This window comes from Mesoplodon mirus (assembly GCF_964341445.2).
Source record: "Mesoplodon mirus genome assembly, chromosome: X".
Lineage (NCBI taxonomy): Eukaryota > Metazoa > Chordata > Mammalia > Artiodactyla > Ziphiidae > Mesoplodon > Mesoplodon mirus.
In genome coordinates this window covers 135,860,916-136,002,129 of record NC_138981.1, presented here as the reverse complement: position 1 = coordinate 136,002,129, position 141,214 = coordinate 135,860,916, and the positions used below count along the sequence as shown (strand labels likewise).

The following is a 141,214-nucleotide window of genomic DNA, read 5'->3' as shown; positions in this document are numbered from 1 at the left end:
GGTTGCCATCAGAGTGATCAAGGAAAGCCACAGGGGGACAAAGATCGGGATACAAGAGAACGCGTTGTGGCCGTCTAGCTTGTGAACCAGCAGGATCTAAAGAAAGAGAAACAGTTGAGGTTCCGCCGATGGAGCATCTGAAAACAGACCCTCTCTGAAGCCAGACTGCACTGCCCCTCCCTCGTCAGGTCTCATAAGGGGGAAGTTCACTCCACAGGAGGCAACAGTAACCCTCCATTCTGGGGGAAAGGACAAGATGAGCTTGCATATGGCTCTTCAGGACTAAGCAAAATCCATCCACCTACAAGATTTCCAACATCAGGATTGTTCTGGGAAACTCTTGCTGCTGTTTTCTTGGAGGAGTCAACAGTGCCCACTCTACAATTCTCCACAGGGCTCCAATACAAAAATACCACATCCAACTTTCTCCTTCTAGAAGACGACAAATCAATACATTCAGATGCGGCGTGGCTAGAAAGGTACACTTCTCACTGCCAGCCCCCAGGCCCCCAAAGAAAGGCCTCTCCGACTGTCCTGTGGTCCTCTGTTGGCAGGCTCGCTCGGGGAGCTGCTGTTCTGGGGAAGCGCAGGCTGCTGGGCCTCAAGAGTTCTGCCGAAAGGTTACCTCAAAAGTGAGGAGGGGCACGACGATGGTCATCCAGCTCAGCGCCATGGTGATGTGTGTCCTCCGCTGCTCCGCGATCACATCCATGGAGCGCAGGAACAGGACGGACCACACGATGTAGTAGAGGACCACCAGGCACAGAAAAGACATGAGAATCCACAGGGGGACACACACGACCTAAGGGGAGGAGGAGAGAGGAAAGGTCTTTAGGGTAGGCAGAGCCAACTCCTTCCTGGATCTCTGCGCTTAAGACGGTGCCAGGCCTGGATGGGGCCAGCGTGGGAAGAGGACCCGCTGCTCACTGTTGGGGTTGCCGTTGCCCCGGCAGCCCTCAGGGTGACGGGACTCGCGGCCACTGCCCTGAGGCGTGAGCTCGCTCAGCGGGCCCCGGGCTCTGCCCGCCTCCCCTCCACCCGTGCCCCGGCTCACCCGGACATCCCCTCTTCCCAGTCATTTCCCATCCTGCCAGAGGCACTGTGGCCAAAGGCTCCTTGGCAACTCGGGCTGCGCAGGGGGCCCAGGCCCCCCGTGAACTTGCAAGTCGAGGCCGGGAGGCTTCCGCCACTCGGTCTCCGCTGCCTCGCCCAGGTGGGTTCTGTGTCAGTTGCTGTCATACCAAAAAGAGCTTGTTTCACCCTCACACACAAGCCCACACGATGAGTCCTGGGGGCCTCAGCAGGCTCCTCCCATGTGACCTTTTCTCCCTTCTGCATGGCCCCCTTGGGTACATCTGTTGTCCCTTTGTCTTCTCTTACAAAACAGTAAAATTGACTGTTATCCTTTGGTGTCCAGTTCTACGACTTTTCTCGCACACACGTATAGACCTGTGGAGCCTCGGGCGGGACATGGGACAGCTCCTTCACCCTGCCAGACTCCCTCGTGCTCTCCCATCACTGTGTCACCCCCTCGCCCCACCCATAACCCCCGACAGCCACTGCTCTGTCCTCTGTCACGACACTTTTGTCTCTGCAAGAACGTGATGGAGATGGACTCCCTTCTCCCAATCAGCAGAACATCTCTGAGATGCCTGCAGGTTGTTGCGTGTATCTACACGCCACTCCTTCTCATGGCTGAGCGCTGTTCCACTGGATGGATGCACCCCAGCCTGCTATCCAGTCACCCTGGGAAGGAGATGTGGGTGCTTTCCCGCTTTGGGCTATTGCAAATAAGGTAGCTATAAACATCTGTGCCCAGGTTTTTGTGTGGCTGTACATTTCTCCAGGGGAAACACCCAGGATCGGCACTGCTAGGTCACATGGTAACTCCATGTTTAATTTATAAGAAACTGCCAAGCCGTTTTCCAGACTATCTACCTAGTTTGGCATTTTTACCAGCGACGGGCGAGGGTCCGGGTCCCTCGGGTCCGCCCCAGCACTTGGTATTGTGGTTCTTATCTTTGCCATTTTGATGAGTGTGTTGTGGTACCTCATCCTGGGTTTTATTTGCTTTTCCCTAATGGGTAATGATGTCCTTTTTCATGTGCTTACTCGCCATATGTCTATCTTCTTTGTGAATAGTCGGTTCAAGTCTTTTGTCAATTTTAAAATTAGGTTGTTGAGCTTTTAGAGTTTTGAGAGTACTTTAGATGCTTTGGATACATGTCCTTGGTTAGACATCTGCTTTGCAAATATTTTCTCCTGGCCTGTGACCTGTCTTTTCATTAGTTTCATTTTAATTTTGAGCTTCTTTTATAGACCATGTTGTTGGTGCCATTTCCGGGAACTCTTCACCTAACTCCAGATCCCGAAGATTTTTCTCCTATGTTTTCTTCTAACAGTTTTTTAGTTTTTACCTTTCCCTTTTAGACCTACGACTTGAGTTGGTATATGAGTTTTAATCCTCCTGAGGAACTTGGAGTTCCTGACTGGAGGTTTGCTGTGCACAGCTTCCCCTTACGTTCCTCCTCCTAAAGCACGTCTGGGAACAGACTCACTTAGAGGCCTGGCCCTCGTGGGTGGAATGTTAGCGACCAGCCTCACCTGGTTTCTCTTGAACACTGTGGGAAACCTGCAATCAGGCTGCCTCATCTGTTGGGATTTGCACAGGATTGGGGATGGAAAAATTCCTCTGTTCATCTATAGAAACACATGCACAATTCCTAATCTTTTTTTTTTTTCTGATTTCACCTTACACTAAAATTTTGGTCTTACCCAGATTTGTTTCCTCCATGGCACAACAGAAAGCTCTGAACCCAATTATCGTTGTCTAGACACAGCACCCTGAAGATGTAAGATGGGTGCCTGAACAGTATTTTTTATTATGAATGTTTTATCAAAGACTTTAGGCAGAAGGGATGGATCTTGTCTTTATTCACTAGAGAGGTAACTTATGTTCCCTTATTTTCTTCCTTGTCACCAAATGAATATTTTCTTTTTTTTTTTTACTATATTTTTTTACATTTGTCCTTTTTTTTTTTAAAGGTAAACCATGTTAATCACAGACAATGTCTTATGTACAAAAGTACACATCAAGCAGGGTGGGGCCGGGGAGAAAACCCAAAACCCTGGCAAGACCCCGCCTCCCAGAGGCAAGATAATTCTTCTACCTTTTGTCTCATCTTCTTTCTGTGCGTTACTAGTCGAAACCGTACTGTTTTCTCTAATTTGAAGCTTGCCATATATATATCTCTCTCCATCCATTCTTCTATCTATCTATGCACAATCAGTTTTAACTGAACACCCATTAACGGAAGCAAGAGGTCACTAGCATGTCTCACACTTCACCCCTGGCAGGAGTGTAAACTGGCTCAGCTTTTTTGAAAAGGGAGTTGGCAGTGCAGTTTGTATTTCAAAATCTCAAAAAGTTCCCACCCTCTGGCCAAGTAATACTGTTTCTGTAGTCCTTCCTAGGAAAACAATGAAAAAAAAAAACAACAGGCAAAGATTTTTATGCACAAAATTCTACGCTGCAGCATGATTTATAATTGTAAAACACCGGTAAGAACTTCAGTATTCGGAAATGAGGGGACAGTCTCATCAATGTATTTGAAGAATATTTTGCATCAATTAAACTTGAAAAGTTATGCTTATAAAAACCTTTTATTGACACGTAAAAATGCTTATAATACAACACTAGAACAACAAAGCAGGATACCAAATTATACATGCAGTATGATCTCAATTATCTTTATGAGACAATAAACCCCCAAACAAGGAAACAACAAACACTAACCATGTTATCTCCCAGTGGATTATGGGTGATTATTATCTTATTATCTACGCTTGCCTGTCTTTTCCAACATTTCTACAATAAACACGAATAACTTTTATAATAAAAAGAAAAGTTTATTTAAGGATTTAAAAAGTTACATACAAGCCACGGCCAGTGGATGATCTTGTCCAGTCTTAAGGCAATGAATATGAACTGGAGAATGTTGACAGAACACAGGATTTCTAACTAAAAATGAAGAGAAGAATCAGTTAAACAAAATAACAACGGTTGCATTCAGTACCACAACTGTTTGGTTAACACACTAAAAAGCAATGCAAATTAGAATGCAGCAAAAGTTTTATTATATCACAGTTGCAACCTTCTGATTTGCAGCACTGGAGGAGGAGCAAAGCAGTGCTGTGTCAAGGAGAAACCTGGCCCTGGCCTTGTGCCTCGTCCTCTCTCCTCAGTGGCTGCTCGGCCCTTTATGCTCATCCAGGCAATGACCTGTTTCCAGGCTCGCGATCTGCAGAGAGGCAATCTCCGGTGGTCTCCCCCAGCTTCCGTCCCGCGCCTACCCACAAACCTCTCTCTCTCTTCTTAATCATGCCTGTACTGCTTTCTTCTTGTACCTGGCACTCAGCCTGCATCCCACCCCTTCCTTTCTGGCTCCTCGAGGACCCTGTCACATCAAGACATCAATTATGGATTCTTTATTGCATCTTTAACCCCGCCACTCCACGATCCTTCCCAGAAGCACAGAAACATGTTCAACTCATTCCCATTGAACACAAAATAACCCCAAGACCCAGTGAACCCACCCTTCCCTTGATCCAGTACCCCTCCCGGCCCTAGCTCTCTCTTTCCGTTACCATCAAGCTTTGTGAGACACCGTGGACACTCGAGCCCCTATGGCCACCCCTGCCACTCCAAGCTCCACCCACTGTGGCCCAGCCTCCACCCTCAGGACCACCCGGAAACTGCTTTCATCAAGGTCACCTGATCAGCTCTGCGGCGTCGGACCACTTCAGCTGGCATCCTACAGGGCGTCTCTGCAGCGTGGGAGATTGCCCTCCACTGCTCCCTCCTCCCAGGATCCCAGCGTGCAGCCTCGCCATCCTCCTGGTCTCTGACACTTCCCTTTCATGTGCCTTTTCCTCTCCTTAAATGGTGATGCCCCCCAAAGCCTTAAACTCAGCCTCTCTGCCCACTGTAGAGACTCAGACACAAACACACGTGCTTTCGCTCCCTCACCCCGCCCTGGGTGGGGAGCAGACCCAGCCTCCACATCCCTGGCCTGCGCCACCTCCTGCTGCTCGCTCCTCCAACCTGTCTCCACCTTGGCCTTCCTGCTGTGGCCCAGAGCCGACTCTCCCTGAGGCACTTCAGAGGAAGCCCTTCTCCCCACGGAGTTCATTACCCCACCCCCTGCACCTTGCTGCCTTCACCCTGTCTCACCGGGAGCTACCGCCGCGGCCTGATTCCCCAAATCAGGACACAGGAGGGCAGCCCGCGTTCTGTTTCCCACACCCTCGGGCTCAGGCGCTTGGCCCTGTCCTCCACCTTGCAGACTTCTCTAGCATCCCCAGCCCGGCCCCTCGTCCCGACTACTCCTGCCTCCTCGGGCCCTCGTGCTCCCGAATGCCCCACAGGCGGCCCTCCTTCTGGGTCCAGTGCTCACTGCTCTTCAAGGGCTCATCACTGCCCACAGGATGAAAGTCACAGGACGCCACGTGACCTGGCCCAGAGCTGCCCCAAAGTTCCCAGTTCGCAGGGCATTTAGCGACTCAGCAATTCTTTCTGAGGCCTCTGGGCAAAAAGAAACACCTAACGGTTCCACTGATTTAAGTCATTAGATCTAAACTGAGTACTTATCCTAAGTAGCCATCTAAAAAAAATACCTCACGTTAATTGAAAGAAAAATATGATGTGTGTGCCATTCTTACCTAATGACACGTAATTCCTAGTGGCACGTGTGTGCCTGTTGGCTCCGCACCATTCCTCAAGACACCGCCACCCCCATCACCTGCTCTCCGTATGGATTTTTGCACAGTATTGCCTTCTCATCCCAGCGACTGCCGACAACTTAGACTCTTCCATGACACCATCGAAATGAATGTAGTGCGACCTAATAATAAAGCTGTAAACTACACGGAGCTAGTAGTTCGTAGGGTGCCCCTGCAGATGTCAGGGCTCACTGCTTTTCCCTCAAAAATGTCCAGTATCCCACGGTGCCCCTGTGAGCTCATTATGGTGCCCTGGGAAGCTCAGCAACGCCTTGAGGACTGAGGACTGGACCTTACTCAGCCTAATCCCTCTCTGCAGACACCCTCCTCCCCGGCTCCCTCCTTTACACTTCATGCTCCAGGCATTTTTTTCTTTTTACTGCGGAAAAATACACATAATGTAAAACTTACTCTCTGTCTTGACCCTCTTTCAGGGTACAGTTTAATGGTATTGAGTACCTTCATTCACATTACCACCATATGACTGTGGCTGTGACACCATCACCATGTTCCACCTCTAGGACTCTCTGCATCTTGCAAAACTGTGCTCCAGTCATATCTGAGTCACTGGTCCACTCAACATGACAGACTTTCTTCTGCATCTACGGCTTCTTATGTGTTATTTCCTCTGCCTGAAAAATACCATCCTCTTCCTACCTGCACAGGGCACCCTGGCTCACCCGGACTCCTCCTTCAGGGCTCTGGGGGAACCTAGCCCCAGTCACCCCCTAGCCAACGTAGGTACTCCTCCTGGGACACAAGAACCAAGAGGGAGCTCAACTCTTGGCATGTGCTTTCTTCTCGTAGGTAGATTGCCAAGAGTGTGACCGTACTGCATTAGGAAAATATGGTTTCAGGCCCAGTATAGTCCTAGCCCTTGTATATGCTTTTACTTTCTAAGAAACAAAGTTCCAAATTTTCAGTTTTCTTAAACCTCCTCCTCAGCCCTCATGTGACAGTATTTATAGAACTTTCTCAGTGCTTTTCAACCTGGGTAATGTTGCTCACCTGCACAAGAGCTAGGAAATGTGCAGGGCCCTAATGGCTGTCACAACGACTTGAGGGAGCACCTCCGCTAGTGTTTAGTGGGCAGAGGTCAGGGATAAGTGTCCCGAAATGCAGGGCACAGTCCTGTTCAGCAAAACATTTCCTATCCAAAATGCGAAGACCATACCCAGCCCCCACTGATAAACATGGCCCCAAATAGCTAAAATCGAGAATCTTTGATCTCGGTGATTTTGTTTAATGTAAGCTTTTATAAATGATTTTTAAAGCTTGGTTTCACTTCATTTTGCTCAGATAATAGAGAAAAACGCAAAGCAACAGAGGTACAAAGTAGACAGGTAAGTGTGACCGGGTGGAAATGGTGGCTCCGACCAATACAGGGAATGCAGATTCAGGGGAAGCTGGATAAGGAGTCTGGAGCTCGTGTAGAAATCGGAGTTTACAAATGTGAATTCAGGAAGTGGGAGCACGTACGTGGCAGCGGAGGCAGCAAGTATGAACCAGATCATCCAGAGCAAATGTGCACAGTGCGGACAGAAAATGCCCAGGACCAGAACCCTAAGGAACAGCAACGTGCAAGGACGCAGGAAGAATGCTTCAGAGAAGGAGCTGAACGCAGGCAGAGGTGGCCACACTGGTCGAGTGACCAGGGGTGTCATGAGCTACAGAGTGGCCAGTGGCCAGACAAGATGGGGGCTCAAGAGGCCCCCAGATGAGGCCACAGGCCACGGGGAGCACATGCCGGAGCAGGGAATGCGGGGTCCCTGCCGCACTGCTTCCCAGAACCTTTCTGTGAGGAAGGAAGAGGCACGAGAGGCAAACAGAGGCCTGAGGGGGTATTGCTGCTGCTGTTCTGTCTTCCCTTTCAGATGAGAGAGCGAGGTCGCCAGACAGAGTGGGCCAGTTCAGGAGCAAATTCTTGGAGGACCTGGCGGGGCAGAGGTTCTGAAGCGGGAGGGCAAGTGCAGGGAGGCTGAGAGCGGGCCCCCAGGGCTCCCCTCCCTCCACGGCCGCCCGGACCAGGGCTGAGGAGTCCCTCTCCCCGTGCCAGGCACAGCCGCTCCTGTCGCTCGGGGCCCTGTTCCCACTGGTGCCCCGGGGCCTGGCTCCATCACTCTCCCACTGTGGGTACCTCCCTCGCCAGGTTCACATACCCTGAGCTGCCACCCACCGGCTCCCACTCTCCCTTCGGACCAACTGTGGTCTTCTTCCTCTGCTCTCGACCCACGCAGCTCCACACGGCATCCACGGTGTCCAGTTTCCCCCCTTGAGCCATTCTGGACCCGGCTGTGGGTCCTCAGCTTCTGGGCAGTTTGGCGCACGGGCTTTGGAGTCGGGCTGCCTGCAATGGAACCCTGGCCCTGCCCCTGGATAAGCGGCCAGGAAAAAATTCCCTACCCTTTCTGGAAACCAGGGGTGGCAAGTGCAGCCACGTCACTGGGTTGTTGCAGATCTTCAATGAGATCCTACTGCATGGAAGCACCCAGCCCCAGGCCTGGTACACAGCAAGTGGTCAATAAATATTATCTGCTATTATTTTCATTACTATTATTAGCATTGCTAGTATTGCTTTTTCATTCGTGTATCCCTTATGTTTAGGCCAAGAGGGCTTGGCGCATAGTAACTACTTGATAAATGCTCACTAAATGAACATATAGGCCCATCAGGATAAGCGAACCAGGGAGGAGACAAAGTGCTGGTCATGGGGTCTGAGATGCTGTGCAGGTTAGTTTTGCACGTCAACTTGGCTGGGCTGTAGTACCCGGTCATTTAACCAAACAATAATCTAGGTATTGCTGTAAGGGTACTGACTTTAAGAAAAGGAGATTTTCCTCCATGATGTGGGTAGGTCTCATCCAATCAGTTAAAAGGCCTGAAGAGCAAAAACTGAGGTTTCCTGGAGAGGGAGAAATCCTGCTGAGTCTGCAGCCCGCCAGCCTGCGCCATCAATTTCAAACTTGCCAGCTCCTTCAAATAAACCTCCTCATGTGTATATCTATCTGCACATCTACATCTATATCTACATCTACATCTATCCTACTGGTTCTGTTTCTCAGGAGAAGCTGGCTGATCCAGGTGGGCAGGGAAAGACGTGAAGCTGGAAGAAGCCTGATGGCCTCGGTGAAAAACCAGCGTTCTAAGTCAAGAAAGAGAAACGTGATTATTTCCATCATCTTTCGTTTCCTTATACACCATGATCTAGCATTAGTGATCAACCTCTTCCTAACAAAGGACAAGAAGTCTCCATTACAATAACTGACCAAAAGATTTTGCTTTTTAAAACCTTCTTAAATATACGAAAGCTCACCTCCAGTGACCTGTCATGTCGAAAGCCCCAAACACAAGCTGCCACAGACACTGGGGAAACGAAGAAGAGCGGCATGAAGACCAGGAGCCAGAAGTGGCTGCCTCTCTCGATCCTGTCACAGACCAGCACTTCAAACATCAGCAGGAGCAAGTGGATGCCCACCGCGATCAGCATTGCCTTGAACTCCACACACGTTTCCCCTTCTGCTCTAGAAAGGGACAGAAGGAGAAGAAAAACACCCTCAGTTCGGAATCTCCATAACAAGCAAGCAGCTCAGGGCAAATACCAACTTATGTGGATACTAAGGACTGTATTTGTAAATTTGACAAAAGGCAAAGGAAAGTCAGGTAGGAGCTAAATTAACATTCCTCCTTAATAGGCAATCTTTCAAACATCAAAGAACTACTACAGGAAAAGAAATGAACATTTACAACCAAACCAGACTTAGACTTTGAACTGAATAAAGATATTCTCAGAAGCAACAGCCACAGTTATTATTTCCTGACAGTGCACATAAACACTTTGGTTCATAACTTTAAATTCAACTACTTCCAAGATTATTTAAGCTGATTGCTTCTACTGCTAAAAACTGACAAATATCCCTTAAATCTCATGATCCCGGTCTCTCAATGAATTAAAAACCATGTAAATCACATTTCATGCAATACTATCAAAATAGCTCTAGTTTTAAGAATAAGTGTGTGTTATATTTCAAGAAAATACAGTAACTGCTGTTAGGTGCTATTTTAAAATGCAAATAAAATTGTGAATGCCTTTTTATTTTCCTTTCTATTCCATTAGGATGAATTGACACCTGCAGATGATACAAGAAGAGCCATTAAAACTGTTCTTTAAATCAGTTAAAGCTGCTTAAGGATCATGCTTGGACTTAATAGGTTAACAATTAAAAAATAATAAGGCCACTAATCAGGAAAATGCTTAACAATGCATTTGCAAGGCTGACAGTGCTTCACTCAAAATATAGATGAACATTTGTGATGTGTCATGTTGGTGATAAATACTTGTAAGTTTAGGACACAGAGAAAATGAGGTCAGTGGTTATTCCTATAGGACCCAACAATTCCATTGGACAGTACTGACACTAGAATGACCATGTCTGTACATTCAGGACATTCAACTATGCACATACAATTCCTTTTCTTAAGGGAATCTTGAAAGGAATCTTAAATTTAACCAACAGAGAAAAGCTCAGAGAGCTTCTAAATAACTAGTGGAACTTAAAATGTTTAGCTATGTAACTTTTCATTCTTTGAGTAGCAAACATTAGATATCTGAAAATACCTCATAAAAAATAAAAGATTTATGGCCACACAGTTACTGTTAAAAAAGAAAAATCTAAGAACTCAAAAAATCTAAGCTACACATGAGTGTCCCCCATCTGCCAGGGCTCTTTGTGTAGCTATTTTCAAGTTCTTAGATATGTATGTGGTAACATATTTTACTCGATCTAAATCTCATTTTTAAAGTTCATGACAAAGATTTAAACAAGTTGAGATGGTCCCAACCTCTACACTTTTCTCACACACGAGTAGCTGCACGTGTCCCCCTCTTCTCTCCCCACCTGCCGACCCGGCATTTCTTCACTCCTCATCTTCCTGGTGATGGTTTAGAACAGTCCCTCACTCTCAAGTCCCCCCTTTTCCTTTCCAAAGTTCCAAACTTTGTGAGGGAGAGCAGAGAGACTCTTGTGGGCCCCAGCAGCACCAGGCTGCACACCGGAGTGAGCTCACGACAGGAACTTGGACCAGAAGAAGACCATCCAAGAAGAAAGGCGTGAGGGGAGGGGGGGTGAAGGTAAAGGGTACGCCTCTGCCCGGCCCCCAAGGCTCTGCTCTCCTTCACGGCATCTGGGTCTCACCTTTTCCTGTCTCAGGACCTAACTGTTTCCTGGCCAAGCTGACTCCTCCACACTAACAGTCCTAAAACCCCAGGACTAGGAGATTGGGACAAGGGGAGACCCAGTTCCAGGACTGAGTGGAGAAGGATATATCCCTGATGGCCAAAGCTAGAACTGTGGTTTGTAGAACTGTTCCTACAAACATGATGGTTTTATACGTCCTTGTCTAGCATGGTATAACAGCTCTATATTTTGGATGCATGTTAGATTACTTAAGCTTTTGTAGGCTGGCTAGGAACTTAAGCACCTAAAATAACAGTGCATTTGTTAAAAAGTGGATATCAAACACTTAATTTTTAAAAACTTAGAACAGAACTCAGCTTGCCTATATTATAGTTCTTATAAAACCTCAGAGAGGTAGAAAAGAAAATAGTCCTGACTTTTGATAAAGTGAAAAACAAGATACTGCCCCCCTCGCTCAGAGTAGAGACCAAAAGGCTTTATAAAGCAGTATTACCGATATTGGGGGTTTCGTGCCCAGACTCCAGTTCCAATAGAGGCTCCAACAATGACCATTAACTTCCACAGCCATATTGGAGCAAAGACAGCCCAGTAACTCCACTGAATGATGCCATCCAGACGAAGGGCCAGCAACACAGAGAACAGCAGCAGACAGGCATAGATGAGGAATTTACTAGGAGAAAAGCAAAATGATTAAAGAGGATTCACATTTACAAATATGTGATATTAAAATGAGGAGTAATAACAGCATTGCTTTCTAGCACATGAAAAGAGTCACTAATTCAATAATCATATATCAAAAATTCTATGTAGAAGACATACTGTTGTTAGAGGATAAGACAAATATAAAGAAGACTAAGATAAGTTTCCTGCTTTCCAGGGCTTCCTGGTAAGAGGGAGTCCACACAGAAACATATACTTACAACACAGCATGGCATGTGCCATAATGGTTCTATGGGTACAGTGTGATGGCAGCCCAGAAGAGGAAATATGGATTCTGTCTGGGGGGACTGGGAAGCAGAGAGGTGATGACCCTGGAGCTGGTTCTGGAGGATACATGGAAAGCTGCCAGGCAGGAAAGGATATGAGCTGAGGAAGCATTCCAAGCAGAAGGAACTAGCCATCAAGACATGGAGACTGAAAAAAGTTGACAGGTTCAGGATATGGTCAAGTTCTGTCACTGACTAATTATTTGATTCTATTTTTAAACAGGTAGCCATCTGCCATATTTATATATAGTAATATTTTAGTATATGTATTATCCTTTTTGTGACTGAATTATACATACAAACATACACTCATATTTCACATAAAAGGGACTTCATGAAGAGGATGTTTTCAAAATATTAATTAGAAATTACACTGTTGAGGACTTCTACTTCCAGCTTTGATACAGTAAGAGGGATGGAGTTTTCCTTCCCACCTTAAACAAGAAACTGGACAAAATATATGAAACAACATGTTTTCAGACAGTGAACAACAGGCAGTGAAGGACTGTGATGGCAGAAAGAAAGAAAACAAAGGAGATAAACTCTATCAATGCCCCAGCTTACTGCCTGGAGGCAATTTCCAGACTGCAGTAAGAAGGCAGTTAAAACCCAACCCTATTGACAATTACATGAAATATAAATGGTCTAAATACCAATTAAAAGACAAAGATTGTCAGGCTGGATTTAAAACAGCAAGATAACTAAATGCTATCTATAAGAAACCTACTTTATCTATCTACAAAGTGACAGATAGATAATAAGGACAGAAGAAGTTATACCAGGCAAACACCAACCAGAAGAAAGTCAGAGTGACTTTATTAATATCTGTTTTAGTCTTCTATTGCTGCTATAACAAATTACCACAAACTTAGCACCTTAAAAGAATGCAAATTTATTATTATCTCACAGTTGTGTGTGTCAGAAGTCCAGACAGGCTTAGTTGGTTTCTCTGCTCAGAGTCTCATAAATGAAATCAAGATGTCAGTTGGCTGGGCTCTTCTCAGGTGACTCTGGGAAGAATCTGCTTCCAAGTTCATTCAGGTTGTTGGCAATCCTGTTTCTGGTGGTTGTAGGGCTAAGATCTTAGTTTCTTTGCTGGCTGTCAGCTGGGGGCTGCCCTTAGGTCCTAGAGTTCTCTCTCTGAGAAGAACATAGGCCTTTACATTCAAAGCCAGCAGCAGCATATCGAATCTTTCTCATGCTTCTGACTTCTTTTGCCATATGGCTCCTGCTTCCAGAGAAAGTGCTATGCTTTTAAGAGCTCATGTGATTAGATTGGGTCCACCTGGATAATCCAGGATACTCTTCCTATCTTAAAGTCCACAACTGTGGTCGGAAGAATTCTAAATATGTTCCCCAAGATTCCTGTCCTCAGTTATTCAGTCAAACACTAATCTACATACTACCATGAAAGGACTTTGCAGATGGAATTAAGGGTACTAATCAGCCAACTTTAAAATATGGAGATTATCCCAGATTATCCAGTTGTGTCCAATGTAATCATATGAGCCCTTAAAAGCAGAAGAGGAAGGCATACAAGTAAGTCAGAGATGTGGCAGAAGAGGAGTGGTAAGGCAGAAGCGGAAGTCAGTGAGATTCCAAAAGTGAGAAGGACTCCACCTGCCTTTGCTGGCTTTGAAGACGGAGGAAGGGAGTCATGAGCCAAGGAATGCAAGCCAACTCTAGAAGCTGAGAATAACTCCTAGCTGACAGCCAGCAAGGAAATGGGGTCATTAGCCCTACAACCACAAGGAACTAAATTCTGACAACAACCCAAATGAATTTGGAAGCAGATTAATCTCCAGAGCCTCAAGAAAGGAACAGGGCCCTGCTGACACCTTGATTCCAGCCTTGTGAGACTCTAAGCAGAAGATCCAACTGAGCCATGCTGTACCTGTACTTCTGACCTACAGAACTATGAGATAATAAGTTTGTGTAGTTTTAAGACACTAAATCTGTGGTAATTTGTCACGGATGCAATAAAAACTAATACTGTAACCTTAAAGACATCTGCAAAATCCCCTTTACCGTGTAACATAACATATTCATAGGTTCCAGGGCTTAATGGCCTGGATGTCTCTGGGGGAACCATTCTGCCCACCACAATATAAGGTTAAGATGTATATATATATACATATATATTTTTTTTTTTTTTTTTTTTTTTTTTGCGGTACACGGGCCTCTCACTTCTGTGGCCTCTCCCACTGCGTAGCACAGGCTCTGGATGCGCAGGCCCAGCGGCCATGGCTCACGGGCCCAGCCACTCCATGACACGCGGGATCCTCCTGGAACGGGGCACGAACCCACGCCCCCTGCATTGGCAGGTGGACTCCCAACCACTGTGCCACCAGGGAAGCCCTAAGATATATTTTTGAACAAGGAATATTACCAGGGACAAAAAGGAGCATACATAATGATAAAGAGGTGATTTGTGTTGAAGGAGGATCTAGCAACTATAAATATTTATGTACCTAATAGCAAAGCTTCAAAATACACGTAGAAAACATTAATAATTAAAACATTAAGGAGAAACAGAAAAATCCACAACTATTACTGGAAATTAACACTTTTCTCTCAGTAACTGATAGAACACATAGAGAATTACTAAGGATATACAAATTTGTAATAACACTATCAACCAACATGACCTAATTGATATTGATAAAGCATTCCTCCCAACAACAGCAGAATACAAATTCAAGTGCAAATTTGGGTGCACATGGAACATTCACCAAGACAGACTGAATTCTGGGCCATAAAACAAGCCTCAACAAATGTAAAAGGACTGAAATCATACAAAGTAAATCTCTAAGCACAATGAGATTAAACTAAAAATCAATAACATAAAGATATTTGAAAAATTCTCAAAATACTTACAAATTAAACAATACTCTTCTAAATAATCCATAGATAAAAGAAAAAAAACGCAAGGAAAAATTTTAAAATTCTGGACTAAATGAAAGTGAAAACACAACATACCAAAATATGTGGGATATAGCTAAAGCAATACTTAAGAGGAATTTACAGCATCAAATGCTAAGTAGAAAAGTTCTCAAGTTGACGATCTATGATTCACCTTAAAAAACTAGGAAGAGAAGGAATTTTTTTTAAATGGATGGAAGTAAATAATAAATATACACACATATATCAATGAACTACGTAAGAAACATGTTAGAGAAAAATCAATGAAACTAGGGACTTCCCTGGCAGTCCAGTGATTAAAACGTCGCCTTCCAGTGCAGGGGGTGCAGGTTCGATCCCTGGTCGGGGAGCTAAGATCCCATATGCCTTGTGGCCAGAAAGCCAAAACATAAAACAGAAACAATATTGTAACAAATTCAGTAAAGACTGTAAAAATGGTCCACATAAGAAAAAAGAAATCAATGAAACTAAAAGCTGTTTCTCTGAAAAGATCAAGAAAATTGGTAAACCTATACCTAGAGTTATCAGAAAAAAAAACAGTAGACACAAATTACCAATACAAGGAATGAAAGCAGGGACATCACTACAAATCCTACAAACATTACAGGGATTAGAAGTGGATATTATGAACAACTTTATGCACATAAATTTCATGAAATAAAGACATTATTAAGGTTCACACAAGAAGAAATATTCATATTCCTATATCTATTTTAAAAACTGAAATTGCAGTTGGGCTCCTTCTCACAAAGAAAATGTCAGGGCCAGACAAAATCTACCAAACACATAAGGAAGAAATAGTACCAATTTTTCACAAACTCTTGCAGAAAAAGATGAGAGGGGAACATTTCCCAGTGTGTTTTATGAAGCTAGCATTACCCTGATACCCAAACCTGACCAAGAAAGAAAACTACATACCAGTATCCTTCACGAAGACAGATGCAAAACCCCTAAGAAACAGGATATTGAATCCAGCAATATATAAAAAGGATATTACATTATGATTAAGTGTGGTTTGATATTACATTATGACTAAGTGTGCTTTAGCCTGGATTGCAAGTTTCACTTAACATTGGAAATCCATTAATGTAACTCACTGTATTAATAGAATGAAAAAGAGAAGCCATATGATTATTCAATAGTTCCAGAAAAAACATTTGACATAATTCACTACTCACTCAAGATAAAAGCTCTAAACTAATTAGGGCTAGAAGGGTATCTAGAAAAAAACCTAGTTAAAATGCTTAATGGTTAAAGACTAAATACCTTCCCCCTAAGACTGGAAACCAGGCAAGTATGTCCACTTCAATACATCTATTCAACATTGTACTGGAGGTCCTAGCCACAAATATAATACAAGAAAAAGAAGTGAAAGGGATAAAGATTCAAAAGGAAGGAGTAAATCTGATATTTGCAGACAACATGATGTTTATGTAGAAAATCTTAAGTACTCTACCAAAGACGCTACTAAATCTAATAAGTGAATTTAGCAAAAGTTGCAGGATACAAGGTAAATATACCAAAAAATGTACTGCATTTCTATATGCTAGCAATGAGAAAATGGACACTTTAAAAAAAAAAAAAAACTATCATTTACTGCAACTTTCTTGATTTAATTTAAAATTAAATTTCTTGATTTAATTTAAAATTAACAGTTTATGAAAAACTACCATTGACAACAGTATCAAAATATGTAATACTTAGAGATAAATTTAACAAAATATGTGCAAGACATACTCTGAAACCTAACATTAAAGAAGATTATTAAATTAAAGAACATTAATTTAATTAATTAAAGAACTTTTCTGTATCTCTATCTTTGGGTGGTGCTTACACAAGTGAATGGGTTTATCAAAACTCATAGGACTGTGCACTAAAAAATGGTAAAATTTACTGCATGTAAAACATACTTCATACTTCATACTCCAAAAAATTAAAGATCTAAATAAATGGAGAGATACACCATTTTTATAGATTAAAAAATTCAATATTGTTAAAATTTACATCCTCTATTAGTTTCCTATGGTTGCTATAACAAATTACCATGAACTTGATGGTTTAAAACAATACACATTTATTCTCTTATAGTTCTGCAGGCTAAAGGTCCACAATGGGGTTCACTACATTAAAACTAAGGTGTCAGCAGGGCCATGTCTCCAGAGACTAGGAGAGAATCCATTCCTTGCCTTTTCAAGTTTCTAGAGCTGCATTCCTTGCACTACTTTGGGCCCCTTCCTCCATCATCAAAATCAGAAGGGCAGCATCTTCAAATCTCTTTCTCTGCCTCAATCGCATTGCCTTCTCCTCCTAATAGTATCTCCTTCTGCCTCCCTCTTATATGGAAACCCTTGAATGCATTTAGGGCCTGCCTGGATAATCCAGAATACTCTCCCCATCTTAAGATCTTTAACTTAATTACATCTTTTGCCATATAAGATAATATTCACCTTTTTGCCACAGAAGGTAATATACACAGGTTCCATGGATTAGGAAGTAGGCATCTTTGAGGGACATTATTTAGCCTACCATACTCATCAGATTATTCAAAAGATTCAATGCATGTAGTCCCATTTTTGCTTTTGTTTCTCCTGCCTGAGGAGACATATCCAAAACAATATTGCTAAGACTGATGTCAAAGAGCATGCTGCCTATGCCTTCTTCTAGGATTTTTATGGTTTCAGGTCTTACATTTAAGTCTTTAATCCATTTAAGTCTTTAATCATTTCTGTATATGGTATGAGAAAGTAGTCTAGTTTGATAACATCTTACACTGTCAGAATGGCTATTATAAAAAAAAAAAGACAACAGATAACAAGTGTTGGTGAGGATGTGAAGAAAAGGGAACCCCTGTGCACTGTTGGCAGGAACATAAATTGGTGCAACCACTATGGAAAATGGTATAGAGGTTCCTCAAAAAATGAAAAATAGAACTACCATGTGATCCAGCAATTCCACTCCTGGGGACTTATCTGAAGAAAACAAAAACACTAATTCAAAAAGATATATGTACCCCTATGTTCACTGCAGCCTTATTTACAGTACCTAAGATATAGAGGCACCCTAAGTGCCCATTGATAGATGAGTGTTTAAAAAAGATGTGGAGTGTGTGTGTGTGTGTGTGTGTGTGTGTGTGTAATGGAATATTACTCAGCCACAAAAAAGAATGAAATCTTGTCATTTGTGACAACATGGATGAACCTACACGGTATTATGCTAAGTGAAATAAGTCAGACAGAGAAAGACAAATACTGTATAACTGCATTTATATGTGGACTCTAAAAAAGCAAATTAACAAACATAACAAAACAGAGTCATAGATACAGAGAATAAACAGGTGGTTGCCAGAGGGGAAGAGAGGAAGGGAGGAGAGAAATAAGTGAGGGAGATTAAGAAGTACAACTTACAGCTACAAAATAAATGAGTCATGGGTATGAAATGTAGTGTGGGGAATATAGTCAAAAATAATATAATATCTGTGAATAGTGACAGATGGTAACTAGACTTATTGTGGTGATCATTTAAGAATGTATAGAAATATAGAATCACTATGTTGTACACCAGGAACTAACATAATGTTGTAGGTCAATTATACCTCAAAAACAAACAGACCAATAGAAAAAGAGATTAGATTTGTGGTTACTGGAGGTCGGGGTTAAGGGAGGGGGAATTGGATGAAGGCAGTCAAAAGGTAGAAACTTCCTGTTATAAAATAATTAAGTATTAGACAAGTATTTTACAACATGATAAATGTAATTAACACTGCCGTATGTTACACATGAAAGTTGTTAAGAGAGTACATCCTAAGAGTTCTCACCGCAATGAAAAATATATTTTTTCTTTTTCTTTTATTTTGTATCTATATGAGATGATTAATGTTCACTAAACTTACTGTGATAATAATTTCATGATGTATGTAAGTCAACTCATTATGCTGTATCTAAACTTACACAGTGCTGTATGTCACCTATATTTCAATAAAACTAGAAGAAAAAAACACACAATAAAGCAAGGCGCAATAAAGTAAAGCGCAATAAAACGAGGTGTGCCTGTATGCATTTAAGGTTCCACCATGTCTTTTCATGGCTTGGTAGCTCATTTCCTTTTAGTGTTAAACAAGATTCCACTGGAATAAATAATAAACCACAGTTTATTTATCCATCCACCCATTGAGGGACATCTTGGTTGCTTCCAAGTTTTGGCAACTATGAATAAAGCTGCTACAAATATATAGAAAAAAAAGATTCAGTGCAATGCCAATGAAAATCCAAGCAGCCTCTTATGCAGAAATGGACATACTCGTTCTAAAAATTATATGAAAATGCAAAAGACCTCAAATGGGGCAGAACAATTGTGAGAAAGAACAAAGTTGGAGAAACTATACTACATGCTTATACTGCATGTTTTCATGGCTTACTATAGAGCTACAATAATCAAGACAATGTACGATTAGCATCAGGAGAGACACAGAACAGAATAGAGTCCAAAAACATACCTGTACATACATGGTAAAAGGTGCCAAGGCAATTCAATAGAGAAAGAATTGGGCTTCTATAAATGATGCTGAAACAACTGGATAGATGGGAAAAATGAACCTAGACTCTTAACCTCATAGCATATGACAATCGTTGCTAAGGAGGTAGAGCAAATGGAACCCTCATATATTGCTGATAGGAATGCAGTGTAGCCACTTTAGAAAGCACTTTGGTAGTTTCTCATAAAGTTAAGTATACCCTTACTCTACAGCCCAGCAATCCCATACCTAGGTATTTACTTAAGAAAAAGGAAAACATATGTCCACACAAAGACTTGTGTTCAAATGTTCAAAGCAGCTTTATTTATAATAGCCACTGGAAACAACCCAAGTGTCCCAAAACTGGTGAATGGTTAAACCAACTGAGGTATGTCTATTCAAATGGAATACTAATCAGCAGGAAAAAGGAACAAACTAGGGATGCATGCAACAACACGGATAACCTCAAATGCACTATGCTAAGTAAAATAACTCAGACTGAAAACACAACACACTGTATGACTCCACTTATTTGACATTGTGGAAAAGGCAAAAGTATAGATACAGAAAACAGATCAGTGTGATTACCCGTGGCTGTGTTGGGGGAAAGGAAAAAGGACACGAGGGAAGATTCTGCTGTGACAGAACTTTTCTGTATCTCTGTCTTTGGGTGGTGCTTACACAAGTGAATGGGTTTATCAAAACTCATAGGACTGTGCACTAAAAAATGGTAAAATTTACTGCATGTAAAACATACTTCAATAAACCTGGCATATCTATTGATCTACCTACACATATACAACTTCCATGGCTAACATTTACTGGCTATTTATGGAATGTCAGGTAATGTCACTTAAGCCTCACAACAACCCTATGAAGGAGGCACTTTCCCTATTCCCATTTTACAGATGTGAAATGAAGGCTTCGAAGTTAAATAACTTGTCCAAGCAGCTAGAGGCTCACAGAGCTGAGATTCAAACTAAGATCTATTTGACTCCAAAGTCCTTTGAATTGAGTACTATACGATACTCACTTTATACTAATAACTCAACATTCCTGGAAAAGCATCTGGATAGATATACACTGAGGTCTAACCATGCTCTCCAGTGGAGAGGATTAAGGACCGTCTTTACACTCTTGCTTATGATTGCTGATTTTTCTGCAAGGTACATATACTACTTTTGTATTATGAGAAATAACATAAGAAACTTCAACTGGAAAAAAAGAGGGAGGTTTTAAGGAGATGGGACTCACAAAATTCAACTCAGAAGCAAACCTCCAAGAGTGTAAACAATGGTGGGAGGACCATCAGATTTGGAGAGATTGCTAACTAGAGTGTCTATATAGCCTTTTATTAGCATACTAATACTTTCACAGTATTCTCCGCTACAAAATCAGGGTAATATGTACCCCATAAGGTGGCCGTGAATATAAGATGAATATGAAAAGTGCTTTAGGCAAAGCATTAAATTGGTGGTTCTCAAAATTTTTGTGTCAGGACTCCTTTACATTCTTAAAAATGACTGAGGACTCTAAAGAGCTTTGTTAATATGGGTTATATCTACTGCTATTTACTGTATCAGATTTTAAAACTGTTATTTAAAAAATATTTATTAGTTCATTAAAAATAATAATAAACACATTACATATTAACATAAACAACATAATTTTAAGGAAAAAAACTATTTTCCAAAATTGTTTTTAGAGTTTTGCAATTTTTAAAAAATGTCTGGCTTCATAGCAGACATCTAGATTATATCTATATCTGCATTCATTCTGTTGAAGTATGTTGTCTGGGTTCAAGCATATGGAGAAAAAAACTGACATCACAGAGGTAGGTCGTCAGAAAAGAACTGAGTATTTTAATTGCTCTTTCAGATAACTGGATATTTTTCTTTGACAGGACACCAAAAGTCAACAAGTGGTAGTTCCTTGATGTGGAATCTGAAACGCTATCAAGGACCTTTTTATTTTTTATTTTTTTGGCCACACCTTGAGGCTGACGGGATTTTAGTTCCCAGACTAGGGAATGAACCCAGACCCTAGGCAGTGAAAGCACTGAGTCCTAACCACTGGACCACCAGGGAATTCCTTCAATGAACTTTTTGTAGTCTGCTACCTTAAAATCCACTGGTCTCTCTCGCACTTTGAATGAATCTTTTATCCCTGCATGATTATAATGCCAAATACGTCGACCAGAAAATATTGGTTCACTGAGTAATGAAGATCTTTAAATGCTGACACACTTCACTGTACAATAGCAACAAAAAATCACATTAGTTAATATCACAACCCACTTCATCAGAAATCTTTTAAGTTTTGGAAGGCTGTCAAGCTCATGGTGGTGAATACAACCTTTCAGAAATCTGGGTTTTCCCTTGAAAGCTCAAGTTTTACCAAGCAAAGCAGAAAACACCATCAGTTGTTTTCCTCGAAGTAACAGGTTCACTGGCATTTCTGAGCAAACGTCTGTCAAATACCCTAGTACACTTAGCCAAAATCTTGTCTGTTAGCTGTCCTTCCAGGTAAAAATGGCGTTCCGTGAAAAAAGCAGCTCGCAACCCGGGTGCATGGGTGCTTTCCCTTGACTCAACGACTACACTTCAGTGTACAGCAGATGGCCTTTAGACATCCTTCCTATTTCGTCACCCGGAATATTAAAATAGCTGTGTACGCAAGGGTCAAGACTGAATGAGACTGGTATTTTTTCTGCTTTATTAAGGAGATTCTTAAGTGAAGCAGACTTCTTTAACCTGCAAGCACACTATGAAGCATCCAATGACAATGAGTACGGAATACGATTTCCTGGCACCAGCTTGATTTGTGCTCAGTTTACCCGCCACAGTGCAAATGTCAACCCAGAGAAAGAGGCTGAGAACATCTTAGTATTATTATGAAAATAGTTCTGACCTCGCAGACCCCTGGAAAAGTTCTCAAGGCCCCAAGGGGGTCTGTGAAAAATAGTCTGACAACCGCTACACTAAATACATGTTAGTTATGATTACTCATGCTCAGAAACAAGGGGAGGCTTTTACAAGCTGCCACAAAGAAAAAGAGAGCTACCACTGAAAGATGGCAAGAGAAGAATGACTTCGTTCCTAGACTTCGGAGAAGAAAAGGGCTTGAGGGGGATTCACGAGCTAATAGAAATGGAGTGATCACCACAAACAGAGAGTTACCAGCCGAGAGGACTTTTTCTCTCTGATAGCAAAGGGGGATATCACAAAATCTAGAAAATCAGAACCAATTTGTCAACCAAAGCCCTCGGCTACACACATCATTACCAGAAACAATGGACTGGAAAACAGAAAGGACCTTTAAAAGAAAAAAGTGGGGGGAGAGTAAACCCTGTAAGCTAAATTCATTATCTTCCCTAAAAGAGTTCTCTTATTTAATAGAAGAAAAGAGTAGTGGAAATAATAAAAATTTAAATGTTGGAAAAGTGAGTATTTTATGATTTTTGACATAATTTAAAGGGAAATTAAGAGCTCTGGGTCTATTACATAAAAAATTAAAAATATAAAGGAAACAAGATGAACTTACAAGAGGAAAAATAACAGTACAAAATATAACTCCTTCAAATACTGGTGTTGGAAAAATATAAAGAGGATAAAGTATCCTGGTATTAGTTTTCTACTGCTGCCATACAAAATTAGCACCAACTTAGTGGCTTAAAAAGCACAAAGTATCTTTATAGTTCTGAATGTCGAAAGTCTGAAATGGTCTCACTGGGCGAAAATCAAGGTGTCACCAGGGCTGTGATCCTTCCGGAGGTTCTAAGAGAGAATGTTTCCCTGTCTCAGCAGCTTCTAGAGGCTGCCTCATAGCTTGCCTCATGACCCCCTGCTCCAGTTTCAAAGCTCCAGCACTCCTCCCCACATTGACTCTCTCTGACCTCCTCTTCTGCCTCCCTCTTCTACATTTAAGACCTGGGATTATGGACCCAGCCGGAGAATCCAGAATAATCTCCCTGTTTTCAGGGCAGCTGATTAACAACCTTAATTCCAGCTGCTACCTTAATTTCCCTTTACCGTGTAATGGAACATATTCCCAGGTTCGAAGGATTAGGATGTGGGCATATTTGGGGGAGGGGTGTCATTATTCTGCCTATCACAGGCCTAAAATAAGAAAGGTCACTTACTGGATTAAGAAATAAAATCTAAATCTGTTGCAGTCAAGACTCACTGTTGCAACCAATGTCAAAAGTCAAACCAGGGGCTTCCCTGGTGGCGCAGTGGTTGAGAGTCTGCCTGCCGATGCAGGGGACACGGGTTCATGCCCCGGTTCGGGAAGATCCCACATGCCGCGGAGCGGCTGGGCCCATGAGCCATGGCTGCTGGGCCTGCGCGTCCGGAGCCTGTGCTCTGCAATGGGAGAGGCCACAACAGTGAGAGGTCCGCGTACCGCAAAAAAAAAAAAAAAAAAAAAGTCAAACCAATTACAAGAAAGGAGATGACACAGGTTTATTGTGACTGAGTAAGGACAAGAGAAGCAGTTTACTAGGACAGTAATTTGATCAATTAGATTTCAAAACAAAAAGCATTAAAATGACTAATAAAGAAAATCTAAATAATGAAAATCTAACAACATGACCATAGAATATGGAAATAATCTGACAATATTTCTTGTACAAATATACAGAGATATTTTCATTGTGGGCTTCTACATGCTACTATTAAATCATGACAGATAAAGCAGACAAAGTTCCTAAGGAAATTATGGAAATGAACGCTAGAGTAGATAAAAATAGCATGGTTCTATCGAAGCAAACAAAATATGCTTTCTTTACATGTATACAGATTTTTTCCAGAGGGGAAAAAAAGGATCATGGGGCACCAATACAAAGTACACACAAATCTATCTTAAAACTTTAAAAACTGTTTGAGCGTGTGGGAAAGAAACGGTCTCTGCCCTGAAGATGCTCAAAGACTAACAGGAGCAGAGGGGGATCAAGCAACTATATACCATGGCAAACTGGGACATGGAAGGTTCATTTCCCTGGGAGATCTGGGAAAGAAGGTGGGGTTTGGGGATAGGGAATTCCAGAAAAAGGGAAGAAGATTTTTTAAAGCATGAGACAGTCTTTTGTACCCCAGGAGACTAGAACACGTGGAGTACGTTCTGTAAATCTTGGGGTGTGGAGTGCTGGGGAGACAGGAGAAAAGGCACCAGAGGAAACAAGGGAAAGGTAGAATGGGGGATTTGAATATCAAGGTAAAGTCCTTAGAATTTATTACTAGGCAATAAGGGGCCACTGAAGACTTTCTGAGCAAAAGAGTGACAGAAGGTAGAGAAGAGTGTGTAAGGTAGGTTGTAGTTGGTAGAGACTGGAGGCAGAAATTCTACACAAGTCATAATAAACTGACAAAATAGACTGAAAATTGCCTAACCTGGGACTTCCCCGATGGCGCAGTGGTTAAGAACCCGCCTGCCAATGCAGAGGACACGGGTTCGAGCCCTGGTACGGGAAGATCCCACATGCCGCAGAGCAACTAAGCCTGTGCGCCGCAACTACTGAGCCTGCACTCTAGAGCCTGTGAGCCACAAGTACTGAAGTCCGCATGCTGCAACTAGTGAAGCCCACACGCCTAGAGCCCATGCTCCGCAACAAGAGAAGCCACCGCAATGAGAAGCCCTCGCACCGCAAAGAAGAGTGGCCCCCGCTCGCCGCAACTAGAGAAAGCCCGCACACAGCAATAAAGACCCAGTGTAACCCAAATAAATAAATAAAATAAAATAAACCATGATAACTGTAGGAAAAAAAAGACTGATAAAAAGCTCCAAATATATATAAAAAATTAACTAAAAATAAAAATAAAAAAGCCTAAACTACTATGAGTTACTTTTCAAGAAACATTCAGACCAGAGTCCAAGTATAAAAACAGACTGCTCAATTCTCCACAGATCAGCAAATGGAGGTTCCAATGGACATTCTGGCATCAAACCACTACTTCCTTAATTTCACTTTTCCAATTACACCTTAAAAGTGAATTTACCCCACTTTCATCTGAGTCTGTAATGCCAGTACAAGATCACTAAGTAGTGTCACGTGGGTCAAACTACAAAGCTAGTATCCTCTCTGAAATGTACACAGAGCTTTCTGCTTGAGGCTCAAATTCCCTCTCTCCACCTTGGGGGGAAGGGAAAAAGGATTTAGGGAGGGAGGGAATATACCTAGTAAAGAGATGACACTGTGCGTATAAACGTTCTATTATCTTGTTTTCTTCAAGTCAAAAGAATGCAGCTGGACTCTTTTTAGACCCATCAGTTTTCTACAGTGAAAGCCACTGGCTTTAACTGGAGCAGGCACACATGCACACACACATGCTCTGGGTGATACATCCCTGTGAGCGCCTCTCTGTCTACAACTTTAGAGAATAGCTCCAACTGACAAACTGCTAATTGACACTCTCCCAACGTTTTAAAGGAACTGCACCTCTTACACTGAGCAGAACCTTACGAACAAAATTTAAAGTCATTTACTGACAAGAAAGTACAAAAGCCAACTAAAAACAAATCACTCTTGAGGAGGACTAGACAGAGCCCAGGCCTGTGGGAACTGTTTCCCAGCTGTGTGGTTGTGCGTGGGTCACTCTCTCCTCATTGGGTTGCTCCTATATCCACTCATGAAGATAAGGGGATATGAGAGCCCTGGGTAAATGATGGATTTTACCCATTTTAGCTGCTACTAGTATTACAAAAGAGAAAAGTTATAACAATCTCATTTAGCCATCATTTTTCTCACTATTAGGTCATAGGTGACAAACTACGAATCGTCAATTAGAAAGAGCCTGTCTCCAGAGTTGAAGGCTTTCATCTTAAATTCTAGTCTCCTCGTACAGGCATGGCCTATGATCAGGCAAGGCAATTAGAAACCCCAAGCTCGGGGGCTTCCCTGGTGGTGCAGTGGTTGAGAATCTGCCTGCTAATGCAGGGGACACAGGTTCGAGCCCTGGTGTGGGAGGATCCCACATGCCACGGAGCAACTAGGCCCATGTGCCACAATGACTGAGCCTGCGCGTCTGGAGCCTGTGCTCCACAACAAGAGAGACCGCCATAGTGAGAGGCCCACGCACCGTGATGAAGAGTGGCCCCGCTTGCCACAACTAGAGAAAACCCTCACACAGAAACGAAAACCCAACACAGATAAAATAAAATAAATAAATAATTTTTTTAAAGAAAGAAAAAGAAACCCCAAGCTCAATACTGGGAAGCTTCACTCCCAAAGACCCAGGAAACTACCTAAAATGCCTCCAATCCACTGTCTCTCCCCTACAACAGAGTTCCCCAATGGCTCACGTCTATCTGTACTCAACATCCACTCACCCAGCACATTTATCGAACACCTCACCATCCTGGCCTTCAAAGAACTCACAGCCAAGAAAAATATGTGTGTAATTAGCAAGTAATGGGAATGCTATTTTTGAAACCAGAATTTCTGCATTCAAATGAGACGTGTCTCCTTTAAACAGTCCCCCTGGGAGGCAATGCACTAATTTCACTTCCTTGCTCAAACCATCTTTGGAGCTTTCCTCCTGGAATCGCCTTGAGAGCCTGCAGTCCGTTCTTTTGAATACCCCCAGTGGTGCCAAATCTTCAGAGAGTGGATTTTTGGAAATGGCCAAAATCAGTGAGAGCCAACTTTAGTGGATAGGATGTGTGATCAAACTAGGCAGCACTATTTTGGTTAAAAAATGATATATGATTATAAAGCAATGAGATGGATTTTCTTACAGGATTTGCTTCCAAGGAAAGTTAAAATGAGTAACAAGGGGTATGAGCAATGGAATAGGTATATATTTACCTTTTCCCTAAGTAACTTCTCTGAAAGATAATACTCATGCAGATGCATAAGCTCGAACATAAGGTTTGCTTTGCTTAATCGCAACTCATAAATAGAAGGCTCCTTAGTATATCGGACCTTCTGTGCCACGGCTGGGGTGGGCGGATGTCACTAAATCAGAAGGGGGGCATGCATACCGGAAAGAGCACAGGTTTCAGAAGGAAACCAACTTGTGCGACTCCTGACTTGGCCCCTCACCTCCTGTGTGACTTCAGGGAAGTCACAAGCTAAGACTCTGCAAAACAAGGCTGATATCGAACTCAGAGGGCTGTTGTAAAAGTTCAAGATAATGGGTGCAGAGACTGATACTGTGCCTGGCACATGGTAGGTGTCCCAGAAGTCATAGCTATTATTAATAACCTCAGTATAATCAACAAGCTTTTCTTACTATAGGTAGTTTGAGATGACAGAATGACAGATAAACAGACATTTGGGTGGTGAAGAGTTCATTAACAGAACCAACATACACCCACTATTGATGGATCTGGAGCCTGCTTTAAAAAAAAACAATAATGTGTCAAAAACATTTACAGTAATTGTTAACATGACGTGTAGTATTTTTAAGTCACATGACAAGCGTTGCCCGCAACACCCCTACCACACTGACCTTTCAGCACTGTCTTAACACACCAGGCCCTCCCATGACCCCGCACCTCTGCATACTTTGTCCCTTCTAAGATGCCTTTCCTGCCCTCTTGTCTGACAAAAGCCTATAACTATATCCTTCAGAATCGAGCTGTGGAACCATCCCTGTCCACGCTAGACAGAATTAGTGGCTCCGCCCCTTGTGTTCCCACAGCATTTGGTTCTTTGGTTCTTGTGTCTGGAACGCCTTGTCCCGTGTTGAATTTTAATCTGTTTCCATTTCTGCTTCTTCTGCCGGGCTCGAGCGGGGAAGGACCACGTCCCATTCACTCTTGTACTTTGGGCACCCGGCACATCCCTGGCACACAGTAGGAACCAGGGAGATGTGTGATGAAGTAATGCTTTACATATACTTTACAAATGCCTCTTAAAGGTCAGGTAGCTGCCTGTTGTTAATTACCCACAATCACATTCATTTTTCCAGACTTCGAATAAGAGACAAGATCACTCACACAGACTCCAGAATGGCTTTAGATGTTGTAGCATATGGAAGCTTCGAAATGCTACTGACCTCAGGACTTCATCCCCACACGACGGAATGCTCAGAGCAGCATTCCTCAGCCTTTGTCCCAGTCCAGGACACCTGCGGGATGCACCACACTCCATCTGGAGCTCACTGCGACTGACTCAGAAGTTCTAGCACAGTTCTCACAGCCTTCGAGCACTGCCTGGCTACCAGGGCTGAAGGGCCTTCTCTGAGCCAGCAACTGCACAAGGCAGCAGAAAATCCCAAGGCTCCATGGTGGGGACAGGGTGCCGGCTTAATGCCACCTACTCCCAGATCTCTACCTCCCAGGAACACCTCACGATCCAAGTTTGTCAATTCCATATACTTCTAAGAGTTTGCCTATTCAATAAATAGGGCTCCCTAGCTGTTAGGAAGCCTTGGGCATTCAGGGAAGGACTTGGTGGGTCTGGGGTGTCTGTTTCAGCAAGCCTTAACCTATGTAACTAAAAAGAAGCTCATGATCAACCAGTTCTGAGCCAGATGGAAATAGGCAGAGGGTCAGCTGGCAGTCCTGTGCATCTGAGTGTTGACAGTTGTGAATCATTCTCTGTCAGTGTAGTTTTCCAGAGCCTTGGCAATACAGTAGCGGATTCAGACTCCCAAGATCAAAAGGTTGGAAAGGAGATCTGGAGGCATGGCCCACGCCTTGGGGCCCACCAAACCATGACAGTGACTATTCCTGTGACATACACAATCCACAACGTCAAGGCAGCCATGGTCTGCTTAGTGTCATGGTGTTCCCAGCTCTCCAATGGAATGGCTGCATTCTGAAGGAGAGAAGAAGGTGAGAGGAAAGAGAACCAGGCCGCAGACCATGACTCTGGAGAGTGAGTCGTTCGTTCATTCATTCATTCATCCATCCATCCCACAAATACTTTTTGAGCCAGGTACTATTCCAGGTATGCAGGCTACCATAACACGCAGAGTCAGGGCCCTGCCCCCATGGAGCTTAGAGTTTCATAGGGGAGACAGGCATTAGTCAAACAAGCACACAGACAAATACAAGGGTACGGATGAGTGTATGATGGAGGAACACAGCACACTACACAGACTGTACAAACAGGGCTCAGTGTGCTGGGCGGGGAAGTCAGAAAAGCTGCCCTCAGCCAGCAACAAGTGAGCTGAGATCTCAAGGAGAAACAGAAGCTAACAAGGTAAGGAAGAGAGGAGGAGAGAGAGGGAAACACTCCCGGCAAAGAGGACAGTATGTGCTAAGGTGCTGGGCTAGGAGGGAGGTGTTGAACTGGCTCTGAATTCCAGGAGGGGAGCGAGGCAGCAGCACCAAGGTTTGAGGCCCTGGCACAAGGTTCCCTCCTGTCTACAGCCCTCGGTTTGCTCTTCGAGCTGTCTGGAAGGTCCTCCTCAGCATGGAACAAGACAAAAAACTAAAGAACAATGTCAAAAACGAGGTGTGCCCACAAGACATGACACACCACCAGCTGAAAACTGGCACCTGCCAACATTAGCTGGCCACCGTCTCAGAAGTCCCCACTGTGAGGAAACACGGCTCTCTCCCCGCGACTCAGCATGGCATCAGGAAAATGAAAACGAGAATGGCATCCTATAAAATACCTTCGAACTTTTCAGGGAGATGTGCATCTCAATCCCAATGGAATTAAAGGGTTGATAAGTACTCTGATGTTGACTATAAACCTGTTTGGATACCTGGTATTTTTTTTTTTTTTTCTTTTTGCGGTATGCGGGCCTCTCACTGTTGTGGCCTCCCCCGTTGCGGAGCACAGGCTCCGGATGCGCAGGCCCAGCGGCCATGGCTCACGGGCCCAGCCGCTCCGCGGCATATGGGATCCTCCCAGACCGGGGCACGAACCCGTATCCCCTGCATCGGCAGGCGGACTCTCAACCACTGCGCCACCAGGGAGGCCCGGATACCTGGTATTTAACTGTCATTTTCCTGTGCCAATTTCCGGGGGCGGGGCGGTGGGGGGTGGGGGCAGAAAGAAGCTACTACAGGAAAAAATGGTTAAGGATGTTATCTGGGCAGCACTATTTTGTTTCAGCAAGTGTTAGCCAGTTCCATCACTCCAGGCAGCTCTTTGTGGCTTCGGAATGATCTGTCACCTTGCAAAGTTATCCTGGAACTTTCTATTTGTAAAGCGCTTTGCAATCAATCATTAATTTGGCCTCTCTATCCTGCTGAGAGATTATACTCATTCTGCCTATAAAACAGACAGAAAGTGAGTGGCCCAAGGACACCAAACAGTTCAGCTTTTACTTATCTTTCTTATCACCATCGCCAAACAATGTAGATACACAAGGCCCATCCAACGCCAGCACCAGCCGTGCTACCCTGGAGACCAATCCCAACACCTAGGAGCAGCAGAGGAAGGCACTGCAGTCAGTTCTCAGTTACCTGCTGTCAACAAGCTTCTCTATGCAGAGCGCCTTCAAGGCCAACAGTGATAATGACTGCACGGTGATGGGGACACTGGCACTCCAGAGTAAACAGAACATGAACTCGGTAGCACTCAAAGAGGAATAAGAGCACCCAGTAAGTCACAAAGGCTCATACCTTAAAATGTCAGTGTCCCTAAGGAGGCTGCACTCCCAACACACACACACACACACACACACACACACACACACACACACACAGGCATCCTCTCTCTCTCCCAAGACACCCCCCACAAGCAGCCTGGAAGGTGGTCTCCACTGGGCTCCCACAGCACAACACTGCACTGTGCTGTCAATTGTCTATTGGCCTGCCCTTCTCCACGCTCACGCTGGGCCCTCTCAGCAGCTGAAGCAGACGGCATGGGACCTGGCATAGGAAAGGTTTATTGAGTGCATGCCTTCCACCACCAAAAAAGGGAGCTAGGCACTCCCTTCACAGAGCAGTGGACTTTGGAGATCAGCTAGGCCAACTCCTTATTTTTCAGATGAGCAGAGGATCCCCCAGTTACATACGGCCTGCTCTCCAATCCAGGTCTTTAGGTTCAGTTTAGTTCCACAAACATTTGATAAGTGCCTACTATGTGTCAGACACAGTGGGAGCTGCGGGGAATACAGATTTGAGCAGGAGACGGTCTCTGCTTTAGGGAGTTCACAGCCTGGGGAGGTAAGAGAGTTACAGAACACTTGAGCAAGTCCAAGGACAGACGCTCAATTCCTTAAACAGTGTTCCTTCCCTCCAGTCCACTGGCTAGTCCCCATCTGGGAAATAGGACAGCAATATCTGCTTCCTGCAAATAAACTTATAGTCAAGACTGATTAGAAAACGTGTACAGAAAATTGTCAGGTTTACCCCCAAAAAGCGTTATGTAAGGCCCTGACACGGACTCCAAGGATTCAACAGTGTTTCAGACATCAGTTCCACAAAGAAGCAAACAAGCGAGGGATGGGCATACGTCCAAGGCAAACCTCAAGGGCTGGGAGGAACTGGAGGAAAAAGCTGGGGTGGGGGGTAGAGGTGTCGGGTCAAGTGAACCGGCCCTGGCGCGGGGAACGCATGGCAGGCAGCGGGTGCCAGAAGATGGAGCGGAGAGAGGGAAGTTGGGACAGCGACGAGGGAGGGAGGGCAAGCGGAGAGGCGCGGGGTTCCCGCAGGGCGGGGACCGCGGCCCGGAGGTTCCAGATGGGACGGCGGGCCGGGGGCTGAAGGCAGCGGGCGCGGGAGGAGGCAGCGGGCCGGCGCCGAGGCCGATCGGTTTTCCAGGGAGGCTCGGGCAGGCCCCGCCGCCCGCCACAGCATCATGGACGCCGTGCCTCCCCGAGCCGTGCGGGCGGCGCCTCACCTCGGGTTGAAGTCCTGGAAGAGGCCCCTCAGGTTCATGGCGGAGAACTTCACCGCGCCGTCCTCCTCCTCCTCCTCCCCCCGCCCCCCGCGCCGCGCAGCCTGCGCGTTACAGCGGGTTCATGGTGCCAGCGCGAGCCGCGTCCCAGTCGTCGTCGTCGTCGCCGCCGCCGCCCTGAGAAACCTGAGCCGCACTTCCCACCCCTCCTTCCGGGCTTCCGTAGGCCGCCGCGCATGCGCCCCGAGCCCCGCCCGACAGGCCCGAGCAGTGCCACGAGCGGCGCGCGATGTAGCTTTCCCGGCTCACAGTGCGCGGAGGCCCTGGCCCTCGTCTCCGCGCCCAGCGGAGGAGGTGGCGGGGACGACAGAGGCTGGAGGGACCGGGAACCCGGGGGAGGGCGCAGAGAGCCGAGCGGGATCGCTGACTCGGCGCAGGCCTGCGGGGAGCGAGCGCGCCGCCGGCGAGTCCCGCGGGGAGGTCTTCGCGGACACCTATCATCTTGGCCCGCGCTGCCTTCTGGAGGTTTCCTCCAGCGAGAACTGAGCCTTGGGGGTAGTGGCCCCGGGTGACACGTTGCATTTTGGCCATCTCCTCCCAGGCCAGCGCGTGGAGATATGCTGGCAGTCCCAAGCTCAGGCTGCCCTGCACCAGTCATCTGCCCTCCCTACCGCCTTCCCGTCCTCGGTTGCCTCTCTCCGTTGGCAGCGGACCTGTTCACTGGGTTGGCGGGGGTGAGGGTTGGGGTGCGCAAACTGGAAATGTGGAAGTCATCCTCGCTTTGCTAACCTAGTTCAGAGACTCCTTGCCTCCTGCCCAGACTCTCTGGTCACCTCCCACCCGGCCCAGCTCTTTCTCCACTCTAAGCCATGCTATTTATAACTGCCAGGTTCATTTTCTGTGGACAAGTCAACATCTTTGAGCCTCATTTCTTCTCCTCTGCAAAATGGAGATGATAAAATCTACTTTCTAAACTTGTTGGGAAGATTCAATGAGCTAGCGTGCATAACACACTGCCTGGTGCACGCTAGGTGCTCAGAGAACGCTATTGCTATCTGGTGCTTCTTCAGGGGCCTACCTCCTCAAGGATGTTTACTTTTGGAATTAGAGAGCAGGACAAGCTCACGGCAGGTGGCCTGGTCTACCTTCTTCACTTCGGCTGATTTAAGAGTTTTCCATGAGCACAGCAATACCATAGACATTAGTCTGTATCATTATGGATAATAGCTGCACTTTGTAACAATAGCAGAATTTCACAAACGGCAATTTTATAGGACTTAGCCCTGGGGGCAGCTTGAGAAGATCACAATTATGGTAGTCATACTTTGCCATGATGGTATCACCTTTCTTCTGTGAACTTGCAAACATTTCACAAGTAGTAATTAGGTTTCCCAAACCCACTGGGGAGTGGGTATTATTATATGAGCTGTTTCTAAGGATGAGTAACCTGAATCAAGTTTGTTAGCTGCTGAAGCACCAGAACCCTGTCCCAGAGTTTTGGTCTAGCTCCCCTGCCCATCCTCCAAGTGGAGTCTGGTATGTACCCCTGAGGAGGTTCCCAATGAACATACAAATACAGAAGAGAAAGCTGAGGCACAGAGAAACTTGTATAATGTGCCCTGAGCTGCCCAGCTACTAAGGATGTAGGACTTGGGGTCCTGCCGAACCTGCAGCCCATACTTTGCAAAAAAGAGGTACGTGCCAGTGACCAGATTGGCCAGCACCACCTTGATTACTGGTGGCCTCACCCCAAATAGGCATTAAAAGTGAGATTGTTTGTCAGTTCAGACACTTGAATAACAGGCACTGTTGCCCTTTCAAGAGCTTCACAGACAGAGACCAGGTGGGCTGCTCAGGGTCCAGAGCCTCAAGGGCAGGCATTACTTTGGTGAGGTCCCAGGGGGTCCCAGAGCTGACCCACTGCTCTGCAAGCCCGCAGTACCCCTCAGCCTGCGATGACCAGGCCACCTGTCAATGTATCGTTTTGCTCTGACAAGCCAAATTGCCAAGGGAGCATAGAGGCCTGTCCACGAGGACATATGGGAAGAATTGGACTACCCAAGGCTTCCCATCCTCAACCTTCGAGAAGTGGATGAACCTAGACTGCCTCAACTTTACTGGTGGCCCAGCCATGTCCTCTCCTGGTGCTCCCATGGAAATAAGAATCAGAACATCCAGGTGTCCCTCTTGTCCTCTCTCCAACAAGTACAAAAGACCCCGCTGCCCATCTGCTGCCCACCTCAGACCCCTTGCTCAATGTACCACACTGGGCAGTGGCCCAAAGCTTCCTTGGCCTGTGTGGACAGACCCATGAGGGACCTGAACATTGAGGAAAAACCCTGAGCCATGCACAGAATGACAACATCATCATCTCTAGCTAACCTGGACTGGCCACCAAATTTCAGGGCCACCTTACTTAGAGGTTCCCAACAATCTTCATACAAAGGCATGAAATGGCTCTGGATTGAAAAGGCACGAGCCCCAGATAAACCAGAAAGCAGTTGGTGGCTTGTCCAATTCAACATTCATATTGACTCCAATGTGATGGGGTGGAGGGCGGGCTTCTGAAGAGCAGGGCCCTGAAAGGAGAGAATTCTGGTGCCTTCAGACAGTCTGGTCATGGAGGAACTGGGTCAAGGAAGGAAGTGGCTGGAGCCCAGGTCTCCGCACTGCCAGGGCTCTGCCCCCGGGCCACTGCAGCAGCAGAGTGGAGGGGGCATGGAATTAGAGGACTTAGACCAGCTTCACCGCCGCTCCACTGGATGGAGGGACAGCTGGGAGCCAATCCCTGGCCATGCCGGGGGACCTACCCCAGGGTTCTGAGGGACCAGCTTGACAGCTTCTTCAGCCGGGAGCCTGTGACTACAGGCTGACCCTCTCTGGACCTGAAATTCTCCACTCTGAGCTCCTGAAAGGCAATACCCTTAATGCCACCAATGAGAAAATCCCTGGAGTCCCTGGAGTTCCCAAGACTCCACTTACAAGGTGCCTCCCCCCAGCGCTTCCTTAGAGGGCCCTTGTTTCTGGCTACTTTAGCTTCACTTGCTAAGTGGTCCTGAAAGCTCCCTGGCAGGTGGTTGGAGCCTGGCAGGGGGTGTGGCAGAACACAGGGGCTGTGTCTGGGGGCTCAAGGAGCTGGGGGAGGGGCTGGGGTGCAGTAGAAGGGCCTGAGGCAGTAGGATCTTTGGTTCTGCTTGGATTGCAGCTGCCCCCGTCTTCCTCCAGAGCCCAGAAGGGGCCACCCCTCACCGGGGAGGCTTCCCTCGGGACTTGCAAACTGCAGCTGCTGAGACAAGATGGAGTCAGGGGCGTCTCAAGGCCCCACTGGCCATCTTGTCACTTGGACCTGGGAGCAGGTGGATAAGCACCTCTCCTGGAGCAAGCTTCCCAGGAGGAAGGGAACACGGGCCATTTCCTGTTGGAAGGCCGATGGGTAGGAGGTGTCTGGGAGTCTAGAGCCACCAGGATGTCCCTGTGCTTCCACTCTGAACCTCTCCTGCCACCAGGGGCTCCAGGAAGGCTTCCCAGGTGGAGAGGGAGACTCTGGGCCTCTGTGAAGTGACATCTCAATGAGGCAGCTCCATACATTGCTCAGACAGCTAGATTGCTTTGTCACAGTCTCCGGTCTACACTGGGATCCTTCCACCTCCTAAAATGTTTGCTCCAGCCCCATGGACTGCACCCCATCCTGCCCTGGCCTCCCTGCAGTCAGCAGGAGTGGGGCTTTCCCGGGCCTCTGTGTCCTGCGGGCTCAGCTCAGGAGGCCCTTGGACTTCCTGCTACCACCTGCACCCCTGCAGTGCGGTATGCCATAGGTGCTCAGCAAGTGCCCAGGAAATGAATTCTGGAGCCCGACACACCCAAGAGCCCCGCTACCAAGCAGTTGCCCCTCCTCCCAAGCCTCACTCTGTGTCCACCACCTCTGCTGGAATCATGATCTCTGCTTCCTAAGATTCCAGGAGCTGCAGGCAAGATCTGTGGGCAGCCACACCACATTCTCATGGACACGCTGAGGCTTCTTGAACAAGTTATACTATGTTTGCACAGATGTGAGATAGATCATACATTTCATAACATATTTTAAACAGAAAAAGAAAATATCTGTCAAGCAATGTACAAGTAGATAATAAGACATACACAGATTCTGGAATATTAAAATGTGGGGGAAGGTAGATCTTGGATACACAGTAATAATAGTCCCTTGGCATTGAACACCTACATTGAGTCAGGCACTTCATATGCAGGTGACACCTTGTGTCATACTTGTTAGGGGTTAAATTATGCCCCCCAAAACATATGCTGAAACCCTCATCCCCAGTACCTGCGAGGGGAACTTATTGGGAAATAGGGCCTTTGCAGATGTAGTCGAGTTAAGATGAGGTCATTACAACAATCCCACTACTGGGCATATACCCTGAGAAAACCATAATTCAGAAAGAGTCATGTACCACAATGTTCTTTGCAACTCTATTTACAATAGCGAGGACATGGAAGCAACCTAAGTGTCCATCAACAGATGAATGGATAAAGAAGATGTGGCACATATATACAATGGAATAGTACTCAGCCATAAAAAGTAACAAAACTGAGTCATTTGTTGAGACATGGATGGATCTAGAGACTGTCAAACAGAGTGAAGTAAGTCAGAAAGAGAAAAACAAATACTGTACGCTAACACATATATATGGAATAAAAAAAATGGTTCTGAAGAACCTAGGGGGCAGGACAGGAATAAAGATGCAGATGTAGAGAATGGACTTGAGGACACAGGGAGAAGGAAGGGTAAGCTGGGATGAAGTGAGAGAGTAGCAGTGACCTATATACACTACAAATGTAAAATAGATAGCTAGTGGGAAGCAGCTGTATAGCACAGGGAGATCAGCTCGGTGCTTTGTGACCACCTAGAGGGGTGGCTCGGGAGGGTGGGAGGGAGAAGCAAGAGGGAGGGGATATGGGGATATATGTATACATATAGCTGATTCACTTTGTCATCCAGCAGAAACTAACACACCACTGTAAAGCAATTATACTCCAATAAAGATGTTAAAAACAAAAAAAAAACAAAAAAATGAGGTCATTAGACTGGGCCTAATCCCATATGGCCGGCATCCTTAAAAGAAGAGGGCAAATTGGCCGTAGGCATGACCAGAGGGGAGAGAGCCATGTGAAAATGAAGGCAGAGACTGGAGTAATCCAGCCATAAACCAGGGAACACTTGGGGACATCACAAGATGGAAGAAAGAAGAAAAACCCTCCTCCAGAGCCATCAGAGGAAGCATGGCCCTGCCAGCACCGTGATGTTTTTCACTTGAGCCTTCAGAAAAGGGAGAGAAGTCGAAACCCCACTGGCAACTTCAATTTGTGGTACCTTGTTGGGCGGCTCCAGGAACTGAACACAATCTCATATCAAGGCTCAGAAGTTGAACTGTTACACTCTCCATTCTACAGATGAGGACACTGAGAGCCTGACACCGGACCCTGCCCACGGGGACTCTCCTAAAACCTGTCAAGACCCCATCTCCCCTGAAATGAAGAGGAGACCCTGGAGGAGAGGTGAGATCTAGCACAGAGGGCATGAGGATGGAGAAGGTTTCCATCTGGACGTGGGGGTCCGAGGCAAGGCCCTCTGAAGGCGGCTCTTATGCTCAGGCTTGGGTCCTGCTCTCTCCTTCCACTGCCCACTCTGCTTCCTTCTCTCCCAGCGGCGTGGTGGCCCCACGTTCTCCTGCAGGCTCACTTCCCCGGGCACACTGGCTGTCAGGCAGGCGGCAAGCCTGCATTCAAAGCACGGGGACGGCCGAGCTGGAGGACTCTCGGCATCCCCACGGGGCCTGAGGGTCTGTGCCCTTCAGGGCCCTGTGGATGACCTCAGTGTGGGTACTGGAACATACATGACATGTTCCCTATACATACGTGTGGTGGTGTGTCGATGCATGGGTATATAAACACATATATTCTACACACACGTTATAGATATATAGGTATATGTATAGGCCACACACTACACTACACAGACATGTAAAATATATTTCTCACTATGAATCACGATGAAAAAGTGACAGTCACGTAACTCCAACAGGTAATATGATCTAATCATCAAACCAAGCATTCCCCTAAATCACCTGCCACTGCTCAGGCCTCTTCAGCTAAAACTAAACCTTTCTTAAAACAGCTTTCCAAAGTCTGGTGGCTGGTGAGGAGCCCCGAGGGGAAGGTGTGCGGTTCTCTGTGCTCCCCCCACGGTCATGGGTGCGGCAGCCCCCCATCCAGCATCTGTGCTGGGACTGCAGCCTTTCTCTGAGGGGTTGAGGAGGACCCTCCTGAGTGAGGATGGAGGGGTCCAGCAGGCCCGCAACAAAGGGTCCCCCAGCATGCAACTCCACCTGTACTGGGACTCCTGGGGCACACCGGGCCGGGCTGTCAGGCTGCCCATCCCCGCCCACCGCCCCCAAGTCCTCAGGGATCTCGGGGGGTCAGAGGCTCGGTCTGAGGGGCACAGTCTCAGGTGGGCAGAGGGAGGGGCCCAGGTGCTGCCTGGAGTCGAGGTGAGGACCAGAGGAGGACTACGGGCCCCCAGGGGGTGCATCTGAGGCCCTCCCGACAGCCCTGGGAGCCCCCCGGCATGCTGTCCAGGTGGGTCATGCACTGATCCCCCTGGGAGGGGGAGGCGAGGGCCTGGGTCAGGGAGGCCGGGGCCAGGTTGGCAGAGGGAAGGAGCCCAGCCCCACCAGGAGTCAAGGTACAACCGTGAGGGGGACTCAGAGGCCGCAAGGCATCCAGGTCGGCCCTGCTGTCAGCCCTGAGAGACCCCCGGCAGGGCTGTGGGTATAAGCGCCACCCGCGACCCCCACTTCCCTCTCAGGGGTCCTGGCAGGGGAGGGCCTGGGTCTCAGGGGACCAAAGGCAGTTGGGAAGAGGGAGGGGCCCAGACTAGCTGGGAGGGAAAGTGAGGACCGAGGGAGGGCTGAGGCACCCCCGCGGGACCATCTCAGCCCTGGGAAGCCCTGGGCTTGGGGGCCTGATGTGTTGTCCATAGATTCCCCCTGTCCCCCAAGTTCAGGGTCCGTAGTTCCACACCTGGGCTGTCCAGCCATTAGGCACATCTAGCTATTGACATTTAACTTTAAAGCGTTTTAAGGTAGAAGTCCAGGCCCTGGGACACACCAATCACATGTCAGTACTCAATAGCAGCCTCATGTGGCTACTGGTGCCCCATTGACAGGGCTGGCAGGACCTATGGTTCCCAAAGCGAGACTGCTTCCCCCAGGAGACACGATAAGGGTCCTACTGACCTATAAGCCACGGTTCCCACCTGGGCACTGTGGGCTCCTCCCCCTAGAGGCTCAGGTGCCAGTTCCCCATCCCCGAGTCTGCTCTCCACCTGGCCAGGCCCTACCACGTGGGCAAGAAGGCTTGTCCCCGGAATGAGGCTAGTGGTGAGAGGACTGCAGGGTCCTCATGGGGTTCTTGCTTGCAGCTCAGCTCCAGGCTCCTAGGCTGCATCCCTGCCCCCTGATCCCGGGAATCTCGGCCCATCCTGGGTCCCTCTGGATGTACCACCCCTAGGACACCTTCTGCACTGCCCAGAATCCACAGTGTTTCCGCACCAATGTATTATTTTTGCTTAAGTGGAAAGTTTCTTCTGTCTTTGTATTTAAAACAGAGATTTAAACACCATCTTATTTTTAAATATTTGTGGGTTTACATAAAGGATCCCAGATTCCCTGCAGGCAGCTGCCAGGAAGCAGAGGAAGACAACATATGGGCCAGGACTTGGAGTGAGTCTCTCCCCTGCAATGCTGTGTACTAGGTGTTCAACACAAAGAAGCTGCTATAACTTTGCGTTGAAAAAAATTCCGTTCATTAGGTGGAGGAGCTTCCGACAAAGCCAAATGGGCCTTGAATCTGCAACTACTTCTAGTCACTTCTCTGTGACGGGTACTTTCTAATACAAGATCCCATTGACTTTCCAAGGCTCTTGTGAACGTCAACAGGGAGGGTTCCCCCTATTCCCTCCAGAGCACCTCCTGCCCTTCCCTCTGCAATCAAGCCCGTAGTCGCAGCAGGCTGAGGATGTGCCCCTTCCTCCTCACGCAAGGACGCACCTCACTCAGCCTGGGAGTCTCAGCTGCCGCCACACGATGGAACGTGCCTGAGCACCTGCACAGGTGCCCTTGGGCACCCTGACAGCCACGACCTTCCTGTGGGGCAAGGACCAGACACCAGACTGTGGGAGGAGGGCTAGTGAGTTATCTTGGTAACATTCCGCTAGGATACGCACAAGGAGCCGTCCTTCACCTCCAAGGAGGCTCCTGAGATGCGTGGAATTCAGCTTCACTCGGTGTTTTTGCCACCATGGTTTCTATGACCATTCCTCACCTAAGGCTTTGGGGTCTGACCACCTAGGAAAGCTGATCCATCAGTTTAAGTGTCCAGCAGCCACTTTCAAAGAAGTTGCCCCATTAAAATCCTGCCAACAGTCTGGGGGTGGTTACCAAAGCTGCTTCAACTGTATGCCTCAGGGCTGAGTAAATTGTGAGCGAAACCAAAGTCCACTCACCCCTCCCCATTTGGAAGATGTTGAGTGTATTTAGGCGCAGGCAGAATAACCAGGACTCTGAGGGTCTCTGCCCAAAGTGCACCTTCTCTTCCTGCCCCAGAAGATCTATCCACGACGGAAGAGAAACCTGTAATTTGCACGTCCCATTTCAGATTTGCTTCTCACCCCTAAGACTCCGTCTACACGCCTGCTGCCGCCACCACCCAGCCTCATCACCCTCACTTCCCACAGAAGGAATCCCCACTTCCCAAAGGCCTAAACTGCCCTGGCTCGGGGCACTTACCCTCCAGGGCCCGCTCCTGGAGCCCCACCGCCTCGTCCCGTGTTGACTTGTTCTGTGGAAGTTAGGGGACGTCTCACCACGTTCCTCATGTGACTGCGGCTCCTAGACCATCACTCTAGGTGCGGCTGTGTGCTGCTTTTCCTAGTGGCCCCACTACTAACACAGGCCCTTCCAGAGAGCAGAGGCTCCGTGGAGGTCGGCGGAATAAACAAGCCAGTGAGCAGGGCGCTTATTTACGCAGATTAATCTTCACCTACTTTCTTAAAATACCCAGGCAAATCCAACTAAACAGAGATAGTTAGTTTTATTTATAGAATGACAGACAAGACAGGGAACAACTAAGAATCAGAACTACAATTACTTTTATTTTTCTAATTCTACCCCTATCTATATAACTGCTAACTACTTCCACATTTCCAAAATAGTTCTAATTCCTATTCCGTTATCTTGTACACAGTCACAAAATGTACTGTGATATGTCCCAACCTCTCTTAACAGAACAGCAAAACTCTTGTTCTCAAACTGGATTAGTACAAACACATATGGGATCAATGTCATACACAAAGTTAGACATTGAAGCTTGTTTAGTCTTCTATTCAAAGAACCAATATTTAACAAATTCCTAAAGAAAACAAAGATGACATTCCATGTCATCAGACACAAAAGGAACCCAAAGATGCTGCACACCGGGTTCGCCCCTCTGGCCCAGACCCTCACTGCTTAGAAGGCTGACCGCTCCCTCTTCAAACTCAGAGTGAAGGATCAGCCTCCCTTCCTGCCCCATGAGAGAAGCTGCTGGACGTGGGCCTGGAGGGAGCCTGGCTGCTGCTCTGGCTCAGGCTCTCTGTTCCTCATCGCTCACACCCTCTGCAGACAGGGATGGGAAGAACCTTGGATCCCATGCATTGACCCAGAGCAGATGCTCCAGGACCTGACACCTGCTGGCTTCCGCGTGGGCCCGGGGACCCCAGAGGAACTCGTAGCGGGCAGGGTCGCTGTGGGGCACCTGCCGGTACACCACGTAGCCCTCCTGCACCCACACTTTGGTGAGGAGCTCCCTAACCTCACCATGGATATAGTACCGCCTGCCAGCACTCAGATCCTTGTTGGCAAGCACACCCCAGATAGCCTCCTCAGGGGCGCAGTCGCCCTCTAGGAGGATCAGGCCCAGGAGCAGCACTAGGAGGCCGGCCTTGGGCATGCTTGGCCCATTGCTCAGCACTGCATCACAGGTGAGGCCCAGGATGGGGCCCAGGACGTAGGTGTGCTCGCAGAGGTCCACCTCCTTCACGTCCACGCCAAACACCAGCTGCATGCACTTGCAAGCTTGGCTGAAGACCACGGGGAAGTGGTCCTGGTAATCTTTGAGGATGCTCAGCATTTCTGCCTTTGTGGTTGACTCCTTGGTGTGATACTTGAACAGCAGGAACCCCACCAGTTCATCCACCTTCTGATGTAGTGCATGTTGGAGCACATCTTCCTGGTCATGCCAGGTGCTCGGCCCTTCCTCATCTTGGGGGCTGAGGCCGTCGTCTTCAGATTGGCTCCATGGAGAGATGGCCATGGCAGTGCGGGAGGGGCTCAGGGGGGGACTGGGTTCTCCAGAATCAGCCACCTCCTCCAAGCTGCCCAGGAACACGTCAGAGTAAGAAGAGAAGGACGAGGGGGATACAGCCTCCTCCCTCTCAGCCCCCAACAGCTGCGCCTCTACAGGGACCTGGGCCGGGACTGGGGCCTGAAGGTCTATCTCACGTTGGCAGAGCTCACACATCCTGACCAGGCACATGATGACTGGGGTCGGGCTGCCGACGAGAGTGTGGGCAGGGGTGACAGGTAGGGACCACGGACCTGGGGGAGAGAGGGCGTGTGAGCGGCCTCGGCAGAGAAAGGCACCCTGGGCAGCTCTGACAAAAGTCACTTACAGGTCTCGTCTTCAGGGGTGCCCTCGGGCCTCACAGGGGCGCTCCTCCTGGGCGGCCTGTCGCCTGCCAACCGGAAGAAGGAAGTGAGGGGGCTCCTCAGGGTGCAGTCAGCACAGCCACAGGTTCTGGGGCTGAACAGGATGCTGGGGTGACTCGGGTGTTGTGGGGTCCCCTCTGTTCTGGGAGGGGGAGCCCCTGGGTACACACTCAGGGCACGCACCTCCCCTTGACTCCTGGCACTGCCTGCGCCTCCTCTGCTCTGTGGCCTGAGGACACAGTCCTCAGACTTGGGCCTTCGCCTCCCGGTTCCTGGTGCCCCTATAAGAGGAATGGAGGAGGCACCTCTTGTGTAGACTGTGGCACAGACCTGGGCCCCTCGGTGCTGGTAGGAGGGATGGGCCGGACTCTGTGAGATCCCCCCAGTTCTGAGTTCTGGGATGGGTGGTCTCCTCGGGGCTGGCTCGTAGTGCTCACCGTTCCCCTTAACGGCCTGGACTCTCCCCTGCGCGGGCCTGAGGGGAAACTCAGAACAAGACCCCGAGTCTGAACAGAAAGCAGTGAGGGGGCCCCACATGTGGCCGCACCTGTCCAGGGCCTCCCGAGGGTCCTAGGATGGGGACATCCTGGGTCCTCACTTCCTCCTCACATCCTGCCTGGCCTCCCAGCACTGACCACAGGGGCAGGTTTCTGTGGAGGCCCCTGTACCAGGGCTGGGGGCCTACTCAGTCCGCCCTCGGGGTCCTGGGAGTCCACCCTCTGCGGACCTGAAGCCTCACCCCTCACACCAAACACCTGACCTCCCGAGGACCCTGAGCCAGAAGTCAGGAAACATCTCATCTGCTGACTGTGCTCTGGCGCCTCCAAGGCCCCCGTGGAAGGGCAAAGGATCCCTCCCTGTGTTGGGGTCTAACGTCCTCAATCCTTGCTTCCTCGCGTGCAGGCTGGACTCTGGGCAGGACCTGGGATTGTCCCGTCTGCCACTGTGAGTCCCTGCTCCTTCTACCAGGGCGCCAGTCTCTCAGAGACCCGGACGTCAGGACGTCAGGACAGGCCTACTGTGCTCATCTCGCCCTGGGGCCTCCCACGGCCACCTGCCAGGGCGGGGATCTGGTGGGTCCTTTTTGTCCTCTCTCAGGGTCCCCTAAGGGCTCTAACTTTAGTTCACCAGGGACCTGACATTTTACCCTCTGCCCTCATGAGACCCTGCCCCTTATCCCAGTTCCCCAGCTTCTCAGAGGCCCGGATGTCAGGATGTGCTGCTGTGCTCATCCCACCCTATGGCCTCCCAGGGCCAGCTCTGTTCTGGGGTCCAGGCTGCCCTCAGTCCTCCCTCAGGGCCCTCACCTTGACTCCACGCAGGACCTGGGATTCTCTCCTGTGCCCGCCTGAGACCCCGCCCCTTATACCCCCTCCCCAGCCTCTCTGAGACCCCGCCCCTTTTAACCCCTCACCAGGGTCTCTGAGACCCGGATGTCAGGAAGTGCTGCATGGGGTCATCCCACCCTATCGCCTCCCCAGGGCCCCCTCTCTTCTGGGGTCCAGGGTCCGCTCATTCCTCCCTCAGGTTCCTCACCTCGACTCCCGGCAGGTCCTGGGATTCTTCCCTCCGCCCTCTTTAGGCCCCGCCCCTTACACCAGGTCCCCAGTGTCTCTGAGACCTGGAGGCGGAAGTCAAATCTCCTTGCCAAGTGCTCATTCCGGCACGGGACTGCCCAGGGCTGATGGCAGGGGCGGGGATCAATGGCGTCCCCTCTGCCCTCCTTCAGAGTCCTCAGCTCGAGCCCTGGCAGGTCCGGGGACGCCCCCTGTGTTCACCCGAGGCCGGACCCGCACACCAAGGCTTTCACTGTCCGCAGACCCCCAGGGGGAATCTATGGACAAAACATCAGGCCACCAAGCCCAGGGCTTCTCAGGGCTGAGATGATCCCGCGGGGGTCCCTCAGCGCTCCCTCGGCTCCTCACCTTGACTCTCCGCTGGCGCCCCCTCATGCACAGACATCTGAGTGCCTCTCTCACCTCCCCACACGGGAGAGTCCTCCCACGAGCACCCTCAGCGCCAGGGGCTCTCGGTTCTCGCACCCGAGACGCAGAGCCCACCCCTCGTGCCCCCGCCCACCCGGGAGCCTGAGCCCCCTTCCTGTCACGAGCGTCGTCGCCCCCTAACCCACGCCCCGCCCCGGTGGGAGCTCCCCTAATGCCTACCTAACGCAGCTGCGCCCGGGAGTCCTCCCCATCGACCCCCGCCTCAGCCAGGAGTACCTCCCCCTTCCTCCCGCCACACGCAGCAGCCTTTAGCCCTCCCCTCCTTTGTAGGCCCCTGGGGCGGGGGCCCGCCCATCCCGACCTCCCCACCCCCGCAGCCAGTCCTCCTCTCCTCTGGCCCCAAGGCCGGCCCCACCGCCCAGCAGGAAGCCCTCCGCTCCGGGCCCCCCCACGCTTAGCCATTAGCCCCACCCTCTGCACCCCGCCTCGAGAACGCCCTCCACCAGCCACCCCACCAGCCAGCGGTCCTCCCCTCGGACCCAAACACATGGGGACCCTTCCCTCAGCCTCGCTTCAGCCCGCTGCCCTCCACCACTGCTCCCCCACTCCCAACCGAGCAGCCCGTAGCCCTCCCCCCACCTCCACTCCTTCCCAGGGCCCCCGGTACCTGTGGAGTCCAGCCCCCGGCAAAGCCCCCGCCTGTCTCCTGACTTGCTCTGACTCTGTGGATGACTCCGGAGTCCCGCTCAGAAGGGGCTGAAGAGCTCGTCTCAGCAGCCGACGGTCCCAGGCACTCCGTGCGAACGCCACGCGGGTTTCCGGGAGCTCCCGGAAGCTCCAGGAAGATTAGGGAGAAAGTTCTAGACGTCTCTTTACAGAGAAGGTGGTTGGACGAGAAGAGCACGTGAGGAGGCGCTTTGCTACGGAAGCAGCAGAAGCCTTGCGCACTGAGGGTCTGAGGTCCCAAGGTTTGGCGCCTCTGGAGGCAAAAGACACGCCCATTGGCCTTGCACCAATAGGAAGGCCTCCCTGCAAGGCTGTGGAGTTGGGGGAGCAAACTTGGCGATGCAGAGCCCATTGTGGCAAATCACTCAATTTGTCTTTACAAGTAGTTTTCTACTGTGATTGATAATGTCATAAACCTATTCTGATTTCTTTTGTTTTTTTTAATTTTTGAATTTTATTTTATGTATTCTTTTATACAGCAGGTTCTTATTAGTTACCCATTTTGTACATATTAGTGTACATTTGTCAATCCCAATCTCCCAATTCATCACACCACCACCCCCGCCCCCACCATTTTCCCACCTTGGTGTCCACATGTCTGTGCTCTACATCTGTGTCTCTGTTTCTGCCCTGCAAACCGGTTCATCTGTACCATTTTTCTAGGTTCCACACATATGCATTAATATACGATATTTGTTTTTCTCTCTCTGACTTCCTTCACTCTGTATGACAGTCTCTAGATCCATCCACGTCTCTACAAATGACCTAATTTCGTTCCCTTGTACAGCTGAGTAATAAAGCAATAGTAATAAAGCTCTTCTTTATATGGACTGATTTCTTGTCTAGTTGTATCAACTAGCCATCTTCTCACATGGCAGAAGAGGATGAGGCAGCTATCTGGGGTCTCTTTTATAAGGGAGCTAATCTCATTCATGAGGGCTCCCCCCTCATGGGCTAATCACTTCCCAGGGCCCCTCCTCCAAATCCCATCCCTTTGGGGGTTAGAATTTAACAGGTGAATGAGGGGGAGAGGATTACAAATATTCAGTCCATAACACTGTCTGTCCAACTATTTTTGCTCCGATGTTCCCTTTTTCCTGGTGAGATAATCAAGTTTTTCATTTACATTTTCACTTCTCTACTGCCTTTTCAGGCAATTATCAGTTTTCGCTAAAACTGTACAATTGATCTATGAAACGGAAGAAAAACCCTCACCGTGTCTGGGTCTGCAAAGTGCCTACCCTACCCTCTCACTGGAGAGGTGTCCCATGGGTGCTGAGCAGGAATCCTACTGTGGACCCCCGCCCTCACCCGCAGCAGCCCTTTCCCTCCATTGCCCACTGCGGAGGCCACACTTAGCTGAAACTTTCAGGGAAATTTATTAAGAGGAACATTGACTGAAACCATTGAACAGAGGGCATGATAACACAGAGAGGAACTTTTAACGGCCACCAGAGCCCACGGGTCCCGACCGCCCCACCCCAGGGTCCCCAGCAAGGTGCCTCCGCTACACCCCACCCGGCGGCCCTCCATCCCCCCACAGTCTCCCTTCCTCAGGGCCCTGCAGGTGGCCTCTCGCCCGGAAGATGGGCACCGGCAATGCCCGCGCCCCCAGGGCCGCCGCTCACCCTCTGGCCCACATGCCCAGGGCCTGGCCCTGCCCTATGGTGGGCACAGGACAGCCCCACCTCAGGGCACACACCGCTGAGCCGATGATGGTGTGTCCCGAGGAACAACGGGGTGGCCTTCAGTTGTACTGCTAATTACTTTCACATTTCCAAGTAAATTCCTGTTCCAATGCCATGTTATCTTGTTCAGGATCACAAAATAATATGGGAATGTTACAATTTGTTTTACACAATTGCAAAACTCTTGTCGTTGAACCGAATTAGAGCAAATACATGTGTGATTAATGTCATTCACAGACTTAGATACTGAAGCTCATTAAGCCTTCTTTCAAGTGGAACAATATTTGACAAATTCCTAAAGAAAACAAAGATGACATTCCACGTCATCAGACACAACAGGAACCCAAAGATGCTGCACACTGGGTTCCCCCCTCTGGCCCGGGCCCTCACTGCTTAGAAGGCTGACCGCTCCCCCTTCAAACTCAGAGTGAAGGATCAGCCTCCCTTCCTGCCCCATGGGAGAAGCTGCTGGACGTGGGCCTGGAAGGAGCCTGGCTGCTGCTCTGGCTCAGGGTCCCTGTTCCTCATCGCTCACACCCTCTGCACACAGGGATGGGAAGGACCTGGAATCCCATCCATTGACCCAGAGCAGATGCCCCAGGACCGGACACTTGCTGGTCTCCGCGTGGGCCCGGGGACCCCAGAGGAACTCGTAGTGGGCGGGGTCGCTGTGGGGCACCTGCCGGTACTCTTCGTAGCCCTCCTGCACCCACACTTTGGTGAGAGCTCCCTGGGCTCCCCATAGATGCAGTGCTGCTTCCCTGCATACACCCCCATGATGCTCAGCACTTCCCAGACCTTCTCCTCAGGGGCAACAAAGTCGGCCTCCAGGAGGATCAGGCCCAGGAGCAGCACCAGGAGGCCGGTCTTGGGCATGCTCGGCCCGTCACTCAGCATCCCATCGTAGGTGAGGCCCAGGGTGGGGAAGAGGACATAGGAGTGATTGCTGGGGTCCACTTCCTTCACGTCGAGGCCAAGGACCAGCTGCATGCACTTCGAGGCTCGCCTGAAGACCACGGGGAGGTGGTCCTGGTAATCTTTGAGGAGGCTCAGCATTTCTGCCTTTGTGGTCGACTCCTTGGTGTGATACTTGAACAGCAGGAACCCCACCAGTTCATCCACCTTCTGATGTAGAGCATGTTGGAGCACATCTTCCTGGTCATGCCAGGTGCTCGGCCCTTCCTCATCTTGGGGGCTGAGGGCATCGTCTTGAGATTGGTTCCATGGAGGGGTGGCCATGGCAGTGGGGGAGGGGCTCTGGGTTCTCGAGCATCAGCCACTGCCTCCAAGGTGTCCAGGAACAGGACAGAGTAAGAAGAGGAGGAGGAGGACAAGGGGGATGCGGCCTCCTCGCCCTCAGCCCCCAACAGCTACGCCTCCACTGGGCCCAGGGCCGGGACTGCGGCCTGAGAGTCTGCCTCCAGCTGGCGGAGCTCACTCATCTCGACCAGGGGCATGATGACTGGGGTCGGGCCGCCAACGGGAGTGTGGGCAGGGGTGACAGGTAGGGACCACAGACCTGGGGGAGAGAGGGGGTGTGAGCGGCCTCGGTGGAAAAAGGCACCCTGGGCAGCTCTGACAAAAGTCACTTACAGGTCTCATCTTGAGGGGTGCCCTCGGGCCTCACAGGGGCGCTCCTCCTGGGCGGCCTGTCCCCTGCCAACCTGAAGTAGGAAGTGAGGGGCTCCTCAGGGTGCAGCCAGCACGGCCCCAGGTTCTGGGGCTGAACAGGACGGTGGGGTGACTCGGGGGTTGTGGGATCCCCTCTGTTCTGGGAGGGGGAGCCCCTGGGTACACACTCAGAGCACGCACCTCCCCTTGACTCCCGGCACTGCCTGCGCCTCCTCTGCTCTGTGGCCTGAGGACACGGTCCTCAGACTTGGGCCTTCGCCTCCCGGTTCCTGGAGCCCCTGTAAGAGGGATGGAGGGGGCACCTCTTGTGTAGCCTGTGGCACAGCCCTTTGCCCCTTGGTGCTGGTAGGAGGGATGGGCCGGACTCTGTGAGATCCCCCCAGTTCTGAGTTCTGAGGTGGGTGGTCTCCTCGGGGCTGGCTCGTAGTGCTCACCGTTCCCCTTAAGGGCCTGGACTCTCCCCTTTGTGGGCCTGAGGGGAAACTCAGAACAAGACCCCGAGTCTGAACAGAAATCAGCGAGGGGGACCCACATGTGGCCGCACCTGTCCAGGGCCTCCCGAGGGTCCTAGGATGGGGACATCCTGGGTCCTCACCCCCTCGTTACGTCCTGTCTAGGCTCCCAGCACTGACCACAGGGGCAGGTTTCTGCGGAGGCCCCTGTACCAGGGCTGGGGGCCTGCTCAGTCCGCCCTCGGGGTCCTGGGAGTCCACCTTCTGCAGACCTGAAGCCTCACCCCTCACACCAAACACCTGACCTCCCGAGGACCCTGAGCCAGAAGTCAGGAAACATCTCATCTGCTGACCGTGCTCTGGCGCCTCCAAGGCCCCCGTGGAAGGGCAAAGGATCCCTCCCTGTGTTGGGGTCTAACGTCCTCAATCCTTGCTTCCTCGCGTGCAGGCCTACTGTGCTCATGCCGCCCCAGGGCTTCCCACGGCCACCTGCAAGGGCGGGGATCTGGTGGGTCCTTTTTGTCCTCTCTCAGGGTCCCCTCAGTCCTGCCTAAGGGCTCTAACCTTAGTCCACCAGGGGCCTGACATTTTACCCTCTGCCCTCATGAGACCCTGCCCCTTATCCCAGGTCCCCAGCTTCTCTGAGGCCCGGATGTCAGGATGTGCTGCTGTGCTCATCCCACCCTATGGCCTCCCAGGGCCAGCTCTGTTCTGGGGTCCAGGCTGCCCTCAGTCCTCCCTCAGGGCCCTCACCTTGACTCCACGCAGGACCTGGGATTCTCTCCTGTGCCCGCCTGAGACCCCGCCCCTTATACCCCCTCCCCAGCCTCTCTGAGACCCCGCCCCTTTTAACCCCTCACCAGGGTCTCTGAGACCCGGATGTCAGGAAGTGCTGCATGGGGTCATCCCACCCTATCACCTCCCCAGGGCCCCCTCTCTTCTGGGGTCCAGGGTCCGCTCATTCCTCCCTCAGGTTCCTCACCTCGACTCCCGGCAGGTCCTGGGATTCTTCCCTCCGCCCTCTTTAGGTCCCGCCCCTTACACCAGGTCCCCAGTGTCTCTGAGACCTGGAGGTGGAAGTCAAATCTCCTTGCCAAGTGCTCATTCCGGCACGGGACTGCCCAGGGCTGATGGCAGGGGCGGGGATCAATGGCGTCCCCTCTGCCCTCCTTCAGAGTCCTCAGCTCGAGCCCTGGCAGGTCCGGGGACGCCCCCTGTGTTCACCCGAGGCCGGACCCGCACACCAAGGCTTTCACTGTCCGCAGACCCCCAGGGGGAATCTATGGACAAAACATCAGGCCACCAAGCCCAGGGCTTCTCAGGGCTGAGATGATCCCGCGGGGGTCCCTCAGCGCTCCCTCGGCTCCTCACCTTGACTCTCCGCTGGCGCCCCCTCATGCACAGACATCTGAGTGCCTCTCTCAGCTCCGAGCACCCTCAGCACCAGGGGCTCTCAGCTCTCGCACCCCAGACGCAGAGCCCACCCCTCGTGCCCCCACCCACCCGGGAGCCTGAGCCCCCTTCCTGCCACGAGCGTCCTCCCCCCCCACCCCACGCCCCGCCCCGCCCCGCCCCAGCGGGAGCTCCCCTAACAACTACCGAACCCGCGCCCGGGAGTCCTCCCCATTGACCCCCGCCTCAGCCAGGAGTACCTCCCCCTTCCTCCCGCCACACGCAGCAGCCTTTAGCCCTCCCCTCCCTTGTCAGCCCGTGGGGCGGGGGCCCGCCCATCCCATCCTCCCCACCCCCACAGCCAGTCGTCCTCTCCTCTGGCCCCCAAAGCCGGCCCCACCCGTCCAGCAGGAAGCCCTCTCCTCCGGCCCCCCCACGCTTAGACATTAGCCCCACTCTCTGCACCCCCACTCGAAAACCCCCCCCACCAGCCACCCCAGCAGCCAGTGGTCCTCCCCTCGGACCCGAACACAGGGGGACCCTTCCCTCAGCCCCCCTTCAACCCGCTGCCCTCTGCCGCCGTTCCCCCACTCCCAACTGAGCAGCCCGTAGCCCTCCCCCCACCTCCACTCCTTCCCAGGGCCCCCGGTACCTGCGGAGTCCAGCCCCCGGCAAAGCCCCCGCCTGTCTCCTGACTTGCTCTGACTCTGTGGATGACTCCAGAGTCCCTCTCAGAAGGGGCTGAAGAGCTCGTCTCAGCAGTTCAGCCAGGAACTCTGCAGCCGACGGTCCCAGGCACTCTGTGCGAACGCCACGTGGGTTTCCGGGTGCTCCCAGAAGCTCCAGGAAGATTAGGGAGAAAGTTCTAGACGTCTCTTTACAGAGAAAGTGGTTGGATGACAAGAGCACGTGAGGAGGCACTTTGCTACGGAAGCAGCAGTAGTCATGTGCACTGAGGGCCTGAGGTCCCAAGGTTTGGCGCCTCAGGAAGCAAAAGACACGCCCATTGGCCTTGCAACAGTAGGAAGGCCTCCCTGCAAGGCTGTGGAGTTGGGGGAGCAAACTTGGCGATGCAGAGCCCATTGTGGCAAATATGTCAATTTGTCTTTACAGGTGGTTTTCTACTGTGATTGATAATGTCATAAACCTATTCTGATTTCTTTTGTTTTTTTTAATTTTTGAATTTTATTTTATGTAATTTTTTATACAGCAGGTTCTTATTAGTTACCCATTTTGTACATAAAATTGTACATTTGTGAATCCCAATCTCCCAACTCATCACACCACCCCCCCCCCATGCCCCCACCATTTTCCCACCTTGGTGTCCGTATGTCTGTGCTCTACATCTGTGTCTCTGTTTCTGCCCTGCAAACCGGTTCATCTGTACCATTTTTCTAGGTTCCACACATATGCATTAATATACGATATTTGTTTTTCTCTCTCTGACTTCCTTCACTCTATATGACAGTCTCTAGATCCATCCACGTCTCTACAAACGACCCATTTCGTTCCTTTGTACAGCTGAGTAATAAAGCAATAGTAATAAAGCTCTTCTTTATATGGACTGATTTCTTGTCTAGTTGTATCAACTAGCCACCTTCTCACATGGCACAAGAGGATGAGGCAGCTGTCTGGGGTCTCTTTTATAAGGGAGCTAATCTCATCCATGAGGGCTCCCCCATCATGGGCTAATCACTTCCCAGCGCCCCACCTCCAAATCCCATCCCTTTGGGGGTTAGAATTTCACAGGTGAATGATGGGGAGAGGATTACAAATATTCAGTCCGTAGCACTGTCAGTCCAACTATTGTTGCTCCTATGTTCCCTTTTTCCTGCTGAGATAATCAAGTTTTTCATTTACATTTTAACTTCTCTACTGCCTTTTCAGGCAATTATCAGTTTTCGCTAAAACTGTACAATTCACCTATGAAATGGAAGAAGAACCCTCACCATGTCTGGGTCTGCAATGTGCCTACCCTACCCTCTCACTGAAGAGGTGTCTCACGGGTGCTGAGCAGGAATCCGACTCTGGACCCCCACCCTCACCCGCAGCAATCCTTTCCCTCCATTGCCCACTGCGGAGGCCACAGTCAGCTGAAACGTTCCGAGAAATTTATTAAAGAGAAACATTGACTGAAACCATTGAACGGAGGGCATGATAACACAGAGAGGAACTTCTAACGGCCACCGGACCCCACGGGTCCCCCCCACAGGGTCCCCCAACAAGGTGCCTCCGCTACACCCCACCCATCGGCCCTCCATCCCCCCACAGTCTCCCTTCCTGAGGGCCCCACATGTGGCCTCTCCCCAGGACGATGTGTGCTGGCAATGCCTGCTCCCCTCAGGGAAGCCCCTCCCCCTATGGCCCACATGCCTGAGGCCTGGCCCTGCCCTATGGTGGGCACAGGACAGTCCCACAGCAGGGCACGCACCACTGAGCCGACGACGTGGTGTCCCGAAGAACAACCCGGTGGCCATTAATTGTACTGGTAATTACTTTCACATTTCCAAGTAAATTCCTATTGCAATGCTGTGTTATCTAGGTTGGCATCACAAACTATGAAGGAATGTTTCCCAGTTGATTTTACAAATACCAAAATTCAGCCTTGTATTGGATCAGTACAAATATATGTGGTCAATACCATTCACAAACGTAGAAACTGAAGCTTATTAAATACTATTATTAATATACAGAAATCAGTTGCATTTGTATACACTAAAAACAAAGTATCAGAAAGAGAAATTAAGGAAACTATCTCATTTACCATTGCATCACAATGATAGAATACCTAGGAATAACCCTACCTAAGGAGGCAAAAGACCTGTACACTGAAAAGTATAACAGTGATGAAAGAAACTGAAGACAACACAAACAGATGGAAAGGTAACACTGCATTCTTGAATTGGAAGCATCAGTAGTGTTAAAATGACCAAACTACTCGAGTCAACCTACAGAACTGCAATCAATGCAATTCCTATGAAAATACTCTTGGCATTTTACACAGAACTTGAACAAATAATTTTAAATTTTCTATGGAAACACAAAAGACCCTGAAGAGCCAAAACAATCTTGAGAAAGAACAACAGAGCTGGAGGAATCATACTCCCTGGTTTCACACTACAGTATAAAGCTACAGTAATCAAAGCAGTACGGGACTGGCACAAAGACAGACAAATAGATCAATGGAACAGGATAGAAAGCAAAGAAATAAACCCACACACCTATGGTCAATTAATCTACGACAAACTAGGCAGGAATACAGTATACACTGGAGAAAAGACAGTCTCTTCAATAAGTGGTGCTGAGAGAACTGAACAGCTACATGTAAAAGAATGAAATTAGACCACTGTCCAACAGCATAAACAAAAATAAATGCAAAATAGGGTAAAGGCCTAAATGTAAGACCGGATACTATAAAACTCCTAGAGGGAAACACAGGCAGAACACTCTTTGACATAAATCACAGCAATATTTTTTGGGATCTATCTCCTAAGGAAAAGAAGTAAAAGGAAAAATAAACAAATGGGACCTAACTAAACTTAAAAGCTTTTTTGCACAACAAAGGAAACCACTGACAAAACTAAAAGACAACCTATTGAATGGGAGAAAAGATTTGCAGCTGAAGTGACTGACAAAGGATTAATATCCAATATATATAAACAGCTCATACAACTCAACGTCAAGGAAACAAACAACCCAATTACAAACATGGGCAGAAGAACTGAATAGACATTTTTTCAAGGAGAAAATGCAGATGGCCAACAGGCACACGAAATGATCCTCCACATCACTAATCATCAGGCAACTGCAAGTCAAATCCACAAAGAGATATCACCTCACACCTAGTCAGAATGGCTATCATGAAAAAGAACACAAATAACAAATGTAGGTAAGGATGTGGAGAAAAGGGAACCCTTGTACGCTGTTGGGAGAATGTAGATTGCTGCAGCCACTGGGGAAAACAGCATAGAGGTTTCTCAAAAAACTAAAAACAGAACTACCATAGGATCCTGCAATTCCACTCCTGGGTATATATCCCCTCAAAACCCCACTAATTCGAAAAGATCCATGCACCCCAATGCTCATAGAAGCATTATTTACAATTGCAAAGATATGGAAGCTACCTAAGTGTCCATCGACAAATGAATGGATAAAGAACAGGTACTATATATGTACAATGGACTACTACTCAGCCATAAAAATGGAACAAACTTTTGCCTTTTGCAGCAACATGGATGGACTTGGAGGGCAATATGCTAAGTGAAGTAAGTCAGACAGGGAACGGCAAATAATGCACGGTATCACTCATGTGGAATCTAAAAGATACAACAAACTAGTGAATATATCAAAAAAGAAGCAGACTCAAAGATACAGAGAACAAACTAGTGCTTATCAGTAGGGATGAGGGAGGGGCACTACAGGGATGGAGGAGTGGGAGGCACAAACTTTGGGGTGTAAGACGGGCTACAAGGATGTATTGTACAACACGGGGAATAGAGCCAATATTTGGTAACAACTGTAAATTGAATGTAACCTTTAAAAATTGTATAAAAATTACAAAGTATTGGCATTTAAAACATCTTCTATGAAAAAGAACAACATTTGAAAAAGCACTAAAGGAAACAGATGAATTTCCATGTCATCTTAGAAAACAGGAAAACAAAGATGCTACACCGGGTTGCCCCAACTTGCCCGGGCCCTCACTGCTTAGAAGGCTGACCACTCCCCCTTCAAACTCAGAGTGAAGGATCAGCCTCCCTTCCTGCCCCACGGGAGAAGCTGCTGGACGTGGGCCTGGAAGGAGCCTGGCTGCTGCTCTGGCTCAGGGTCCCTGTTCCTCGTCGCTCACACCCTCTGCAGACAGGGATGGGAAGGACCTGGGATCCCATTCACTGACCCTGTGCAGATGCTCCAGGACCTGACACTTGCTGGTCTCCGCGTAGGCCCGGGGACCCCAGAGGAACTCGTAGCAGGCGGGGTCGCTGTGGGGCACCTGCCGGTACTCCACGTAGCCCTCCTGCACCCACACTTTGGTGAGGAGCTCCCTGGGCTCCCCATAGATGTAGTGCTCCCTCCCGGCACACACATCTATCTTGCTAAGTGCTCTCCAGACCACCTCCTCAGGGGCAACAGAGTCGGCCTCCAGGAGGATCAGGCCCAGGAGCAGCACCAGGAGGCCGGTCTTGGGCATGCTCGGCCTGTCACTCAGCATCCCATCGTAGGTGAGGCCCAGGGTGGGGACGAGGACATAGGAGTGATTGCTGGGGTCCACTTCCTTCACATCGAGGCCAAGGACCAGCCGCATGCCCTCAGAGGCTCGCCTGAAGACCATGGGGAAATGGTCCTGGTAATCTTTGAGGATGGTCAGCATTTCTGCCTTTGTGGTCAACTCCTTGGTGTGATGCTTGAACAGCAGGAACTCCACCAGTTCATCCACCTTCTGACATAGAGCATGTTGGAGCACATCTTCCTGGTCATGCCAGGTGCTCGGCCATTCCTCATCTTGGGGGCTGAGGCCGTCATCTTCAGATTGGCTCCATGGAGGGGTGGCCATGGCAGTGGGGGAGGGGCTCTGGGGGGGACTGGGTTCTCCAGCATCAGCCACCTCCTCCAAGGTGCCCAGGAACAGGTCAGAGTAAGAAGAGGAGGACGAGGGGGATACGGCCTCCTCCCCCTCAGCCCACAACAGCTGTGCCTCCACCAGGCCCTGGGCCGGGACCGGGGTCTGAAAGTCTGCCTCCGGCTGGCGGAGCTCACTCATCTCGACCAGGGGCATGATGACTGGGGTCGGGCCGCCGACGGGAGTGTGGGCAGGGGTGACAGGTAGGGACCACGGACCTGGGGGAGAGAGGGCGTGTGAGCGGCCTCGGCAGAGAAAGGCACCCTGGGCAGCTCTGACAAAAGTCACTTACAGGTCTCGTCTTCAGGGGTGCCCTCGGGCCTCACAGGGGCGCTCCTCCTGGGCGGCCTGTCCCCTGCCAACCTGAAGAAGGAAGTGAGGGGGCTCCTCAGGGTGAAGCCAGCACGGCCCCAGGTTCTGGGGCTGAACAGGATGGTGGGGTGACTCGGGTGTTGTGGGGTCCACTCTGTTCTGGGAGGGGGAGCCCCTGGGTACACACTCAGGGCACGCACCTCCCCTTGACTCCTGGCACTGCCTGCGCCTCCTCTGCTCTGTGGCCTGAGGACACGGTCCTCAGACTTGGGCCTTCGCCTCCCGGTTCCTGGAGCCCCTGTAAGAGGAATGGAGGGGGCACCTCTTGTGTAGACTGTGGCACAGACCTGGGCCCCTCGGTGCTGGTAGGAGGGATGGGCCGGACTCTGTGAGATCCCCCCAGTTCTGAGTTCTGGGGTGGGTGGTCTCCTCGGGGCTGGCTCGTAGTGCTCACCGTTCCCCTTAAGGGCCTGGACTCTCCCCTTTGTGGGCCTGAGGGGAAACTCAGAACAAGACCCCGAGTCTGAACAGAAAGCAGTGAGGGGGCCCCACATGTGGCCGCACCTGTCCAGGGCCTCCCGAGGGTCCTAGGATGGGGACATTCTGGGTCCTCACCTCCTCCTCACATCCTGCCTGGCCTCCCAGCACTGGCCACAGGGGCAGGTTTCTGTGGAGGCCCCTGTACCAGGGCTGGGGGTCTGCTCAGTCTGCCCTCGGGTCCTGGGAGTCCACCCTCTGCGGACCTGAAGCCTCACCCCTCACACCAAACACCTGACCTCCCGAGGACCCTGAGCCAGAAGTCAGGAAACATCTCATCTGCTGACCGTGCTCTGGCGCCTCCAAGGCCCCCGTGGAAGGGCAAAGGATCCCTCCCTGTGTTGGGGTCTAACGTCCTCAATCCTTGCTTCCTCACGTGCAGGCTGGAGTCTGGGCAGGACCTGGGATTGTCCCGTCTGCCACTGTGAGTCCCTGCTCCTTCTACCAGGGCGCCAGTCTCTCAGAGACCCGGACGTCAGGACGTCAGGACAGGCCTACTGTGCTCATCTCGCCCTGGGGCCTCCCACGGCCACCTGCCAGGGCGGGGATCTGGTGGGTCCTTTTTGTCCTCTCTCAGGGTCCCCTCAGTCCTGCCTAAGGGCTCTAACCTTAGTCCACCAGGGACCTGACATTTTACCCTCTGCCCTCATGAGACCCTGCCCCTTATCCCAGTTCCCCAGCTTCTCAGAGGCCCGGATGTCAGGATGTGCTGCTGTGCTCATCCCACCCTATGGCCTCCCAGGGCCAGCTCTGTTCTGGGGTCCAGGCTGCCCTCAGTCCTCCCTCAGGGCCCTCACCTTGACTCCACGCAGGACCTGGGATTCTCTCCTGTGCCCGCCTGAGACCCCGCCCCTTATACCCCCTCCCCAGCCTCTCTGAGACCCCGCCCCTTACACTTGCTCCGCAGTCTCTGTGAGACCCTGACCCTTATACCCTTCCCTGCCTTCAGCCCTGGGAGGCCCTGAGGCGGGCTGAGCACTTGGCAGCGAGTGCTGACTTACGTATCCGGGTCTCAGAGAGGCTTAGGAACAGGTATAAGGGGCCGGTCTCAGGTGTGCTATGGCTAGAATCCCAGCTCCTGGGCCTCACCTACGATGGGATGCTGAGTGACAGGCCGAGCGTGCACAAGACCAGCCTCCTGGTGCTGCCCCTGGGCCTGATCCTCCTGGAGGACGACTTTGTTGCCCCTGGGGAGGAGGTCTGGGGAGCACTTAGCAAGATTGGGGTGTGTGCCGGGAGGGAGCACTACATCTATGGGGAGCCCAGGGAGCTCCTCACCAAAGTGTGGGTGCAGGAGGGCTACGTGGAGTACCGGCAGGTGCCCCACAGCGACCCCGCCTGCTACGAGTTCCTCTGGGGTCCCCGGGCCTACGCGGAGACCAGCAAGTGTCAGGTCCTGGGGCATCAGCTCCGGGTCAGTAGCTTGGATCCGATCCCAGGTCCTTCCCATCCCTGTGTGCAGAGGGTGTGAGCGATGAGGAACAGGGACCCTGAGCCAGAGCAGCAGCCAGGCTCCTTCCAGGCCCAATTCACTGGTAGGAAGTGAGGTTGGTCCTTCACTCTGAGTTTGAAGAGGGAGCGGTCGAGTTTCCAAGTAGTGAGGGCCCCTGCGAGTGGGGGGAACCCGGTGTGCAGCATCTTTGGGTTCCTGTTGTGTCTGATGACATGGAATATCACCCGTGTTTTCTTTAGGAGTTTTTCAAACGTTATTCCTTTTAATGGAAGACTAAACAAGCTTCAGTGTCTAACTTTGTGAATGACATTGATTAGAATGTGTTTATAATTACCCAGTTTAAGAACAAGGGTTTTGCTGTTTTGTAAAAGAGACTGGGAAATCTCCCATTTCGTTTTGTGACCCTGAAGCAGATAACATAGAATTGGAATCAGAACTGCTCTGGAAATGTGAAAGTACTTAGCAGTAATATAGATGGGGGAAGAATTAGAAAAATAAAAGTAATCGCACTGAGTTTTTGCTTCTTATCCTTCTTGTCTGTCATTCTGTAAAACTAAGCTATCTCTGCTTAGTTGGATTTGCACGGTGATTTACGAAAAGTATGAAAAAATTGATTTTAACAAGTAAGCCCCCCGTTTTCCGGCTTATTTATTTGGCAGACCTCGACGGAGCCTCTGCTCTCTGCAAGGCCCTGTGTTAGTAGCGGGAACGCTAGGAAAAGCAGGACACACCGCACGAAGAGTGATGGTCTGGGAGCTGCAGTCACATGAGGAACGTGGTGAGACGTCCCCTAAGTCCCACAGAACAAGTCAACACGGGACGAGGCGGTGAGGCTCCAGGAGCGGGCCCTGGAGGGTAAGTGCCCCAAGCCAGGGCAGTTTGGGGCTTTGGGAAGTGGGGCTTCCTTCTGTGGGAGGTGATGGTGATGAAGCTGGGTGGTGGCAGCAGCCAGACCTGCAGGCGGTGTGACTTGGGTTTAGGGGGAAAGTCTGAAATGCGACATTGCTGTGAGGTGTTCTTCTGGATCACGGATAAACCCGAGAGAAATCTCATACTCGGGCAGGAAGGAAGGGTTCCTGGCTCTTGTCGCATTGCTGTTGACCACAGTGAAGAAGTAGGTGTTATATATGCAACCTCTGGAGAAATGCGGTCACACTCCCTTGACGTGATGCCCAGAAGTCCGTGGACAGGCCCTCTTTTCCCTCTTCTGGGGGGGACCAGAACCCAAGGTGTTAATTAGCTTTAATCATTATGGTGACTGTAATTTGGCAATTGTAATCAAGGACTCGATGTCTGGTGGGGCTGAAATGAAGCAAAGGAACGGTTTGGATGGAAGAGCATCTGGGAGGGATGCAAAGCCTTGTTCCTTGATTCTACTTCCTGGAGCTTCGTGTTGTATCCCACTGGGAACACTCCTCCCCACCCGAATTTAACACATCCTCTAACTGGGAAAATTTACTTAGTTTTATTCACGAAACATCTTGTTTGGCTAATTAGCTTTTCCACATCCTATTGAGCTGCATATTCTCTGACATGACCGGGACAAGAAACCTCCCAACCAAATGCCAGAGGAGAGAGGGGAAGGGTCTGAGGCCAAACAACACGAGAAATAACTGCCCATCATCAAAGTTCCAACAGACGCCAGGCCCTGTGAGCTGCTTTACGTAGCTCACACACATCCCTGCAGCCCAAGACAGGGCTCATCACACCCATTCGCTTCACAGGTGAAGAACCCGAGGCCACGGGGCTTGAGAATCTTCCCAGGATCACGTGCTGGTAAGTGACGGGGTGGGGACCAGAGCCCTGGTCTGAATTCCTCTCGAGCCCATGCTGTTCCCACCCACCCCAGCCCGTGGCTGACCTTCTGACTGGCGATTCATTGCTCTTCTCAGTGTTACACGGTGTCTTTCAGTTGACAAAAAGCAGGCCCAAGAAAGGAAGGTGCCAAGGAGAAGCAGAGACAGTGTGGGGCTTGTCTGTGGTTTGTTGAGATCTGACACTGCCAGGTGCCGGCATTTCTGTCCAGTCCCGGCACCTTCCCGTGTGACGGCGCCCTGTCCCTGCTCCCGCCCTGGGGCCCTCCTGTCCAACGGGAACCCGGCCTGCTGAGCTGCTCATGGCTGAGCCACGGGGAGGGAGGGAATGAGACTGCCTGGGACTGACTGTAAGGCCCCAGTGCCTACTGGGATAAGGCCCCTCCAGGAGCCTCCTCAGATACTGGAGGGAAGTTAACGCTGGCAGACACCCCGAGACCCTGGCGGCAGCGAGGGAGGGGAGCGGCTGGAGGGCCTCTGGGCTGGGGGCATCAGGGTTCAGAAGCCAAGGGCAGGGGCTGGAGGGCGAGGCTGGGAAAGGCAGGCCTTGGACGTCACCAGGGCTTGTGCCTGCCCAAGTGAAAGGTCCCGAGACCTGGCTGAGAAAGACCCCACGGTGCCACACAAACCCACTGCCGGGGCCTGGCTGGCACCTGGGAGGGAGGGGGACCAGGAAGGAGGCAGCTCCTACGGGACGCAGGGGGCGAGGGAGGGCCCGAGGAGGGGGGCAGCAGGCAAGGCCACGCAGGCAGGCTCGCCCAAGGAGGCCCCAGCCTTCGGGCCCCTTCTGAGGAGCCACCGACGGCCTCCACCAAAATTCGCAGCCTCCGAGGTCATGTCCCTACAGGAGGACGTGACCTGAAGAATGCTTTGTAAACCAGTTTAGAAGCATAAAGACCAGGGAGCAGGCCCGAATCTAGGCCTGGGAGCTCCATCCAGGATGCCAGTCCTTAGGCTGAAAGGCACCTCGGGAGATCCTCTTCCACACCCTCTTAGCTCTCCCCTTTCAGAAATAGGGCAGTGGCGCCCACAGAGGACAGATGACCCTGCTTAGTGGCAGAGCTGGGACAGGGACCTAGGATCCTCGCAGACGGGCCTTTCCAAGGTGCCACTCTGTCCCCTACACAGTGACTATGAAGGACAAAGTCGCCCACAACGGCCAGAGAACGCGCATCACCAAACCCACCAACCTATCCTCCCACCTACGGTGAAGACGGACGACTCTCATTCGGGTTTCAGCGCGTCCGACACCCAGACCCTCATCTATTTCCAAATGCACGTGGACGGGGGCTTCCTCCGGTCACGTCTAGGTTGGCAAGTAGGAAATTTCCTTGGGACTGAGTCCGTGTCATGTAGGCCCATTCAAAAGTGTCTAAGCTGAAAGCAAACAGAATCATTCTATGTATCCTCAAGGTAACAGTGGGACAGGGCCCCGGGGGTGGAGGTGGAGGGGGGGCAGGGGCGGGCGTGGGGAAGGAGAGCAGGCCTGGCCTGGGAGCACACCAGTGAAATGCTTGCTTTCAATGGGACAGGCTACATGCTGAAGCCCCAAATCAAGTCCTTCAAAGGGCAAGTACCCACGGAGACCCAAAGTGGACGTGGGAGGCCAGGATCGGGGGGGAGCAGAAGCCAAACCACCCCACTGCGGAAAGGAAACAGGGCTTTCGAGGCAGCCTCCAGGGAGGCTGAATCCGACGGTCTGGGAAGGCGATGGGAAAAGGACACACGCAGGTGTTCCAAAAGTGAGCGCTCTTGGGCCATGAGAAGGGCTTCTACGGGAAGAAATGGACGCTGAAGACAATGCCTCTGTGATCCGCACAGGGATGAGGTCTGGGGGCAGGCAGAGCTCAAAAGGAGACTCAATGCCCAGCGGAGGGCACGTGGCTATGCCCTCCCACGCGGCATCGTGGGCAGGGCTGTGTCTGAGGTGCTTGGGGAACATTCGAGTTGAATGTGAGGTCGCGCACAGCCCTAGTCGGGGACAGCTTGACCTGGGAGGCAGGAAATCAGGACTCTTTGTTTGGGCCCATCTAAGCGGGACCGACCAGCTGGCAGGAACAGCTGCAAGCGACCAGAGCTGGAAGGGGGATGGGGGGGTGGGCACCGACTCAGGCTAGGCCAACCAGCCCGCTAGGGAGCCCCATCTTCTGGGAGGGACAGTCGCCAGTGGCCCACGTGATCCCTGTGGTCTCAGTGGCAGCCAAGCTACGCCTCGCCAGGGCCTGGCCCTTGAGCAAATCAGAAGCCAGCATCAAGGGATGGCAGTGGAGACAGGATCACGTTTCTCAACCCATCGGGGGCCTGGCCCCTTGAAACAAGGTGCCTGGCCCCTTGAAACAAGGTACCTGGCGGCAGACGGGAGTCTTTCCCGGGAACTTGAACCACGCTTTTTGAGACTTTTAGAAAAAGAGACAGACGCCGGGGACCCCGTTCCCATCCCCTCCCCCACACTTGGCCAAGGCTCCCTCTCCAGACCACCTTTGTGACATCACGTGACCAATAAAGAAGACTGCGACCTAAGTGGCTGGTTGCCCCACTACCGAGATTCTAGAATCTTGCAGACAGTATTTATTTACTGGGCATCCCCGCTCTGGTAAAAGGCATTTCTGCCCTGAGAGTTCAGTGATACGGTCTCGGATGGAGAATGCTCCCAATCTAGACTGGCTCCATGGCTAGCCAGAGTAGCAATGAGCTGTGTACAGCCACGCTGGGCCCATCGGCTGACGCAGAGCCAGCAACGTGGGTCCCCCTCTCGTGCGTCCCCGGATCCAAATGTGGATTCAAGGGAGAGTTCGGAGAAGCAGGGTGACCAAGCCGAGAGCCCAGATCCTGGCTCCCAAGACAACCCGCCACCACAGGGCCCAAACAACGGTGTGGCCAACGAGAGTACCCTTGAGCTCTCCTTCCCAAGAAAGCTCTGGAGGATGGTGGAGGATTCTACCTTCACCTCTTGAGCGCTGGAATGACGAGGGAGACATGGTGATCATCAAGGAAGACCTCTTCCAGAGGGAGGCTCTTCACCGCAGAGGCGCAGACAGGATTTTCAACACAGACAGCTTGAAGACTTTCATCCGCCAACTGAACCTGTACGGATTCAGCAAAATACGCCTGACCGGCCGCTCTCCAGGGAAGAAGAGGCTGACGGGAAAGTAGAAAGCCCTTCCGTTGCCCATGTTCTCTTGTTATTCGAGCCCCTTCCAGGGAGGCCAGATGGGCCACGTGCTGAACGGGTTTCATTTCCGAGAATAACTTTCTTCAGCCACAGCCCCTGCGAGAGGACCTGCAGGTGTGCCCACAGACCCTCTCGAGAGGCCACGAGATGTCAGGTAGTGACAGTAACACCTCGACCGAGGCTCACCTCGGGGAGCTCTAGGGAGCGCACACTCCAAGGCGGGATAACCTGCCAGGAACTTAAAGAGACCTTTCCTCCATAGTCAGATAAGACCATTATGATGGACGGGGGAGGGGGGGTGGGCGGGGAGGAATGGGTATTTTCTCCCAGAATGGCTCAAGTGATTCGTTTCATTTCAGATCTACCGCAGCTCCAACTTTCAGAGAGACAAGCCTCTGCTCATCGAGAACATTCAGAGAAAAGGCAACCCGGGAGCAACCGCTCAGCCCGGGACCAGCGCAACAGCCCCAAAGAGAAAGAAGCCAGTGGCTGCTACCAGACGCTCCCCACAAATCCATTACAACAATTCCACCACCCAGAAGAAAGCCCCAAGTGCTCAGAGGCCCAGCGGTACCCAGTCTTTCCTGTTCTCTAGCATGTGCTCTATGAGCGGTGGAGCGGGATGAGCCAGGGAAAACCATCGCCCCAGTGAGCGGGGCAGTCCGAGTGGGGAGGGCACTCCCTGGAATGTCACTTCTGTGCCCCCGGCTACCGCCGGAAGGGACGGCGCCAGGGAACTGCCCGCCAGCCCCACGGTTTACCCGGCTTATGGCTCGGAGATGTCTCTGTACAGCTGTTTCTCCCTCCTGCTGGCGGCCCTTTTAGCCACGTCCCCAAACAAGGTCCCTGAGGTGGATGAGGAGCAGGAGGGCTCCGCAGATTGCAGGCGTGCACACTGCCGTCTGCCGCAGAAGAGACGGGCCCTTCCAGCCGACACCTGGGGGAAAGCCCAGCACCTTCAGAGGTAACAACCCCTAGAAAGCTTGCTGACAAATGGCCCCAAACCCCACAGAGAAGTAAGAGATTTCCACAAAGTGAGCGACAGCCCTTCTCACTTTGCCGTCAGAGCTGTATTTAGGAGCCTGTCTTCGGACGTGAAGTGGCCGGGCAGCACGTCTAACACACACGCTTCGCGAGCCAAGGGACACTTTACAACAGGGCCAGGGTCACCTGCAAGGACAGACCGCGCCCTGTTTCTGGGCCCGCGGTCCTCGCCCGCGTGCACGAGGCCCGCCACCAGCCTTCCCTCATCGTTCGTTCCCCAGACGCACTCCAAACATCTGGGAGTTCTGACCAGGACAAAGAGGGGAAAACGCTAACCGGTACCCTCAAAACACATTTCTCTCAACCACCCAGAATCAGTAGGGCCAAAACGAGTGGCACTGCCATCTTTTCCTAAAGGTCAAAGTCCTCGAGACTCTATCGCTGAGCCCAGAGCGGCATCGCACGAGGAGAGTCCCAACCCGTCCCCGCACCAGGTGGGCACGTCTGCTTCCGTGAACAGCATGGAGCGGGCAGCGCTCCCCAGGGGAGGGCCTATTCAGACCGAACCAGACGTGCACGTCCAGGGCGTGAAGGTGAGCGGACGGTGGCACGATGAGCTGGTCGCTCCATCACCTTCCTCTCGAGAGCCCAGTCTGGTCAGGCCTCCTGCCCAAAGGGGATCAGGTGCTCGGGGATGTCCACCTGGAAGACGTCCTTCCCGCCTCTCCCGGGGACAGGCTGCAGCAGCCAGCGGGGGTTGGCAAGCGCAGTCAGGTACTTCTGCCGCAGGTTGGGCAGCAGGGCTTGATTCTCCAGCTCCGCAACCTCGTTGGGACCTAAGTTTTCTGGGCACAGCAAAGTGTCCCCAATGTCAACCAGCCCTGTGCACAAAGACAGAAACACACAGATGGAGAACAAGGTGATTCAAAGTCACGACCGCTAGAGACTAAGACCACGTCATCGAGGGGACCCGGCGAGAACTGGGTCCCTCTGGCTGAGCATCTCCCACCTGCCAACCTCGGTTCAGGGAATGCGGGGCGAGGCCGAGGGAGGGAGGGAGAGCAATGAAAAGGAGAGGTCTGGTCCTCCATGACCCCACCAAGGCCCGGGCAGCCCCCAGCCCGACCGCTGCAGGCAGCAGGTACAGTTCAGGAGGGCCCCCGGCCGCCGCTGCGGGGAGCCTACGGGCAATCAGGTCCCTGAGCGATTCACTGGGGGCCAGCGGTTGATGCGGGACCTCCCCCCCGCCGGGGGGCTTAGGGGACTTCCTCAGGACGCCGCGGGCAGCGGGGGTGAGGCAGGCACGTGAAGCCGGGCGGGCAGCCTGAGTTCCCAGGTCCCCTCACGCGCAGCTCTGGCTGCCATGCTGCCTCCCGCGGGCTCTGCCACGGCACACAGACACACGCGTGTACACGTGCGCGTGCACACGTACACACACGGAGACGAGCGCCACGGGCAGAGCTGGAGCCACCTCTGCCTCTCAGAGCACAAAGGGGGACTGAGGCCCAGAGGGGCGGGAGGGGACCTGGGCCCGCCGACCCCCAGCCCAGGGATCTTCCCGGCCCCTCCGAAGGTGAGGTGCCTCAGGAAAACTAACCCTAACCCCACACCGACCGGTTCAAAAGAGAACGAGGCGCCGAAGCCCCGGGTGAGACCCTGGGGGGCAGCCCCGGGGCGCGGTCGCCACTTGCCGGCTATCACTCCACGGCCGAACTTCTCCCCGTCCCGCAGCAAGGCCTGGATCTGCGTGGGGCTCATCCCCAGCCTCTCGGCCAGCAGCTCCCTCCAGGCCGCGTCCTCCCAGTCCCTGTGCGCGATGTGGACGGCCAGGGTGCGGTGCCGCTGGCCGCTCAGCACGGGCCGCCACCGCGTCTCCAGGGTCTTCACCCCATTTAAGATGAAACCCGCATAAGGCTGCCGGAAGGACAGGCAGCCGAACTTCATCTCCCAGAGCTCCCAGGGCCTCACGCAGCTGCAGAAACACAGAACCGTAATGGTCAAGGAGCCTGACGTGCCGGCCTCCGAGCTCGTGACCCGTGGGCCTGACCTCAGCCCCGTGGGCCCCCCGGGCGCCAGCCCCTTCCATATCCGTCTCCGCGCCGTCAGCCGACAGGGGGTGCTGACCGGGGGGATCCGTCCATCAGATGGAGTCCACGGGGAGCTCACAAGGGAGGCCGGGACAGCGAGAGACAGGCGTGTGGGCAATTCCACGACAGAGGGCACTGGGCCCCGGGCAGCAGAGAGGACGGAGGGAGGGCCCCTTGGCTTCACAGCCCAGTGGCCGGGCTCTGGCCCTCTCCTGGCACAGACAGGGACAGTCCTGGGCCTGGCTTCTCCCCTGTCCCCGGCCCCGCAGCTCCCTGGCCCTGCCGCTGCCCATGCTCTGCGGATCCCCCACCTTACCCCAGGGCTGCTGAGTGCAAATCCTTGGCAACCAACCTTGGCTCGGCCCTGGGGACGCCCTGGCTCTCACATGGTCCTGCCAGGTGTCTCTTCCCCGTGCCTTGGGAGCCACCCTCCTCCCACCCCTTCCTGCACCACCGCTTCCACCCCGGCCCGGAGCCCGAGAAAGGATACGTGACGGCAGGAACTATTGGCACTGGTGCGCGCTCCGTCTCTACGCCAGGACCTGGGACGGGCACCATCCAGGGATCATAGATTTCAATCCTCAAATAACCCGGGAGGTTACTGTCACCCCGCTCTGCAGCTGAGGAGGCGCCGAAGGATAGAGAGACAGCGCATGGTTCCAGGGGACCTGACTCCACGCACCCCCGTCCTCGCCTGCTTTCCTTGTACCTGGGGTGGGGGGGAAGGGTCCCCGCTCGCTGAGGACAGAGGAGCAGGGGAGCCGCGGGCCTGAATGTCAGCCGGGTCACGGCACCGCACGGAGCCTCCACTTCCACGTGGCTGTGAGGACGGGGGACAAGGCCGCAAAGGCAGCCAGCTCAGGACCTTCCAGGGCTTTCCTGCCCCGAGCAGGGCGGAGCCACATTTCTCTCCAGGGCCCATGAGGCCCCACATGATCTGGCTCCTCCCCCTGGCTGCCTGCTCTCCTCGCCCCTGGATTCATCCCCTGCAGCCATGAAGGCCTTCCTTCCATCCCTGGAACGTTCCACGTGTGCTCCTACCTCAGAGCCTTTGGAGGGTGTTAGGGGTCACACCGTGCCCCTGAAATTCACGTGCTGGAATCTCAACCCCAAGTACCTCAGGGCGTGACCCTACCTACAAAGCAAAGGTCTTCACAGGGGTGATCAAGGTCAGATGAGTTCATTAGGGTCGACCCTCCTCTAACAGGACTGATGTCCCCATAAAACGGGGCCAGTTAGAGACAGACCGGCACACAGGACAGCCAGCAAAGCCCCGGGAGTGAGGGGGGTGGGACGGGACAGATTCCCTCCGCAGCCCTCACAAGAGCCACCATCAGCGGCACCTACATCTCGGGCTTCTGGCCTCCAGAACCGCAAGGCAATACACTCTGTAGTTCAAGCCACCCAGACTGTGGGACTCTGACACGACTGCCCGGGCAAGCGATCACAGAGGGTCAGCCCTGTCCTGGATGCCTCTCCACGCGGGGGTGGGGGATGACTTCTCCGCTCACAGCACCTCGGGAACACTGCTTCACGTCTGTACGTCTCCATCTGTCCTATTTTCACCGCCCACACTGTACTGCGTCGTCGGCTGTCCCACAGGTTGCTGACTCTTCCCCCTGCCGATGGGGACTCACAGACTGCTTGGCACATTCTGCCCCTCTAGACACTCAACATGACCACACACTCGCTAACTGAAGCCCCGGGTCGGAGGAGGCCCACGTCACACGGCACACATCCCGAGATGCTGACACACGCCAGCAAACGGCCTTCTGCAAAGGCTCCCCCATGTACACTCTGCCAGCCACGGGCGAGGCTGCCGTGCCCTCACGCACTGGCGGGCCCCCGAGCATCATCATCCCGCTTAACCTCTGCCAACCTGATGGGTGACAAAGGGTCGCCCTCCTCACTGCGTTTGGCTTAGTTACGAGGGAGGCTGGCCAGTCCCTGGGGCCTGGCCGTTTCTCTGGCTCCTACTGGGGTGTGTGACTGGATCCCAGGCTTGCCCGCGGTTTCCGCCACTCAGCTTCTCAGCCAGCCCCTTCCTCACGGGCGCCACCAGATCACAACCATGGGACCCGAACCGTGTGGGCGGAATCCCTGGGGAGAATCCCTCGGGAAGAAGGGGGCTGAGTGCCCTCCTACCTCTCGACGCAGAGGGTGCCTGCTTGGCGGCCAGAGGAGAAAACACTCTTCCACTTGTCTGGGTGTATTCACCTGCACGAGGACCAGAGGGACAAGGAGAAAAGTCATCAGCCACAAGACAGCAATGCTGGCCAAGGAACCACAACGGTCTTCTCCTCGGCAGGGACCGGAGACCACCAGGACCCAGGAGGGCCCAACCGATGAGAAACACACGTGCCGGCTCCCTCAGGGTCGGTTCTGCTCATCAAGGCAACGGCCCCGTGTCCGCCCGGCTGGGTCGGGAACCCCACGATGCCTCAGCCCGCAGCACAGAAGCCCATCCCACAGGACTGACGGTGATCTTACAGCCCAGCAGCTCCCGCATCCGACAGGAGAAAACGACACTTCTCCTCACAGTGCCACGCGGGAAGGATCTGGAGAGCCCCACAGTCCGTGACCCTCAATGGACTCCTGGGTGGGCCCCACCGGGAGGGGAGCCACGGACAAGCAGCTGAGCCCCGCAGGGCAGGGAGGTGGGCTGGGCGGGGTGGGGGTGGGGGTGGGGCAGGACTGCGGGCGGCAGGTGCGTGTGGACCAGCGCATCGCGGGACACACACGTGGAAGGATGGCGGGCGGGGACGGTGGCGTTGGAGGGGACAGGAAGGTGCGGCCTCGGCCGCCCCGCGCGCGCTCCCCCGACGCAGAGCCCGGGAAGCTCCCGCCCGGAGGTACCGTCCGCGGGCGCGGCGGGTCCTGGCTCCTTGCGGGCGGGGCGAGTCGCGGGCACGCTGGGACAGCCCGGCTGCGGCCACCGGGCAGGACGGTCGTCCGCCTCGGGGAACCGGGACCGGTGACAGGTGCTCGCGCCCGCAAGCGCTGACGCCCCTTATTTCCGGGGTGAACGCATGCACGTACACACGTACGCACGCACGTACGCAGGCACGCAGGTACGTAGACACGCACTTACGAACAATCGCGCATTCGCCGCAGGCTCCGGCCGCTAGGAGACAGAGTAGGAGCCGCCAGGCCATGCGGCGCACAGAAGGCCAGGCCGCTCGGAGGCTCGAGACCGGCGGCGGGGAGCGGCACCCGGAGGAGGACCAGGAAGTGGGCGGGGGCGCGGGTCGGAAGGGAAGGGGCGGGGCTGTGGCGAATAGCTGGGGAGGAGCTGGGGGAGGGGCAGGGCGGGGGTGGGAGGAACGGGGGGAGGAGTATTTGGGGCTGAAGTGTGGGAAAGAGCTGGGTGAGGAGGAGCTTCTGGAGGAGGAGGCAGAGCTGAGGAGGAGTGGGGCGGAGCTGGGGAAAAGCCGGGCACGTGCGGGGCGGGGGCGGAGCTGACAGGGATGGAGCTTGGACCCCTGGGAACCCATGGAGGGTGGGCGAGGCCAGCTCAGCTGCGGAGGCCAGGCGGTGCCCTTTTGAGTCCCTTGCCTTAGGCGTCCAGTCCGCGCCGCAACAGTCGGCAAGGGTCAAAGTGGCAGCGACCCAGGGTCCTTAGCGACCGAATCCGAGCCTCAGAATGGACCCCAGGGGACAGGGAGGCGGGGTGGGGGGGAAGATGGAGGATGGGGAGGGCCAGGGGGAGGGCGGGGAGGGGAGCGGGAGGGGGACAGGGCGGGGCCTCTGGGCTGAATGCCCAGGCCACCTCCTGTCCAAGCCACCCTGGGACTGCTGGCCGTGTCCTGAGGGACAGTCTTTATCTGGCCTTTTCTGAGGTGAGAAGAAAATTTCTCACTCGGCTTCCTGTTGCCCCTGGGACCTGGCATGTCCCAAACAAAGCCAACTTCCCCTTCGGAGCAGTTTCCTGTCCTCTTCCTCCCAGTGGGGGGGCGGGGGGCGGGGCCTCAGCCCACTCAGTGCCGCCCACCTGGCTCTGCTCCTCCTGGCTTTGCTTACCCGAAGCCCGCCCTCCCTCCCATTTCCTTGGTGACCCAGTCCTGTGTCCCTGCCTCCCAAGTGCCTGATGAGAATAAATGCTCCTCTTTCTGTCCCCACTGCTACTGGCTGACTTCAGGCCTCATGACCTAGGCCCGGTGCTGTCACCTGAGTCTCCCCACCGGCCGGGACGCCTCCTGTCTCTCCTCCCCCAGTGGGTGCCCCACAGGCCATCGGTTCCGTGTCACACCGCACATCTGTCCTCGTCAACCCCGGACTGAAAACCCTGCCAAGCACTCTCCTGGTTAAGCCCCAACACCTCCTTGGTGCCCTGGGAGGGCCTTCGAGTGGCCCCAGCTCTCCGTCCTTGTCGCCCAACACCCTGGGTGCCTGTGCTGTCCCTGCACGCTGCGCGCACACGCTCTGCGGGTCTCTACCCTTCGGCACGCGCGGTTCCCGCTCCTGGACCCCTGGTTCCTCTTGTCCTGGCAAGCTCCTGTCCTCCTCCCAGGCACAAGTGTGACGTCCCCTTCTCCACCTGCCGCGAGCGTCAGGAGCTCCCGTCCGGGGTTCTGGCAGCGCCCTGTGCCTTCCTGCTGCCTTCCTTCACTGGGCTCTTCTTCCTGCGCTGGAGCTGCTCTCCAGGAGTCCCGGGAAGACAAGGACAGGCTCTTACTCGTTCCTGGAAGCCGGGCGCCTGACACAGCTGCTGCTGAGGGGACGTTGGCTCGACAGCGCAGTGCTTTCTCTTGCAGCGAGCTGGCCTCCTGTCTCCTTGCAGAAGCCCGAGGAAACAGGAATGCCGGCCCCGAGGTGAGGAGCGGAGGGTGCCTTCGTGGATTTGAGGCCTCGGGCCTGCGGGGGACCTGAGCGATTAGCAGATCCAGCTCCCTCCATGCCCCTCCTCCCCTCCTCGGCTCCTCGCCCTAAGAGTGGTTACCAGCTGCGTCCAGACACCCCAGAACCTCGTCGGAGTGGTTTCAAATCATGAGGGAGGGTCCCGTGAATGGTGGGTGGGCTGCTGGTGTTCCAGAACTAGAAGAACTAGAACTTGCCCGGTGAGCTAGAGGCACGTGATAGGTGGCTGCTGGTTGGGGGACAGCTGTGATGGCCCTCCCTAAGGACTCCCTTCTCTGACCCTCCCCTGAGTGCTGAGAGGCGGGGAGCCCCAGGGCCCCCGGGGCGGGGGAGGTCTGGGGTAGTGGCTGCCAGGCCAGTTTGCTGCCGGATGGGCGGGCCCAGGAGGAATGGCCTGGCCGTGTTGCAGGTGGGCGTGGGACGGTGTTTGGCTGCCCCTGTGAGACGGACCCCTTTGCAACTCAGCCTTGATCTTCAGTACAGGTAAGTCAGCGCCGAGCCTTAAAACCATCTGATTTCTGACTTCCCGGTGACGGTTTCTCCACCTGCTGCTTCCCACACCCTCCAGGAGCAAGGTCCCGGCAGGAACAGGCCTTCTCTCCCTTCTGTCTGCTCATCAGGGTGTCAGCCGTGGCCTCCAGCCTGGCTGCTCCTGCCTTCCGCTGCTCGGGCTCCTGCTTCCTCCCAGCCCCTGTGACTGGGCCGCAGCCCACATCCCAGAAGGGAGTCTCCTCTTCAAGCTCCGCTTCTTCCCCAGACACGCTTCTGTCCCCGTGAGGCACCCCGTCTTCCTTCTAGGAAGTCCTCGTCGTTTGCGCCACTGCTCTTTGGGGGACGGTGCCCCGAGGACATCGCCTCCTCTCGGAGCCCAGGGCACCTGCTCTGAGTCCACTTCCCTTTCTGACCCCCCGCCCGTGGCACCAGCAGACCTCACTGTCCCTGCGACCCATCTGGGCACTTGCCTTTGCGGCTGCATCCCCTTCTGGTCCCCGGTGGCCTGGGTCCCTCCAGCCCCGCACCCCAACTGTGTCTTTGAGGCCCGGAGAGGGTTCCAGTTTGCTCCTGCTGCTCGTTTGGGGGGCACCACCGGTGTGGGACGGGCTCGACCCAGAGTCTCGGTTTCACTAGCGTCCTCCTTGGTAGGGCTGGTTTCCTCTCTGAAACGCCTTTGGCCCATCTTTCCACCGAGCTGCGTGTCTGTCCTTTTTGTGCCGAGTCGTGGGAGCTCCTTTCGGGGTCCGGGTACTAATCCCGCCCTGGTTGTTGGTGTTGCAGATGCCTCCTCTTGCCCCGTGGGGGCCGGTTTCCTCCTCTCTTTGAAGGCCAGCTTTGGACTCCGCATGCACCTACACCTTCTCCGACTTGTAAGTGCCCCACACGTCAGAGCGTGTCCCGCCGGCCCTCCAGCTGGAGGCTGCCGTCCACTCCCAGGCCCGCCCCCTGGGGCTAGTGGTCCCCGCGGAGACGGTGCCCTGGCGTCCAGCGCTCTGCCCGTGAGAAGGGGCTCCTTCTTGACTGGGTAAGTCACTCGGTCACCGCCTGGCTTTAGTTCCATGCCCTGGACTCACGCAGGCAGCTGTGCGGCTGCAGGAAGACGGCCGGCCTTGTTTTCTCTGCCCCAGCTCCCGGTTTACCTCCTGCCGCCCCACATCTGGCCTGTTTCTAAGACGTGCTCCCCTGCCCCCGCCTTCCCCTCTGTCCCCTGGGCAGCTCCTGTTGGCCGTGTCCCTCTCCACACGGCCCAGATCGAGGGGTCCAGCCTGAGAACCGCAGGTGTTTCTGATTCTGTCTTAGTGACTGGCGCTGCAGGACCTCGGGAAGAAGTTGCACACAGGGGACCCGCAGACGTGAGGAGCCACTTTGCCACCACTGCTCGGGGTGGTGCCTGCGTAGGGAACGTGGCACAGCACAGGGGGACTCCTGTGCACTTCTGGCGATGCCCCCACGTGCATTCACGTTACAGACCGTTACATCACCTTTGGCTGGGGGCGGGAGACGCTCGTCTCCACGTCTGCGGCTCCTGAGCTCTTGGGGCTACGTGCTCTTGAGCGTCCTCAGTCTCTGGGCCGATCAGCAACGACCCGAGCCCCAGGCCCTTTGCAGCTGGAGGGGGCCTTCCCGACATCAGGCCGTGGCCCAGTGAATGGGTCCAGCTTACTTGTTTGAGAGATTCAGGAGTGGGGCCGGGGTGCGGGGGTGGGGGTCTGGAGCGAGTGTTGCCCTCCCGTAACCGTGGTTACAGCGCTTGGATGACAGGACTGATGTGTTCTGCATGTGGGGCCCGTTCAGCCACCTCTTGAGTATCTGTGTGCTCTCGGTGGCGACTTTACAAAGTACGGAGAGGATGTGAAGAGGCAGGAGCGAGGGACGCCCATGAGGCGTCACCTGGAGGCAAGACGGTTCGCGGGTTCACGCCTGGGGCGTGTTTCCCTTGCTCCTTTTCTACACGTTTGTCCTTCACTCACTGCAGTGCGTGCAGGGTTACCATGGGGACTTAACATCTTCTCACTCCCGTTAAGTGTTACCCGGGTTCTGAAGGATTCCTCGGCAGACAGCTCACTAAGCCCTGCACCTGGTTCTGGAGGATATTGGATTGCAGCCTCTCCCTGCTCAAGACCAACTGACAAATCCTCGGAAACGGCCCAGTGACAGCCTCTGCTCAGAAACCCCAGCCCAGGGGTTCTCCTGAAGCGGCTGCAGAGACAGAGTTTATTGCGTCTCCCACATCAGGGTCAAGCTGGGCCCAGTGTCCAACAGCCTCCAACTGTCTGGTTGTCCCGCTTCCCGGTGTTGGGTCACCCAGCACGGAGCCCGAGGTCCCTTTGGGAGGGGCTGGGGGGTCATTCCAGTGCCTGCTTGCCTTGGTGCTGCAGCGTCCTTCCCCCTGGGGACCCGCCAAGTCCCTGGTCTGCGGTTCCACGTCTGAGAACTGGCTCAGGGGCAGAACCTGGGCGAGGGATCATGACCTGTTCACTGGGGTGGCTGCCCTCGGCCTCCTGCCGTCTGTCCTCGCTCTTTTGAGTGTCCGTTTTAGACTGTATCTTGGTTGGTTGCCCATCCATCGAGCCCCCGGGAAGCCGTGTTGTACTGATCACCTGCCCCCCTCGGTGGGTCAGGCCTCCTGGTCAGTGGCGGTCATCGTCATAGCCCCTGGTTTCTGGCCGCTCAGTGGCGCCCCACGACCTCTGCTGCAGTCCCTGGGCGGCGGGGGAGGGCAGGGGCTCATCCGTTTCCTCCCTCACCAGGCCTGGCTTGCCTGGCCTGTGTTGTGCGGTGGCTTCACTCTGCTTGGGGGCCTGGCAGTGGGCTGCCCACATCTCCCCATTTTTCCTGCACTTTCCTGCTTGTAGTGCTTCAGGTCCCACAGCAAATCGGGGTGGCTGGCTACCCTGTCTCCTGGGACAGAGGGCACCTGTGGGGAAGGACTCGGGTCATGTTTGCTCCCTCGGGGGTGGGGTGGGGATGCCCGCTCTTTGGGGGAGGGGTGGGCTGCTGCCGCAGGCTCAGAAGTTCAGAGACATCTGGGGATTCCTGCTCTTCTGGGGCTTCCTCCCAGTCTCCCTGTTCCTCGTGTCAAGGATGCAGGTTTTCCCAAGTGGGCTTCCGATGCTGGCGGGACAGGCGTGCCTTGGTTGAACATTCAGCGTCTTTTGAGGTTCAGGCACTTCTCTCGAATCCTGGGTTGGACAATTGTCCACTGCCTGAGATGGGGGCTCCTTTGTAAGGTACTGGGGAGACCCTGGGACCCCTTTTTTCTCACTTTGCTCTTCACCCTAAGCTGCTCATCCCCTATGGTCGGCAAAGCAAAGAAGTTACCTCCCCTTGTGCCCCCCACGTTCCGCACGCTTGGCTCTTCTCACCTGCCAGGAAATTCCTCTCCCCCTGCCAGCCCAGCGAAAGTTCTAGCATGAAAGTTCTAGCAACTGGGCTGTGGCCTTGTGCCCGGGGCTGTCCACCCACACGCCACCCATCCCCGTGGTGGGGTCCTCATTGCCAGTGGGGCAGGTGATGACGATCCCGTACCAAGACCCCATCTTGTCACCTGCTCCTTGGACCATTCCAGGACCGACCGGCTCGGGTTGTGTCCCTCGGGAAGCTGATCCCAGGAGAGAGTTAGTGCCAAAGGCTGGCTGGGGACTCACACCTGCTAAGGGGACAGGGAGCAAGCAGGGTTGGGCAGGGTGTCCTTTCAATCTGTGATGTCGACCTGATAGTTTCTGCCAGCCCGTCGGGGAGCTGCAGAGCACGGACGGGCATTAGAGGTCCCCGCAGTGGGCCCCAGTGGTCAGGGCCTCGTAGTGCCTGAGGCCTCGTGATCCACATCGACTGACCAGGAGAGCCAACACCCAGAATTAGTGCCCGAGGAGTGGCTGCGTGCGCACACAGGGCACCAGCTGCCTTTGCCCGGGCAGCACCTTGCTCTGCCCTGCGGCCGGCCTGGTGGGAGGTGCTTTGGCTTCTTGAGCATCAGACAACCGCTGGGTTGGGCAGGGGACGTGCTTCCAGGGCGCTGGCTAACTGGCCATCTGTTAGCATCGTCGGTGTCAGCGCAGCTTGATGGGAGAGGGCAGATCTGGATACCAGACATCATAAGGCAAAGCCCATTTAAGTCCGCAGACGTCGTCCTGTGAGAGGGTCCTGGACTGTGCAGGGACACAGGTGTCCACTCACCCTTGGGTTCCTCAGGGCTGGTGGGGGAGGGGCATCTTCCAGGCAGACATGTAAGGCACAGAGTCTGAAGCGAGGCGGAAGGAGGGGAACGTGAGGAGCGGGGAACCCCTGACTCAGAGCAAGGGCTGCGGAGGGCTTCAGAGAGGAGCGCCATCTGGGCTGGGTCTTGAAGTGAGAAGGGTCTCCTTAGCTAGGAGATGGGGGACAGGCCCCCTGGAAGGGCCAGGAACATTCAGGGGACTGAGACCAGGTGTGTGGCTGGAGTAGATGAGTTTATGGAGGGCCCCAGCCTGACACCCATCAATTCAGGTCCTCTGAGCGATTGTTGGCACAGAAGTTTTAGAGATTTTGATGTGCTGTGAAGTTTCATTCATTGCCTGTAGAGGGAAGTGTGTGTGCAGAGCTACCCAGGTAGGCTGGGCAGGCTCCTGTCGTCCACAGGGAGCAGCGTGCGAGGAAGCACAAGCTCTGCTCTGCCATCACAAACCTGGGATTGATCCCCGGCACCACCACTGCTGGAGTGTGAGTCTAAGCAAATCACTTTACCTCTGTGAGTCTCGATTTCCTCGTCTGAAGGATGGGCATAATGTGCAAGTCTCCCCATAAGGACTAGCTTTTTTTATTCTGTCTGGTGGGGGTGAGGATGACACGGGATGATTCACATGAGAGCAGTCTGTAAACCCGAAAGCACCTCCTACGAATAATGTTTGAAGAGGCGTCTCTGTTTTCCCAAAAAGGATTTGCCAGGCTAGAAAGAGTATGGGAAAGCAGGCCTGTGCCTTGAAGCCTGCAGCTTGGAGACAGGCAGACACTGAGAAGCCTCCAGCTTGGAAAGGAGAAAGAGAACAGTGACACTATCGGACCCCAGTCTCAAAGGTCCTACAGGATATGGCCTGGGGACTTGGGGGCCATGGGTAGGTTTAGACCAAAGATGTATAGTGGCCCCTGGACACAATAGGAGGCAGCGTGAACTGAGTCAATCCGACAGGGTTTGAGAATTAGGGGCTGTAGCAGTGCCGGGAATCGCTGAAGCTAGGAGCTTCCCTGAACTGTGTGGGAGTTGATGTCAGCCTGCTGCCTCGGGTAATACGGGTCTGTGATCTGCTCTCCACGATTCCATCAGCCATGATGTTTTGGCAACCAAAAGTGTTTTCAGCAGCTTGACCTAAACCCGTTTGGTGGTAAAACCAAAAATGGATGATGGCACAAAGCTATTTATAGCATCCTGAATTTTTTTTATTTATCCCATTTGGTGTTAAGAGTCATGTGGTTCACTGCAGAGAAGTCAGCGTGTTTGCTAGAACCTGCCAGGGTGTCACTGATACATGCTCTGTGTCCCCGTCATCTTTATGAATCCTGAAACCCACGTGGCCCCCAAGGCTTTTGGACAAAGCATTGTGCGCATGTGATATTAACACCAGTAAGAGCCAACATTTTGACAGAGGCCCAGGGTTCCTGGGTGTGTGACCTTCCTCCAGCCTTCGGCCAGCAGGGATGCCCTTCCTGGGACAGGCAGGACTGAGGCCCAAGCCCCAGGTCAACCTAGATGACTAGACACCCCACCATCTGTCAAACTGCATCAGGATGTGGAATCTCGTTTGGTACCAACCACGGTCTTCTGTGGTAGAAATGGGATGAACCTAGAGCTAAAAGGAGGAAGGGCTCTTGGAAAGCGTGAATGTCCACTGTTTATATCTCTCAAAACCTGTCCGCTGTCTTGTTTCAGGAAAGCCCGAGCCCTGTGCCATCTCCCAGTGCCGTCCCACAAAGCCTGGGGCCCGCACACAATTCTGGCGTGTTTCGTGATTTAGGAGTCTCTGATTTTGAGAGCTCGGTGATGACACAGGAAGCTTGGCAGCGTCAGGCTCACCCGCTTGCCTTGCTTTCATAGCACACACTTCACGAGGGCCCAGTGGGAAATGCAGCTGGAGGAGATGAGCTGAATGGGCGCTGTGCTGCCACAGCTGCTAGTTTCTCTGCTGGGCGGCCCCCCTCTGTCCTTGAAGCCTGTCTGTTAACTTTGGACACGGTGGAAAGATGCCTTCAGGGAGTAGCACCGACATCTCACTTGCTCTATGCTTAGTAACTAATTATATTATTAGGATTAACCTGGACCCTAAATTGCAAAGTCCATGTTTTCCCTGAGCAAAATTGGGGTTTTCTGCCAGCCAATGATCTGGAAGCTCTCTCTTGCCTGCCCACCCCTGCTTCTGTGCCTTGGTGACTCTCCACGTACCCTGGTTGCCCATGAGGATGCATGGTGATCAGCCTCACATACAGGGCTGAGCGGCCCAGACCAGTGCCCTGGGCTGGGTTTGTCCTTGGCATTGTGGCCGTCATGGCTCAGAGGCTAGGGTTTAAGTTCCAGCTCTGCTGGTGGTGAGATCTTGAGCCAGTGCTGACCCTTCTCCAGCCTCAGTTTGCACATCTGTATGCTGGGCGTAGTAACTGTGCACAGTTCCTGGGGCAGCAGGGAGGATTCCGTGAGTTGAAAGGCTGGAATGAATTTGGTGCACAAAGATGTTATGGGGAAGAGAAGCAGGAAAATTATGTTGGGGTGTTTTGCCTGCCTTTGGGCCCCACCACCGGCTGACAATTGCAGAAAAAGTGCTCAATGCTACCTTGCCTCCAGCCTGTTGTCGTGTGCCTCTGGGGTTCTGAGGACTGGTTCTTTAAGCAGCTTGTTGTTGACGTAGAAGACAAGTTACACTGGAAATGCAAAACCAGAGTCGCTCTGCTCATAGTGCCAGGAACAAGGCACCAGGAAGATGCCCCACTTGCTCCCTGGAGCCTGTCAGGCAACTGGGTGGGCATCACCTGAGTAAGGCTGAAGCCCCCTGTGCCACAGGCTGCGGCTTCAGAACTGGAAGCATTTCACTGGCCCAGCTGGCATTACTCTGAAGTTCATAAGCCATGGTGTGGGACTCAGGAGAGCCAGCAATCGCTGAGGCTATGCGCCAGTGAGGCTAGAGCTGGGGCAGGCCAGGTAGGGCAGGATCTGGAACTCCATTGGCAGGACCTGCTACCCACAGCCCCAGATTATTGAGTACCTGCTGGACACTGGGAACAGACCCCTAGGTAGTCTCGTTGTGGGAATTCACATTTCCTGATGCGGCCAAGGGAGGTTTAGCAGCGGGTCAGGACCACCCTGTGGAGCTAAGATTGAAAGTGCATCTGTCTGAAGGCAGAGCCCATGCTCATTGAATTGCCCCATCATGTGACCACTCCACGTGCCATCACTCAGAGAGGTGGGGGCCACGTGGCCAGCTGGAGGCCAGCAAGCTGTCGGGGGCAGTGACATTGGGCAGCTGGTGGTTTCTGCCGGGGTACAAGGTGAAGGCTAGGACTGGGAGTTTCAAGCTTTTGCTCCTACCCGGGGTTCAAAGGCAGCACTTGGGCTCCAAAATTCAATGGAGAGAAATCCCAGCTTTAAGGACTTTTGCAAGCTGTGTTTTACCTTTGAACACATGTCCTTTAGCAAGAATCCCCTCTGGTATGCCTTCCACCCAAGTGTTTTTATTGGTCCCTTAGAGACTCTTACAGAAGTTTCCCATATTGACAGACTTTTAAATGATGTTACAGAAATATCACATCACACTGATTACGTAAGGGGTGACGTCCACTGCTTCCCAAATGCCACATTTCTTCAAGTAAAACGCAGATGACAGCCTGCAGTATATAAGGAAATCACATCCTAGTAAAGACAGAATTGAAATTCTCATCCCTTTTACTTATCTTAAAATTATTAGTGCCATATAAAATGAGGGCTTCCTTTTCCTCACCAAGCCCGTGCTCCCCTTGCTACCTTTCTGGCGTAAACTACTAACTGCATGAAGACACCTGTCTGATGAGGCACATGCTAATTCACCGTACCACCGAAGATTCCTTCCACACTTCTGTTCCTCCCCGCCCCTGAAAAGGGCCCCGTTTCGGGCTGTCTTTAGCTATTCCTTCTGTAGATGGACCCATTCGCACCTGAGGTGTGTTTCATGGCACAAGTATGAGAGGGGCCCCAGAGGAATGTCACCCAAGCCTCACGCTGTCTCCCAGCTCCACTTGTCCCCTGGCTTTGACTGCAGAAGTGCAGAGGGAGAGGGGGTTGCCCTGGCCATCCAGCTCTGGGCTCCCATTCACAAGAAACACCCAATTGTCAAGAGTCTAAGAGCACAGGTGTGCAATGCCAGACAGGCCTGGGGCTGGCTCGCAGCCCCTCCCCTCACACAGGAAGCCCCCCAACTGTGAGAGTCCTCCTTGAGGTCTCATTATTCCCCTTCCCTGAGGCTCTTAAATCTGGGGGAGTAAGCCGAAATCCTCCCTAGATGGAAGAGGAACGGGAAAACCAGGAGGAAGGAGGTGACCAAATGTAACCTCCTCAATTCGGGTGCATGCAGCGCAAATGGGAAAAAAAAAGATCTGACTAGGCATTTGTAGTTTGTTTTAAGTGTGTGCTTCGTCTATATATTATTTTAAGGACATGAATCACTAATGAAGTAGTGCCAGCGAACACCAGCGCTTGGGCGGCCCCTGCTGGAGGCTTTTAGAAATTCTCCACTTCCTGGCTCTGACAGCCCTAGAGTTGCCTGCTCCAAGCTAGAGGCCTGTCATCCCACCCAGAGCCATGCTCGGGGAATCAATGAATGGCAGGATGGAAAAGTCTGGGCTTGAAGAGAAAATGAAGGAAAAAGAGAGTAGAGAGAAGGGAAAGGAAAGATTGTTCACAGAATGATGCAAGATGTCCAGAGACAAATGGGCCTGGGACCAACCTCTTCCACAATGAGAGAATCATCTCACCTTACAAAGTCCTTGACTTAGGGCCAGAGCTCAGCAAACGTCAATGCTGCAGTGATGCCCAGTCCCTCTTCTGCCCCCTCATGTTCCATAACGCTTTACTTCAACAGAATCAGATTCTGGTTGTGATCCAATTCACCTTCACTCCCCCGGGAGTTCCCAGCTAGACACCAGGCTATCCCTGCTGTATCATCAACCTTGGGGCAGCCCAGACCCAGCTCCATCCACCTGGCACTCCCCAGGCAGTTAGAGAACAATCCAGCACATCTTGAGACAGCCATTTCCGGGAACAGGGCCCTCGGTATCTGGCACATGTGGTGGCAATCGCAGCCCACATCAGGTTCCTTCTCAGATTCAGTTCACATGCCCACAGACACAAGGGTGCTGCCTGCCTCTCTGTGCAGGGTGAGCTCTGCCTTCTCATCCAAGTAATTCTGGTCATGCTTGTCATCCCAGTGATCCCTCGAAACCCAACAAATAGTGCCAGCCCTGCGGATACAGCAGTGAATGGAAGGAGCAGAGCCTGCCCTCGAGGAGTGCCCGTCCGAGGATCCCAGATCTGGAATGAAACAAGCCTTGAATTCTCCCCCGAGTCCTCATCCTTCTGCTGCGGCAGGGGATTGTGGAATATTGACCAATACACCAATATGTTCTGCCCTCGCCCCCTGAGAGCGCCTGTGAGAGGGCCATCTGGCAAGGAACTGCAAATGGTCTCTAGGAGCTGAGAGCGGCCCTGGCTGATGGCCAGCAAGAAAATGGGGACCTCAGCCTACAGCCACAAGAAACTGAATTCTGCCAACAACCTGAATAAGTTGGAAGAAGACACAGAGCCTCAGATGAGAACATAGCCCTGGCTAACATCGATTGCAGCTTTGTGAAACCCTGAGCAGAAGACCCAGTTAAGCTGCACGCAGACTTCTGACCCAAGGAAACTATGAGGTGATAAATGAGTGCTGCTTACAGCCACTAAGATTGTGGTTACACAGCACTGATTGGTCCCTCTCCCTCACTCATTGAAGACTCGGGCACCTGACTCACTGGTTTCCTTGGCATCCTAAGTCCTGCCATCATCCTGGGTGACTTCAGTGTCTACCTGGGCAGCTTGTGCTACTCACAGCCCCTTGACTTCTTCCTTGCCTTTGACAATCTCTCTTCCTCTCCACCTCAGCACCCCCATCTTCAAGGCCACATCCTAGACCTTTTCATCATCAGGATCTGCTCCACCTCAAACATCTTAAACTTCAGGATCCCACTCACTGACTGAAACCAGTTCTCTCACACCCTCCCTCTTAACCACTGTCACCCAAACTGCTCCCTCACGGGCCCTCTCCATTCACTCTCACTCTTGTCCTGCTGTTGCTACTGCCCAGCAAAAGAATAATAATAACAAAAACAATATAATTATGCCAACTGCTACATGTAATTTTCTATCTCAGCTTACATTCTGCACAGCCCAGCAATCTCATTACATTTTGAAATGTTTTTAAGTTGTATTTCTCTGCTAGGGCTGATGTGACGTACCACAAACTGGGTGGCTTAGAACAACAAAAATTTATTCTCTTACAATTCTGGAAGCAGCAAGTCCGAAATCAAGGTATTAGCAGAGGTATGTTCCCTCTGAAACCAGTACCAGAAGGATCCTTCCTTGCCTCTTCCAGCTTCTGGTGGTTTACTGGCAATTTTTGCCATTCGTTGGCTTGTAGATGCATCACGCCAATCTTCCATCTTCACGTGGGCATCTTCCTTCTGTGTGTGTGTGTGCCTTCTGTGTCCAAATTTCCCCTTTTTATAAGGACATCAGTCACATTAGATTAGGTCCCACCTTAATGACCTGATTTTTTTAAAGGTATTTTTTAAAATTTATTTATTTATTTTTGGCTGCGTTGGGTGTTTGTTGTTGTGCGCGGGCTTTCTCTAGTTGCGGTGAGCAGGCTTCTCATTGCGGTGGCTTCTCTTGTTGCAGAGCACAGGCTCTAGGTGCCCGGGCTTCAGAAGTTGTGGCTCACGGGCTCTGGAGCGCAGGCCCGGTAGTTGTGGCGCATGGGCTTAGTCGCTTCGCGGCATGTGGGATCTTCCCGGACCAGGGCTCGAACCCATGTCCCCTGCATTGGCAGGTGGATTCTTAACCACTGCGCCATCAGGGAAGCCCTAATGACCTGATTTTAACTTGATTACCACTGTAAAGACCCTATTTCCAAATAAGGTCACATGCTGAGGTACTGGGGGTTAGGACTCCAACAAATCTTTTTCTTTTTTTGGGGGGTGGGGTGGGCAGACACAATTCAACCCGTAACGGAAGTCAAAGAGAACAAAAGGCATATAATACAAAGCAAAGGTCCTGTGCTCTGCCCCTCAGCACCCCATTCTCATTTTAAATGTTTCTAGTTTCAGTTCGTCTGATAGTTTGCCTCTACCTTTGTAAATACTATGCTTATATCTATATCAACTTTTTTACGTTGTCAATTTTAGACATTATCTGCTGACTTCCTGCTATGCTAGATGAGATTATAGTTCAGTCATCCTTTCATCTTTTTGCCTATATTTTTAACTTTTGATTATGGTAATTGATCAAACATATACAAAAGTACAGAAAATAGTATAATAAAACTCACATGCTCATCACTGAAGTTCATCAACTCATGACCAATTTCCTTTCATCTCTCCCTACCATTATCCCTTTTCCTCATAATATATAGATATATCACTATTTTCAGGTCTTCTATTGGCTACTTTTATACCTTTAAATAATATCCCTATACCTCTATTTCTCTTTCCCTCAACTAGGGACAATAACTATTGATTTTCTACTTTGTAATGATATTAATGTGCCTCCATTTCCCTCCACTTCTCTTCCTCCCTTCCTCTTCCCAACTTTCTGTCAATTGTTGTTGCAGGTTGGATTCCCACAGAAGCAGGCTCTAAGGTGAGATTAATATGCAGGAGTTTCTTTGGGAGTTCTCTCAGGATCAACACCTGTGGAAGGTAAGGAAGGGAAGAGAAAGGAAGGGAAGGAATCAGGATTGGGTAGATGGAGAAGGTGGGCTGTAATGCCGTCTCAAAAAAGGCTTCAGCCAAGCCTACAGGGATTTCTGAAGCTGGGACGGTCTTTCAGAGATAATTTGGTTTTATATTATATTAATTATATTAATAGATATAATTTCATAATATATATGAATATATTATATAAGTTATGGTGGGGATAGCAATGGTGGTGTTCTTCCATACTTCCTTTGGTTGCTAGAGTACATCCTTAAGTAACCTCCTAAGAAAGGGTCGAACAGGAAGTAAGTTTTTGAATTCTTGCATGTCTGAAAAAGTCTTTATTCTATTCTCATAGTTATTTGACAGTTTGGCTATGTATAAAACTTCACTCTGAAATTTTGTATAATTTTTTAATCTCTGCAAGCTTTTAGAATCTTTCCTTATCCTTGGCGTTCTGAACTTTCACAAAACTATGCATAAGCTTGGGTATGTGTTCATTCATTGTGCTAGGTACTCAATAAACCTTTTCAGTATGAACTATTTTTTCTTTAGCTCTAAAGTTATTTTTCTAATATACCTTTAATTTCCTCCCCTCCATGTTTTCTCTTCCATTTCTATAACTTAGGAAGGTGTTAGTCTTCCCAATTGTCTCATATTTTGTTTCATACTGCCGAGATTTTGTTTGCCTATGTTATTGAGTAATAACTTACATACACTAAAGTGCACAAATCTTAAGTGTAGAGCTTCATTTTTTTTCATATATACTCACTCATATAATCACTAATCAGATAAAATACTAGAACATTTCCAGCACCCGTGAAGACTTCCTCATGCCCCACTCCTGTTCCATACCTTCCCCCAAAGGTAACCACTATTCTGATCTTACCACCACAGATCTGTTTTGCTGTTCTAGAACTTCCTATAAATGTCATCGCACACTATGTACTCTTTGATGTCTGGCTTCTTGCAATTAACGTTATTTTTTTTGAATTTAGCTATGTTGTTGCATGTATCAGTAGTTTCTTCTTTTTACTGCTGCATTGTATTCCATTCTGTGATTATATCACAGTTTATCTATCCAAATTATTGGATACAATTGAAGGACCTTTGGGTTGCTTCCAGTTGGGGGCTATTACGAATAATACCACATGAACGTTCTTGTCCATGTCTTTTGGTGGCTAGAAGTCTCACATCTGTTGGGCATATGCCTTGGAGTAGAGTTGCCAGTTCTTGGGGTAGGCACGTGTTTAACTTTAGCTTTGGCAAATTCTCCCACAGAGTTTTCCAAAATGGCTGTATCAATGAATGCTCCTACAAGCAATGTGAGAGAGTTTGAATTGCTCCACATTCTTGCCAGCCCTTGGTGGTGTTCTTTGCTATATTTCTGTTCAACATTTTAAAAGTTTCTCTCAACTTGACTTTTCAATTCTTTTATTGAATGTTGAACTTTACAACCATAGTTTTAATTTCCAAGTGGTCTTTAATGTTCTGTTGGAATTTTTCCATAGCAATCTATTCTTGTTTCATATATTCAATCGCTTCTCAAGTCTTTCTGATGATCTTAATAAAGGGTATTTTTGTTTGTCCTTTAAAAATTATTCTTTTCGGTGCCTTAGTCATCTCTTTCCTTTAGGGCCAGCTTTGCTATTTGTTTTTCTTGATATTTCTCTGTCATCTTGTATGCCACCTTCAAATGTTTGGCCTTTCTTTGTTGTCCGATTACACTTAAGAACGAGGCTGACTGGCAGCTCTGAGTACATGGGCGGGAGTTATTGATTTGCAGGCTTTGTTTTAAGATGAAGAGGCAGTGTGCTGATAGTTTTTTGGGGGGTCCTCAAAAATGCCATAATATGGAGAAATTTTTTTGGTGGTGGTGGTTTCAATATTGACTCCAGTTTTCCTAGCCCTCCCCCAGACAAATTATTCAATTTCTTTAGAGAAGAACCCTTCTTTTTTTCATTCTTGTGTTAAAGACTGGCTTTGGGGCCTTCTGGGGGACGTTAACAGCCATATAGAAACCTTCAGTTAATCTGTCTGGGTTAAGTCCAATGTCTTACTCTGCCCACTGTCATACCTGCTGTCTCAGAATTGGGAGACTGTCTAAGCTAAGTTTGTCCCCTCCTTAGCTGAAGTCCCTTTGTAGGTATTCTAGGCTGTGGCTTCATCAGTCTTCACTGTGGCAGCTTCCAGGAATTTGGGGACGTTTTTAAGCCATTGTAGGTCCCCCTCCCCTTTTTTTTTTTACTTTTTAAAAATTGAGATAAAATTCACATAATGTAAAATTAACCATTTTAAAGTAAGTAATTCAGTGGCATTTAGTGCATTCACAGTGTTGTACAACCACCACCTCTATCTAGTTCCAAAACATTTTTATCATCCCCAAAGGAAACCCCATACACATTAAGCAGTTGCTCCCCATCCCCTCTCCCCCAACCCCTGGCAGCCACCAATTAGTGTTCTGTCTCTACAGATTTATCTCTTGTGACTATTTCAGATAAATGGAATCATACAATATGTGACCCTTTGTGTCTGGATTCTTTCAATTAGCAGGATGCTTTCAAATTCATCCATGGTGTAGCATCATCCATGGTGTAGCATGCATCAGTACTCCATTCCTTTAAATGGCTGCGTGATATTCCATTGTATGTATCTACCACGATTCATTTATCCAGTCACCTGTTGATGGACATTTCAGCTTGTTCTACTCTTGGCTATTGTGACGTGCTGCTATGAACATGCATGTACATATATTTGTTTGGGTACCAATTTTCAAATCTTCAAATCTTCTACCTAAGAGTAGAACCACTGAGTCAAATGGTCATTCTATGTTTAATTTTTGAGGAACTGAAAACTGTTTTCCACAGTAACTGAATCATTTTACATTCCTAAGAGTAAGGTATAAGGGTTCCGATTTCTCCACATCCTCACCTATGCTTGTTATTTTTAGTTTTTTGATATTAATCAGTCTAGTGGATGTAAAGTGCTACTTCACTGTGGTTTTGATGTACAGTTCCCTAATAACAATTGAATTTGAGCATCTTCTCCCATCCTATCTTGCTGTCAGGTTATATTACTTTTGTTCCTTCATGATGATTTCAAAGGGCAGAAGAGATGTGAACACAGAGATGGGCCACTTAAGCCCCCTCTCAATGAAGGCCTTCTTGCCCCAGTGGCTGAGAGGGCAGCCCTTTAGGGCCACCTACCCCTTCAGGGCTTGCCTCAGCTTCAGAGAGCCACTTTGCCCAAGATCACAGCCCTCCAAGGGTAGCCACATTCAGTGACTTATCCAGGTGATGTACAAATACCTGGCCATCTCGGCCTAACTCGAGACAACTCTGAAGGCCTATTCTAGCTCTACACTGCCCTGTGGGGTTAGCCAAGGCCTGTAGCACTGCTCGAGTGCTCTTTCTGTCCATTCTTACGCCCTTCCCACCCTTTCCACAGGTATTTCTCCTAAAGGCACTCCCTAATAAACATCCTGCACGCTTAACTCTGTTTTAGAGTCAGCTTTCTGATGAACCCAACCCATAAGAGACAATAAATGCATGTGTCTTGTTAGTCAATTTGAGCTGGAAGTGGAACCAATTATTATTTCTTTAATATTCCAGAAGTATAGTTAAGATCGGCTTGTATAAACTACTTTATATTGAAAGATTGGGACTCTGTGCTCTGGATACCCCTATTAAATCTCACGCAGGCATTGAGCTACAAAGTGGTGACAGTCTTGAGACATCCAAGGCCTGATTTTATGATGTTTCCAGCTAAATATTTTAGTTTTTAGTGAAACTAGGTTACTCCCTTAACTGCCCAATGAATTGGAGCCACTGTATGAACGCAGCTGATATTGAAGAGGGCATTCACATTCTGGTCTGTTGGGATGTTTAAGTACTTTTTTAAAACTCAGCTTTGAAATTTCAATCGTGGGAGTCAGTAAAGTCCAGGGTATCTAGAGCAATCAGGGCTGCTTTGTGTTCCTGAAATTGGACTATGTGTCCAACAAAGTCAGTCTTCAGTGTTTGTTTTCACTTCTCCTCCACCATGATCTCCCTCTACTTCTGCATTTCATCTTTCAAGCCTCGCCAGTTGCCCTCCAAGTTCAATCTCAGCTGTGCCTGTGGCCCCTTGGCCTTTGTTGGAACATTGAAGGCCTCCCCTCTTCCCTCAGTCTTTTTTAAAATTAATTAATTAATCTATTTATTAATCTGTTTGTTTGTTTATGGCTGCGTTGGGTCTTCATTGCTGCACACGGGCTTTCTCTAGTTGCGGCGAGCGGGGGCTACTCTTCATTGTGGTGCATGGGCTTCTCATTGCGGTGGCTTCTCTTGTTGTGCAGCACGGGCTCTAGAGCGCAGGCTCAGTAGTTGTGGTGCATGGGCTTAGTTGCTCCGTGGCATGTGGGATCTTCCCAGACCAGGGATCAAACCCGTGTCCCCTGCATTGGCAGGCAGATTCTTAACCACTGCGCCACTAGGGAAGTCCCCCCTCAGTCTTTTCTTTGATGATGGCCATAGCAAGGTTGAGGACAGAGAGGCCATATTTTCTGTCCAGAATTGTGTTGCCTTCACACACCCTGGCGGAGCTGGTGGATTGGTGTTAATCGGCACGGTTTCTGTGGAACCATTCCAACCTGCTCTCATGGACTCTTATGGCATCAATGCTTTCATAACCATAAGAACACTCCCTAGGAAGGGATCTGACCTTGCAGTCAATGGTCTATTCATTTTGTGAATGAGCAATGTTGTATTCACCTTGTATTGCTTCATAATAAGTTACCACAAATTTAGTGGCTTAAAACAACACACATTTGTTAGTTCACAGTTTCTGTGGGTCAGGAGTCCAGGCACAGCTTAGCTGGATCCTCTGCTCAGGGTCTCACAAGGCTGCGTTCCCTTGTGGAGTTCAGAGTCCTCTATCAGGCTCTTGTGGTTGTTGGCTAAATCCATTTCTTTGTGGTTCTAGGACTGAGTTCTCTTGGCTTCTCAATGACTGTTGGCTGGAGGCCACTCTCAGGTCCTAAAAACCGCCCACAGTTCCCTGCCATGTGGCTCTCTCTAGGGGCAGTTACAATACGGTTTTTCCAAGACCAGCAGGATATCTCTCTGTGCTAGCAATATGGACCCTTATACACATCATAATGTAGTCACAGGTGTGACATCCTGTCTCGCCTTTGCCAGATTCTATTGGCTAGAAGCACAGGTTCCACTCACACCCAATGGGAGGGGATTATACATGGGCATGACGCATTGATGCTCACCTTAGGGGTGTGTACACCACGTCTGTCAATGGATGCTAGCTGTGCACCTTTATTCCAATTTAAACTCTTCCAGAAAGATGCAGCTGAGACTGCATGCTCAAATGCTCATAGGCCTCATGTCTGGTCTCTCATATCTGTCATTAGAGGCCCGGCTGTTGTCTAGACAGGCTCTCCAGCTGCTCCTTCTTGGTGTACCCCAACACCTTGGCAACAAGTCAGAGGCTGCTTAGATCAGTGTTGGACTGGGTGAATTTGTCTTCACATCTGATTGCTTCCTCTGGAGAAATTCTCTTTTTGACAAATCAGAAGGCTACCTCTGTGATGGTGATCAGGTCGTGCTGCTGTCCCTCCTCCCCACAGGTTGTACGTGCCTGGGGGGCTGCAGGCAAGGACCCGTCTGCCTCCTGATTCCTCATGCATCCTTCTCACCTCCCACCCCAGGGCCTGGACGGGATGATGCTCCGGAAACGTTTGCTGACTTGAACGGAGTCCACAAGAGAACTACAGACATTTTTAGAGGTGGGAACTGTGTGTGACTTTTGCCTCATTCCCCTCCTTGGCCAACCCTGGGGTTTACTGAATGATTTTTTGTTAATGGCTTTTTGATAATGACAAGTATGATATAATTTGCTCCTTAGTTCACAAGCTCTCAGGAGACACCTGTTGCTATGAGACAGTATCACAGATGCCAAGGAAAGAGGAAGTAAGGATGAGAGTAATTTTCTAAATAGACACTGGAGTCCTTGTTGAGGTTGGGCTCAGAGTTTCCTGAAACATTAGGGGCCATACTTTTGGGAGGGAAAAGGCAGCCACCAATACAAGGGAAGTGTCAGGATGAGGAGGGACAGCTGAGGTGCCTCCTGAAGCCTGGCAGCTTGGGCACTTGGCTGGGGCTGGCCCACCCTGAGGGACTCGTCCTATGCTCTGGTCTGGGGAGTGCAGGTGGAAGCTGGCCCTTCCCAGGGAAGGGGGCGTTGCCAGCCAGGCTGCAGTGTGAACAGCCAACCTGCTGGGACCCCAGGATACAGCAAATGAGGTGCAGCGGCAATGGCAGCAAGCCTCCTGCGGTGACTGCGCTCTGGCTACCAACCAAGGAGGTTCCCTCTCACAGAAAGCCACCCTGCACCTCCACTTCCTGGCTGTGTGCCAGGTCAAGCGATTTGGCCTCTTTGAGTTTTAATTTCTGGATCTGTAAAATGGGAATGTTAGTAGCATCTAGCTCACAGTGTTGGTGTGAGGAGAAAATTAGCATGTTGCCTGGGTATAGGAAACCCTCAATAACTATACTAATATTTATGTATTCCTGTATGCAAAAAAAGATCTCCAATCTGCCTGGCATTGTGTTAGGTTATTTCGCTAGGAGTTGGAAGTGAGTCAGAGACAGAGAGAGAGGATTGTGATGTCCTGCCTAAGCCTCAGCCCCAGGCACGCAGTGAATGATTCTTGCCACTGAAGAGTTATGACCCTCACTCCTCCCATCTCCTACCTGCTCCCCATCTCCTGTTTCCCCGCCAGCCCCACTAGCCTCTGTGCCATCAGCTAACACTGTCTCCACAATGCCTGCTCCCCCACCTCCTTCAACTTTTTATTCACATATCACTTTACTAGTGAGGCTTTGCCTGGCCACCCCATAGAAAATAACATGAAACTCCCCATGTGCCACCCACGCCCCCATATTATTTTTTTCCAGACCGCGCATGCCCACTGCTATTCAATGTTTATTTGGTCATTTATTGTCCACAAGCTCCACAGGGGAAGGGACTTAGAACTCCCAAGCCGCCAGAACTCCCAAGCTGCCAACAGTGCTCGGTATACATATCTGGTGTACTTAATAAGTATTTGTTGAACAAATGCATAGGAGAGGGGTCCCTTTAGATGGAGGAAGGCGAGTTCTCAGAGGGCCTCATGCAAGGAGAACGGCATTTGGGCTGGTCTGCAAGGAAAAGTATGACTTTTATAGAGAGAAGAGGGAAGGGAAGGGCCTCCAGGTGAAACGCATAGCACGAGCAAAGGCAAAGTGGCAGGAAACTGCTGGTTGAGGACAGTGGTTGCAACGCAAATCTTTGGAGACACCTGGAAAGACTTCCCAAGTACCTGCCCGACGGGGTAGGTGCGCCCCAACCAGTGAGTCGGCCCGGTGGGCGGGGCAGGCGCTGCGCTAGAGCCGCGGCTCCGCCCCCTGTGGCCCGGATCTCGCGCAGGCGCACTCGCGCTCGGGGGCCGGGGCCGGGGCCGGGGCAGGGGCGGGGGCCGGGGCGCAGGCCTCTGCGGCCGCGTCGGGCGGGGTTCCCGGGTTTGCGACGCGCGACAGGCGGCCCTGCCCTCCTGTCAAAACCTGTCATCGTCGCCCCGGAGCGGCCGCGCCGGGGCAAGATGCTGCCGCCTGGCGGGGGCCTGCTCTGGCTTGGCCTGGCCCTGGGCTCTGTCGGATCCGCGGCGCTGGGCAACTCGGCCACAGGTGCCTCCGGCGCCCTCGTCCACATTGCGGGGCTCCCTCCTTACTTCCCTGCCTACCTCCATCCTTAACTCCCTCGCTCCCTCCCTCCTGCCATTCCTTCTTCTATCGAACCTTCCTCCCTTCCCTCCCTCCCACCCACCCACCATCCTTCCCTCCCTCCCTCCCTCTTTTTTCTCTCCCTCCCTCATCCAGGCTTGAGGCCATGGCCAAAGCCTAACCCTGCCACCCCGGACTTGGGCTTCTTCTGTGCACCCACTCCCACCCTCCCTGGCTTAAATGGCTGGGCTGTCAAGGTGCTGGGGCCAGCCTTGGATCTCTAGGTACCCTAGCACCTACCCTGGGTGGGGATTGGGTGTCAGTGCAGGTGATCTCACTGAAGCTCCTCCTTCCTGTGCAGATGCTCTGAATGTCCTTCTAATCATCGTGGATGACCTACGCCCCTCCCTGGGTTGTTACGGGGACAAGCTCATAAGGTCCCCAAACGTGGACCAGCTGGCCTCCCGCAGCCTCCTCTTCCAGAATGCCTTTGCCCAGGTATGTCTGGGCACCTCTGGGTGTGGGTGTGTGCCTCGTGCACTGAGGGTTGGGGGGATGGCACTCATTGTACCAGGCGTCTCTTTAGTAGAGGGGAGCACAGTTTGGAAAATGGCGGCTGAGAAAACCTGGTTGTCCGCTGGCAAGGAAGCTTGTGCCTTTCAGGGGTGCTTCTCCTTGGGTGGAGGGTGTGCCCTGGTATACTGTGTTCAGGCTGGTCCTGCCCACCTTTTTTCCCCCCACTGGAGATTGCCTGGTGCTGAGAAGGAGGGGATGCTGCCACAGTGGCCCTCCTTCCTGTGCCCCTTCATGGGGCCACTCCCTATACCTTTGCCTGCTCCGGGCACCCGTGAGACGCCATCATGCAGAAGGGCACAGTCATCTGCTGGATGGAGGGCCTGGGGCCTTCCTCTCTCGGGGAAGACTTCTTGCTGGCGGCTGGGTGAGGCCCAAATCCTGCTGGTTGGCTTTGAGATCTGCATGACTCATCCGCCAAGCTGTTAGCCGAGGACCTGGGAGGTTGCCTGGTTACCTTTTAGCTCCCAGACTTTGTTTTCCTCTGAGGACGTGTCCCTCTGCTTGTGCTCCCTACCAGCAAGCCGTGTGTGCCCCGAGCCGCGTGTCCTTGCTCACCGGGAGGAGACCAGACACTACCCGCCTGTATGACTTCAACTCCTACTGGAGGGCACACTCTGGAAACTTCTCCACCATCCCCCAGTACTTCAAGGAGAATGGCTACGTGACCATGTCGGTTGGAAAAGTCTTTCATCCTGGTACTGCTTGCCCCTCCGAGTCTGGGCTCTCTCTATTCTCGTGTCTGAGGACGGGGGTCCCCTCCTGGGGCTGGGGCTCGGTGGACACCTGGTTAGTCACTGTCAAGTTTGTCCAGGATATTACTTCTCAGCTTGGCTTTGTGTTCTCACCAAAAGTGAAAAAGGGTAGAAGGGCTTTTTCTTCCTCTTGGAAACTAGTCATGGTGCTGTTTGGTTCCTTTGGCTGTGTGTGGCGGGGGGAGGGAAGGGCACTGGCTGGGGGGAGGGGGAGTGTTGGCTGCGAGTCCAGCTCTGCGCCTGACCCCCTGTAACCCGGGGTCCCTGGCAGTGAAGTGAGACCAGGGCAGCTCTGCTGACTTGCCCAGTGAAGAGGCTGCAATTTGGCAGGGGTTGTCTGCCCACTGTCTGTGAATTAGGTCAGAAAGAGGAGGGTAAGCTGGTACCCAGGGTCTCTAGGGTGCCAGGGGCCACCCAGTCCTGACCTTCAACACTGCCAGCTAAACTGGCTCTCTTTAATGCCAGAATGAGAATGCTGAAACAGGGAGTTTAAAACTCTTTTTGTTTTGAACTTGAAGTAAGGCATGAGTATTTGACAGAAAGTTGGGGGAGAAAAAGGGAAGTATAAACTAAAGAATATAAATTGGGAATTCCCTGGCAGTCCAGTGGTTAGGACTCAGTGCTTTCACGGCTGAGGGCCCGGGTTAAATCCCTGGTTGGGATCTAAGACCCCACAAGCTGCGCAGCGCGGCAGAAAAGAGAAAAAAAAAAGAATATAAATTGCTTGTATTTGCACCACTAAGGAGAGATTTATTGTGGTGATGTCCCCTGGTTCTGGGCATATTATTTTTCTGATTTGAGATTTTCCTGGATATACAACTTTATATTGTGGAAGGCAGCTGTGCTCACCACTCTACCACCAGCGATACACAGCTATATTGTGAGTGTTTTAGACATAAACGTTTTCCCGCGTGGTGACTCTTCGTGCCGTCATTTTTAATGGCAGCACAGTGGTCTAACAGAGACACATACTGTAGCTTAGTCCCACTTGTTTTCAGGTCTCCTCTGTGCCGCATTCCGCCGGGATGGGCACCTCTGGAGGCGGAGTGAACCGCTGATGGGCAGTGGCACGGGGAATGCCGGCCCCTGGGTTCTAGTCCCAGTTCTGCCACTTCTTAGGTGTGCATTGGACCTGGGGCAAATCATTCAACCTCTTTGAGCCTCCGATTCCTCCTCTGGGAAGCTGGAGTGGCAGCTGCCTTGATTCCCTTCCCAGGGGAGCATCCCAGGACAGCGTGTGTGTGTGTGTGTGTGGGGGGGGTGCCTTGAGAGCCCGAGCTCTGTCCCGAGAAGTGCTTATCACGAGGGGCCGCAAAGTTGGGCCCATTATGGAAGGCAGGTCTGTCAGGCTGTGTGGCCGAAAGGTTGCCAGCAAGTGCAAGTAGAACTTTCTGCAGTCGGTGCTCACATCTTGACACTCTGGCCTGAGCACAGCTGGAGAGAGAGACAAAAGGAGCAAACACAGCAGAGGGGAGATCGTGCTTCAGGAAGGGAGGCCTGACGAGGCCCGAGGGGTGGCGCCTGGCCTCCTTACCCCTGGTAATTAGATTGTGGGGTTGTCTTAGCCGGAGAGCAAACACTTGGCCTGCAGCCCTCCTGGAGACACATTTTTCAAGCGGGTCTTTGTTCTTAAGACCCTGTTGTGTCGAGGACGGGACTGCTTGAGGCTGACAGCAGCCACCATTGATTGAGCGCCAGGCGCCTGCTGGATGCTGTGCCGGCTGCTCCCGTAATCCTCTCCCCAGCAGTAGGCAAGGTGGGTTTCCTCATCGGCGTCATTTCCCGAGGAGGAAACGGAGGCTCGCGGAGCGTGCCCGAGATGGCACGGGCACGCGGGGCAGCGTCGGGGTTTGGACCAGGTCTGTCAGCCCGCTCTACGCTTCCACTGTGCCTGCGGGGTTGAGAAGCCCTCCGCCCGCTGCCCCTTGGCCTCCAGTCCTGCCTCACCAGGTGCTCATCATTGGAGTCCCCGTGTGTCCCCGTGCTGGCGACGCCCTTCTCCTGTGGCGCTGCCCACGCTACCCTCTCAGCTCCTCCCAGCTCATCTGCACAGGCAGTCCCTCCCTCCAGAGCCCTCGCTGCCAGGCCTCCCCAGACCCACGTCCCCTCTGTGCCCAGGGCTCCCTCACTCACACAGCACTTCTCCTCTCCAGACGGCTGGCAGTCCTTCCTCAGTGTCGCACGTTGTTATTTTGTCTTCCCAGGTAGACTGTAAACTACCGAGCTTAGGGGTGGGTTTCTGCATCATGACAGAGCACTGAACCTGGCGTCCAAGGCAGTGTCACGGGTTCGAACCCCGGCCCCCTCGTCTCGTGTCTGGTTGGCATCCGGCAAAGCACCCTCCCTTTGCAGAGCCTCCCCTTGCCCAGCCAGCCCTGGTTGTGCCCCTGCCTCTGCCGCCTCCTTTGTAGGGTGGGGAGAGGTGCCAGCAAGGGCTCTTTGGGGCCGGATCAGGGGCTCAGTACTCAGATAGAAGCCCAGAGGGTCGGTTTTCGTGGGGACTTCTCATCATCTGGCCTAGGCTCCTGATTTTATACATGAGGAAACTGAGGCCAAAAGAAGGGGATGGCCCTTTCCCCGTTGTGTACAAAGTGTACATTTTGGTGGGGGAGGGCATTGAAGGACTCGCCATGCTTTATTTAATGACTTCCCTTCTTTTTCCCCCTCAAGGAGTATCTTCCAATCATAGTGATGATTCTCCATATAGCTGGTCTATTCCACCTTATCATCCCTCCTCTGAAAAGTATGAAAACACCAAGGTAAGGCCGTGAAAGGGGTACTGGTCTGAAGAGGAACCTCTTCTTCCCTGTCTAGCAAATGAAGGTTAACTATTGTGTGTGCAGCATGCGCGTCCTTTCCAGCTGGTTATATGGTGGGCTTTATGGGTTTGGGTTGTGATCATGACCTGACAGTGATGAGTGTTGGGACCTTTAGCATTAGGTCCAGTGGAGAGGTGGCTGCATTTTAGAAGCCGGCAGGGATGCCTTGCTCTAGAAGCTTATGCTCTAGTGTGCAAGGCTCACTTGATGGCTCCTTCGTGCTCACTCTGGATAAGGCTCAGTGCAGAGGGTTCGTTATAGGAGATGCCGAGACATGGAAGGACAAAGAGAGACCTGTGCTCTAAGCACCTCAGCCCAGATTGGGAGAAAGCCTTTCAGTCTATCTGTCTGTCTGTCTATCTGTCTTGGCCCTAATGGATATGTTCAGGTGCTGAGACCTTTGATAGGGGCTTTAAAGCATTATGAAAAAAAGGAATCTATAAGGAAACTTAATCTCAGTTCAGAGGAGCCCCCAATGTATAAATGCAACTAAAACTTACATTTAAGAAATTCAGGAAAACAGCTGGAGTGTTGAGAAATGACATGTTTCTCAGAGGATTTTAGAGCCATCGTGTAGAGAAGGATGTGGATTTTGGGAGGTTGGTGGGGTGCAGAAGAGTGTTCTAAATTCATGACAACTTTCATTTCAGAATACAGTGAAAGCCAGCGGGCTCTGGCCTTTGGCTTGTGGCTTGAGTATTAAGAGAATGAGATCGGAAGACCCCATCTCAATCCTTCTATTCCCTGAAATCATCTTGCTACTTTTAGTAGCCTCACAAATGCCAGGTCCCTGTCCCCATCTCCCACATCATTCTCAAGATAGTGGGTCTGACTGCACCAAATCCCTGGCAGTGCTGCAGACCATGTGAACCTGAGCAGGTACTGGGAGGCAGACGGCGGCTGCCCTGCCCAGGTTGGTGTGGACAGGGCAGAGCTGTGAAAGGATGCTCCTCGGTGAGATGGAGCAGCAGCTGCCGCTGCCTCTGGGTATTTGTGAGGTAGAAGTCATGGTCAGAACTGAAATTGGCCTTGTGGCTGGCATGGCCACTTTAAGAAATGAAGCGGTAAGTTCCATCCTGTGCATGGTGTAGTTGAGGATCTGGAAATTCCATGAACTGTCACTATATCTAGTTAACTGTGGCCCTGTCACTTAGAAGCTTTAGTCTGTCCTTGAAATTGAAAACAGATTACAGATTTTTTTTTCCTTTCCCTAATGACTGTTAAGTATCTTTATATGTGCTTATTGGCTATTTGAATATCTTCTTTGGGGAAATATCTATTCAAGTCCTTTGTCTATGTTTTTTTTATTGTTGAATTAGAGACAGATTTTTTTTTTGATCGTTAGCTTACTTCGGTTTCCTTTAATTAATTATGACCTAGAGACAGAGAATGAACAACAAGAAGCTAAGTAAGTTCTGGTGGATTTCTGGCGTCTGCCTGGAAAAGAAGAAACACGTCTCTGTTTTACTTCTACTTCTATGTGCCCGTGTAGTCTACATGACTAATACTTAATGTGCTCGAAATAGAAACGTTAAATCCATTGTGTGGAACTTCCATGACTTCAATTTCTTGCATTTAAAAAGCTGACTTTGTATGTTTTGTTTTGAAAGACCTGTAGGGGACCAGACGGAGAACTCCATGCCAACCTGCTGTGCCCTGTGGATGTGGCAGATGTGCCCGAGGGCACCCTGCCTGACAAGCAGAGCACCGAGCAAGCCATACGGTTGTTGGGAAAGATGAAAACATCTGCCAGTCCTTTCTTCCTGGCTGTGGGCTATCATAAGCCGCACATCCCCTTCAGATACCCCAAGGTGAAGAGCTGGCTGAGGGCTGATCCAGCACAGCTGTGACAGCTGTGTCATAGTGAAGGTGGCCACATCCTGCCGTCCCTGGTCACCAGGGACGCCTGATGGCACTAGTATACTCAGTGGTCTGAAGATGGGTTTCAGAGGTCAAGGCTAAGAAGTAGACTTAGGACACGTAAGAATCTTGTTAGAAACGCTTGGCTTCTACTTCCTCCACTGGAGGATTTTTCCCTAGAAGTCAGTGAGTAATGTTGGGTTGGCTAGTGAGTCATCACGGAGAAGGGATGCAGAGCTGGCCACTGAAGCCTGCAGTAAGTGGCAATCCTTGGTACAGAATTCCAGGAGATGTGAGGCCCTCTTCAGTAACTGCCTTTCCCCTTGAGCCCTGAAACACAGGGCACCACGTGGCTTGTTGGAAGCTCGAATCCTGCACTTGTGTGTGTATCATTTAGAGTATGTAATCTCTTCTTTTTCAGAATATTTTTCAGTTTTTTCCTATCATGTTTTCCCCGGGCCTGAGCAGCCCACCCTTTTGACTTTGCAAAGCATGCCCGTCACTTGTGATGGCCGTGGAGACCAGAGACGTGCCCTTTGATGCTGTGAGTGTCCGCTTTGATTGGCCCAGGGGATCTCGCCTTCCTAGCAGGAGGTGTCAGCCCCCCTTGATGGGAGTGAGACCAACTTCTGTCTCTCGTGCAGAAGGAGTTAACCTAGCAGGCCTGACTGTGATCCGTTGAAAGCCCTGCTCGTGAGCTTGGGCCTTGGCCTGGCCTCTGGGAACCTGGATCTCGGGAGTGTTCCCACCATTCCCAGAACTGCCAAGTGGCTCCCTAGGCCTGAACTGTTCATGGAAACCCCTCCTTTCCTGCTTTGAGTCTGGGATTTTGATCTGTGCAGGTAGAGGGTGCCTGCGTGACCAGCCCCGGTATAAATCCTGGGTGCTGAGGCTTTCACGAGCCTCTGCTTCCCGGGCAGCAGCGTTGTACACATGCTGTCACACAGCTTGTTGCTGGTGGAATTGCGCGCATCCTGTGTGATTTCACCGGGGGAAGACTCTGGCAGCCTGTGCCTGGTTTCCCCCCAGATACCCCCTGTGACAATCCCCTTTGCTGACTGTGGCTGGTATCCTTTCGCTGCAGTAATTGCAGCCGTGAGTAGGGCTTTGTGTGGACTCCTGTGTGCTCTCCCAGTGAACTTCTGAGTGAGAGGGTGATTTGGGGAACTGGCCACACCTCTGCACACCTTTTCTAGTTGGGGGGGAGGTGGCAATGGGAAGAGGAGGGCATCGGTGTCTATGAGGGAAGAGAGCTGTCGCTGCTCGGTTTGTAGGAAACTAGTCGAATGATTTCATTACCACTGGCATCTCGTGAGAGTGACTTTCAAGTGGGGGAGATACTTGTGTAAACGCATCACAGGCTTAGAGAAGAGGTAGCGTAAACACCAGTAGAGGCCCAACCTTGTGCCTTTGCCAGAAGAGTGACAGCCTGGTGGCTTTGTGTGCTTTCCCCCCAAGGAATTTCAGAAGCTGTATCCCTTGGAGAACATCACCCTGGCTCCCGATCCCCAGGTCCCTGCCGGCCTCCCTCCTGTGGCCTACAACCCCTGGATGGATGTCCGACAGCGGGAGGATGTCCAAGCCTTAAACCTCAGCATGCCCTACGGCCCGATCCCCGCCGACTTTCAGGTATCAAGGACGGATGTGGGGGACACATAGGGCACTTACAGCATGATGTCACAAGTGACGGTGCTTTTCTCAGTGGACATGCTCTGTCCCCTGTGTCTTGCTGAGCACTTTCTCTATGTGAGGCGGCCTGTGGAGCGCCGGGGTTGGGGCGAACGTGCTGGGTGGATAGACAGTCTCCCCTTCAGCGTCTCTGCTTCCAAAGAAGGGGGCATCTGGAGATCTGGGGACTCGCGGGTTGTGGACCCGGTATGGGGAGAAGCCCTGGGTGACCCTCACTAAATGATAGGAGGTGCTATTGAATCCAGGTGACAGTCTGTCAGGTGTAGGGTGGTTGGCGACTCCCGTGCCACCCAGAACTCTCAGTTAGCTGGTCCTGGCGGGTCCCCTGTGGGAAAGCCGACACGGGCATCCGTTACTCTCAGGAGGTGGCTTGGTGAGTGGGGCCTTGGCACAGAGGGAGCTGGGGCACCAACACGGCCAGCGCCGTCCAGCTGCAGTGTCTGGGGTCCGTTTGCCGTGACATGGGGGTGACTCGTCAACCCCTCTCTCCCTGGCATGCAGAGCGCACACTGAGCAACACTCTTTCCGGAATATTCCACACACAGCCCTGCCTTTCTGTTAGCACGTGAATGCTCCAGCAGCCCGTCTACAGGGGAAGGAAGAGGACAGCGTTTTCACAGTGCTTCCTGGGCCGCCTGCATCAGAACCCCCACGAGGGCTCGTTAGAAGCACAGCATCCTGGTCCCACTCAGAGTCAGGGAGTTAGAGGCTGGGAGTGGGGCCCGAGAACCTGCATTTCCAAAAACACACACCTGGTGATTCTAATGCAGGCAGAAGTTTGAGAACCATTGCCGTAGGCTACGTGTCGAGACACAACAAAACCAGACAGACTGCCCAGGTGTCTCTTGCTCTCTGGCCCCTGTGTTCGGCCGGCAAGGGTTTGGGCGAGGAGGCTGCGCGTCCCTGCGTCTCGGGTGGCAGTGGTGAGAGTTTGAGAAGCAGCGGGCCCGTCGGTCTGTTGGGTTCCTGCTTCCCCCCGCAGGGGTTCTGAGAGCGAGGTTTGCTGGAGTTGCAGCTCCGAGGCTGTGCCTGGACATCACATTAGTGACAGTCACTCCCGATGACCCTGCACACCAGGAAGGGTGCTCAGCATTTTGTGTGTGCTCTTTGGTCCCCATGGGACCCTAGTGGGGGGCCTGCTGTCTCTGTTGTCCAGGTAAGGACACTAGAGACTTGCCCAGGTCATGCGGTTGCTGTGGAGGAGCGCCCCTTGGGAGGTGTGATGCCAGAGCCCCCGCGTTTGTTTCGTTGGCTCTGACCAGTCTAGGTTCGAATTCCAGTTACCCCGCACCAGCTGCATGGCTGCTGACGAGTCATCCTATTTCCCTGAGTCTCGGTGTCCTTATCCGTAAAATCGACACAAGATGGGGGAAGGTCTTCCATGATGACAGCTGCTTTGGAGGTCTTCAGCGGGGACCACAGTGAACGTGTGGGGTGTCTAGGACAGTGTCGGCCACACGGCGAGGGTGCCTTCCCGATTGTCTCAGCCCCTCCTCTCACCACGCCCACTGGCGGTGTAGCTGCCCAGTTGGGTGCACAGGTTCACAGTGTGACCCAGAGGACCTCCCTGGTGTACTCGTGTGCTGATTCCCGCCCCACATTCACCTTGCACTTGGTCCTCCTCATCATCTGCCTGTAGCTCTGGGTCTTAAGCCTCTGGGTTCTGTGCCCCCTTCAGCTGTCAGCCCTCTAACTCAGTGCCACATGCGTGAGCCTGGGGCCACGTGGGGATCGCTGGTGTGTGGCCCCCTCTCCCGTTTCCAGCTCACCTCTGGGCTTTGCTCCCTCCCTGGATAGCTGAGGCCCCGTGGCCAGTCACTTACTCTTGCCACCAGCTCCTGAGCGTGCGCGTCCCTCTATCCTCGTCCTGACTGCAGTACCCTGACCACAGGACAGTCCGGCCACCTTGTCTGCTCTCAAGCCTGCGTCCTGAGGCAGGGACATGCTCGCATGCCCAGTCCTCTGCTCGGCTCCCTCTTGCCCTCTGCGGCTGCTCAGAACCCTTCCAGCCCCTCCCCCACCCTGCCCTTCTGCCCCATCACTCAGCAGATGACTGTACTTCCTGTTTCAGAGGCAGAGGCTGGTTACCAGTCTGAGGAAGGGGAAGGCACAGGCTGAACGTGGGTACACATCCTGGCTGTGCCCCTTGCCAGCTGTGTGTCTCTAGGCAAGTTAATCAACCTCTCGGAGCCTCGGAGTCCTCCTGTGTAAGATGGAAGTGGTAATGCTCACCTTCTGGGGTGGTTCGGAGGATCAGATGGCACCCAGCAGGTACTTGGTGAACGGAAGCTGTAAATAACCTCCCTCACTTGTAGCCAGAATTGTGCGTGCCTGTGTGCTGAGCTTGCGGCCTTCTCCCTGGTCTCAGAAGAAGAGCAGCAGGGACTCGGCCCCTCCCTACCCCGTTCCCCCTCCTTGCCGTCTCCTCCCAACTTCCGTCCAGCCTGTGCGTCCGCTGCCATCCATCCCATCTTCAGAAGTACTGCCTCCCTGGGCCGTACCTGTTTCTTCCCCTTCCTGCCCCTTCGCCCACCCTCCACAGGAGAATGAGTGCGATGTGCTCTGTTCTGCTGTGTCTGTGGCCTCACTGTCCTTTCATTCTTCGTCCACCTTGGTGCGGCCTCCTGCCTCCCCATCTCACTAAGCGTTCTCTCATCTGGGTCAGCCCTGATCCCGCTGGCAAATAAAATCCATCCTCGTGGGTCCTGACCTTCCCTGAATCCCTGCCGCCCTCTCACTGTTGAGAGAGCTGTGCCTTCTGGAAATGTCTGCTTCCTGGGCTTCCTTGCCAAGCCTCCTGGACCCCCTCCACTGCAGTCCCCAGGGCAGGCCCCTCGTTCTGTGTCTGCCACTTAGGAGGTGCGCCTCTCCGGGGTCAAGCCCAGGGCCCCCCCCCGTGTTGTTTATGCTCTTCGCCCCCAGCCCTGCCCGCTGAGCCTGCTGTGGATGAGCCCCGGAACAACCTCTCCAGCCCCACGCTCCTGATTCCAGACGTGTTGGTCTGTCTGTCTGTCCACTGGTTGCTAGAGGCCCCGTGTGGCTGCACCACCATTCCTGCTCTTCCTTTTCTCCTCCTCCTCTGCCCCCGCCCCCTCCGTGCCATTGAATCATGCTGCCAGCCTAGTGAGAAACCTGGAGTTCCCTTTGGGGTCCTCAGCTCCTTTCCCTCCCCCGCTCCTACCCCATCTCCCTAAATTCCTCTTCGGCACCACTTTGTGGACCACCGCAGTGGTCTGGTCTTGGTTTGTCGCTTCAACGAGCGACCGTGGAGGTTGCCCTGTGTGCGCAGCGCTGATCTAGTGCTGGTTCCCCTCGAGCCCCTGGCGTCTGCTCCGGGCTCTCGGTGGGGGACCCTCATTCACCTGCAGCCTAGATTGTGTCACTTCCTCTTCTCGGGTGACCTCGGTGCCTTTGTTGGCCTCCAACCCGAGACCTCCACTCCTTGGATGGACCCTCTGGGTCCGTATCATGTGGCCGTGACCTGCCTTTTCAGCATCCTGTCCTGCTCCCTGGCCTTCCCCTGTGACTCTCCAGCCACACTGGCCAGCTTGCTGGCCCAAAACGTGCCCTGGCCTGCGGTGACTCCACACTGTTCCACGCTCTGCAGCCCCTGCTTAGGGCATGCGACCCCCGCTTGTCTGACTGCCAGCTTCTCTCCTCAAATGCTAACTCCTCTGTGAAGCCTCCCCCGATTTCCCCAGGCCAACTCGAGGGCTCATTCTCCAGGGTCGTCCCTGGGCCCTGCCAGTAACACACCTTTTCTTGTCTCCATGCTTGTCCTCACCTGACGGGTGGCTCAGTGAGGTTGATGACCACATCTGCTGCTTCTCCTGTCTCCAGGGGCCCACGTAGGAAGGAAGGCGTACCCTTGACTAGTAAACAGCCATCCTGACAGGTGTCTTTGGTCCCCAGGAGGACCGAAGTTCCCCAAGTTACAGACTGGAGACTTTTATCTACCAGAAGGTAGAAGTAGCCAGGGTTCAGCATAATCCTTCTAGAAGGTTAGATGGATATCCATTGTCTTCACTATCTGGGGAGAGGGGGTGAGTCTCATGACTGTTCTCACCGCGGGTCCGGCTGACAGGACCAGCTGGGACACACGGAAGCTGGGGCTGGTCTGATCGCTCGGCAGCTCCCTCGCTTCTCCCCTGTGGCAGGGGTAGGGGACTCATCTTTTTCTTTAAGATTTGTGAACAAGGCAGGGGAAGAGTCAGCCCAGCAGAGGCTGTGGCTCTTTCATGGAGCCTGTCTGCTCCGGAGGCCGCTTTGGGGTTGAGGGTCCGTGGAGGGTGTGCTGCTCTCCCTCCTCCGCCACCGTTGTCCTGCCCGTGGGCAGTTTGTTGGGACGGAGGCACGCGTGCCAGCCACAGGCTATGAGGGAAGCGGCTGCCATCCGCTGGGTAACGAAGAGCTTGGGGGAGAGGCCCACTCACGGCTGTTGTTAGAGTTGAGTTGTGTCCCTCAGAAAGATCCGTGGAGGTCCTGACCCCAGGGTCTCAGAATGTGGCCTTGTTTGGAAATAGGGTCATTGCAGGTATGACTGGTCAGGATGAGGTCATGCTGCCGTGCAGTGGCCCCTGACCCAGTATGGCTGGGGTCCTTGTGAGAAGAAACGCCAAGGATTGTGGCCACCACCGGAAGCTAGAACGTTCCTCCCCTGGAGCCTTCAGAGAGGCTCTGCCGACACCTTGAGCTCAGACTGCTGGCTTCCAGAACTGGGAGGCGATCTGTTTCTGTTGTTTGAAGCCACCAAGTCTGTCATACTTTGTTAGAGCGGCCCAGGAAATGAATACAGCTATATGGTATCTTTGGTGTGACCCTCAGCAGACTTTGGAAGGCTGAGGGGTCAGTTTCTGTGTACATGGTTGTCTCCTGGGACCTGCAAGAGTATGTGACAGAGACAGAAAGGAATAGTAAGTGGCACATCCACGTGCTGTGATCTGTGCCCTAAAGTGAAAACTGACTTGCTTAGCAAAGAATCCTCCTTGTGGACGTGCGGGTTTCGCTGTGGCTGTACGAGGCTGGGGGCGGGGGGGGATGGCAGGGAAAGGAGTGTTCCGTTTTGGCTAAGAAGGTCATCAAGGGCACCCGAGGGCTGGGGCTCGGGAGGGGTGCTCAGGCGAGCACTGTGGCTGGGTATGCCGTGCACTTTAACTTGCAGTCACTCTCATTATTATTATTATTCTTTAAATTGCAGCGGAAAATCCGCCAGAGCTACTTTGCCTGTGTTTCGTATTTGGATACGCAGGTTGGCCACCTTTTGAGTGCTCTGGACGATCTTCAGCTGGCCAGCAGCACGATTGTGGCGCTCACCTCGGATCACGGTAAGCATTTTGAAATGCCCGGGTGAGTCGCTCAAAGCATCTGATGTTTTCTGTGAAAACTTTCCTAGACTGCCTGAAATAGGTGTGTATTCTCTTTTGTGAATCAGCAGTGCCCTGAGTCTGGAGTTTTGGGTGCTTTTATGGCCACCTTGTTAGTCCTGGGACTTCTCTCCACGGAGGCGGGCCCTCTTTTGGGTCAAAGATGCATCTTGGGGGCTTGGATGGTGGAGCTGGGTGGGTAGGGGGACCTTGTAGTAATGGTTGTTTCTTGATGAGCCCAGCAGGAGCCATCCATTTGTGTGGGGAGCCCCTTTAACCTATTTCTAACCTAGAGGGTTGGAAGAGTTTTAGTTTCTCTTATGAAGATCCAGAACAATCCTGGCAGAGCCCAACAAGGCCCTTAGACCCGACTTACCCCTTCCACCCCCAGCCCCACTGTCCTCTCTGCCAGGAGCCGGGGTTCACAACTCTGTGTCTCTTCTAAGGCAGTTTCTCACTTTTTCCAAAAGTGGAAACAACTTTTTAAAAAAATTCTTTTTAATTTTTGCCAGGATGTGTTTGAGGCCAGTGAGCCCCAGTTATCCTCCCTCACCCCCAAATTGTTTTGAAGCCAGTCTCAGGTGGTCCAGTTTTCTGAACACTATTTCTAGTAAATTTGGCTCTTTTGAAGTTTAACCACACTGCCATCATCCTACCTAGAAACAGGAAAACAGTTCTCTAATATTGTTGAATATGAAGTGGGACAGTGTTAGATCATCGCATGTGCTCACTCTAACAAGAAAGAAGTATACAGAGCACATCATGTAGGGCCAGAGTACCCTGCCCTTTATCCCACCTGCCCAGAGCTAACTGGTGCTGACAGATCAGGGGTCCATCCACCTGCCTTCAGTCGTGCACATACATGGGGCTATGTGTCATGAGTGTGTATGTGCATAACGTATCGTCGTGCAACGTGGCAGAATTGATTGTGCTTGTGTCCTGTTTTGTTCCCTGGCTTGTTTTTTCCACTTAATGTCATAGACAGTTCTCCGTGTCATTTCTCACAGGCCTACCTTGCACCTTGTAAAGACCCGTATCGTTAACTGTGGAGGGGTAATTTTTCACCGTTTGCCTAATGATCTGCCATCCGCTTCCAGACCTTCTTCTCAGCGCCCAGTTTTCTCCACCAGTGCTTCCACAGTCCACTGCACCCCCGTGAAGGCAGGGTCACTCGAAGCTCGCCTTGGCTTGGAGGGGCAGCTGTAGCTGATTACAAATGGCCCTTCGCAAAGGGCCCCTCCTGGGACTGCCTACATCTGAACCACAGAAGCCTTCTTGAACCCATGCACAGCAGCTTTTTGTAGTTTGGGTTACTTTTTAATACCAAATACTCAACATACAGTCTCTTTTATATTTTTTATATCGAAAAGGGCACTCAAACATGAAGTGATTGGAAAGTTCCATCTTGGGGTATTCAAACTATCTTTTGCTTTAAATGAGGGTTGGGGGTGGTTTTTAGTCAAGGTTAAGGGTCTGGAATCAGAAGTTATATTTTCTTGGTCTGTGGTATGTCTTAAAAATTGAAAAAGATACTATTTTTAAAAGTTGAGCGATTGTGCCACAGTTTCACAGCTCCTGTTTTGGTGGTACACGCCCTCTAGACGATCAGGTTTTGCTTCCTCTGGCTTTAACAACAGGGAATGAAACGGTGTCTAACTGAAATAAGCAAGCCACAAGATGATGATTCTTTTTCTGTCATTCTGTGTGCTTTTTATGAACCAGGGTGGGCTCTAGGCGAACACGGAGAATGGGCCAAATACAGCAATTTTGACATCACTACTCGCGTGCCCTTGATGTTCTACGTTCCAGGAAGGACGGCTCCGCTTCCGGCGGCAGGCGACAAGCTTTTCCCATACCTCGACCCCTTTGATTCCATCTCAGAATCAGTGGAGCCAGGTATGAAAATTCAGGAGTGATGCTGCTTGACCTGGCCCTCCTGCGCACGGAAGGGGAGTGGCAGGCCCAGAGCTAGCGAGTATGGCTCCTGTCCACAGGGGCTTGGAGAGGGGGAGGGACAAAGGAGCAGCTGGCACCCCCAGGATGGGGAAGGCTGTCGTAGAGGTGACGGCAGTGTGCTCTGAGCTCAGAGGAGGGGGTAGCAGACTCCACTGGGGCAGGGGCTGCCTGCTTACCGGTGAGCAGAACTCCGTGACCTGCTCACTTCTGGCCGGGACTCAGCTAGGCAGCATCTCCATCTGCTGAAGCACCGGCTCTGTCAGATCAGTGCTTTTGCTTTTGCCGTCCCCAGGAGTGAAGGGCAAGTTTACTTTGACCTCCGTGTCCCAGTCCTCCCAAGCTGGTCCTCTCCAGGTAGCGACAGGTCCCTGGTTATCCTGGTCTTTGTCTTCCAAAAAGCTCCAGTTTGAGAAAGCACTTCCGGAAACATCACTTGGACAAGATGGCCATCCCCGCCATGGGGGTCGACCTGTGTGGGTTCTCTGTGAGTTGTCTCCTGACTCGATCTGCTCAGCGCAGAGATGAGTCGTGTACTTCAGGTGGCATTAGCTCTTTTTGGAGTGCTTTTGCTGTGAACTCTACTAAAGCAGGTTGCCCCCTTTCGGGACTTCTTCATTTAATCCATCTTGTTAACATCTAAATCCTGCACTTTCTATTGATTCTTGTTAAAATTTTTCTTGGTTCTGGCCCATCATTCTGGCCTTTCTGGATCTTCCCGAGTTTGTTTTCTATGGCCCAATTTTATTTTCCATACATTTGATTTCTGTGTGCTGCCTGCACTGTCTTCTTTCATGTCATTGATAAAAATGTTAAACAGTTTCAGGCCATGATTATAGCCCTTTATTTGCTGGGAGAAATCTTCTGACAGGTTGAGAATCCTTTTTGAAACTTCAGTTGGGAGGTGTTCAGGTTGTAAATTGATGTAACTGTGCTGTCATCCTGCTCATTTCCAAATTTTATCTCTAGCCTGTATGTCTTCCCTGATCTTTGGACTTGGATTTCCAACAGCCTGTCCCCGTTGGCCAGTCTAACGTGCCCAAAGCTGAACACTTGACCTTTGACCTTAAGCCTTTCTTTTGATGCTCCTCCCCGTCTCAGGAAATGGCAGTGGTTGCCCAGGCCACAAAACCATGGGGCCATCGGCCCCTGTCTTTCTGTCATAGTCTGTACGCAATTCGTGCTGTGTCAGCAAGCCTGTCACTCTCCATTCAGAATATGTCCACACCACTTCCCCCCACCGACTGTCACCACTGTGGACCACACTGCCACCATCTCTTGCTAAGCTCTCCTTGCTTGTGACCTTGATCCCTGGAGTTTTTCCTCAGTGATCCTGATTTTAACAGCCACAGTGAGCCTGATAAAACCCAAGTCAGGTGGTGTCACAGCCCTGCTCTGGGGCCTCCTACACTCCTGTGTCAAGTCTGAGTAAAAAGTCCTTACAGTGGCCAACAAGGCCTGTCATCCTCTGGGACCCCACATCTCCCTGACCTCGTGTCTTTCAAGCATCCGGGGCGGCTGTCTTGTACAACGACCCACAGCCTGGATTTGTCTGATTGCTTCCTCGGGACTAGATGCAGGGTAAACACTTCGGACACGTGTGCACATGTGAGGTTGTGGCCCCAGCCGTATCCCATCGGGGGCACTTCATGGCGGCCTGTGCCATTATTAGTGATGCCAAGCTTGACGGCCTGGTTAAGGTGGTTGTGTCAGCCAGGTCTTGCCCTTGTAAAGGTATCTTTTAAAAAAGCTTTCTTCACCTGTTTTCTTTTTATTTTACTTACAAACCAAATGCGTCAGAAATAAAATTGAGCCATATAGAGCAAGTGCTTAAAAGATCCAGAAAGGCTAGAATGATGGCCCAAGGTCAGAATAAATTTTAACAGGAGTCAATATAAAGTGTAGGATTTAGACTTTAAAGATAAATCACCCATAATGAGATACCATTTCACACCCATTAGAACGGCTGTTATCAAAACAAGCAGAAAACAACAGTACTGGCAAGGGTGTGGAGACATTGGAGCCCTCAGACATTGCCAGTGGGAATGTAAAATGGTACAGTCGCTGTGGAAGAGTTTGGTGGTTCCTCAAAAGGTTAAACATAGAATGGTCGTGTGGCTCGGCAGTTCTACTCCTAGGTGCATAGCCCACAGAATTGAAAACAGGCATTCAAAGAAAAATGTGTAGAAGAATGTTCATAGCATTAATTAATAGCCAAAAGGTGGGAGCAACCCGAGTGTCTATTGACAGACGAACGAGTAAGCAAAACGTGGCGCGTCCATACAGTGGGATATCATTCAGCCTTACAGGGAAGGAAACTCTGACACGTGCTATGACATGGGTGGACTCTCTGAAGACATGATGCTAAGTGAAAGAAGACCAGGCACAAAAGGACACATACTCTAGATGTGTCCACATACACGTGCCTAGAGTAGTCAACACATAGAGACAGAAAGTAGCAGGGTGGGTGCCAGGAGCTGGGGGGTGGTGGCGGGGAGTTGTGCAAAGTGAAGAGAGCTCTGTGATGGAAGGTGGGACTGTACTTCATGCCACCGACCTGGACACTAAAACATGGTTAAGGTGGTAAACTTTATGTCGTGTGTATTTTACAACAATAAAAGGGCGATGGATCAAGTGCAGACTTCCAAAAAGGAGTGATCCGCGGGGTGATGCTGTGAGGCTCGGGATAGCCTGTCCTCTACAGACTTCTCCCCAGCGGTCTGGGCCTCCACCGATGACCCTTGCCTGAATCACTTAAACACTGGTGGGTCCTAAATTCAAATCGTGTTTAAAAGTGCCAACAGGCTGAGGGCACCTTCATTCTGCCCTGCTATCGGGTGAGGTGCCGAGTCGGCTTTGTTCCTAAAACTCTCGGGCTAAGAATAAATGCTGTAAAAGAACAGAAGTCGGCGTGTAGGGCCCGAGCACGCGCTCCGCTTGTGCTGCCTGGCTGCAGCAGGCTTCTGTGCTGTAACCCCCTCTGCGGGCCTGCTTCCTCTTTCAGGCCGGCAAGTCGGGGACCTCGTGGAACTGCTCTCTCTCTTCCCCACGCTCGCGGGACTGGCAGGGCTGCGCGTCCCTCCTCGCTGCCCCATCCCCTCGTTTCACGTGGAGCTGTGCCGAGAAGGCCGGAACCTTCTGAAGCATTTTCAGGTCCGTGACTCGGAAGAGGAACCATACATCCGTGGCAATCCCCGTGAGTTGGTGGCCTATAGCCAGTACCCCCGGCCTGCAGACTCTCCTCAGTGGAATTCTGACAAGCCGAGTTTAAAAGATATAAAGGTCATGGGCTATTCCATACGCACAGTAGACTATAGGTATACTGTGTGGGTTGGCTTCAATCCCCGGAAATTTCTGGCTAACTTTTCAGACGTCCATGCAGGGGAACTGTATTTTGTAGCTTCTGATCCTTGGCAGGATCACAATATGTATAATGACTCCCAAGGTGGAGCCCTTCCCCGATCGTTGACGCCTTGAGTTTTGCCAACCGCAGAGGGCATATATAACACTCTCCTGTCCAGCTGGTGAGAGAAGGAATTACACTGGTTATTTCGTGATTACCTGTAATATTGGAAGCAACCCCAGGGGTAGGAAGTCAAAACAGGCGTCAACAATTTGGCCTAAGAATATGTAACAGCCGAAACTTTTGATTTGTCTTTATAATTGGTAATTGGACTGGGCTGAACCTCTTCTTTCCTTTTTTTTGGAACAGTCATAGCTTATTTGTTGAATGAATAAGTACAGAGTGAGCAAACTAAAATTGTCATAACTTTAGCTATCAAGATCATAATAACTGAACATAACACTGTACTCAAGGAATACTTTACGTATTTGTGAAATTTAGTGTATCTCAAAACGTAACCACATGTCAAATTAGGTTTGAAACAAAGTTCCTAGTTCTTTTGTTTATAATTTAATAATATATCTTATTTAGCCCAATATATTCAAAATATATCAACATGTAATCTAGGTTTCTTTTTAAAAAGTAAAGTTAAATAATATTGCTAGATGCCAATGCCTTAAAGTCTAGCTTCAGTTTTTCTAAGATTGCAAATTTTCAAATCCAAAAATAAAATACGCATGAAGTGATTAATATGGAATTTCTACATCAAATAATAAATAATGCTCACTAAACTAGAGGCATGAGATGTATGAGAAATTCGGTTAAAATTTTTCAGAGACTTTCTGGCCCAAATAATAATTTGTTAGCAAGTAATATGACCTTTGAACCCAAAGGCATCTATTAAAAGGCATCTTTATTTACAGTGGAAAATAGTTACAGGCATAAGTGTATCCATGAATTGAGTCATTCAAAACCATTAGTGTTCTCCTTCTCTAGAGATGGCTGGTTGCAAACATCCATTTATCCAGGAGACAGGAAATAGTCTACTTGTTAAGTGCTGATTAAAGACAACATTAATTTTATTAAATTCTAAATTATTTTGAGAACTGTGAAAACTTTTCATTGATATAATATTAGGTGATTTCTAATCCCCCAGAATGTGGTTCTATATTCCCTAAATATGAAAGTAACCAGAAAGGCAGGTGGTAGTAATAAGCTTAGCCTACGTCATCTTTAAAATGATGGAATATTCACAGGTCATATTCACAACACGTTGAAGTTGATTAATTATCAGTAGTCACCAGAAGAGGCAAGCACTCTCTTAATAAACATCTAATGTAGTCCTGTATCAAAGTAGCTTTCAGTAATTCTTTGTTTACAAGTGCTGCTTTGGTATTTAAATATTTGTGAAACCAAGTACGGCAGATTAAGTTACTGCACTGTGTTAAATTGTAAACAAAAAGGCAAGATATTATAAGATTACTTCAAATCAGTAAAATTTCAAATACAGATTTTTTTTTTGTTTGTTTACTGATTAGCCTACAGTGGAGGCATATATGGTAACACAGCAATCTTCTAAGCAATTAAGTGACTTAGTGTTCTGGCAACAATTTCTGCTTGAGGAGTGGAGGGCCCTATTCCTCTCTCCTGATCCCGAAGCTCGAGTCTCTTCTGGGAAGCCTCAGCTTTGTAGATGGTTTCCTTCAGCCTTTTCTTTCTCCTTCTTCATCCTATCTTCTTTATCACTCACATCACTTCCACTAAGAATTTTACAATCCGGTCAAATTCCTCATGATGTATTTACAGCGTATTTAGCTTCATCTCCTACTGCACGGTTACAACGAGAAGTTTTCACCCAGGCTTTTATTTTGCATTCATGGTTGACTATTACATGTACACTTCATCATTTTTTTCTCTCTTTATTTCTTGAAGCACAGTTTTAGTATCAAAAATCTCCAAATTCTACTCTTGCTGAAGGCGTAATTTGAACCGTGCCAAAGAGAGCAAAGTGACATGCATTCTGGCCATCACTCACCCACGTGACCGCAGCCACAGCCGGGGCTGGGTCTGCTTTGGGGGTGTTTCGCGTGTAGATCTGCCTCTGCTGGAAGTGCTTCTGTGTCCTCTTTTCTCCGTGAGGGCGTAGCCTCAGAATGCTCCTTAGGTTTTCGCTTTTCTTGGCCTCCATTTAGAAGCGTGGCTGCATTTCACGTTCAGGGGCGTGCTCTTCTAAAGGCTGCATTTCACGTTCAGGGGCGTGCTCTTCTAAATCGTCTCACGGGCGACGGTCGCTTTTTGTGTTTTTGACACTGAACCCAATTTAGAGCCACTTGTGCATGTCTGCAGCGTTCATTGGGATGAGCGGCTGCTCTCTGGCTTTCACACTTCAAAGCCAACCACATTCCTCATCTTGAATCAGCTTTGAAAAACCACATCTTCGTTGCATCACGTAACTTTTCTCTGATCCTGCTGAGCTGGACACGTTTTATTAATGGTTCTCGAGTCACTCTTTGTAGACTTGAGCCAGGGGTTCTTTTATGCAGTTTAGTTGAAACCTGGACCAGTGATCTCAGAAATTTTGAGTGGCCCTAATTCAGTGGCTCAGAAACACGAGGGTGCAGCAGGAGCTCCTGTATTTATTTGCTTCTGCTTCAGGGTGTCTGGGCTGGGGCCTGAGAATCTGCACTTCAGACACATCACGCTGCTCCTCCAAAGAGCACACTTGAGCACCACTGCCCCTAAATATGTGCTGACTAGTAGCCACTAGGCGCATGTGACTATTTAAATTTCAATTAAGTAAAATGAAATAAACATTTCAAAAGCAGAATCTCTGTCACACTTGAGATATTTCATGTGCTCAAGAGCCAGTGTGCGTCGTGGCTACCGTATCGGACAGCACTGATCTACAACCTTTCCGTTGTGCCAGAAAGTGGACTGGACGGAGCTGCCCTAGATTAACTCTGGGCTGATCCACCCGGCTGTTGGCAGGTTCCTCCTATGGGCTGATTCTCTACTCTGTTTGCCCACGAAGACTTGTCTGGTAGTGAGCCACATACGTTTGGTTTAAGCTTAGCGCAGGGAGTTCCCTCTGGCAATCGGTCTCTTCCCGTCCACTCCCACCTCCATCATCCTAGCCCTTCGCACCTCCTTCCCGCGTAGTTTACCTCCCCCTCCTCTTTCCTCCCCGGCTCCCAAAGAATCCACGTGTCTTCCTGAAATCCTTCTTCGGTCCTGCCCTTTAAGAACACCGTTAGTGCCTACTATTGGGTCTACACAGACCTCTGCTGAGCAGTCAGAGTCTTCCCTGACTCCACAAAGCCCCTTTCCTTGGCTGACCAGTTTGTGCGCTGGTCCCTGACTGTCCCTTGCCGATCCCTGCCTCCCTGCCCACCCTTAGGTTGTCCCGTCCTCCCTTCACCACCCACCCACCCAACCATCCATCCACCTGTCCATCCATCCATCCATCCATCCATCCATCCATCCATCCATCCATCCATGATCACTCTCCTCCGCCTGCTCCCATGCCCCCACTTCCAAGAGGCTGAGGGGCTTGAACTCTCTAGATTGCATCATGGGATGAAATGAACATCACTGAGGAATCTTGTGGGCACCTTACTTCAAAGGTATTTTTTTCTGATTGTAAAATTAACGTGTTAATTTTAGAAAAATTGGAAAATACAAATGTAGTAAAAGGTAAGAAAATGTGTCAGTGTTTTACACCGAGAGTCACTTCATATCTTGTCTTTTGGGGGATGTACATTTTTTACACTGTTACGATCATACCGTGTGCTGTATCGTGCAATTTTATATTCCTATTTTTTCACTGTTACATGTGGTTATTACAGGTTTTTGCAAAGATACTTTATACTGGTGGTAGTATATATTTTATTGTGTAATTTCATCATAATTTACTTAACCTTCTTTCAGTTATTGGGAATTTAGTCAGTTTCCAAATTTTCAGTACTGTAAATAATGTTGTGATGAGCAGCTTTGTGAATAAAATAATTTTGTGTACTTCACATTACTCCCATAGGATGGGCTGTCAGTGCCAAATTGCCAAAAGCATCTCGATTTCAGTCCTTGCCCCACTCTCCTGCTTCCTTAAGGTAGTAAAACTGAAAATAAAGCAAACAAGCATACACAGTATACAAACCTTAAAAACAAACAAAAACCCTAACCCTCATAATAATAGGTGAAAGTGGCATCCTGTATGAGCTTTGAATTCTTTGCTTATTAATGACCTTGATCACTGTTCTCTGTATGATTGTTGGGCATTTGTATTTCTAGTTGTGTGAATTTGCCTTTAAATTTTAGGTTTCGCTTTTATAAGTAATCCAACAAATTGCTCTTTTCCTACGTGATTTTTTTCCTCTTTTCCTATTAAACATGGAGACCCTTGCCAATCGAGATTTAATAAATATTCATATTCCTTAGCTTTTCTTGTGGTTGTTTTTTATACTTAATTTACCCTGTCTCTCCACCCCATTATCAGAATAGTATATACTCATCTTGTAAAATTTGGAAGATGCAGGAAGTGGTGACGATGAACAGAAGCGTGCCTCCGGAACGTGGCCGCTGCTGCTGTGGGGACATCGCTTTCTGCTCTTTCTCCTGCCCACGTCCATGTGCACAGACATGAACACATTCACCTTGACACAGCTCACATCTACCACGTAGAATCCCTTGTCCAGCTGTTTTGGTCTAAAGTAACGTTAGCCTGCTTTTTCATGTTCTTGACAGTTCTTGGTTTGCAGTTGTCATGACTGCACCACCATTCCTATGTTAATCTTTTTTTTTGACCGAAATTCTCAAATTTTTGTATGCATTTTTAAAAAATTGTGGTAAAATACACATAACATCAAATTTACCATCTCACACGTTATTAAGTGTACAGTCCTGTGGCGTTAAGCACAGTCACATCACAGTGCTATGCCGCTGTTGCCAGCATCCATCCTCACAACTCTTCCTCTTGAAAAACCAAAACTCTGTCCCCATCCAACAGTCACTCCCCATTCTTCCTCTCTCCCAGTCCCTGGTAGCCACCATTCTACTTTCTGTCTCTCTGAATTTGACTACTTTACAAACCTCATATAAGTGAAATCACACTTATTTGCATTTTGTGTCTGGCTTCTTTCACTTAGAATATCCACTAGGTTCACCCATGTTGTAGCAGGTGTCTGAATGTCCTTCCTTTTTAAGGCTGAATAATGTTCCATGGTGTGGATAGACTGCACTGTTTATTCATTCATCCCCGATGGGCACTTGGGGAGTTTCTGCCCTTAGGCTATCGCAAAAAATGCTGCTCTGAACATGGATGTACAAATACGTGTTCGAGTGTCTGCTTTTAATTCTTCTGGGCAGATACCCAGCCCATGCTCATCTCTAATCACTTAAAAATGGTGGGGGAGGGGACTTCCCTGGTGGTGCAATGGTTAAGACCCACCTGCCAGTGCAGGGGACATGGGTTCGAGCCCTGGTATGGGAAGATCCCACATGCCACAGAGCAACAAAGCCCGTGCGCCACAACTACTGAGCCTGCGCTCTAGAGCCCATGAGCCACAACTACTGATGCCCGTGTGCCACAACTACTGAAGCCCGCGTGCCTAGAGCCCGTGCTCTGCAACAAGAGAAGCCACCGCAATGAGAAGCCCGTGCACCACAACAAAGAGTACCCCCCGCTTGCTGCAACTAGAGAAAGCCCGTGCACAGCAGCAAAGACCCAATGTGACCAAAAATAAATAATAAATTAATTTTTAAAAATGGTGGGGAGTGAGCTGAGAGATGAGCAAGGTGACTCACCCTGGCTACAGAGGGCAGGATTGCTCTGAACTCTAGCGAGGGGCTGGCCCTCCCCCCTCAGGCCAACCTCAGTGATGCCTGCCAGGCGCCCCAGCTGTCATACCTCACTGTGTGAGAATTTGGGGGTACCCATTCCTAAATGAGGCTCAGCCCCTTCTTGCCCAAGTCCAACCTGCAGCTTATAGCTCCTCTGAGGAGTCTCAAGCTCTGGCCTGAGCTCGGGTGTTGGGCTAGAACCCAGCTGCCCATTTCGGCCTCCACCCAGGGTCTCTTTGGGCCTTAGGTACAGCCCGTTGTGGTTGAACCTGCTCTCAGCCTAGCCCCTTCCCACCTCGATGCACTCGGTGTCCCCTGGGCTCTTCTGGGCAGTCTCTCTCTTCTGTGAACGAGACCTTGAAGCTGAGAGGGCTGTCACTAATTGGGGCCCTCGGGTCACCCACACTGTTGCTGTGATGCTCAGAGCCCTCACTGTCGGGACTTGCCCTCCACGTGCTACTGAAGCACCTGCTGGGACAGAGGCTGCCTTCCTGTCGAGTGTCTGATGTGGTCGGGAGCCCACCTTCAAGGGCTTTTCTTTGGGACAGAGTTTCCTGCCCAAGATCCCTGGCAGCCAATGGCACCAGTCACTGGAGAATGGCCTTGTTTGGCTCTGGATTCCGGACGATAGTTTTAGGCCTCTGCTGGGGACAAGTCCAGGCTGGAGGAAACAAACGTGGCTTCGGTTGGCTCTGAATGAGGTGTCTGGGAGACCACCTGCAGGTGCCCGCACAGGATCACAGGCAGGGGGGCAGAGACCCCCTGCCGGGGGGAACAAAGCCACGAGGTCTAGTGTCCTTGGCACCTGCTAGGAAGCAAGAGTTAGGATGCGGACAAAGAGTGGGGCAAAGGCCAAGGGTTAATAAATGCTTTTGCTTTTTCCTGCCCGTGACAGGGACTGTGATTTATGCTGGTAAGGTGGTTTGCAGCAGGACCGAGGCTGACATTTACAAAACCCTTGTCCTAATTTATCGTCGTTTCGAGTGTTTTGGAAAGAACCTTTTGCAGGTGATTTGTATTCAAAACGCATTATTTACTTAACAGGTTTTATCAATTAATCTCTTCCACACTATTGAAAAGGTGGCCTTGTATGTGTGTTAAGTGCAGCATGAGTTATTGTATGATAAAATCATATACATTTGCCATTATCAGTGAGTGAAATTCTTGCTGCTACTTCAGGACTGCTCGCTGCTGCCTTAAAATATGAATAAATGGAGGCCTTTAGCAGATCTCAGTGCCGCAGTCCAGGTGCGCCGCCGGGTGAGGGCAGTGCAGGGGCGCCGTGGGACGGGTGCAGGAGCCGGGCTCGTGGTGGTAAGGGTGAGTTGCACTAGAGCGTAGAAGCGCCTTTCCGCGCAGTGATCCTTCTTCCGGCTTGCCCTGCAGTTAGAGACTCCCCAGAAAGGAGGAGGTAGGGTGGCCAGTCAGGTGAGCCTGTGTTTAGGGACGCCAGATACGCAATAGCGACTGCTTAGAGGAGGGCTGACTTGTCTTCTCGAAGAAAATGGGTGAGTTCCTGGGATCCCAACTGGAAAAGTCACCATTCAGTAGCTTGACCTAAAAGTGCCTTGGTGAGGCTTGCCTCATGGATGACCTTCAGTGAAGATTTGGAAGGTCTTTGGGGATGAAAGTGAGGCTACTGGAAGACACATCATCCATTTCCAAATGGGTCAGGACAGGCTGGATAGATTGGGTGACCCTAAGCAGGTGAAGTATGTCCCATGTATTTATTTGCTGGCTTGTTTACTGTGACCAGGTAATACATGTGTGCGGTACAAAGTTTAAAAGGCACAGACGTGTGCAATGAAGAGTCATTTTCTCTTCCATCCAGTCCCCAGCCCCCCCGCTGACCCTGAGGCAAACATGGTTACAGATTTCTTGTGAAATGGTGAAATTTGAAAAGGATAAACATAGTTAGTCCTAACAGAGGGGGTGGGGGCCCAGATCCAAGGTGCTGTGTTGGGGGGTGACCCAAGAAAGCAGTCACACAGGCAAACGTTCAGCATTTTGGCCAGCAGCTTGGTATGGGGACCTAGTGTGACATAGCTGTGGGCTACATAAATGGGCGTCCAGGAAGAGGGAGGTGGTCACCCCATGGCCAGCCAGCACCTGGAGAATCGTGTTTAGCCGGGGACCTGGACCAACAAAAGACCCAGCGTGTCCTGTGAGGCAAACAGCTGAAGGAGGAATGTTCAACTTGGGAGAGAAATGACTTGGGAGCAGGCGGAGGGGGGCGATGGGGACCAGTGCAGGGCACTGTCTTGAAATCTCTGCAGAAGAATCATACAAAAGTGAGACTGAACACGCTTGCTAATGGGCCCAAAGGAAGAAGCAGCACTGACGCTGGAGGGAGACAGATGGCGGCTCAGTGGAAGGCTGAACTCTCCAACAGCGACTCCTAGGTGTGGTGAGCTCTCTGTCACCTGAGGTATGTAAGCAACACCTAGGCCGGTGGTTCTCAACGGGGGCGATTCTGCCTTTGGTGACATTTGGCAATGTCTAGAGTCACCTTTGCTTGTGACAACTGGGGGCGGGGTGCTGGCATGGAGTGGGGAGAGGCCAGGGCTGATAGGACGCATGCACAGGACAAAACCCAGCCGGCCCCCCACAGCAGGAGTGCCGAGGTCCAGAGACCCTGGCAGGCAATCATTTGCCAGAGCAGGACTAACTCCCAAAACCCCTTCTGTCTCTGACACTTTTATGATTTGGGGAATACACACTCAATTATTAAAATAATGTGCTGACTATATAAGGGGAGTGGCCCTTTGCAAATAACCCTGAAAATAATCTTTCAGGAGGGCAAGGAGCTTTCACATACAGATGAAGATTTTCAAACAACAAAAAAAGTTTCTCTACTAGTAATTGATTGAATTTCTCCTTTCTTCCTGTCCAGAGAGATTTTTCCCCTCTCAGTTTTCTGATTGCAGAGGAGTTATATATACTAGGTAATTTCTTTTAAAAAATAAGATTGGGGCTTCCCTGGTGGTGCAGTGCTTGAGAGTCCGCCTGCCGATGCAGGGGATGCGGGTTCATGCCCCGGTCCGGGAAGATCCCACGTGCCACGGAGCGGTGGCCTGTGCGTCCAGAGCCTGTGCTCCACAACGGGAGAGGCCACAGCAGTGAGAGGCCCGCGTACCGCAAAAAAAAGAAAAAAAAAAAAGAAAAAAAAGATTAGATTCCTCCCCTATTGTGAAAGTATTTACATATTCATCACAGAAAAATTAGGAAAATGTACAAAGCAAAGACAATCTAACTCCACCATTAACTTGGCATAGCCCTCCCTTCCTGTGCACAATATATGCAACAATTGGACCCTGTTCTGCATCCTGTTTTTCTCCATACTGTTTTACAACTTCCTTTTCACACTGCATGATTTCTGAGGTCTTCCCCAACCCCAAGTTTCTATGTATGACACGATGTGAGCACGTGATGCTGTCTCCTGGAGGACAAAGCCGGAAACCTCGGTGTGTCCTTCGTCTCCCGTGGCACCTAATCCATGTGAATATTTCTACACAGGTTAACATCAAGGCTGCTGCTCTTCCCAGCCTTGACCTTCATACCGTCCATGCCACCATCTCCAGTCACTTGGACATGCAGCCACTTCCTAAAGGATCTCCCCCTCCTGCTGCACTGCAATCCAGTTCACACAGTTCTGATCTTTGCAAAATGCAAATCTGATCGTGTCACTGTTTTCACCTCCCTCACCTCCAAATGTTTCAGTGGCTTCCCAAGTGAAACAAGAACACGCAGAAAACACTTCAACCTGGCCTTCATGTAGACCCTTCGTGGTTTGGCCCCTACAGACCTGCCACGTCTCCCCCATCCTGACTCCTCTGTCCTCAAGGCCAGCTGGACCCTCCCATCCGAAGAGCATCCTTCCCTGCTGCATCATACCCACCCCACTCCCTCGTAGCCCTCAGCTCACTTGTACTTTCACACTCATTTCGGGAATGACTTCATTTGTATCTGATTTCACGGGAAGCTCCATGGGGGCACAGAGTGTCCATTTTTGCGCCCTTATCTCCTAGTGTCTAGCACATGGTAGCACACACAACAAATGTTCGTGGGATAAATAAGCACCTGTGTAAGCATTAATGTAACACTAAAGGATTAAATTGTAGAAATGGAATTTCCAGGTCAAAGGCATGTGTGGAAGACATTTGTCATAATTTTGGCCACCAGCATCGTAAACGTCTTCCTCTGCTGCGGCAATTCCCCACGCTCTTTTTTTGGGTGGGAGGCACAGCCCACTTCCCATCGGGGTAGCAGAAAATATCGGGTCCCCACCTTCCCTGTGGCTTCCTTGTGGCTAGAGAGCGGGTATACAACGTCTACCCAGCTAAGCAGACACACTTCTCCCCACTTTGCCATAGGAGGCGTGGGTGGCATGGCACAGCACACAGGCTCTGTGCCCACAGCCAGCAAGCAGCGGCCACCCGCGTCCCGCAGGGACAACGGCAGTGTCATTGCCAGACTGCTCTGTAGTGCAATTTTGGTTATGGTCATGGCAGCTGCCTGGTCACCTACGTCCCTACCTGAGCCTGAGACAGCAGTCTTCCCTGGGACTCAGTGAGTTACTCAATAACCTGGAAAAAAGAAAACAAGCCAGAATCTTTTCTGCTTAAGTTAACCAGAGCCAGTCAAGCAGCTGGGGCTCCTGACTCATGCAGTCTGTGCACGTGACAATCTGGAAGCTGGTGCCAAACTGGCCTCCAAAGAGGTGGCCCAAATTTACACTCCCATCAGCAGAGCAGGGTACCCGGGTTGATACCTCTCCTCTGGTACACCTTCTGTCACTTTGCAGTGACCTTGTTCTCAGGAAGGGGGCATTTCCTATTCATTTCTCTATGCTAAGCTTCTAACCCAGTGCCTGGCACATTTTAGGCACGTACATGTTTGTGAAATGAATGAACGAAAGGAATTTCTAAAAAAGAATTTGTGGAAGACCGAAGGCGTCTTGAGGGCATTGAGAGAGACTCGGAGTTGGGAGGACGCCCAGGCAGCTCCTTATTCCACGAGGGGGCGCTGAAGCGCAGAGCCCGGAAGCTGCTGGGCCAAGGGCTCGCAGGCGCCCGAGCGGGCAGGCCTCAGACCCAGGTCCACGCGTCTCTCTTCCCGCCACCTCCGATCCGGTTCTCCGTGGCCCCGCTGCAGGGGCTGCTGCGTGGGCATCGTTCGTCTCCTTGGGTATCCCCACCCAGAACGTAGATTTCAGCTGAAATAATGTGCAAACGAGCCAACTCAAAGCTGTGGAGCTGCCAGAATATCAACTTGTGAAAGGGGAAAGGCTGGTGACCCACCCGTTCGGAAAATTGCCTTTGTATGTACCTGGAAGGCGCACACGTGTGTGTGTGTGTGTGTGTGTGTGTGTGTGTGTGTGTTTAAGGATCAAGCACCGGCCCCTCTATGGCCATATTTTTCATTTCCCTTTATTCTTTGTATTGCTTTCAAATCAAAGGGAAGCTGTGGCAGAGAACCTCTTGCCCCGAGCTGCATATATGAAAATGAACAAGGTTCTGGGAGCCGTGTGTTTTCAATAATGGATCGGCTGTGCCGCCCTTGCTCGGAAATGAAGCGAGACTGTTGCTAGGTTGGAGGTAAGAGGCAAGGGCTGGGGGTGGGAGTACTAATTCCAGTGGTTTAACCACATCTCCCCAACTATCCATTTAAGCATCACCAACTGGTAGAATAAGAATCAATTCCAAGCCCAACCTTCTATTTAAAGGATTTTTTTGACGTTTCCATCATCACGGCTTGATAAAGAAAAATATTCACAAAGCCGAGTCCGTTTTGAAGAGAACGTCTGTAAAATTGGGTCAGCAGACACGTTGCACGTTGGCACACAAGATGAAATATAACCCTGGTCTGGTCGGAGCTTCACAGCCGCAGGGAAGAGCTTTGTTTCCACGTGGCGCGCTTGGATTTGTGCCTTTCGGCTGCGATCCTCCCACCCAGCCCGGGCCCCGGGGCCGCCGGCGCCGCTCCTCCCTGCAGCCGCCGGGGCCTGGCTTGGGCTCTGGCCGGCGGTGGAGACGGCGTGCGGTTCCCAGGGCGACCACTGGAGGCCGCTGTGGCACCAAGAACACGCGGAGGGCGCCCAGCTGGCGGAGCGGGCGTCTTCTAGAAGTAATGACTGTCACACTCGCACACCGACTGTTCTCGAATTCTAGTCCAGGATTTAAAAGACACTGTTATGAATTAACGAGAAGAAAAGACTCGGCAGATGAAGCGCGGGTCTCGGATTCCCTGGGGTTGTTTTCTTACTACTCTCTAACTCATTTTCCCCCCTCTGGGACTGGGTCTCATTTGCATGCCGTGAGATGCAGGCTTTATATATGGTGAAAACGCCCTCCAAAAATGACACAAGAGGAAGAAAATCCGCGGCTGCAGCCTGTAGTATGTATCCCCCAATACTTTTGCAAAGCAGGATATTTTACTGTTTTCTCCCTCAACCAGTTTTGGCGGCAGGTGCCAGCCACCAAGTGGGCTGCAGGAATAGGGTTGCCTGATAAAATCCAGGACGCCTGGTTAAATACGAATTTCAGATGAACAATGAACACGTTGCTTACTATCAGTACGTCCCAAATATCGCATGGGTCATACTTAACTAAACAATGATTTGTTGTTTATTGGAAATTCCAACTTAACTGGGCATCCGGGATTATGATTTGCTGATTCTGGCCACCCTCCACGGGCAGGGTGACTCGGGTCGCGTAGCAGTGAGCTGCCCTGAGGGGACTCAGAGCCTGGGAGCGGTTAGGGCTGAAGCCAGGCTCCAAGAGTTCTAGTCCAAGGTGGGCGGTGATAAGTCCATGTGTTCAGACAGAGAACGAATAGGTCCTTAGACCTGCCTAGCGGGTAGGAGTCTCAGAAGCAGCAACTGCGGGGAATGCTCTAATTTTCTCTCTGTTTACTGCCCTCGCTCTAACACCTACACGGACACACCAGTTTCGGGGGACTTTATTCCTAGCTCCACTGAGTTCAACCATTGGTCACCGGGTTTGGGCTCTGGGAGGCCCTGTGCATACAGGATGCACTGATACAGGCTCTGCCCCTGGCATGGGCACCCAGACCCCGCAGTGGAAGGACCAGCAGTGATTTAACTCTGGGAAGCCCGAGAAGGAGGTGAAGCCTGCCAAGGGGCATTTGCCTGGTATTATAGGTGGCAACATCGGGCATTTTGAACGGGGGGCTCCTGAAATCACTGGGGTCCCAACACATTCATGTCCACATCTCCAGACTCTTCACAAGGCTCTCCCATCTGGTTGGAGGGCTCCAGGACCCAGTGGGGATGCGCAGCCATGGAATTTCTATCTCCTGGTCTTGACAACGAAACCAGATTTCCCAATGAGCCCCCCACCTCTGGTCCCCTTTTTCGGGTCAGCTTGGATCTTCAGGTGGCCAAGCAGAATTCCCAGGAGGGTCCGGAAGAGCCCACACAGATCCAGGTTGATCCTATTCTGCTGCCTGAAGGCTGGATGACCTTGTGCAAGCCATGCCCCCTCTCAGGCCTGAGAATGTGTCACGTCCGGGCAGTGTCTGGCATCTGTTCCAGAAGTATGTCCCCTCTTTTTTTCCAGGCTCCATGAGATCAGGGACCTTCTGATGAATCTGCACACTCCAAGCTGCCACTGCTGAAGTAGAAACATTAAGAGGGAAGGGGCTCTCTGGTCAGGGGATACTTCTGCTAAAAAGAAGCTACTTAATGGAATAATGACTTTGTAAGTATTAAGGTCTCTGACAGTTATTTATAACGTTTCTTCATGTTTGCCTGGAGGTTAGGGACTGTGTTCCCATCTCTGCCCTCCCAGCCCTGAGACTGAAGCCTTGACCCTGATCCTGCCCATGACCCATGGGGTGACCTGGGACAGATCTCCTTCCTGGTCTTGGGTCTCCCCATCTGGGGCCAGTCCTTCCCAGCTGCCACACTCAGGAGTCCTGCAAAAGGCCTGCTCTTCTGCGCGTGGGAGCTGTGTTCACTCTGAGCAGCAACATAATCCCCTGGGTTTATTTTCCTTCTTTCTTTATAAACTAGACTTGGATGAGTTGAACCTCAAACCAAACTCACACACACACATTTCCCGACTTCCCGGGGCATATCTTCCTCGTCATGTCTTCTTTACCACTGCCCTCTCACACCCAGCACTCAGATCAGGGCCTCACGAGTGCTTGAAGAAGTATTTGTTGCATCACTTTTTGATCACTCTCTGAGAGCTTGTAAGAGAAACCATGGCAGGTAAGAATGGGCCCAGATTTGAAAGTGTGAATTCTGACTCCACCGCTGACTAGCTTTGTGGCCTTAGGTAAGTGCATTAACCTCTCTGAGTCTTAGTCGCGTCATGTGTAAAATGGGATGATACACCTGCCTGTCTCCCTGGGTTGTTTTCAGGATTTGCTCAGACCAGTGAACTGTACAGACTGTCCAAACACAAAGCCTCAGAGTGGTTATGCTACCGCAATATCACCCTGCATGTGGACGGCCCTTGACCTTGGGTGTGTCACCTTGGGGGTCGGTGGTCATGCTGACACTTGGACCCTGGTCTCCTAATCTCTGATCCACATGGCTTTTGGTTCACTATTTGTGGTCTCATCAACGTGACCTTGACAAACTATGTACCCACGTAGGAGAAAACGTAGACTGTTTTCCCACTAGGAATTGGGAGCCCCGGCTTTGCTAGTTCCCAGCATCCTCGCTTTTGCAGCTGGCTTGTGCTGATCAAAGCAGGCCAAAGGTGGGGGTGGGGGCTCAGAGGCCAGGCCTTGTTTGCTAAAGCATTTCCTCTCGTGGAAGGTTCCTGCTGTCTTCGTCATCGTGTCCCACTCAACCTGCAGCCTAGAGCCCTTTCATTTTCTCCCCTTTGTCTTGATGTGCTGCAGCTGTGTGCGCTGCAGACCCGCAGCCTGGATGGGGGAGGGGCCCGCTGTTTCCACGCCTCCATCTTCCAGGAGCCGCCCAGACCAACATGGGCAGCTTTGTCTCCGGGGACAGTCGGAAGATTCCCAGCTGGGCCAGGGGTCCCTGCACCAGCCCCCTTTGCTGCTCTTAACCCACTAGGGTTTGCCATCTCTGCTGCGTTAATCTTGCGAATCCACTTTCCCAAATCTGTGGCCTTAGATTCCATAAGAAGAGAAGTTGCAGCATCTGCAAGCACTTTGGCAAATATGTGAATGAGCTCTAGGCTCGTGTGTGAGGACTCGTGAAGAACAGGATCAGCTCTGTGACACTTTTTTGTTCTTTTCTTAGCCAGCTCCCCTAAAGGCCACTGGAAGGAGAGACCGAAATAACTCCCTGTGTCTAGAGGAGTTCATTCCCTCCTGAGTTGCTTTTCTCAGCCCATCAGCAGAGAGTAGCACCTCTTCCTGGCCAGGCCCATGCTAGCCTCAGCTCTGGCTGGGCCATCAGATCTGGGCTCTGGGAGTGACACAATTCCCAGCTCAGTGCCTGAGCATGGGTGTTCGGGGGGAGGGGTGCTGTCAGGAAATGGAGCAGGCTTGAATGGGCATGGAAGTGTGTGGAGCGGCGGGCAGAGTGGGGTGTGGGTCTGCAATGCACGATTGACTCCAGCTTCAAGTTGCTGGTCGGGCGTCAGAGGTGGGGAGAACTAGTCAGATTCTGCCAGCTGCTACCAAAGTCAGAAAGTATGGCGATGTGTTTCAGAGAGGTTCTCAACGCAGTCCAGAACAGGGGTGGCGAACGGGTCTCTTCTTGTACACCAGGCTCTACTGACTGCAAAAGGCTGCCCAGAGTGAGGCTTGAGAAAGTTTCTGAGGATGCGACTGGGCCCAGAGGAAAAGATCAACTCACCATGTCTGCGTGGACATGGGAAGAGGAGGGTGAAGCAAGTGTTTGCCAAATCATGTGCCAGTGAGGAGATGGGGCTTCTCGTCTGAACTCTGTGGCGAAGACATTTTGTGACTTCAGTAAGTCACTTAGCTCTATGTATCTATCCAAATATATACATGCAAAGCTATATATACACATACACGTATGTTCTACATATAATGCATATATGTATATATTTGTGTATGTATTTGTTTATGTATGCATTTTTATATGTATATTTGCATGTATATATTTGCATAGATATAGCTATAGATTTGGGGGGCTGGCAAGCCTGAAATCTGCAGGGCAGGCCAGCAGGCTGGAGATGCAGGGAAGAATTGACGTTGCAGCTCAAGTCTGAAGGCCATCCAGAGCAGAACTGCTTCCTCTTTGGGGGAACCTCAGTCTTTTTCTTTTAACACCTTCAGCTGATTGGATGAGGCCCACACACACAATGGAGGGCAATCTGCTTTACTCAAAGTCTACTGATTTCAGTGTTAATTACATCTAAACAATACCTTCACAGAAAATGTAGAGTGGTGTTTGACCAAACAGCTGAGCACCATGGCCTAGCCAAGTTGACATATAAAATTAACCATTAGAGAGGTGATCTCAGGAATTACCTACAGAGGAATACAGAAATGTTACAAGCCAGGAAAGCGACCACCAAAGTGTGTGTTATGAAGTCAGTTACTACTGTGGACAATGGCAGCTTAATCCCTCTGGAGATCTCTAGGTACCAAAGTAGAATACCTGACTCCCAGTTGTCCTGCCTAAGGGATGAAGGCCTAGGTCGTTCATATACTGACTCCCACCAGTCGTTGGTTCAGAGCTGCTTCCAGCACAGGGTTAGTTCCTCATCCTTCAGGCCTGCCACGTGGGCAGGGGAAGCAGACACTAGTGTTCAAAGATAGTGCTCAGGCAAAGAGACACAGATACTGGCAGCAGGAAGCAGGGCCAGCATGCATGGAAATGCTAAGGGCTGAGGGACATGGATGGGACACAGAAAATATCTACAAGACCAGAGAGAATGATAGTCTCAATCTCCCTCATTGAGGGTTTATAACAGTAAAATGAGAAAATAGAAATGAAAGGACTGGAATTTTAGTCTTTATAAATGAGGTATAATTAATTATTTAATTAAAAAGCTAGAACTTTCAATTAACCTAAATACCGTATTTCTTGAATATTCCATTTAACCAAGATCCTACTGACAGGTGCCATGTCAGGGTAATTCCTATTCATCTTTCTGGTCTCAGAGAGAATGTCATATTTTCTCTGTCCCCTCTGGCTAGGTCAGGTCCCATGTTATACACTCTCAAAGCACCCTGTTCTTTTCCTTCAGAACACTTCCCAGCTCCCTGAAGGAAGGAACCATATCTTTCTTTATTTTTTTGGTGGTACGCGGGCCTCTCACTGTTGTGGCCTCTCCCGTTGCAGAGCACAGGCTCCGGACGCGCAGGCTCAGTGGCCATGGCTCACGGGCCCAGCCGCTCCACGGCATGTGGGATCCTCCCGGACCGGGGCACGAACCCGTGTCCCCTGCATCGGCAGGCGGACTCTCAACCGCTGCGCCACAAGGGAAGCCCCATATCTTTCTTTTTTACTATTGATACCCCATCACCTAGCAGAGTACCTGAAACATAGTAGGTGCTCAATAAATATTTGACCAAAAAAAATGAAGGGGATATAGCGGAAAGCCTTTCTTGGAATCCATTACACATTGGCAAATGCTGTAAAATAAATTCATATGGTGACTCAAACCGGGATCAAAAGGTATCTTTGAGAACCCGCTTTAATGAAGAGACAATAATGGGGCTTCCCTGGTGGCGCAGTGGTTAAGAATCCGCCTACTAAGGCAGGGGACACAGGTTCGAGCACTGCCCCGAGAGAATCCCACATGCCACGGAGCACCTAAGCCCATGCGCCACAACTACTGAGCCTGCGCTCTAGAGCCCACGAGCCACAACTACTGAGGCCATGTACCACAACTGCTGAAGCCCATGCGCCTAGAGCCCGTGCTCCACAACAAGAGAAGCCACCGCAGTAAGAAGCCAGTACTCCACAATGAAGAGTAGCCCCCACTCGCCACAACTAGAGAAGACCCAACACAGCCAAAAATAAAGAAATAAATTTTAAAAATAAATAAATTTATAAAATAAAAACAAGAGAGACAATAATGACTTCTCAACATGGCAATTCTTGGTTAGTACTTGAGTGAAGTCCAAAGCTTAGAATTCTTAATTCTAAAGAATTAAAGTCCAAAATTTCTTCTCTCTAATTTCTTAGTCCGCTCAGTCTCAGCCACAGGTATCCTCCATGTCTGGGTAGAGTAGGGCTTTCTTCAGCAGCTGCCACCTGGGCTGCCTTCGCCTGGAATGGATATGGTTCCTCAGAAGTTGAATTAGCCTCTTGTGTGCTCTGCCTTTAGGAGTCCCGTCACTGCGGCCATGCTGGTCTTCTCAGCACACATTTAATCGGCCACACCATGGTAAGGAGTTGGTCTTTATCCCAAGTGTGCAATGGATCCACCAAAATATTTTAAGAAGGAGGCCATCACGATGATTGGATATGAATTTTAAATAGATTCTTTTGACTGCGGAGTGGAGTGTAATTGGAAGGGGAGTTGAGATAGGTGGAAGAAAGACCAGTTATGAGACTTGAAGAGGCCAGGCTAGAGTGCATGACAAGATGGTGGCAGCGGCGATAGAGGAAGTGGAGGAATGGCTTTAAAGATGTTGGGAAGTAAAATCAGCAGTACTGATTTGATGTGGAGGATGAGAGAAAGTTCTTTTTTTCATGCAATGACTATGTAGTGCTTTTTTTTCTTCTTCCTTCCTTCCTCCCTCCTTCCCTCCCTCCCTCCCTTCCTCCCTTCATCTCTTCCTCCCTTCCTTCCTTCCTTTCTTCCTTCCATTCAGTCATTGAAAAACATTTACTGAATGCTGCCTACATTGACTCTATCTTTCAGAAACTGTGCTCTGTACAGCAGGGAGATAACAAGAGGCATCTGCTCTCAAGGAACTCAGTCCAGTTGGAGAAGCTGGGAACAGTTTCAAACAACTATGTGATCATAACAATTTCTTCCATGTGCCGACTCCTCTATGCCATGCCAGGCACTTGACAAATTGAGGAGTCTTTTGACCTCTGGGTGTGTATTTATTTTATGTGGTTTCAGTGATTGTTTCAGAACATGTAGCCATTTGTAACTCTGATGGAGGCACTGGGAGGTTGGTACACAGGAAGGAGTCTAGCCCAGCATCTAGCATCTGCAGATTCACATGGTTTTACCCTTCTCTACCCATTCCTGCCCACAGAAAAGCTCTAATTAAGGATTCGAAAGTGTCCATGAAATTTCCCAGTGATACATCTTTTTTGTGGGAGCCCTATGTGTTAGTCTTCTTTGAACCCCAATTCTATAATGGCGAGTATTCTGGGAATCATAGGTGTCCATCATCACCTCTGACTTTCTACTCGTCCCGAGTGGGAGACCAGGATCCTGAAAAAACTCTTGAGCAGAGCGTGACTATGATTCACTGGGCAGGAGGAGAGGACCTGTTCCCCTTCTTTATCCCAAGAACATCCTGCAGATATTTCAACAGTGGAAAAAAAGCTCCCGCAAGCTCCGCGTGGACTCGAGACCACTCTTCTGGGCTCCCTAGCAATAATGCACCCCTTCTTTGGAGTCTGCACCCCAGTTGGCCCAGCCGCTGAGAGTTCCAGTGCCCCCATCTTTCCCCCAGCTTCCTCTCAGCCCCCCTTTCTCCCGTCATCTCTCAATGCCCTGAAACCTTGATATTTAGAACTTAAGTCTGAGTAATGAACTTTGGTAACAACCAGTCGAGGGTGGAATCGACCCAGTGACCTCAAGGGGAAAGAAGTTTTTCTAAGTGACTTTTTTCTTTTCGGTTTTCAAAGGAACGGGTACTGGACTTTTCATTTCACACGTCACAAATTTGCATCTTCAAAAGCTGGGAAACGTCAACACCTTGGGAAAGTAGAGTGGAAACTCTGTGGACAGCTGCTCTTGCGGAGCAGCAGTGATCACAGACCTATAATCTCCTGGACCAGGCCATCGCTAGGCTTTAGGGCCCACAACACGACTTAGGGCCACCTTCAACCTTCTTAGCTTCGCATAACACACAAGGCCAGGCAGCACATTCCCTGAATTAGGCTGCTAGTAAAACCAGAACGTTGTTTCCACAGAAAGTCAACAATGAAGCTGTTGTGTTTTACTGGAGCGAGACAGGCTTGGAGGAGCTTGGCTTCCCACGGTGGGCTAACACCTTCGCTGGGGCCTTCGTCTCCAGCCCAGGCCCACAGAGATGGGCGTCAGCATTCCTCAGGTATTTCCTGAGGGCCCCTCTCACAGTTCCCTCTCAACGTGTGCATTCATGGCCAGGTCATTTATCCTGCCTGCCACCTTGGGCTGATGAAAATGTTGCTTTGACTTATGGCTTGAGCACTTCCTCAGAAAGTTGGGGACCCCAAGTGAGTTCCACTCCTAACTTTCTTCATGGAAAGGTTTTCATTGTTTATAGTCTGTGAATTTTGGCTGGCAGCCAATGCCGAAGCCAAGAGGAAGGCTTCCTCTGTGGGATTCTGCCTGCGTCCACCACCATGATAAATATGTGATGTTATTATCAGTATATTTGACTTTCTATAAATCCTTTCTTTGTCTGAGAGAACATCTGTGTGGTTTGCAACTTCATACATTGTCCTATGCTGTTCATTGGCAATCATGGATTCATTTAATTATTAGGAGATTAATGCCACCTCTTTTTGAGGTGGCATTACGTGGTAAATACAATACATCATGTGGTAAAGAAAGCCCAGGCCTTTTTGGATTAAGAAGAACTACCCTTCCAACCAGACCTCCCTTATAATTCCTGGAGAAGATGAGTCAATTATACTAAGACTTAGAAGTACAGAAAAGACAAACTTTCTGTGGGGTGAGGCTTGGTAGCAAATAATAGAATTATTGTTTTACTTTGAGGACAGTTGCCTTTTGGATTATAACTGAGAGGCATTGTAAAATCTTTTCTGACAATCTTTAGAAAAAATAGAAATGGTCATGCCTGGTATGGTTTAGGCATTGCACTGTTGCAATTTAAGGGGATGCAGTGATGCTGTCTAGATACCTAGGTGCCATCTAAGGGTGATGGTTAGTGGTGGGCAGGGCTTCCCAAGAGCAGCTTCTTGGTTGGGTCGCCACATTCTAGAGAAGTGATTAAAAACAGAAACTTACTATTACTGGTTTATTATAAAGGGCACAACTCAGGAACAGCCAAATGAAAGAGATGCATAGGGCAGGGTATTGTGGGTGGATAGGGGGTGGCACGGAGCTTCTGTGACTTCTCCGGGCATGCCACCCTCCCAGCACCTATGTGTGTTCACCAACCAGGAAGCTAGAGAAGTGGTTTTTAACCTTTTTTGAGTCATGGGCCACTTTGGGGATCTGATTTTTTTTTTTTACTTCATATCCCCACATGGTCATACACACCAGGGCACACATTTATACATATAACTTCGTGGAATTCCTTGAACTCCTAAAGACCTATCCTAAAAGGCCATGAACCCCCGGTGAAGAACTCCACTTCTGCAGGCTGGTTCTCAGTCTTAAGCTATGTCATGTCAGGGTGCCAGAAGTGAGGACAGACTCATGCCAACTGAAATACTAGGCAGTGGCATAGAAAGCGAGAAGTCAAAGAATCTATAACAGTACTTCCCTCTTTCCAGTAGCCAGAATGTTTTTGTGTCTCCTTCTTGGTATCCAGAGACCTGGGAAGCAGAATCCTTAAGCCAAATATTGCTTGGAGAGGTGGGTGGCCTGGGGGTGGGCATTTTTTACTCCAGCACTGAGGGAGCTCAGTGCTCTGTTCCTGTCTTGAGCAAGGATCATCTCCTTAGCAACCCCAGATCCAGGATTTCTCTCCTTCAGATGGTGTTGGATATGCATGACAACTTGCACTTCTCTGAACTTGGTTTTCCAGGCTGGTCAGCCCCCGTGATGGACTCACTCTTTCTTTAGACAGCACCTGTGCTCTGGAACCCTGGAGCCATGTCTGACTGTGAAAGGGTGCTCACACTCTTAGCTTAAAACTCACAGGTATGGAGGGTTCGTGAGAGCAGGGGATGGAGCCAATCCCTGGTGTTCACAGCCTCTAGCTGTCCTAGGAGCTTGCAAGAAAACTGGAAGGAACTCCTGACAGTTTGATGTGGTTTGTGGCCTTCATGTTTCCTTTGTGTCTACCTCAGCCCTGCAATAGAGTTGCACTTGAGACAGGAGAGGATGGCAGTCTTGTGTAGTCAGAGAGGCTGTGATCCACCGTGTCCCTCAAATGACTGATTCAGAGCGTATATATGCATATTCTAATGTGGTGTGTTTGTACTGCAGACCATAGTTCCAGCCACTTTGCCAAAAATCCATTTGTACAGTGTGCCCCATTGGCTTCCATATTTGAAGATCCAAGGTAGCCTGCAGAATGAAATGGTTGAGTGCCAACTTGGGGGGTGGGGTTCCATGGTGTCTTGAAACATTGCTATTTGGGTATTCTCTGATATCCAAAAACATCTTCATTGACTAATGTAACCTAAGATGGTAGAAGTATACCATCCTAAGCCAACATGAAGACTCCGTTGGCCTTTTCTGAACCCTAATGGGGCAATGTTATTTTGGCACGCAGGGAAACCTGAGGGAATTGGTATAGTAGCGATGCCTGAGAAGGGAACCTGCAGCCCAGGCTTTTATTCACCAGTAGGTGAACTGGACATCTGGAAAGATGAGTATCTCAGAGCAGTTATTACCTCTCTGTCAAAAGTTTGATAGTTGAGCTGAGGCCTAATATTTCTAACAATAAGAGCAAAATGTTGCAAACTAATGACTGACTGGTCCTGGAGAAAAAGGAGTGTCTGTGCCACAGAGCACTCGTCCCTGGGGCACTGCCTTGTATTTTCATTCTTTAGACTAGCCTTACACCTCATAAATCTGTCAGTCATTTCAAATAAAATTTCTGTTTGTGTCGGGCAAACCATTTCCAGCATTTTATCAGAATGATCTGGCAAACTGGTAAGGCAATGAAGACTGTATTCCACATTGAAATAAGGAGAGAAAGTGAGTTTTTATCTTAGCTGATCATTTCTTTGCTACGTCTAATGCTGCACACCTATTAAAAAGCTAGTGTCACAGTTCCTTCAGTTTGGAGAATTTAAGTTGAATCTTCTCATTTGGGTTGCCATCTGGTGTGCTACTAACAGTCTCAGAGAGTAAGAGGCCATCTGTTAATACTTTTTCTAGGAAGCTTTTTATAGAGCAGTGAAGTGGCAACTCTCAAAAACACATTGTAATGACTTACAAGATCTTGGGTATCTGTACAAGTTGAGGCTGATATTTTATTTCTACCAACGGTATTTTCTTCCATGGAGGAGAGACAGAGGAATCAATAAATATGGCGTATTTGCATGCAGAAAAATGCTTATCCCTAATATGTGGAGAGCCATGAGGCTACCAAGTTATTCGTCTTATGGTATTTCAAAAGGAGGATTGTAAATATATACTGAGAAGTAATAACAATGATGATGGTGTTGGTTGTCATTGACTGAACAGTCACCGTCTTCCGCCCACTGGGCCAAGTACTTTATATTCATTATCTTATTTTCTCAACTGTGTTTAAAATGTTTGCTCTTAGAAGATTCCCAGTATATTCAAAATAGACTTTCTTTTTTGCATTTGAGGTAAGCCAATGGTGGAGATATCAACGTCATGACAAAGTTTAAAAAATGACATGAAGAGCAGTTGGGACAAGGCTCAGGTGTCCCTTTGTGTTCATCAGGCCACGGGAGGAGATGTACACAGGGACACATTTTAGGCAAGTCAGCTTGTCCTTGTTAGACAGTATGATTTTTGGAGGATTGGCTAAAGTAAGCAGTAATACTTAAAATATCTGTTTTATTTTTGTTATGTTTTCTTTTACATTTACTCTTTATGTCTTTTCAAAAAAACACTTCATTGGGGTCAGATTGACATACAAAAAGCTGTACATACTTAATATAAACAACTTGATGAGTTTGGAGACAAGTATACACCCATGAAACCATCACCACAATCTATGTCATAAACACACCCATTACCTCCAAAAATTTTCTACCACCATCTTTATTTACTATTATTTTTTATGATAAGAACACTTAACAAAAGATCTATCTTCTTAGCAGATTTTTAAGTATACAATACAGTACCATTAGCCTTTGGAACTGGAGAAATCAATGTTTGTTGTTTAAGCCATCCAGTTTATGGTACTTTGTCATAGCATCCCAAACTAAGACAACAACCTTTTCTTTGTCCATTCATCCGATAATGAACATTTAGGTTGCTTCCATGTCCTGGCTATTGTAAATAATGTTGCAATGAACGTGGGATTACAGATATCTCTTTGAGATCCTGATTTCAATTCCTTTGGATATATACCTAGCAGTAGGATAGCTGGATCCTATGGTAGCTCTATTTAATTTATTGAGGAACTTTGGGACTTCCCTGGTGGTGCAGTGGTTAAGAATCTGCCTGCCAATCCAGGGGACACGGGTTCGAGCCCTGGTCCGGGAAGATCTCACATGCCGTGGACCAATTAAGCCCATGAGCCGCAACTACTGAGCCCGCGTGCCACAACTACTGAAACCGTGCGCCTAGAGCCTGTGCTCCGCAACAAGAGAAGCCACCGCAATGAGAAGCCCGTGCACTGCAATGAAGAGTAGCCCCCACTCGCCGCAACTAGAGAAAGCCCACACGCAGCAATGAAGACCCAACGCAGCCGAAAAATAAAATAAGTAAATAAGTTTATTTAAAAAAATAATTTATTGAGGAACCTCAAAACTGGTTTCTATAGTGGCTGCACCAAATTACACTCCCTCTGACAGTATGTAAGGGTTCCCTTTTGTCCACATCCTTGAAAACACTTGCTATCTTTTTTCTTTTTTTTTTTTTAAATAATAGCCATCCTAACAGGTGTGAGGTGATATATCATTGTGGTTTTGATTTGCTTTTCCCTGGTGATTAGTGATGTTGAGCACCTATTCATGTCCCTGTTGACCATTTGTATGTCTTCTTTGGAGAAATGTCTATTTAAGTCCTTGGCCCAGTTTTTAATTGAATTATTTCTGGTTTTATTGCTGTTGAGTTTTAAGAGGTCCTTATATATTTTGGGTATTAACTCTTTATCATATACATGGTTTGCAAACATTTACTCCCATTTTGTTGGTTGTCTTTTCATTTTGATTGTTTCCTTTGCTGTGCAAAGGCTTTCTAGTTTGATGTAATCTTCCTTGTTTGTTTTTGCTTCTGTTGCATGTGCTTTTGATGTCATATCCAAGAAATCATTGCCAAAACCAATGTCAAGAAGCTCTTTTAGGAGTTTTACAGTGTCAGGTCTTACATTTAAGTTTTTAATCCATTTTGACTTTACTTCTGTGTATGGTGCAAGATAAGGTTCTAATTTCATTCTTTTGCATGCAGATATCCAGTTTCCCCAGCATTATTTATTAAAGACACTATCCTTTCTCCATTGTGTATTCTTGGCATCCTTTGGAAGATCGGTTGACTGTATATGTGTGGGTTTATTTCTGGGCTCTTTATTCTGTTCCATTGGTTTATATATCTGTTTTTATGCCAGTATCATACTGTTTTGATTACTGTAGCTTGTAATATATTATGAAATCAGGAAGTGTGATGCCTCTAGCTTTGTTCTTGCTCAAAATTGTTTTGGCTATGTGGAGTCTTTTGTGGTTCCATATGAATTTTAGGGTTGTTTTTTCTATCTCTGTAAAAAATGCCACTGGGATTTTGATAGGGATTGCACTGAATCTGTATATTGCTTTGGGTAGTATGGACATTTTAACAATATTGATTCTCCTAATCCATGAACACGACGTATCTTTCCATTTACTTGTGTCTGCTTTAATTTCCATCATCAGTATTTTATAGTTTTCAGTGTACAAGCCTTTCACCTCCTTGGGTAAGTGTACTCCTAAGTATTTTCTTCTCTTTTGATTGTAAAAGTAATACAGGTTCATTGCTGAAATTTAGGGAAATATAACAAAAGTTATAAAAAGGAAAAATCACTAATGATTACTAATGGTCCTATTAAAATCATCATCGCTTTTAACGTTTGAAAAACAACTTTTAGTTCTTTTTCTATGCTCTTCACACCACGCCCACCCTCCTAACAAATGAGTCCCCCTTTATGTGCCATAGTAGTAACCTGTAATATTTCTTCAAGACACTTACTGAAATCTGTAGTTATATATTTATTTGTGTATTTGTATGCTGAATACATGTGCTGTACCGGAGTGTAAATGCCACAGGTCAAGTTTGTGTTCTTTTTCATGATTGTATCCCGAGAACCTACTAGAGTGCTTGCTACATAATCAGTGCCTGATAAATATTTATTGAATAAATGAACTTATATATATGTGATTTAAAATCATATAATTAAATTTTCTTTTATTAAAATATCACACTGTTTCAATTTCAATTATGTTTTAAATTTTTGTACTCTTAGTGGCTTCCCAATACATTCAAAACAGACTTTCGTGTTATATTTGAAGTAAGCCAAATGGTGGAGGTACTTATATATTTAAAATATATAATATAAATATATATATATTTAAATTGAGATTATACTTTAATACTATTTTATAACATGTTTTTATTACTTTACCCTGTATTGTATTTTACTTGACAATATACTGTATTTTGTAACTATTTTTATAATTCTGATTTTTTTTTTTTTTTTTTTTGCGGTACACGGGCCTCTCACTGTTGTGGCCTCTCCCGTTGCAGAGCACAGGCTCCGGACGTGCAGGCTCAGCGGCCATGGCTCACGGGCCCAGCCGCTCTGAGGCATGTGGGATCTTCCCGGACCGGGACACGAACCCTCATCGGCAGGGGAGAAGGCCACTCCCCTGCATCGGCAGGCAGACTCTCAACCACTGCGCCACCAGGGAAGCCCAATTCTGATATTTTTGTCAGATAATTTTTGATGTGTGGCATTCTATCTTATAAGATTAACAGACCAGGATTTTTTATACTGTTTTTTTGTTTTTTTTTTTTTTTTTTTTTGCGGTACGCAGGCCTCTCACTGTTGTGGCCTCTCCCGTTGCGGAGCACAGGCTCCGGACGCACAGGCTCAGTGGCCATGGCTCACGGGCCTAGCCGCTCTGCAGCATGTGGGATCTTCCTGGACCGGGGCACGAACCCATGTCCCCTGAATTGGCAGGCGGACTCTCAACCACTGTGCCACCAGGGAAGCCCTATACTGTTTTTAATATTTTGTTCCTGTAAGTGCTGTTGTATGTTTTTTTTCACTTTTTGAAAATTGAAGTATAGTTGGCTTACAGTATTGTGTTAGTTTCAGGTGTACAGCATAATGATTCAGTATTTTTGCATATTATATTCCATTACAGGTTATTACAAGATAATGGGTATAATTCCCTGTGCTATACAGTACATCCTTGTTGCTTATCTGTTTTATATATGATAGCTTGTATCTGTTAATCCCATACCCCTAATCTGTCCCTCCCCTTTTCCCTCTCCCATTTGGTAACAACAAGGTTTTTTTCTCTGTCTGTGAGTCTGTTTCTGTTTTGTGTACACATTAGCTTGTTTTATTTTTTAGAGTCCACACATAAGTGATATCATATAATATTTGTCTTTGTCTGACTTTTTTCACTAAGCATAATACTCTCTAGGTTCATCCATGTTGCTGCAAATGGCAGTATTTCATTCTTTTTGGTGTCTGAGTAATGTTCCATTGTGTTCCAATTTTATACCATATCTTCTTAATCCAACTGTCTCATTTTTGGTTTCATTTTTTAGTATATTTTTTATTGAAGTATAGTTGATTTACAATGTTTCAGGTGTACAGCAAAGTGATTCAGTTATACATACATATATATATTATTTTTCAGATTCTTTTCCATTATAAGTTATTACAAGATATTGAATATGGTTCCCTGTGTTATATAGTAGGTCCTTGTTTTTTACCTATTTTGTATATAATAGTGTGTATCTGTTAATCCCCAATTTCCAATTTATCCCTCTCCCCCTTCCCCTTTGGTAACTATAAGTTTGTTTTCTATGTCTGTGAGTCTGTTTCTGTTTTGTAAATAAGTTCATTTGTATCATATTTTTAGGTTCCACATATAGGTGATATCATATGATATGTGTCTTTCTCTGTCTGATTTACTTCACTTAGTGTGATAATCTCTAGTTTCATCCATATTGCTGCAAATGGCATTATTTCATTCTTCTTTATGGCTGTGTAGTATTCCATTGTGTGTGTGTGTATATATATATATATATATATATATATATATATATACCACATCTTCTTTATCCATTCACCTGTCAATGGACAGTTAGGTGGCTTCCATGTCTTGGCTATTGTAAATAGTGCTGCTATGAACATTGCAGTGCATGTATCTTTTTGAATTAGAGTTTTTGTCTTTTCTGGATATATGCCCAGGAGTGGGATTGCTGGATCATATGGTGGCTCTGTTTTTGGTTTTTTAAGGAACCTCCATACTGTTCTCCATAGTGGCTGAACCAATTTACATTCCCACCATCAGTGTAAGAGGGTTCCCTTTTCTCCACACCCTCTCCAGCATTTATTCCTTGTAGACTTTTTGATAACGGTCATTCTGACCAGTGTGAGGTGGTATCTCATTGTAATTTTAATTTGCATTTCTCTAATAATGAGCGACATTGAGCATCTTTTCATGTGCCTGGTGGCCACCTGTATGTCTTCTTTGCAGAAGTGCCTGTTTAGGTCTTCTGCCCGTTTTTTGATTGGTTTTTTTGTTTTTTGATATTGAGCTGTGTAAGCTGTTTGTATATTTTGAAAATCCCTTGTTGGTCTCATAGTTTGCAAATATTTTCTCCCATTCCTTAGGTTGTCTTTTCATTTTGCTTATGGTTTTCTTTGCTGTGAAAAAGCTTTTAAGTTTAATTAGGTCCCCTTTGTTTATTTTTGCTTTTGTTTCCATTACTGTAGGAGAAGGATCCAAAAAGATACTGCTGTGATTTATGTCAAAGAATGTTCTGCCAATGTGTTCTTCTAGGGGTTTTATTGTATCTGGTCTAACATTTAGGTCTTTAATCCATTTTGAATTTATTTTTGTATATGGTGTGAGGGACTGTTGTAATTTTGCTCTTTTACATGTAGCTGTCCAGTTTTCCTGGCACCACTTATTGAAGGACTGTCTTTTCTCCATTGCATATTCTTGCCTTGTTTGTTAATGGACCATAGATGTGTGGGTTTATTTCTGGGCTCTCTATTCTGTTCCATTGATCTATGTGTCTATTTTTGTGCCAATACCATGCTGGGTTTTTTTTGTTCATTTGTTTTTGTTTTTGCGGTACACGGGCCTCTCACTGCTGTGGCCTCTCCTGTTGAGGAGCACAGGCTCCGGAAGTGCAGGCTCAGCGGCCATTGGCTCACGGGCCCAGCCACTCCATGGCATGTGGGATCCTCCCGGACCGTGGCACGAACCCATGTCCCCTGCATCGGCAAGTGGACTCTCAACCACTGCACCACCAGGGAAGCCCCTACCATGCTGTTTTGATTACTGTAGCTTTGTAGTATAATCTGAAGTCTGGGAGGGTTAAACTTCCAACTTTGTTCTTTTTTCTCAGGATTGCTTTGGCAATTTGGGGTATTTTGTGGGTCCATATACATTTTAGGATTATTTGTTCTAGTTCTGTGAAAAATGTCATGGATATTCTGATAAAGATTGTATCACATCTGTGGATATCTTTGGGTAGTATGGCCATTTTAAGAATATTGATTCTTCCAATCCAAGAACATGGGATATCTTTCCATTTCTTTGAATTATCTTCAATTTCCTTCATCAATGCTTTATAGTTTTAAGTGTATAATTCTTTCACCTCCACGGTTAGGTTTATTACTAGGTATTTTACTTTATTTTTTGATGTGATTTTAAATGGGATTTTTTTTTACTTTCTCTTTCTGATATTTCATTATAAATGTATAAAAATGCAACAGGTTTCTGCATATTATGCTTGTATCCTGCAGTTTTTGCTGAATTTATTTATTAGTTCTAATAGTTTTGGGGTGGAGACTCTAGGATTCTCTTTTTTTTCTGTTCGAGTTTTTTTTCTTGCTTATTTGTAAGTACTCTTTGCATATTGAGGTTACTGACCCTTGTCGGTCAAATATATTACAATTTTTTTCCAAATTTGTTATTTCTCTTATTCTTATTTATGGTCTTGTTGAAGTAAATAAATTTAAAACTTTTATGTAGTCAAAACTAGCAGTCTTTTCCTTTATATCTTCTACCTACTTATGCTTAAAGAATTATTCCTTCCCCTGGGATTAAGTATTCACCTCAATGATGTCTAGCTTATTTTCCCCCAATGATTAAACATTTCACATTTAACTATTTATTTCATAGGGTATTTATAATGGTGTAGAGGAGGAAAAATAATTTTGCCTCTACCCTTCTAGATTCTTGGATGAGACCCTCCTGTAATAAGAAACAGATTAAAAGGAGAAAATGATTTTAATTATGTATACACATATGTACATACAGGAGCCCCACAAAGATATGAGTCTCAAAAAGGCAGCCAGGCAATTCAGGCTTATATACCATCCTGGGCTAAGGAAAGGGACAGGGCTCTGGGGTTTCAAAGGGGAAGAAAGCCACTCACAGGAAGGTGAGAAGAGGAAATATATGGTAAACAGAATTTTCCCTGCCATGTAGGTAAGTGTCTCAGATGAAAAAAATGATCTCTAGTAATAGCTCTCTTCCTGGTACAGACCCCTTTCTAATGTAAATGTCTCTTACAAAAGGGTAGCTTCTACTCTGTTTTTAGAGCTTCTCCTGTGTCTGCAGTTTCTCAAAATAATCAGCTCAAAATAATCCTTAACAAAGAGTCATATTTTGGGGTGGCATATTCTGCTACTCTTCAATGGCATGTAGTGCAAGAATACTGATTCACTTTATTTTTCCCCATATTTAACCAATTCTACCAGCTCTATCGAAACTCTTTACTAGCTTAGATTTCAAATCCCTCTTGCTAAAATCTTAGTTTACCCTTAATATTCTAAAGGTTTTATTTGTGAATGGGATTTTCTTTTAAAATTGTATTTTCCAACTTGTTATTGCTGGCATACAGAATACTCTAAATCCTGTACATTTATTTTATAACCACCTAATTGAATCATCTTAAGAGTTCTTATAGTTGATTCTCTTGCATTTCTAAGTAGAAGTGGAGTGTGATAACATTTGAAAATATGATCATTTTGTCCTCTCCTTCGCAGTATTACCTTCATTTTTCTTGCTTTGCTATGTGTATATCTATGAATAATTATATGGAATTGGGAT

General features: G+C 50.1%; 5 protein-coding genes, 1 long non-coding RNA gene and 1 pseudogene across 12 annotated transcripts in view; 3 read left to right on the top strand and 4 right to left on the bottom strand.

Annotated features, from left to right (window-relative positions):
* Nucleotides 1-32,322, bottom strand: part of TMEM185A (transmembrane protein 185A) — a 35,153-nt gene extending 2,831 nt beyond the window's left edge. The window contains exons 1-7 of one of the 2 annotated variants that reach the window (XM_082609901.1): nt 32,143-32,322; nt 28,394-29,157; nt 11,470-11,646; nt 9,095-9,302; nt 3,938-4,021; nt 626-802; nt 1-96 (exon numbers count right to left, since the gene is read on the bottom strand). The exon at nt 1-96 is cut by the window's left edge and continues 28 nt beyond it. In XM_082609901.1, the coding sequence (XP_082466027.1) occupies nt 1-96; nt 626-802; nt 3,938-4,021; nt 9,095-9,302; nt 11,470-11,646; nt 28,394-28,488 (837 nt within the window). In that variant the 5' untranslated portion in view covers nt 28,489-29,157; nt 32,143-32,322. The remainder of the gene's footprint in view (nt 97-625; nt 803-3,937; nt 4,022-9,094; nt 9,303-11,469; nt 11,647-28,393; nt 29,158-32,142) is intronic. The other variant, XM_082609902.1, reaches the window with a different exon arrangement.
* A 15,487-nt stretch (nt 32,323-47,809) lies between these two features.
* On the bottom strand, nt 47,810-48,540 carry LOC309796317 (melanoma-associated antigen 10-like; annotated as a pseudogene). The gene has a single exon. The product of its transcript is annotated as a melanoma-associated antigen 10-like (transcript).
* Nucleotides 48,541-55,546: 7,006 nt separating this feature from the next.
* On the bottom strand, nt 55,547-56,553 carry LOC309796316 (melanoma-associated antigen 8-like; the record flags this gene model as incomplete). Its single annotated transcript, XM_082609350.1, has 1 exon — nt 55,547-56,553. One exon carries the CDS (start codon nt 56,551-56,553, stop codon nt 55,600-55,602), a length of 954 nt encoding a protein of 317 aa, XP_082465476.1. The 3' UTR covers nt 55,547-55,599.
* A 6,430-nt stretch (nt 56,554-62,983) lies between these two features.
* HSFX3 (heat shock transcription factor family, X-linked member 3) lies at nt 62,984-64,653 on the top strand (the record flags this gene model as incomplete). Its single annotated transcript, XM_082609349.1, is given in 4 exon segments — nt 62,984-63,464; nt 63,466-63,662; nt 64,035-64,308; nt 64,312-64,653. Coding segments are annotated over 4 exon segments (1,077 nt in total). The 5' UTR covers nt 62,984-63,200.
* An 80-nt stretch (nt 64,654-64,733) lies between these two features.
* LOC309796898 (protein EOLA1-like) lies at nt 64,734-69,987 on the bottom strand. 4 transcript variants are annotated; one of them, XM_082610303.1, is made up of 4 exons: nt 69,848-69,987; nt 68,902-68,973; nt 66,361-66,641; nt 64,734-65,550 (listed from the first exon to the last, which is right to left on the bottom strand). In XM_082610303.1, exons 3-4 carry the CDS (start codon nt 66,611-66,613, stop codon nt 65,327-65,329), a joined length of 477 nt encoding a protein of 158 aa, XP_082466429.1. In that variant the 5' UTR covers nt 66,614-66,641; nt 68,902-68,973; nt 69,848-69,987; the 3' UTR covers nt 64,734-65,326. The 4 variants fall into 4 exon arrangements, with proteins under 4 accessions (XP_082466429.1, XP_082466430.1, XP_082466431.1 ...); XM_082610304.1 differs by lacking the exon at nt 69,848-69,987 and adding an exon at nt 69,613-69,788; XM_082610305.1 differs by lacking the exons at nt 68,902-68,973; nt 69,848-69,987 and adding an exon at nt 68,974-69,599.
* Nucleotides 69,988-70,514: 527 nt separating this feature from the next.
* LOC309796899 lies at nt 70,515-73,782 on the top strand. Its single transcript, XR_014292519.1, has 3 exons — nt 70,515-71,568; nt 72,023-72,096; nt 72,889-73,782. It is a non-coding gene; the product is annotated as an uncharacterized lncRNA (long non-coding RNA).
* A 10,246-nt stretch (nt 73,783-84,028) lies between these two features.
* On the top strand, nt 84,029-114,590 carry IDS (iduronate 2-sulfatase). 2 transcript variants are annotated; one of them, XM_082610641.1, is made up of 10 exons: nt 84,029-84,054; nt 89,750-89,827; nt 92,164-92,300; nt 92,896-93,073; nt 95,801-95,889; nt 97,560-97,760; nt 99,268-99,438; nt 104,696-104,822; nt 106,584-106,757; nt 109,819-114,590. In XM_082610641.1, the coding sequence occupies exons 4-10, from the start codon at nt 93,046-93,048 to the stop codon at nt 110,289-110,291; spliced, it is 1,263 nt and encodes a 420-aa protein (XP_082466767.1). In that variant the 5' UTR covers nt 84,029-84,054; nt 89,750-89,827; nt 92,164-92,300; nt 92,896-93,045; the 3' UTR covers nt 110,292-114,590. The 2 variants fall into 2 exon arrangements, with proteins under 2 accessions (XP_082466767.1, XP_082466766.1); XM_082610640.1 differs by lacking the exons at nt 84,029-84,054; nt 89,750-89,827 and adding an exon at nt 91,564-91,766.
* Nucleotides 114,591-141,214: the final 26,624 nt, after the last annotated feature.

Coding starts and splice junctions, on each gene's coding strand:
- IDS (XM_082610640.1), top strand. CDS start 91,682: ATGCTGCCGCCTGGCGGGGGCCTGCTCTGGCTTGGCCTGGCCCTGGGC. Junction 91,767..92,163: donor GCTGGGCAACTCGGCCACAG/GTGCCTCCGGCG, acceptor CTTCCTGTGCAG/ATGCTCTGAATGTCCTTCTA. Junction 92,301..92,895: donor TCCAGAATGCCTTTGCCCAG/GTATGTCTGGGC, acceptor GCTCCCTACCAG/CAAGCCGTGTGTGCCCCGAG.
- LOC309796898 (XM_082610302.1), bottom strand. Junction 65,551..66,360: donor CGGCCGTGGAGTGATAGCCG/GCAAGTGGCGAC, acceptor CTTTGTGCACAG/GGCTGGTTGACATTGGGGAC.